Source organism: Alnus glutinosa, chromosome 7 (genome assembly GCF_958979055.1).
Source record: "Alnus glutinosa chromosome 7, dhAlnGlut1.1, whole genome shotgun sequence".
NCBI lineage: Eukaryota > Viridiplantae > Streptophyta > Magnoliopsida > Fagales > Betulaceae > Alnus > Alnus glutinosa.
This window is the reverse complement of record NC_084892.1, coordinates 17,916,787-18,050,134: the sequence shown is the minus strand read 5'-3', so window position 1 is coordinate 18,050,134 and position 133,348 is coordinate 17,916,787. Positions and strand designations below refer to the sequence as shown.

Sequence of the window (133,348 nt, the reverse complement as noted above, 5' to 3'; positions counted from 1 at the left end):
AAACTGATGGGGAAGAGCAGAGGCCGATAAAGAAGTTTTAAAGATTACAACTTTACACCTCTCAATGTCGAGATATCAGAAGTCCTTATGAAGATCAAAAGAGATCCAACATTTTGCCAACCACCAAAGATACCAGGTAATCCTCCTCATAGGAATGCGGGCAAGTATTGTAATTTTCATAAACAAGCAGGTCATTACACTGAGGGGTGCATAACTCTAAGGTTATTTATAGAAGAATTCAAAAAGAATGGCAAGTTGGTTTGGTTCTTGGGAGAGCAGCTGAACCAGCCAGTAAATAACAGGCTCTGGAATCATTGGGACTATCAGCCCCGAGATTTGTAACGTTCGAGATATTTTGTAGTTATTAAAATACAAAATTTAGGTTAATAATTGATAGCAGTTAATTTAATGTTATTAAAAAATGCAAAGAAAATAAAATAAAATAAAAATAGAAAATAAATAAATAAATAAAAATAATAATTATATATATATATAAGAAGGATGAAGGGCCGTACGATCCTTCATCTAAAACAGTGGGGCGCACACCTGCGCCCCACGTTAAGAAAAGGAGGGCCACTCGGCCCTCGTCAAAAATAAAATAATATATATATATATATATATATATATATATATATATATATATATATATATATATATATATATATATATATATATATATATATATATATATATATATATATATATATATAATGGTGAGGCGCCAGTGCGCCTCACCTTAAGAATAAAAGAAAGAGAACAAAGAGAATGGCGCACGACCCTTATCTGTAAAAAAAAAGAAGAAGAAGAAAACAAAAAAATAAGAAAGAAAGAAAGAGAGAAGAGAGGATGAGAGTTTTAAGGCTTTTCTCAAATCCACGAAGATCTAAGCTTCCAATCTCAAATCTAACTTCGGAAACATGATCTACACGTGGGGATCTACGTTTTGACCGATTGTTTTGAGGTAAATTGCTAAATTTATATTTTTGGGTTTTTAGGTAAAATCTCATAAAATGTGAGTTTAATCCTATTGTTCTTTAGGTATTGGGCTACTAGAAGGTTGCTTGAGGCTACCCAAACCTTGAATTTTGCTTTGGTGAATTTTGAGTAAGATTTCTCTAACCCTAACTTTTTGGTATAATTATTTAAGAAGTGTTTTATGTGATTAACCCTAAGTAAATACCCAAGGGTTAATATTATTGCGGTTAGATTAGCATTTTTAAATTATGGGTATGTGTTTAGAAACCTTAGAATCTTATGGGTAATTTATGACATAGCCTTTGAGTGATTCAAAGTGCTACTTGATGCAATTAATAAAAATAAAGCTAAATTAGTGCATTATATTGTGTTTTAGTGGTGCTTTGCGAGCCGAGCTTAGAGTCGTCGGAATTGGTGTACGAACGGCCTAAGGTGAGTATTCTACTCACTGAGGAATCCTAGGAACTTAGATTTACTTATTGTTGTGTTTGGTTGCATTTAGGATTATAGAATTTGTTGGTGAAAATATATGTAAATGAATTGTGAGTTATTGGATTGAGAATTGTAATGATAAATTGATATTGATAATGTTTAGTTGTATTTATGATTATGAAATTTGTTGATAAAATTGTTTGTGATTGAGTGGGATATATTGCATTGTAAGTGTATGGATAAATGGATGTTGAAGAATCTTGGTTGTTTATGATTATGGAATTTATTGATAGAATTGTTTGTGATTGAGTTGGGATATATTGGATTGTAATTGTATGGATAAATGGATGTTGATGAATCTTGGTTGTATATGGTTATAGAATTTTGATTAAGATATGTATTGATGAATGAGTTGCGAAGTGTTGGATTAAGATTTATGTTGAGATGGTTGAAATTGATATGTGGGAATTATTAGGGATTAAATGACATGATGTTGAATATAGATATAGATATATGTGGTGGAATTGTGGATGTGTGTAGATGGAAAAAAAAAAAAAATTGTTTGGACAAACATGTGTAACAATAAGGGTATGATGAGGTAATTTAGATTAATGAGAACTTGTAGTTGATAGATGGTAAGTCCAGTGTTGTAGTATCTGGCATAGTGGTAAGTCTGAGGGTAGTAGCACTTGTGAGATATGTGGTAAGCCTAGCATTGAAGTGCTAGTACACGCGAGATATGTGCCCTACGAATCGTAGCTTTATGGGCTGTGTTGACGGTAAGCCTAGCATTGAAGTGCTAGCACTTGTGAGATGTGTGGTAAGCCTAGCATTGAAGTGCTAGCACACATGAGATGTGTGCCCTGCGGGTCGTAGCTTTATGGGCGGTGTTAACGGTAAGCCTAGCATTGAAGTGCTAGCACTTGTGAGATGTGTGGAATATTTTTATGGTATGCATGGAATATTGTTAGTAGAAACCGTGATAATATATAAGTGTGTGAAGAACAACGTGACTTGTATTTGATAATATGTTATTGTGTGAACTTAATGATTTGTGAATAACGCTATTGAACCCTGCATGTAATTATGTTTGTGTATATTGTATACTTAGTGAGTTTTATACTACTGAGGCCTCGACACTTCTTATTGAAGCAGTGAACTCACACTTTCACCTATACGGATGTGGCTACCACCACAACCGTATAAATGGAGCTTATTTGGATCCAAGTATTGATGATGCGGAGGATGACTCTGTTGCACACTATGTGGAGTACTACGACTAAGCACGTCGCTTGAGTGGTTGGAGTGTCTGACTCAGATAGTCCCTTTTGTGTAATTTGTATATGGCTAGTTTGGCTTGTAACACTTAGATGTAGCCATTCTTTTGTATGCATAATTTATGCTTAAGTCCCTTTTGTATATTTTGTATATGGATAGTGTGACTTGTAACACGTAGATGTAGCCATTCTTTTGTATACATAACTTATGCTTAAGCCTTAAACAGATAGACATTAATAGGCTATTTTGTGTAATGAACAGTTTATGATTATAATGTTGACTTCCACAATTAGATTTTGTATTCAGCTGCATATATTATGTAACTCTGATATATCAGGTACATGTTAAGGAATGTGTACTATGAGTTGGCTTAGTGACATGTAGTCATGCCACTGTGATGACTCATTTGTATGTTTTAAAAAAAAAAAAAAAATTGGGTTGTCACAAGATTAGTAGCCACGGGATTATTATCCCTGAGACCGTCCTCAGCTAGACGAGAGGGATCGAGAGATCAGTCCTTGCCGAGAGCAAGAAGAAAGACTCGGATCAGTCCTTGCCGAGACCAAGAAAGAAGTCTCTCAGATCAGTCCTTGCCAAGAGCAAGAAGAAAGACTATCGAATCAGTCCTTGTCGAGAGCAAGAAGGAAGCCTCTCGGGTCAGTCCTTGTCGAAAGCAAGAAGAAAGACTCTCGGATCAGTCCTTACCGAGAGCAAGAAGGAAGCCTCTCAGATAAGTCCTTGTTGAGAGCAAGAGGTAAAGACTCTCGGATCAGTCCTTGCCGAGAGCCAGAGGGGTTGAATTTAACCCTTGGGTTTTACAGGTTTTCAGACATCAAAAGGGGTATCGTAAGAAGGAGCCAAGGCTCGGGTTTTCTGAGACATAGAATTCTCATTATTCAAGTAAGATTCGGATAAGGGAATTGGGGGGTAATTGTTGAGAATAATTCTACTTAGTTTGGTCCAAGGAGGAGCCATCAGGACTCCCAGGAAGTCCAATCCCGGGAGATAGACATTTAGCAGCTAATTTCGAGAAACCAGGTATCAGTTATCCAAGTAGATCCGGATTAGGACTCTACTCCAAGTTAAATTGAAGTAAAAATTATAATCCAATTAATAGTCCTATCCCGGTAGAATCGAGATAGGACTCTTAGTCCAATTAGAACTCTGATTACACTCCTAGATCAAGAAGGAGCAGGAAACCTAATTCAGATTTGACTCCACCTCTTTGCCTATAAATAGGCCCATAACCCAGATATAAACGGAGACTGAATTTTTATGCGCAGAGTATTATTTTCTTACATAAGCTAATTTAGGCATCAAAATGGGATCCTTGAAAGGGTCCCGTAATTTTGGTTGTTTTGCAGAGTGTTGTGCAAATTTTAATACTTGGAAGCACACGAATTGTTTGCAAAATAGTGTATGTGCAAGTGTGAGGTCGAATTCACAGGGAATTACGTTGCGAAAATTAATTTATATTTAAACTAATTCTATCTTAACCTAGTTCAAATTTTTTGTATTTTGATGGAAAATAATTAGCTAAAATAAAATAGAATAAAAACAATTAATAAAAAGCACTAAGGTTTTAGAATCCACCTTGCCAAATCAAAGCACATATTTTCATGTTTGTTCATACATCCTATGCATGTTCTAATTTTCAAAAAATAACCTATTGAAAAATTCAATGAATCCATCATTTCCACAAATCACAATGAATATCCAATTTAATTCAAAACCATCAAATGTATCTGTTTGATTAACAAATCATAATAGATATCCAAATTAAATCAAAAGATTCAATGTATCCGTTTGATGAGACACATTGAATATCCAACGTTTGCACATACATTAATCGAAACAATCAATTAAAAAAGTTTTAATCCTTTAATTGAATTGAAATGGACATACATTCGGATTATACGAATCAAAACATAAAAATAGGAAATCTAATCAATGGCAAGGCTTCATCTCCAACTTTAGTTGAAGGCTTAGCCTCTCATAACTAAAAACAAAATACTAACTTTTATTGAGAATATAAAAATAAAAGACTTACAAAGAATAAAAGCTAAAGAACCCAGCTGCCGCTATGTACAATGTTGGGATATATCCTAAGTGGTGCCTATTCATGGGGTTTTTATAGCAAAACATTAGGTTAAACTCCATATTTTTAAAATGACAACTCTACCCCTCAAAACCTAACTAAGAGAAAAGAATGCTAGGGTTTGGAACCGTATTTTTAAAAATGGCACATCTATCCTTCAAAACCTTAATAAGAGGAAAGAATGTTAAGGTTTGGAGTGTCTGTAGCCGCCAGGAGCAAGAAAATTCGCTTTCTTATATTGTAGGGCACTTATAACATAGCAGTAGTTCAAATTAGGAAAATTATATTTCACAATAATTTGTATTATTTTGAATTAGCTTTCCAACGCCACTGATTTCACCTTAATCCAATACTTGAGCAGAAAGTTATGGTCAAAATACTATGACTTGTGCAGAATGTGAAATTCAATCCAATTCGATTTAATCCTTTCATTGATTTGGTTAAACATAATCATTTCATCTAAGTCCTCTCAAAGTGTGCTTTCTTCCAAACCTCTGCATTTTTCACTTTAAAACTGCAGTTTTCTCTCAATGATCTGCAAAATACCAAAATACAAAAACTAACCAAAAACATTAAAAAATAACAAAGCTAATGGTTTAACAAATGTGAATTAAGGGATCCAAATATACAATATTTGGCACTCATCAAATACCCCCAAACTTACATTTTGCTAGTCCATTAGCAAAACAAAATGAAAAATAAAATCAAAGCAAGAAACATAAGTCCGTTGTTGTGGGAGAGACAATTGCATTTAGCGTATACAACAAGCCTTTTAAACCTCTAGAACTCCCTAGTGGACGGGTGAAGTCTCGTGATGGTTTGTCAGAAATGATACCCACAAACATTGAAGCACTATGCTGTTGACAAACAAGGATTTCCACACAAATATGTGGTTCATACATCATAATTAAGTTTAATAAAATGAACATCACATCATTGGGATATCAAAAATTGAGACAACACATGCTCAAATAAGTAGGAATTCCTAGTGGACGAGTGAAGTTTCGTGAAGGTTTGCCAGATATGATACCCACAAACATTGAAGCACTATGATGTTGACAAATCAGGATTTTCACACAAACACATAGTTCATACATCATGAGTAAGTTTAACAAAATGAACATCACATCATCAGGATATCAAAAATCAATCAACTCATAGCTGAAAAAATGGAGACAACACATTCTCAAATAAGTGTAAGGTGTGATTAACAGAGACTCATGAGGTTTCAATCCTTCTCAAAGCTTGTGTACCTCAAAATTCATAGAAATTCTATCAGATGAAAACAACCAAGGCTTAAATCAAAATGTGCAATTTTTTTTTTTTTTTTTTTTTTTGTAGGCTATGCAATGCCTAAATCCCTTAAGCATTGTTGGGCCACTGACTCTCAAACCAGATGGTTATAGGGCACTAGATGTAGAAATATCCCTAAGGGCTTAATTACTCAAGTCTAAAAGGCTACGAAGCCAAATTAGCCATACAATCAACCAAATTGATTTTTTCATCTTTTTACGCGAACGCTCAATACTTAGTGAGGTAAGAGGTTCGGTTACTCAAGGAGAATTTAAACTGTTGATTTATTATTATTATTATTATTATTATTTTCTCTTTTTTCTCTTCTTCTTCTTCTTCGTTTTTTTTTTTTTTTTTTTGAATTTAAGCCAAGGTTTCATCAATAAATCATCATACAAATCTCAAGACACACATTCCTCAATTCAAATCTCATACCTCACAGACTCTATGCTAATGTGCTTGTGATAAACAACTCAAACAAGTGAGGTCTCTCTAATCCAACAGATGAGTAAAAAAATTCAGATTTCTAATGATATGCAATGTTCAGCATATTAAACAAACCAATGATATGCAAACTATAGTTGCGATGCAATCACGCTCAATCAACAACATAACACAATAATTTTTTTTTTGAATATTTTCTAGATAATAAAAACAAAAAAAATATATTTTCTAGAACAAACAGACAAATAAAAACAAATAAACAAACAAACAGACAGAGTGTTTTTCCATACCCCCAAACTTGAATTACACATTGTCCTTAATGTGTAGTATAGAAATACATTACCAAAAGTAAGGAAACTTCAAGGTGTGAAAAAGGCCAGGGCATCCCCCAAACTTAAACACGAGAACACCTGTCACAAACTAACAGCAATATTTCTTACAAAAACACACTTCACAAGGTCAATTGCTGTTAGAAACAAAAGAAAAAGACACAAATGAAATGAAAAACGACTAAAATAAAATATGCGGAAAATAAAATGGAAAAGAAAAGTTACTGCACTTTCCCTGATCTTTGGGATGTCTAACCAATCTCTTTCACCCTTTCTTCTTTAGAATTTGATAGCCCTCTAAAAGAATGTTTCTCCATCTCAGGTAGCCTACTTGCTTGCTTTGAAGGATCTTCTTAGGAAGATAATTCTTAGATTTGTGACCTTGTGTGCATAGATCCTTGACAATTGTATCATAAGATGGCTCTTTGAGACATTAAAGATCTGAAACTTGGAGCTCATGAAGTGTCTCAAAAGGGGCTGTGATAAAGGAATGAGCTTCAGTACTCACTTCCTTGTCATTGGACAAATTTGGAGTTGACGGGGACTCAATTTGCTCCAGGTGCTCAACAGACTCCAAGTGCTTCTCTTTCTCTTCCCCCTTAGCTGCTGATGAAGATGTGTCGGGGGATGATATATCAGTGGTTTCCCCATTCTCTGGTCGTATCTCAGGAGTGGAATCTAATAAGGCCTCAGCTTGCTCACTTATCATGTCAAGGTCTAGATCAAATTCAAATTGAGCAAAGCTCTCTTCCAAAGGATCTTCCAGACTTGACTTATTGACAATCTCTTCAACAACTTCTTCACTCCCAAGTGTGGTGGCGGCTTGGACATGCTCATGGTGAAGATTGCTGGACTCATTCTCATCAATCATGTAGTGCCTTTCAACCATCAACTGACTCTAAAACTCCTCTTACTCCATTCTATTTAACTCTGCAACCAGACAATCAAACTATCCTCCCAACCTCTCAATCACCTGGCCTGTGATCTACATGAAGGCCTTGAGAGTGTCTTCCAAAGTTGACTGTGAAGATGAAGCTGGATAATTGGTATGAAGGATGGGAAGATTGGTCATCGAACTGCAGATATTCAGGATGGTGCAATTCATGGTATTGGGGAGTACAATTTCCCATGGCTTGAGCTTGCCACGAGAAATCAGGATGGTTGTCTTAGTCCGGGTTGTAAACATTGGAGTTAGAATCAAAACCCGGGCTGGAGAAATTGGTGTTCATTTGCTCATATGCAAAATTGGAGAATTGTCCCCAGGATGGACAATTACTAGAACTATGATAAGGATTAGAGGAATATGAACATGGTTCATGTGGGTAGAAATTAGGAGTGTAGTTGGTAGAAGCGAGTGTCCTACCACTAGGAGAAACATGTTGTGCAGAAAAATTATTTAAATCATCAAATTGAAAATCCATGCTTCACTCTCACTCTTTAACATGCAAATATCCCACATAAAATATCAACCATCTTTACTTTATTTTTTATTTTTTATTTTTATCAACTAAAAGAAAATGCATGGGGGTAGACAGAATTCTCCAAGGACCTAAGTTCGTTCCCAGGAAAGTGAGAGGGGACACACAGACTTCTTAAGTCCCCAAGACTTTCATAGCCAGAACTTGCCTAGACACTTGGATAACGCCGTAAGACCAAACTAGCAATTTTTATTTTTTTTTTTTGGTTTTTTTTACAAGTTAAAATAACCAAAAAAAAAAAAAAAAAAAAACACAGAAGCACAAACAAATACACTAAAAATTAAAAACTACAACTTAAAAACTCACAAAATGGACCAAAAATAAATTTTTTTTGGCAAAGTTTCAGCTATTGATCTGCCATAGGTGGTGCCCTTTGCGTTGGTGTGCTTAAACCCAATTCCGTGGATTATCTCACCAAGGCTGCAAAACAATGACAAAAAACTTTTTTCTTTTTTTTTTGGTTAGACAATAAAGCAAAAATAAAAATAAACAAAAATTGCAAGAAGAAGAATAAAACAAAAATCTACCTAAACTAGTAGAAAAATAAAATCAATTTAAACAAAAATCAATTCCTCAGTGAAAATAATTTATTGACTTCTAATTTAAACCAAGTGTGTGTTTGTGTGCAAACAAATATCTTAAATACGGAATTTAAATAAGACAAGATATTTGTTACGAAGTGGAAACTCTATGAAGAGAAAAAACCACTCCGGGGCAGCTAAACCCAGGAAATCCACTATCCAAAAACAAAGCTAGTTACAAGACACTCGTACTCACATAACCCTATGCAATAGTCATACCTTTTAACTCTGACGTGTAACCCAACAAGAACGTTTCCCAACCAGATCTTCCACCTGAAAGGGTTTTTTGATGGGTTCATTTACCTTAAGGCCGACTCCTAAGATAGACTTCACACGAACAGTTGAGCGCACACTGGCACCGGATTGAGAGCTAGCGGATCTTCGATTCTCCCTAAACACCTTCTTAAAGCACTATGGAATTCACTGTCGAATTCTGTACAAAACACTAGCCTAGAGCCCCCTATTTATAGGCTTAAAGAGACCTCAAAAATTGTTGAGATTCGGACTCTAGCTGGCGAGAGTCCGGATGGAAGTTACCCACGTCTGGACGGTTTTCTGCGATATCCTTTCAGAAACAGCGTAATTTTATCTTTATCAGGTTCACATTCGGACGGCTTGATCGAGCGTTCGGATAATCTTCGCTAAAATCCTTTCCGCGTTCGAACGGAACTCTGGGATATTCTGAAATACAGGATGTTAGTATTTTTATTGGCAACATTCTGGATAAAACAAAAACACTTTATGTAATGGTTGCGTTTCAACAGGATAGTCGGTTTTCAATTCAGAATCTTCATGTATCCAGACAATGATCAAATCAAAGACTATAACTGATCACAAGCTTCTACAAAATGTCCATGAAGAGTCCTTGCAAAATCCAAGACAAAACAGCCGGTTCCTGTGCAATTGTCCGAACGTGTCTTTGAAGGCGTCCGGATGCCCCGCAGTGTCTTACAGATAAACATTGAAGACGTCTGGACGTCAGAGCAACACCGTCCGAACGATAAGTCAATTAGTATTCAACAAGGAGTTTGATTTCAGAAGTTGACACTATTTGGGAAGTCTCTGCAAGCCGTCCGGACGACGTGGCAACATGTCCGGACGATGTCTAGAAGTTCAGAATATTCAGAGTTTCGTTCGACCATGGAAAGGATTTTAGCGAAGACCGTCCGGACGCTCGATCAAGCCATTCGAATGTGAACCCGATAAAGATAAAACTACGCTGTTTCTAAAAGGATATCGCAAAAAACCATCCGGACGTGGCTAACTTCCGTCCGGACACTCGCTAGCCAGAGTCCGAATCTTAGCAGTTTTTGAGGTTTCTTGAAGCCTATAAATAGGGGGCTTTAGGCTAGTGTTTTGTACAGAATTCGACAGTGAATTCCATAGTGCTTTGAGAGGGTGTTTAGGGAGAATCGAAGATCCGCTAGCTCTCAAACCGTTGTCGGTGTGTGCTCAAGTGTTCGTGTGAAGTCTATTTTAGGGGTTGGCCCTAGGGTAAAGGAATCCATCAAAAACCCCTTCAGGTGTTAGATCTGGTTGGGAAGCGTTTGTGTTGGGTTACACGTCAGAGTTAAATGTATGACTACTGTATAGGGTTATGTGAGTACGAGTGTCTTGTAACTAGCTTTGTTTTTGGATAGTGGATTTCCTGGGTTTGGCTATCTCGGAGTGGTTTTTTCTCTTCATAGAGTTTCCACTTCGTAACAAATATCTTGTCTCATTTAAATTCCACATTTAAGATATTTGTTTGCACACAAACACATACACTTGGTTTAAATTAGAAGTCAATAAATTATTTTCAATTGGTATTAGAGCTTGGTACACTCTATTTCTAGAATTATTTCTTGAGTTTATCCGTTTGACTCTGTTTTTGATTATTATGTCTCTCAAAATCTTAATTCTGTTCCGCCCTTTGATGGGACAAACTATGGCTATTGGAAAGCCCGAATGCACTTCTTTTTAAAATCTATTGACGTCTGGAAAATTGTTGAAACTAGTTGGATTAAACCAGAAGAAACAGATGAAATTACTGTTATTCAAACAAGCCCAAGGCTTTCCAATGATAAAACCCTTCATGCACTATGTGAAACACTTTCACCATTTGAATTCGCAAGAATTTCAAATTGTGAAATTGCTAAAGATGCATGGCAAATTCTAGAAACAACATATGAAGCAACAAAACTAGTAAAATCCGCCAAACTTTAAATGTTGATTTTGAAATTTGAAGAAATTAAGATGCTAGAAAACGAGACATTCGGAAAGTTCTACACTAAGATTAGCGACCTAAGAAACTCGATGGTGAGTCTTGGGAAGCAAATCTCAGATGTAAAACTCATTCGAAAGATACTAAGATCTTTGCCTGAGCGTTTCAAGATTAAGGTGACAACTATAGAAGAAAACAAAGATCTAGAGGAGATGAAGATTGAAGAGCTGGTAGGATCTCTTCAGACATATGAATATTCCTTACCTCTGGTTAGAAAGGCAAAGACAATTTCCCTCAAGGCATCTAAGGCATCCAAGAAGAAATCCATAGTCTCATTTGACGAAGGCTCTGATGTTGATGAAGATGCAGTGGCAATGTTAGCCAAGAACTTCGAGCGTTTTATGAAGAACAATAAATTCAAGAAGAAGTTCTCTGACAGATTAAGAAAGGCTCTACACACAACTGATACAGAAGAAGCAGAATAGAAAGATCCGAGGGGTCCCTAGTGCTTCGAATGTTCAGGCTTTGGGCACATCAGGACTGAATGTACAAATATGAAGAAACAAAGAGGGAAAGCTTTTAATGCAACTCTCAGCGATGTGTTTGAGAAAGAAGAAGAAACTCCTGAGGAAGAAAAATTCCTGGCATTTGTAGCCCTACATGAAGATAAGGAGGATTCTCAATCCTACTACTCTGAGACTAGTGAAGAAGAAGATATGCAATCAGCCTATCAACTTCAATATGTTGAATTTCTAAAGCTGAGGGAGAAATACAAACAACAAGTACTAGGGCTTAACAACCTCAAGATAGAGAAGACTTCTACGCTCATAAAGATCAATGATTTAGAAGATAGGCTACTGGAGACACAGTTACAACTAGAAAGAGTCTCAGACGAGAAGCTCACTCACATGCTCTCCATTCAGAAGTGCCCAACTGACAAGACCGGACTCGGGTATGTTCCTACTTCTATTTCTGATACTCCATCTACCTCCAAGACATTTTCGTGAGGCCAGTTATTCTCGAATCCCCACCTCCAAGAATGGATAAGGGAAAAGCAGTTATGGAAGGAGAAGTTCCTTTCAACCCTCAGCCTCTGGTCAAGCTTCCTATCAGGAAAAAGCCTCCCACATGCCATCACTGTGGCAAGCTAGGGCATATTAGACCAAATTGCCCACATTGGCAAGTTCAGTAGAAGAAAAAATGACTGGCTCCTAAAACTCCCGTGTGTCACCAATGTGGAGTTAGCAGTCATATCAGACCAAGGTATCCCCCACCTAAGCCTCCCAAGCATCATAGATCTCTGCCCAGAAATGATGTTCCAAAGCTTTAGCAGCTGCAGAAGCCTACTCAAGCGAAAAAGACTTGGGTCCCCAAGAAAACTGCTGCAAGGGAAATCTCCAGTGAAGGAACATCTTCCGCCAGTACTTTCATGCAAGATCTGGTCAGATTTCTAACTCTAGAGCTTCAGAAGGAAGGACAGGACAAGGATGAGGACACTCACTCCCTGAGGGGGAACAGACCTACCTAGTAGGTAAGGTCACACATGCCTAGGATTTTGGTTCCTAAATCCTAGAGCATGACAGGTACACTTGCATAGTTTACTTTATTTTGTCATCTTATAAATACTTTGCATGTTGTTGTGGAACCATCTTTTCTATCCCTATATTCCCTCTTGGGTTGTCTTGAGGAAATTCTGCAGGTATTAAATAGGGATGATAGTAAAAGCGTCAAGCGGTTGTTTTTCTGTCTTGTAACTCTCAAACCTCTCTCCCTGAGGTCAGGTTTGTTTTTACCGTACATGCTTGGTCAACACTACTCTCTTTATTTTGAAAGCATGTTTGTTGTTTTTTTTTAATAAAAAAAAGGGGGGGTTAAAAGGATGCAGAGGTTTATTTTTTTATAACTTCTAGATATCTTATGTATGTTTAACTGATGTCTCAGTTTATAATACATTTATTCATTTGCCTTTATATAAGTGAGAGTTTTTTTTTTTTGATATCTGCTAAGTTTCCCGGTGGCATCCATACAAGATAATTGCTTTTCTCTTGCGATGAAAAATGTGCACTATCCTAGGCTCCCCTAAGGTTTTTGTGTCTCTCCTCTGACTTTTAGCTGCTGGATTTTTTTTTAGAGAGATTTTGTTTTGCCAAGATGGTCAAATTGACTAACTCGTTAGTTGAACCTAGAACACATAAATTCTGGCATTCCTTCTAGGTTGCAACACCAAGTGATAAAAGGCATTCAACTAAATAAAAATGGATACATAAAAAGATCCACTGCTTATGCTAAATCTGTTCTTGATCTTGTCCCTAAAGAAACAGTCAGTGACCACATCATTGCGGAAATAGACTGTCATTAAAGGACATAGTAAAAGAAAAGTGCTGCAGCTTAGGGGGAGTGTATCAGATGAAGGTAACTAGGCCATAGCATAATAAAGTTTGACTTTTGACTGATCTAACATTGATTTTCTCTCTTCTTTGAAAAATTCGGGTGTTTTAAGTCATATCAGCATACTTTATACCTTATTGTGAAAGCCTTCACACACACACGCATTGCATGAGTTAAGTTTTCTATTGAAAAATGTCCTTCTGTAGGGAAATTCTTGTGGTGATTAAAACATAACTCTCAATTATATCTTGGAATTTTTTTAAAATGCTAATTGAACTAAGATATTAGTGTTATATACATGAGTGCTCTGGAAATTATTTGGAAAATATTTTTCTGCTCTTTTTCAGATTCTTTTGTGTGAAGCGTTCGGACGGTGTTTCGGGATGTCTGGACGGTTGATCCTGTATGTCCGGATGGTTATTCTGGTTGTTCGGACGATACGGTTGATTCATCCGGACGTTCATTCTTCTTGTCTGGATGAGCATGTTTTTAAGACCTCTACGTGGCACAACGTCCGAACGTCATTTAAGTTCTGTCCGAATAGTGAACCCTGTAGGGTTAAATCACATTCTCCCCGCGCCGCAACCCATTTTTTCCCTCCTTTTGGTTCGTTTTTGTCTTCTTGTGCATTGTCTCTGTGCTTTTTATGCGTAACTCTTTTGTGCACGTGTCATCTTTGCAGTTTATCTCCTCCCCAAGTATTTTTTTATACTCTTTTACTACTTTATTTTAAGTTTCTTTGCTTAAAATAGGTTGTTTTTTGGGTTTTTATTATTTTGGGTTTAATATGTATTATTCCTCAATATATGTAAATATTTGAGTTGAGATTTTGCATATTTGGTTCTCAATATTGTTTGGGTTGTGTTTTATTGATGTTGTAATTTTTGGATAGTCCATTTTACAGCAGTTATAATGCCCAAATTTTTTTCTTTTGGACTAACAGGAATTAATGCTTTCATGATTTTTTGTATTTTTTTTTTAGTCTAGAAATTATGTCTTCCGATGACTCTCCTTCCCGAGTCAGGCAACGAATTGAAGAGTCAGTGGCTAACCGATTGCACCGCATGCGCTTACGACAGGTCCTATCTGAGCGGAATCTTCTCCGCGCAGATCTGCGAGACCTATTTCTGCTTCCCATTTCTCAGATGCTCTTGGAGAACAACTGGGAGTACTTGTACAATTGTGCCTGCCCAGACTTTCCCAGACTGGTACGGGAGTTCTATGGAAACATGATCATCATCCAGGAGGATGATAGAGGACTCATTATCCATGGTTAGAGGACAGCAGATACAGATTGATCCACAGCTTATCAGTGCTGTGATCGAAGTGCCAGTGTTACCAGTCTCCGGAGTTCCTTTTCCTGATGAGGCTCCCAACATTGATTTTTTACATGACTTCTTTGGGATTAGACCACAGCGCGAGGACAAGTCCCACTCCCAGATCAACATCGGTGCTTTTGCTCCTATGCACCGATTTTTAGCTAAAATTGTGGTAACAAACATTTGGCCTCAAGCTCATCGGAGTGAGCTGACTCTCAAGAAGGCCACCCTTCTATATGCCATCGTGATGCGGACTCCTTTTTGCCTGTGCAAGCACATCTTGCACACTATACTCGAGGTTCGCGATGAGAAGAACACGAGTCTGTCTTTTAGGTGTTTAACTACTCAAATCTGCCTTCAGGTCGTGTCAGATATTTCAGACTTGGAGCCCCGCTCACGGATCCTAGATCCCCTTGGCATATAGACTCACATGAAGTCTAATGCCCAGTTGAGGCACGAGGCTCAAGGTGCTGTTTCTTAGCCTCCATTAGATCTCCCCACAGCAGCTGCATCATCATCTTCACAGGCTGTGACTCCTTCCTTCGACATTGAAGCTGTTTTTGCACAGCTTATGACTTCCATGTCAGCTCTTCAGCGGGAAGTCAATCTTATAGGGGAGTGTGTCGAGAAGAGCCATATCGACATCAGAGAGTGTCTAAAATATCATCATCCCAAGCCGAATGATGATTGGGTTTTATTTATGTTACGTTCAGTCTTGTTTTGGTTTTTGAACAATTTTACATTTGTGCTTACTCTTTGGTGTAATTATTAAACACTTATGGTTTTCATTAATACTCTGTTTACCCTTTGTCATTGTGTGACAAAAAGGGGGAGTATTTTTTGGTTTTTGACTTGGAATGTATTTCCAAACTGGTCAAGTGTTTTTGTCCCAGAATGGCCAAATGGAGAGTTTGTTAGTATTTTTATTGGCTACATTCTGGATAAAACAAAAACACTTTATGTAATGGTTGGGTTTTAACAGGATAGTCGATTTTCAATTTAGAATCTTCATGTATCCAGACAATGATCAAATCAAAAACTATAACTGATCACAAGCTTCTACAAAATGTCCATGAAGAGTCCTTGCAAAATCCAAGACAAAACATCTGGTTCCTGTGCAACCATTAGGACGTGCCTTTGAAGTCGTCTGGACTCCCCGCAGTGTCTTACAGATAAACATTGATGACGTTCGGACGTCAGAGCAACACCGTCCGGACGATAGGTCAATTAGTATTCAACAAGGAATTTGATTTCAGAAGTCGACATTGTTTGGGAAGTCTCTGCAAGCCGTCTGGATGACGTGGCAACACGTCTAGACGATGTCCAGTAGTTCAGAATATTCTAGAGTTCCATTCGAACATGGAAAGGATTTTAGCGAAGACCGTCCAGACATTTGGTCAAGCCGTCCAGACGTGAACCCGATAAAGATAGAATTACGCTGTTTCTGAAAGGATATCGAAGAAAACCGTCCGGACGTGGCTAACTTCCGTCCAGACGCTCGCCAGCCAGAGTCCAAATCTCAGCAGTTTTTGAGGTTTCTTGAAGCCTATAAATAGGGGGCTCTAAGTTAGTGTTTTGTACAGAATTCGATAGTGAATTCCATAGTGCTTTGAGAGGGTGTTTAGGGAGAATCGAAGATCCGCTAGCTCTCAAGCTGTTGCCGGTGTGTGCTCAAGTGTTCTTGTGAAGTCTATCTTAGGGGTCGATCCTAGGGTAAAGGAATCCATCAAAAACTCCTTCAGGTGAAAGATCTGGTTGGGAAGCGTTCGTGTTGGGTTACACGTCAGAGTTAAAAGTATGACTACTGCATAGGGTTATGTGAGTACGAGTGTCTTGTAACTAGCTTTGTTTTTGGATAGTGGATTTCCTGGGTTTGGCTGCCCCGGAGTAGTTTTTTCTCTTCATAGAGTTTCCACTTCGTAACAAATATCTTGTCTCATTTAAATTCCGCATTTAAGATATTTGTTTGCACACAAACACACACACTTGGTTTAAATTAGAAGTCAATAAATTATTTTCACTGGACATCGTCCGGACGTGTTGCCACGTCGTCCGGACGGCTTTCAGAGACTTCCCGAACAGTGTCGACTTTTGTAATCCAACTCCTTGTTGAATACTGATTGACCTGGCGTCCGGAGGGTGTTGCTCTGACGTCTGGACGTCTTCAATGTTTATCTGTAAGACACTGCGGGGCGTCCGGACACCTTCAAAGGCCTGTCCAGACGGTTGCACAGGAACTGGTTGTTTTTGTTTTGGATTTTGCAAGGACTCATCATGAACATCTTTAAGAAGCTTGTGATCAGTTATTGTTTTTGATTTGATCATTGTCTGAATACATGAAGATTCTAAATTGAAAACCGACCATCCTGTTAAAACGCAACCATTACATAAATTTTGTTTTATCCAGAATGTAGCCAATAAAAATACTAACAAACTCACCCTTTGCCATTTTGGGACAAAAACACTTGACCGGTTTGGAAATAAATTTCGGGTCTAAATACCAAATAAACCAAACCAAAACCAAAAAATACTCCCCCTTTTTGTCACACAAAGACAAAGGGTAAACAGAGTATTAATTAAACCATAAGTGTTTAATAATTACACAAAATGTCAGCATAAAAATAAAATTAAAATTAAAATTGTTCGATAACCAAAACAAGACTGAACATAAAAAAAACTCAATCATCATCATCATGCGGCTTTGGATGATGATATTTCAGGCACTCCATTATATCGATCTGGCTCTACTTGACACCCTCTCCTATGAGATTGACTTCCCGCTGGAGAGTGGACATAGAAGTCATAAGCTATGCAAAGGAAACCTTAATTTCAAAAGAGGGAGGCACAGCCTGAGATGATGATGATGCAGCTGCTATGGGGAGATCTGGTGAGGCTGAGGAACAGCGCCTTGAGCCTCGTGCCACAAATGAGCATTAGACTTCATGAGAGTTTGAATGCCAAGAGGATCTGGGATCCGTGAGTGGGCTCCGAGTCTGAAATATCTGTCTCAACCTGAAGGCAAATTTGAGTGATTAAACACCCAAAAGACAGACTCGTGTTCTTCTCATCTCGAATCTCGAGCATAGTGTGCAAGATGTGCTTGCACAAGCAAAAAGGAGTTCGCATCATGATGGCATAAAGAAGGGTGGCCTTCTTGAGAGTCAGCTCACTTCGACGAGCTTGAGGTCAAATGTTTATGACCACAATTTTTGCTAAAAATTGGTGCATAGGAGCAAAAACACCAATGTTGATCTGGGAGTGGGACTTGTCCTCTCGCAGTGGTCTCGTCCCAAAGAAATCATGTAAAAACTCAATGCTTGGAGCCTCATCAGGAAAAGGAACTCCGGAGACTAGTAGAACAGGGACCCCGATCACAGAATTGATAAGCTGGGGGTCTATCAAAATTGTCTGGCCTCTGACCATAGTTTGCATGATCAGTCCTCTATCATTATCCTGAATGACGATCATATGGCCATAAAATTCCCACACCAGTCTGTGAAAGGCCTGGCATGCACAATTATATAGGTACTCCCAGTTGTTCTCCAGTAGCATCTGAGCGATGGGAAGCAGAACTGGGTCTTGCAGATCTGAGCGGAGAAGATTCCGCTCAGATAGGACCTGTCGTGAGCGCATGCGGTGCAACCGGTCAGCCACTGACTTTTCAATTCGTTGCCTGACTCGGGGAGGAGAGTCATCTGAAGACATAATTTCTAGACTAAAAAAAATACAGACAGAAATTCATGAAAGCATTAATTCCTGTTAGTCCAAAAAAGATTTGGGCATTATAATGGCTGTAAAATGGACTATCCAAAAATTACAACATCAATAAAACACAACCCAAACAATATTGAGAACCAAATATGCAGAATATCAATCTCAAATAATAACATATGTTAAGGAATAATACACATTAAACTCAACATAATAGAAACCCAAAAACACCTTATTTTAAGTATAGAACCTTAAAAGAAATTAGTAAAAGAGTATTAAAAAATACCTGGGGTGGAGAGAAACTGCAAAGATGACACGTGCATGTGAGAAATACACATAAAAATCACAAGGAAAACGTACAAGACAACAAAAAGAGCCAAAAAGGGCGAAAAAATGGGTTGTGGTGCGGGGAGAATGCGATTTAACCCTACAGGGTTCACCGTTCGGACGAAACTTAAATGACGTCTGAACGTAGTGCCACGTAGAGGTTGCAAAAACACGCTCGTCCGGACAAGAAGAAAACCGTATCGTCCTGACAACCAGAATAACCGTCCGGACATACAGGAGCACCGTCCGAACGTTCGAAACACCGTCTGGACGCTTCACACAAAAGAATCTGAAAAAGAGAGGAAAAAGAGCAGAAAAATATTTCCCAAATAATTTCCAGAGCATGCATGTATATAACACTGATATCTTAGTTCAATTAGCATTTAAAAAAAAACCAAGATATAATTGAGAGTTAAGTTTTAATCAGCACAAGAATTTCCTTGTAGAAGGACATTTTTCAATAGAAAACTTAACTCAAGTAATGCGTGTGTGTGTGAAGGCTTTCTTAATAAGGTATGAAGTATACTGATATGACTTAAATCACCTGGATTTTTCAAAGAAGAGAGAAAATCAATGTTAGATTAGTCAAAAGTCAAACCTTATTATGCTAGGGCCTAGTTACCTTCATCTAATACACTCCCCCTAAGTTACATCACTTTTTCTTTTACTATATCCTTTAGTGACCGTCTATTTTCACAATGATGTGGTCACTGACTGTTTCTTTAGGGACAAGATCAAGAACAGATTTAGCATAAGCAGTGGATCTTTTTATTTATCCATTTATACATTTTTGAATGCCTTTTGTCACTTGGTGCTGCAACCTAGAAAGAATGCTAGAATTTATGGGTTCTAGGTTCAACTAGCGAGTTGGTCAATTTGACCATCTTAGCACAAAAATTATCTCTAAAAAAAAAAAATCAAGAATTTAAAAGTCAAAGGAGAGACAAAAATACCTAAGGGGAGCCTTGGATAATGCATATTTTTCATCGCAAGAGAAAAACATCTATCTAGTATGGATGCCACTGGGAAACTTTGCAGATATCAAGAGAAACTCTCAGTTTTATAAAGGCTAAAGAACAAACGCATCAGAAACTGAGACATCAGTTAAACATACATAAGATATCTAGAAGTTATATATATATAAAAAAAACAATAAACCTCTGCATCCTTTTAACCCCCCATTTCTTTTTTTTTCTTTTTTTTCTTTTTTTATTAAAAAAATAAACAACAAACATGCTTTCAAAATAAAGAGAGTAGTGTTGACCAATCATGTAAGGTAAAAACAAACTTGACCTTAGGGAGAGAGGTTTGAGAGTAACAAGATAGAAAAACAGCCGCTCGACGTGCTTTTACTATCATCCCTATTTAATACCTGCAGAATTTTCTCAAGACAACCCAAGAGGGAATGTAGGGATAGAAATGATGGTTCCAAAACAACATGCAAAGTTTTTATAAGATAATAAAATAAAATAAACTATGCAAGTGTACCTGTCATGCTCTAGGATTTAGGAACCAAAATCCTAGGCATGTGTGACCTTACCTACTAGGTAGGTCTGCTCCCCCTAGGGGAGTGGGTGTCCTCGTCTTTGTCCTGTCCTTCCTTCTTAAGCTGTAGTGTTAGAAATCTGACCAGATCTTGCATGAAAGTACTGGCGGAAGATGTTCCTTCACTGGAGATTTTCCTTGCTGCAGTTTTCTTGGGGACCCAAGTCTTTTTCGCTTAAGTAGGCTTCTGCAACTGCTGAAGCTTTGGAACATGATTTTTGGGCAGAGATCTATGATGCTTGGGAGGCTTAGGTGGAGGACACTTTGGTCTGATATGACTGCTAACTCCACATTGGTGACACATGGGAGTTTTAGGAGCTAGCCATTTTTTCTTCTGTTGAACTTGCCAATGTGGGCAATTTGGTTTGATGTGCCCTAGCTTGCCACAGTGATGGCATGTGGGAGGCTTTCTCCTGATAGGAAGCTTGAACAGAGGCTAAGGATTGAAAGGAACTTCTCCTTCCATAACTGCTTTTCCCTTATCCATTCTTGGAGGTGGAGATTCGAGAATAACTGGCCTCACAAAAATGGTCTTGGAGGTAGACGGAGTATCAGAAATAGAAGTAGGAACATACCCGAGTCCTATCTTGTTAGTTGGGCACTTTTGAATGGAGAGCATGTGAGTGAGCTTCTCGTCTGAGACTCTTTTTAGTTGTAACTGTGTCTCCAGTAGCCTCTCTTCTAAATCATTGATCTTTATGAGCATAGAGGTCTTCTCGACCAGAGGCTGTCCAGTTCTAGTACCTGCTCCTTGTATTTCTCCCTCAGCTTTAGGAATTCAACATATTGAAGTTGATAGGCTGACTGCATATCTTCTTCTTCACTATTCTTAGATTAGTAGGACTGAGAATCCTCCTTATCTTCATGTGGGGCTACGAATGTCAGGAATTTTTCTTCCTCAGAAGTTTCTTCTTCTTTCTCAGACTCATCACTGAAAGTTGCATTACAGGATTTCCCTCTTTGTTTCTTCAGATTTGCACATTCAGTCCTGATGTGCCCAAAGCCTGAACATTCGAAGCTCTGGGGACCCCTCGGATCTTTCTTTTCTGCTTCTTCTATATCAGTTGTGTGGGGAGCCTTTCTTAATCTGTCAGAGAACTTCTTCTTGAATTTATTATTCTTCATAAAACTCTTGAAGGTCTTGGCTAACATTGCCACTACATCTTCATCAACATCAGAGTCTTCGTCAGATGAGACTATGGATTTCTTCTTGGATGCCTTAGATGCCTTTAGGGAAATTGTCTTTGCCTTTCTGACCGGAGGAAAGGAGTATTCATATGTCTGAAGAGATCCTACCAGCTCTTCAATCTTCATCTCCTCCAGATCTTTGCTTTCTTCTATAGTTGTCACCTTAATCCTGAAACGCTCAGGCAAAGATCTTAGTTTCTTTTGGATGAGTTTTACATCCGAGATTTGCTTCCCAAGACTCACCATCGAGTTTCTTAGGTCGCTAATCTTAGTGTAGAACTCTCCGAAGGTCTCTTCTTTTTGCATCTTAATTTCTTCAAATTTAGAAATCAACATTTGAAGTTTGGCAGATTTTACTAGTTTTGTGCCTTCATATATTGTTTCTAGAATTTTCCATGCATCTTTAGCAATTTCAAAATTTGAAATTCTTGCGAATTCAGATGGTGAATGTGCTTGACATAGTGCATGGAGGGCTTCATCATTGGAAAGTCTTGCGCTTGTTTGAATAACAGTAATTTCGTCTGTTTCTTCTGGTTTAATCCAACTAGTTTCAACAATTTTCCATACGTCAATAGATTTTAAAATGAAGCGCATTCGGGCTTTCCAATAGCCATAGTTTGTCCCATCAAAGGGCGGAATAGAATTAAGATTTTGAGACATAATAATAAAAAACAGAAGTCAAAAGGATACACTCAAGAAATAAATCTAAAACAGAGTATACCAAGCTCTGATACCAATTGAAAATAATTTATTGACTTCTAATTTAAACCAAGTGTGTGTGTTTGTGTGCAAACAAATATCTTAAATGCGGAATTTAAATGAGAGAAGATATTTGTTACGAAGTAGAACTCTATGAAGGGAAAAAACCACTTCGGGGCAGCCAAACCCAGAAAATCCACTATCCAAAAACAAAGTTAGTTACAACACACTCGTACTCACATAACCCTATGCAGTAGTCATACCTTTAACTCTGACGTGTAACTCAACACGAACGTTTCCCAACCAGATCTTCCACCTAAAGGGGTTTTTGATAAATTCCTTTACCTTAGGGCCGACCCCTAAGATAGACTTCACACAAACAGTTATGCACACACTAGCACGGGCTTGAGAGCTAGCGGATCTTCGATTCTCCCTAAACACTCTCTCAAAGCACTATGTAATTCACTATCGAATTCTGTACAAAACACTAGCCTAAAGCCCCCTATTTATAGGCTTAAAGAGACCTAAAAAACGGCTGAGATTCAGACTCTGACTAGCGAGCGTCCGGACGGAAGTTAGCCTCGTCCGGATAGTTTTCTGCGATATCCTTTCAGAAACAATGTAATTTTATCTTTATCGGGTTCACGTCCAGACGGCTTGACCGAGCGACCGGACGGTCTTCGCTAAAATCCTTTCTGCATTCGAACGGAACTCTGGAATATTATGAAATATTGGACATCGTCCGGACGTGTTGCCACGTTGTCCGGACGGCTTGCAGAGACTTCCCAAACAGTGTCGACTTCTGAAATTCAACTCCTTGTTGAATACTGATTGACCTGGCATCCGGACGGTGTTGCTCTGACGTCCGGACGTCTTCAATGTTTATCTATAAGACACTGCAGGGCGTTCGGACGCCTTCAAAGGCCCGTCCGGACGGTTGCACAGGAACCGGTTGTTTTTGTCTTGGATTTTGCAAGGACTCTTCATGAATATCTTTAAGAAGCTTGTGATTAGTTATTGTCTTTGATTTGATCATTGTCTAAATACATAAGGATTCAGAATTGAAAACCGACCATCCTTATAAAACGTAACCATTACATAAAGTATTTTTGTTTTATCCAGAATGTAGCCAATAAAAATACTAACACCCGGCAACGGTGCCAAAAACTTGTTGTGCAAATTTTAATACTTGCAAGCTCATGAATCGTTTGCAATATAGTGTATGTGCAAGTGCGAGGTCGAATCCACATAGAATTGTGTTTCAAAAATTAATTTCTATTTAAACTAATTCTATCTTAATCTAGTTCTAATTTTTTGGTATTTTGATGGAAAATAATTAGCTAAAATAAAATAGAATAAAAACAATTAATACAAAGCACTAAGGTTTTAGAATCCACCTCGCTAAATCAAAGCACATATTTTCATGTTTATTCATACATCCTATGCATGTTCTAATTTTCATAAAATTACATATTGAAAAATTCAATGAATCCATCATTTCCACAAATCACAATGAATATCCAATTTAATTTAAAACCATCCAATGTATCCGTTTGATTAACAAATTACAATGGATATCCAAATTAAATTAAAAGATTCAATTTATCCGTTGGATGAAACATATTGAATATCCAACGTTTACACATACATTAATTGAAACAATCAATTAAAAGAGTTTTAATTCTTTAATTGAATTGAAATGGACATACATTCGGATTATACGAATCAAAACATGAAAACACAAAATCTAATAAATGGCAAGGCTTCATTTTCAACCTTAGTTGAAGACTTAGCCTCTCATAACTAAAAATAAAATACTAACTTTTATTAAGAACATAAAAATAAAAGACTTACGAAGAATAAAAGCCAAAGAACCCAGCTGCCGCTATGTACAATATTTAGGGTTGGCAATTTTTGATACGACCCGTGAACCCGGCACTAACACGACACGGGAAAATAGGGTTTGGGTTTAGTATAATTGGGTTCGGGTCATAATCGGGTCAACCCGATTGTGACCCGATTATTGAGATTCTGCGAATTCACTCGAGAATGAAAATAAGAAATGAACGGAAATTGGAACCCTAGCCCAGTAGCCCGCCGCTAGCCGCTAGCCGCACGCCCGCCTGCCCGCACTCCGCACGCCCGACCGCCTGCACAGTCGCACTTCTCGTCTTCTCTTTCAGTGTTTCAAACTTTCAAGTTTCAGTTTTACGGTTTCAGTCCCTAGCTTGAATCCTTTCAGTCTCACGCAGTCGTTCACCCGCTGGGCCGCTGTTCATGCAGGCGCAACCATGAGCCCACGCCTTACGATGCCTCAGTGCCTCACACACACAGCCACGAGTCGATGCTTCACACAGTCACATGTTTAGGTGAGACTGGTAAATTAATCACTTAAAGTCTTAAACTTTGTTGATTTTTTGTTTACAAAAATTGGGTGATTTGATTTTGAATATGCAACTTTACTGGAGAAAGTTACGTAGATCACCCCATTGATGGAAACAGTGACTATTGAAAATTTGAAATGCTGATAAATTAAGATAGGATGATTATCGTGTCGGGTTAACGGGTTACACGATTATTAATCGTGTTTATCGAGTCGTGTTCGGGTTACCTGATTATTAATCGGGTCATGTTCAGGTCACGTGTCATAACCCGATTACTAATCGGGTCGGGTTCGTGTCAGACCCGTTTAGGTAATCGGGTCGGTCGGGTTGACACGAACCCGAATTGCCAAGCCTAACAATGTTGGGATATATCTTAAGTGGTGCCTATCATGGGGTATATATAACAAAACATTAGGTTAAACCCCATATTTTCAAAATGGCATCCCTACTCCTTAAAACTCTACTAAGAGAAAAGAATGTTAGGGCTTGCAACCATATTTTTAAAAATGGCGCATCTATCCTTCAAAACCCTAATAAGAGAAAAGAATGCTAAGGTTTGGAGTGTCTGCAGCAGCCACGAGTAAGGAAATCCGCGTTCTTATATTGCAGAACACTTATAACATAGCATACTTTTGAATTAGGAAAATTCTATTTCACAATGATTTGTATTATTTTGAATTAGCTTTCCAACGCCACTAATTTCACCTTAATCCGATACTTGAGCAGAAAGTTATGGTCATAATATTATGACTTATGCAGAATGTGAAATTTTATCCAATCCGATTTAATCCTTTCATTGATTTGTTAAATATAACCATATCATCTAAGTCTTCTCAAAGTCTGCTTTCTTCCAAACCTCTGCATTTTTCACTTTAAAACTGCCGTTTTCTCTCAATGATTTGCAAAATACCAAAATACAAAAACTAACAAAAAAAATTAAAAAATAACAAAGCTAAAGGTTTAACAAATGTGAATTAAGTGGTCCAAATATACAATATTTGGCACTCATCACCAAGATCTTGGGAAGCATGAAGAACATCGAGGAATGTACTGATTCATACCATACCAAAAACTGTACCAATAACCTTGTTCTATTCCACGCCTCCCTTTCCATTATCCCATCACCCTGTCTCATTTAATGCCTTCCTTTTGAAAATTTGCTTTGTCTATCTCATCTGTTCCTGTTCCCATATATCATCAAGCCTTGTCCCATCTTCTCTAACATGAACAAGACTTCATGGAGTGGTCATTCCAATGATGGTAGGTAGCATTGATTCGGAGAGAGATAAGAGAACTCATATTCATTTGATCCTGTTCAAACCAGAGTTCGTAATCTGGGTTTGCTTGGGAAGCTGACAGAGCCGAGGAGCTTGATGGAGCCGATAAGAAAGGAGAAGGAGATGGGATACTTCCATCTAGGTAGCTAAATAATTTTTGGCTACAAAAATAAGGTTGGATTTGATGCTTCTAAGAGAGGTAATTCTCTTTTTGTAACTTGACAAAATTGGTAGTAGTGAGAGTAATAATAGATTGACCAGGTTGGAAAGTAGGGGTAGATGTTACAGCAGAGGTAGTTGTGGTAGACATGATAGTTTGTAGGGCTTGTTTGAAAGAAATTTTGAGAGAGAAGGAAGAAGAGAAAAAGAAAAAAAGGAGACAGCTAGTCATGTAGCTCTGATACCATAAAAAAAATATACAAGATCAAATGGTGTAATTGTTTCTCACTTGAAATCCATGGGAACTCTATGCATTGTTTTATAAGCATATTGGTTACAAAAGGATTGTGAAAGATATTTACATGATAAATACAAAGTTGTTACACATTATCTTATCTCAGCTGCCTTGTGATCTTTTGTTGGAATAAGATCTCTTATCTCAACAGAATTGTGATCTATTGTTTGCATAGAACCTTTAACCTCATCTTTTGTTACTTTTTTTTTTTTTTTTCCAAAGTCCTTACTTGATGCCTTGAAGTGTGGCGTTTCTATATTTTATATTGGCTTACGCTCTTTTACGTCAAGGAGATGAAATTATAACTATATGGTGCTTAAAATAAACAAGGCTTTTTTTAGATAGCATTTTTTAAGCACTTTCTGCAATTACTAATATCGTTTTCTCGTAGTTGCTTTAGTTGGAATTCTATACTAATGTTCTTACCTTTAATCTGGACAAGCTTCAGTGACCTTCAGTGGGTTTTACTTTTAATCAACTAGCTTTGTACTACAACAAAGCTAAAGTTTGATGCAAGCAACAACCAGTTAACTGGTTCTTTACCATTTTCGTTGTTTTTGCGCAAAAAAAAAAAAAAGAAATCATCCACATTAGTATCATTTCTATTCAAACGACACTAACAGTTTAGTGTCATTTGAGCTCAAGCGACTTTAATTAACATTGTTTGAACAGTAAACGACGCTATCTTGGATTCCCAACCCTATATTTAACGTCGTTTAGCAAACGACACTATTCAAACGGCGCTAAATGAATAGTGTCATTTTTTGTGCCATAAAACACTATTCAAGCGACAATAAACTTTTTTTTTTTTTTTTTTGGTAGTGAATGGTGCAAAAAGGATTAGTGACGGGTAGTGATTAGTGTCAAATATTGTATATTTAAACCCCTTAATTTGTATTTGCTAAACCTTTAACTTTGTTATTTTCTAATGTTTTTGGTTAGCTTTTTTATTTTTATTTTTTATTTTTATTAGTTTATGTAGAGAGACCTTTGGCAAAAACTTTCTTCACATAAGAGTTGTTTATTCGTATATATAAGTGGAGTAATTTTTGTACATAATATGTTTTGGATACTTAGTTTATAATTTGAAATTTTGGAATGTCCCTTTAAGTTTATCTTTGATATTAGTAGAATAGATTTTTATTATCTTTTGAATGGTCTCTAAATAAATTTTTATGGTCTAATCTAGGTAGAGGTATCTAAGAGTTGCTTAGGAAATCAAGGTAAGGGGATACAACACCGAAAAACCTTGAACAAGATTTTATTACAAATATTTTGACAAAGTATTGGAGAATTTTACGAAGCATTTATTTATGTGATTTTTAATTATTTCAATGCCAAGCTTTTATTGCTTATATTTTATTATTCAAGAATTTTGTGCATAAATTACAGTTATGATTAATAGCATTTTAAAGTTATGGTTTATGCATGATTACAGTTGTGAATAAGAGCATTTCCAAGTTATGATTCATGCATAATTACAGTTATGAATAAGAGCATTTCAAAGTTATGATTATGAATAGAGCATTCTAAAGTTTATGATTTATATATGAATACAGTTTTGAATGAAAAGAGCATCTAAAGTTTAAAATCTGCAAGACTATAGCTATGAAAACGGCTCTTACAGTTTTAAAGTATAGTGTACAGTTATAGCAAAGTCTACAGAATTACAGAAAACGTTCATGTGCAGTAATTGTTTAACCCTGAGGTACTATTACAGTTATGATCGATACCATAGAGGATAGCATGACAAGCATACCAAAAGAAGGTGTGTGCAACCGGCCGGGGTTGGCCTTCACCTAGAGAAGTTTCCCAACTCGGGGACTCTCCCCTGCGACGACAGGCTGAGTCTAGAGGTCCTTGGGATAAAAGCTAATGTGCTCCGCTCACGGGTAACAATGGTGTAGAGTGATAATGGCTTAAAAGTACATATTTTCTTTATTAAAATAAGCATTATCATACTATGTTTTATTCTAATTCTTGCATTTTTTATTTAATTGTGGAGTATTGTTGAATTATTAAAGTTGAGCTTAAATTGATATAAATGCAAATGAATTATATTTTTTTGTAGGGAATAAAAAGAGAAGAAAAGAAGAAATAAAAGGAGGAAACAAAATAAATAAAGTAGAGAGCATCGATTCTTAACCAAGAAAAGAACGAAAAAAAAAAAAAAGAATTGAAGGAGTTGCCAAAAAGGAAGTAAGGAGAATAGCCAAGGAGCACAGAAGAGCATAGAGGCACAGAGTTTGAAGTTTTATTTTCTTTGTTTTCAATTTATGTTTAGTACTTTGATTATGGAATTTATTTTCATAAATATGAATGGCTAAACCTCTAGCTAGGGCTAGAAGTGAAGCTTAGTATTTTTATTATGTTTTCTTGGGATTATTTGTTTTTCATAGATGAATGATTAAATTTTGGGGATGATTTTTATTTGGGGGTAATTTAATGAGACAAGTTTATTTTGATTTGAAAAATAAAGAGACTTCTAATTTATACAAGTGTGTGTGAACAGTGTGCAATAAAATATTAAATGCGGAATTAAAGGAGACAAATATTTTGTTGACGAAGTGGAAACTCAATTAAGAGGAAAACCACTTTGGGGCAGCCAAACCCAGGATATCCACTATTCAGAAGACAAGACTAGATACAAAGTAGTAACACTCACATACCCCTGATGTAGTGGTCGTACCTTGCACTCTAACGTGTAGCCTAACACGAACGCCTCCCAACTAGGTCTTCTACCTGAAGGGGTCTTCAATGGAATCCTTTACCTTAGGGCCAACCCCTAAGATAGACTTCAAGGCTGATCAAATCACACACTGGCAAAGCTAGAGAGCTAGCAGATCTTCAATATCTCCCTAAACACCCTCTCTAAGCTGTATGGAATTCACTACCAAATTCTATGTCGAATGCATGCCTCAAGCCTCTTATTTATAGGCTTTAGAAGACCTAAAACAGATCAGAATCGGAGTCTGTGGCACGTGCGTCCAGACGGGAGCCTTGGCCGTCCGGACGGGCAACTTTTTCCTTGTCCGAAAAGCAATTCTAGAATTTTTGCAGGGCCGTCAGGACGCTTGATGTTTCCTTCCGTACAGGGGTCGTCTGGATGCTTCTATTGGCCATCCGGACCATCAATTTACATCATTTTTCGTTAGCTTTCAAACGACGCCGATTTTGTCCCAATCCAATATTTGAGTAAAATGTTATGATCAAAATTTTGAAGGGTGTCTGGACGGCTTGACCGAGCGTCCGGACGGTCAACTGCAACCGCCTTTCCAAAATAGCGCTGAAAGCTTCCATAACAAGGCCATGACCGGACGGTGTTGCCCTTGCGTCTGGACGGTTGCACTTCGACCGCACGTAATTACCATAATAAGGCATTGAGCGTCCGGACCCTGAAGGCTGATGTCCGGACATTTGAACTGGTGCACGCAATTTCCATATATGATGCTTGATCATCCGGACCATGAAGATTGACGTCCGGACGGTTGAACTTTGTATGCACGACTTGCCTTATGGAGGACATCGTCCGGACAGGATCACACATCGTCCGGACGGTTGCAACCGTCTTCCCATAACTGTGTCTTGAGTCAGAAACCCTAATGCTTGTCAAACACTGAATGACGTCCGGACGGTATAACCACGTCGTCCGGACAGATGCATTGGAACACTGGGATCTTCTCGAACTTTGAAGAGTGTCCGAACGATTTGCCATTATGTCTGGACGGATGCAAACTTGAACTGTTCGAAGCTTCTAGACACTGATGGGCGTTCGGACGGAAAGATCTCGTCGTCCAGACGGATGTTGCTGACTGATGAGCGTCTGGACGGAATACCACGTCGTCCGGATGGCTGACAGGGAACCGAAATAAACATCCTTGAAAATTTCACAGAATCTTCTTGAAGAACATAGCTGGAGAGTAGACTTTGGATAAAACAACATCCCTGTGAAAGCAGCAACATTATATAGTAGTGATTTTTGTCTAACAGAATGCAGCTAACACAAAAACTAACATGATTCCTTATGATTTTTGTTTATATCAAATGCTTACTTTGTTTGATTTGATATGATTCGAAAATTTATTGAATGCTTAATTTATTGCGTCATGTTTTTTAAATCAAATTCTCAATCAACCTATGTTTGATCTATTTAATATTTTATAAGTCTCATGAATACGTAATAAAATACTAGGTGGATCCTTGAAACCCTAGTATTTTCCAATATTTTCTTCCAAAGCAAATTTATTCATTTTAGTTTCATAGTTTACTTTTTAATTTAAATTCTATTACTTTGCTCGACTTTCTAGTGGAAACCAAAATTCAAATTTCTATTTCTTCTTTTCTGCATAATAATAAAAATTATTCTCTTGTGTCTGATCATTCCTTATGGATCGACCTTGTATTTATCGAGAATTATTACTTGCAAAAACCTACACTTGGGTTTGCACCCTTTTTGGTCTAACAAGTTTTGGACGCCGTTGCTGGGGAATGTGTTTAAGAGACTAAGTTTAATTTCAGTTATTTTTTATTTTTAATTTTCTTTTAGTTTTGAAATGCAAGATCGGTGGAACAGTCCTTTTTCAGGTGTGTACCGAAGATCATCTTGCAATCCATACTCACAAACGTATAATCACAATTGGCAAAATCACCTAAATTTCAGTTGGAATAATCATTCAGTTTTCAATGAGCCCCAAGGATTTCATTCTCATCATCCTTTTGTGCCACCACATCAAAAAACATTGGAGCATACATTTCAAAACTTTCTTCAAGTCAACAACCAAAAACATGCTAACTATAATTCTGTAGAGAATGTCAAGAAGCATTCAAACAAAAGAAGCTTGCTCACCTGTCATCACTGTGGCATCACCGGTCACATTCGACCCAAATGTCCACAGATCTAGGCTCAAAAGTCAAAGGGTCAGAAGGAGCTGCCAACAAGATCTACATCAGGCACTACAGCACTTCAGGCTCCACGGCATCAGCAGCAGTTTGTTCCTGCCAATCAGAGTGGCAAATCAAAGAAGAGCAAATCAAGGCACTACAAGAGAAAGCCGTAGAAGCCAAATAGCTACCATGACTATGAAGGGTTGTTGACCCTGATGCAAGGTATGCTAAGAAGAATGGCCAACATGGACATGACTTACAAACCATCTCTACGGGTCAAGCAGGTATGGGTTAAGAATGATGAGACCATTCACCCCTTGAGGGGGAGTGGACTCACCTAGTAAAGGTGAAGTCTCCTATGCCTAGGATTTTGGTTCCTAAATCCTAGTGCATGTCAGGTATGTGTACATTGCATTGTTTATTATGTCGTATCTTATTCATCCCTTACATTCTGTTTGAGGAACCATTTATTCTATCCCCATATTTTTCTCTTGTTGTCTTGAGAAACATCTGCAGGTATTTTTTTTTTGGGATGACAGTTAAAAACACGTCAAGCGGCTGCTTTTCTGTCTTGGTATTTCTAAACCTCTCTCCATGAGGACAAGTTTGATTTTACCTTACATGCTGGGACTAGATGTCATTTCCTTTTCCATAAGCATGTCTTTGTTGTTTTTCTGTTTATTGGTTTTCAAAAAAAAAAAAAAAAAAAAAAATTGGGGGAGAAGATGCCGAATTTTTATTTTTTCTTTTGATAGCTTTTTCAGATATTGTATATGTTTTTGCCTGATATCTTAGTTCATTGTGCATTAATTGAATATGCTTATATATGATTGAGAGTTTATGTTTGATATTTGCTAAGTTTTCCTATTGCATCTTAATAATAGATAGTTACTTTCTTCATGCGATGAAAATGTGCACTATCCACGGCTCCCCTAAGGTACATCATTTTCCTCTCTGACTTATTGCTTTTGGAAATTCTTATGAGAGAGATGTTTTTGGATAAGATGGTCAAATTGACCAACATGCTAGTTGAACCTAGAGCCTAAAAATTCTAGCATTCTCTCTAGGTTGCAACACCAACAAGAAACAAGCATTAATTCTTCTGATTTTTGTGCTATATATTCACTGCTTCTATGCTAAATTAGCTTTATGCCTTGTCTTTCATGATGCAAGTAAAATTTTACCTTGTCCTTCATGGTACAAGTAAAACAATTTGGTGCTGCATCTTAAGGGAAGTGTATCAGATGAAGGTGGCTAGGCCCTAGTACTTTATAAGGTTTGACTTTTGACTGATCTTTCGTTGATTTTCTCTCTTGTCTAGAAAATCTGGTTGCTTTTTGTCATATCAGTGAACTTCTTACCTTATTGAGAAAGTCTTCATACACACACGCATTGCATGAATTGAGTAATCTACTTAAATTTTCTGTCCACAGGAAAATTTTGTGCTGATCAAACTCTGAACTCTCATTTATATCTTGGCATATTTTTGCAATGCTATTTGTCTGCTTTATCAGTTGATTATATATGCGTGTTCTAAAGCTAACTTTTGGGAAATATATTTTTTTTCTGCAAATTTTTCTTCAATTTCAGATTTTCAGTGTGAAGCATCCGGACGGACCTATTCTTATGTCCAGACGAGAGCAATCTTGCCGTACGCTGTCCTAGCAGTAGCCGTCCGGACGGTTAAGTGACATGTCCGGACGGGATCTCTGTAGGTTCAAGACTTGCGTCTCTTTTTATGCTATACATACATCTCTGCATTTTTAGTGATTTATCATGTTGGGTGTTTTTCTCGTGGATTTTTTCCGAGATTTTGGCATTCTTTACACATCTCTTCTATTTCCATGGTATTTACTGTATCTTCTTTTGTTCTTTTAAGTTTTTGTGCTTTTTAGAATATTGAAATATTTTCTTGAGATATTGGGCATGAAAATCCTATTTTGTCTGTGTATTGGGTTGATATTGATATATTTGAGTCATTTGGATTGCGATCTTTGCTTTTGTAATACTTGGGCATCCAATTGATAGCTGTCATAATACCACTTTCTTTTTGGGACTAATAGGATCTAATATTTCTTTATGGAGTTATTTTGGAAATATTTCTGTTTAAATTTTTTCAGGAAAATGTCGTCCAACAGCTCCCAGCACAATATCTGACAGATTTTGGAAAACTGACTATTGTTGAAGTCGGAAGTTCAAATTCCAAAGGTCTAAGGATTAAGATGAGCTTTTTCCCCTAGGTCATGCAGAGCCTTCCGTAGCATTCCCTCAGATTTGTATCAGTTAGAGGTTCAGTGGTGAATCTCTTCATTTATCTTGCATACCAGTTGCTTAGAGGATGTCAATCTGTTGATAACCAGTTTCAGGCTTTGCAAAATCAGACTGAAGGTTTTTCAGTCCATGGTTCCCGGCTTCCGGAACAAGAAGAAGAAGTAGTACAAATCCAACCTTTTGTACGAATTTCTCTCCACTACTTGATTTCAGTGGATCAGTGGGATTCGGTACTAGGAGGATTCTTTTGTTCCTCTCTTTTGGGCCACATGCAAACTCTTCTCTATTTTTCCTTTTGTTTTGGATTATAGAATGTTTTTGTCTGTGGATTTTATAGACTCTGTTTACCCTTGTCCTGTTGAGACATCAAGGGGGAATATATTTAGTACTGTGATCTTTCTATAGTCTGTTTTACCCTTTGTCTGTTTGAGACAAAAAGGGGGAGTATATGTTTGATTTGGACTAGGATTGTATGTTTAACCGGTCAAGTGATTTTTGTCCTAGAATGGCCAAAGGGGGAGTTTGTTAGTTTTTGTGTTGGCTGCATTCTGTTGGACAAAATCACTATCATGCATTGTTGCTGATTTCACAGGGATGCCTTATCAGTTCAGAGTCTTCAAAATCAGAGTTTATTTCTCTGATATGGAAAGTGCCTCATTATGACAAGATCAGTGTCACAAGCGTCAAGAAGGAATGCTTGGACTCCAAGAAGACTCTGTAAAGTCTACAACTCAGCAAAAGTCAGATCCCGAGTTTATTGTTCAAATGACCTAGTGAAACGCCTAGACACTCATCAATCAGTAACATAAACAATGATGCTTTTAAACAGGGATTCAACTATTCAAGGTTCTTCTAGAAGATTCTGCACAGTCTACAAGTTAGTGAAATACTTACAGCCGTTCGGATGACATGATATTTCGTCCGGACGCTCAACTGTCCAAGCATCATCCGTCCGGATGATGAGAACTTTCCGTCTGGACCTTCCTCTGTGTCGAGAAGCTTCGAACTGCTCCAACTTGCCTACGTTCGAACGTTTCAGTAGCATGTCCGGACGCCACTCAGTGTTCGATCAGCTATGGGATTTCTTTCCAAAACACTGATATGAAAAGACAGCTGCAACCGTCTGGATGATGTGGATTCCCGTCCGGACACACTCATCCATAAGGCAAGTCGTGCATTCAAAATCAAGACATTCGGATGCCAGTCTTCATGGTCCGGACGCGCGGGCTACATATTCGGAAATATCAAGCATCCAGACAGCCTGCCAAAATTCGAGAAGTTTTAAAATTGCTTTTCAGACACGGAAACAGTTGACCGTTCGGACGTGAGTGCCAGAGACTCTGATTCTGACTAGAATTAGGACTTGTAAAGCCTACAAATAAGAGGCTCTAGGCATGCATTATGTACAGAATTGGGTAGTGAATTCCTTATAACTTAGAGAGGGTGTTTAGGGAGATATTGAAGATTTGCTAGCTCTTTAGCTTTTGCCAGTGTGTGATTTGATCAGCTGTGAAGTCTATCTTAAGGGTTGGCCCTAAGGTAAATGATTCCATTGAAGACCCCTTCAGGTAGGAAACATGGTTGGGAGGCGTTCATGTTGGGTTACACGTCAGAGTTCAAAGTACGACTACTGCATTAGGGTATGTGAGTGCTATTGCTTTGTAACTAGCTTTGTCTTCTGTATAGTGGATATCCAGGGTTTGGCTACCCTGGAGTGATTTTTCTCTTAATTGAGTTTCCACTTCGTCAACAAAATATTTGTCTCCTTTAAATTTCGTATTTAATATTTTGTTGCACACTGTTCACACACACAAAGTTAATTAGAAGTCCAATAATTTTCAGATGTTGAGGAAGATGTAGATGTCCATGAATCGAAGTTGGTTGAGACACTTGAGCAAGATCACTTTGATATATCTTGTCTTTATGAACCTTTAGAATCTTGCTTGACTAACTCTTGTGATCTGAATTTTTGTGAGGATTGTACACTTGGATGGAGGTAAACACCTAGAAGCCATTTGAAATGCCACCTCATGAACTCAACTCATTGCCATTGAATGATACTGTGCCAAATGATAACTCAAAATCCTTGCCAGTAGCACGCAAGTATGCACATTTAAAATTCAAGGATGACTTTCCACTGGTAAGTTCATCCAAACTTGATGCTTCGCAAGGAGATAAGTCATTTGATGTTTTGAATTATTATAAAAGCATGATGGGTTGGAACATTGCTGATAAGAAAAAAATTGTTAGTATTTTGGCCTCATTCTGTGTTTGGACAAAATCACTTATGTGTAAAGATGCTGTAAAAAGGGATTCCACTTGTCAGATCATTTTCAGAAGACTCTGCACTGCGAAAAAGATAGAAGATTCCAGATTCCCTGTCAGCCGTTCGGACGACGTGTCATCCCGTTCGGACGCCCATCTGTCCACTGTTCCATCCGTCTGGACGACGTGTTCATCTCGACCGGACGCCAGACAGACCAGCATCATCCGTCCAGACGACGTATCTTTTCTGTCCGGACCCTACATTGTATCGAGAAGCTTCTGTTCCAACTTGCATCCGTCCGGACATCTCAGCAGCCCATCCAGACGCCTATCAGTACTCGAACACTCTCAGATTCTTTCCAAGTTCCAATAAAGGGAAGATCGATCAACCGTCCGGACGATGTGGTATCCCGTCCGGACGCGTGTCTCCTTAAGGCAAGAATCGCAATTCAAATATCACCGTCCGGACGTAAGTCAGCCTTGGTCCGGACGCGCGCTCATCAGTTAAGGAAATTGCCGATTCAACTTCAACCGTCCGGACGTCTGCCTCTCTTGGTCTGAACGCACGCATAGCAGATATGAAAATTGCATGTTGAAGAATTGCCGTCCGGACGTTCATCCCCCTTGGTCCGGACGATCTAAGCCTTATATGAAAATTACTTGCAGCGGACGTGCGACCGTCCGGACGTCAGTGTCTCACCGTCCGGACGCGATTCTTAAACAGGAAAGATTTTCAGTGAAGTTTTTGGAAAATCCTGTCGCACAGTTGTCCGTCCGGACGGCCCAAGTTCATCGTCCGGACGGCGTCTGTACATATTACAGCAGTCGCCCATTCTGCACTTCAGCCTATAAATAGAAGCCCCTAGGCATTGAGAACTACAAGAATTCGGTATTGAATTCCACAAGAGCTCAGAGAAATTCAAGATCCCTCTGATGCCGTTTCAAGTGTGCTGCGCTACAACTGAAGTCTATCTTAGAGGTCGGCTCTAAGGTAAGGAATTTCATTGAAGACCCCTTCAGGTAGGAGACCTGGTTGGAAAGCGTTCGTGTTGGGTTACACGTCAGAGAGCAAGGTACGACCACTGCATCGGTACATGTGAGTGTTACTATCTTGTATCTAGCTTCGTCTTTTGAATAGTGGAATTCCTGCGTTTGGCTGTCCCGGAGTGGTTTTTCTCTTGATTGAGTTTCCACTTCGTCAACAAAAATCTGTGTGTCTTTTACTTTCCGCTGTGCTTAATTTTTGTTGACACTTGTTGCACACACTTTATTTTTAGAAGTCAATTTCGATTTTCAAAAATGAAGTAGAGAATCATGCTTGTTAAATTTATGTTAGTGTTTGCGTCATAGTTTGGGTGTCTTTGTTTTTGTTTATGTTTTTTTTTTTTTTTTTTTTTTTTTCTTTCTAATTTTTGCAGGTAATAAGTTTAGTTTGTTTTCATCACTTCAATGTACTCTTCTTAATTTATACTTATGTGCTTTATTTTGTTACATTTGGGACAATGTAAGTTTTAGGTTGTGGGGAGGAGCTTGATGCTTGTCGTTGTTTTTGTGTTGTTGTGTTTATTTTATATTTTCACAAAAAAGAAAAAAAAGTTTTGTGCTTTGTGGTGTCTTGTGTGTTTTCTTTTTAGTCTCAATTTTGTTTTTTTTTGTTTTTTTTTTTAAAAATCTTATTTCCTTATCATGAATTTTTGTTCAAGTTTATTGTGCTACTCTGGCTAAAGAATTTCATTACTTTCATGCTCAATTCATTGCACATGCACTCAACCATATAAACATGTCTCTTTGTTATGGATATAAGTGACTTAGAAATTCTTGAGGATAAAAATGTGGAGCTTTTTAACCCTTGTGAGTTTTGAGCCAATCATTCTGTGGAGATGGTAAATTTTCATGGTATCATATTTCTTTTGGAAGCGTAGACATTATTTCATAGTTAGTTTCATTGTTCGTTCTCTTGGCTAAATGCTAAAAATTGATGTCTTTATGCCACTTGAATTTGAAAAGTCATGAATATTGAAGAATTATGCAAATCCTTGAGAGATGAAATTAGGCCATTTTTCCTATACTTTGAGCCTGAAATTTCTTTTCATGATTTATTGTCGCTAGTTATCCAATTGAGCTTTAAATTATTTTCAGCATCCTTTCATGAGACTACTTATTCTTTCTTGATTAAGCTGTTTTCATATGATCCATATGTGAGATGTCTAATTTTTGCTTATATTATTCCACTCACATATGCTTGAGAGTGTTACACCTATTTCAGAGTGATTTCATTTGTTGAGTGTTAACACCAGTAAGGTTTGAATCAAAACATAATTATTTTGATAGAATTTCAAGGTCATGTAAATCTGAAATTGAGATTGCGTTTATGTTGGCTGAAAATTCTACTCACATTGACCTCCCTTGTGACGACAGGCTGAGTCTAGAGTTCCTTGGGATAAAAGCCAACGTGCTCCGCTCACGGGTAACAGTGGTGTAGAGTCTAAAAAGGGGGAAACTACAGTTTTTAAGGGAAAATAAATGAAAAGAATTTACTTGATTATTTATAAATTTCTTATGCCATTATTTTTAATTTCTGTTATAATTGTTAATTATGTTATTTCATAGCATGTTTTATTTTCCTGGTGTTGTGATTTCTTAACTTAGTTGTCGAACTCACCCTTCTCTCTTACAACCCTTTCAGATGAAGGTTTATATTATAGTCATGAGGGCGGGGGTACCATGGGACTCCTCGTTATTAGCGACCTGCAGATATGGCCATACCAGTGGAAAACTTGGACCCACTGCATAGTCGATTAGCAGAGGGTGTAGCTGTTTGTAAATAGTAGCAGTTTAGTACTTGGGGACTCCACCGTTTACATGGACTGTAGAGCAAATAGATTGATGTAGTATAGTTTTATTTTGTTTATGTAATTGTACACCTTACCGTCATTTACTTATTTAGGAGGATATTTTAGCAATTATGATTGTTAGCTTTTGTAATTACCTCCTTACTTTTGAAGTATAACGAACTCTTGACGACCCTAGTATAACATTTTTTGATACTACTAATGATAAAAGTACAAATATTTCTATTACTTGTGTCTTGGACCTATTTGTCTTTATTTTTTTAGTATTGACTTACTTAGTTCGTGTTTCCCCTTATATCCAAAACGGGGGTGTGACAAAGAGTGTAGGTGTTATCATTGATGAGGTTTTATCCTCAACCTTAGTTGAGAATTTTAGCCTCTCATGACTAAAAACACCAAATAATCTTGAAATGAAAACATAAAGAAATAAAGTAAAATTACGAAGAAAAAAAGAAGAAAGAAAGATAAAGAGACTAAATAACTTTAAATAAATTAAAGGAAATACAAAAGAAAGAATAAGACGAGAACTAAAACAATGCTCTGAAGAAAATTGATTGTTCAAATGGTGCCTAGTATGGAGTATTTATAGCAGAAAATTAGGTTAAAACCCAAATTTTACAAAATGACGCCTCTACACTTCCACTTTTACAAAAGGGAAAAGAAAAAGATATTCTGCAAGTCTTTTTGGAAAGAAATAATGTGTGTGGTCGGTGCTAGCTGCATGGCACCGCAAGACTTCTCTAGATTTAGCAAAATTTGACTTGCACCTCCTCTTTTGCTATTCGGCCAGTCATGGAAAGAATCCTTAGAGAAATTGTGGCTGAGTCTCGGTGCTACACCAAGTATAGAAATAACGTGCTTGTCTCTCTTTGATAGATTTGAATGGCTTACCTACAGGCTGTGGCGGACCCAGCCTCGTAAATATGGGAGGGCCAAATTGAAAGAAGAAAATTTTGGGGGGGCAAACTAAAAAAATAAACAAAATTTAGGATAAAATTTAATATATATATATATAGATTTTTTTTTTTTGGGGGGGGGAAATTTTGGGGGGTTGGGGGGGCCAAGGCCCCCCCTAGCCCCCATATAGGTCCGCCAATGCCTACAGGTATGGAAAAGTCTCTCCTTTTGGAAAGAATAAGTGTTTCTGCTGTCTTTGGAAAGAAGTGTAAAGGAAGAGCTGGAACGCCTCTCACACGTTCACGAGAAGAAAACAATATAATCAAGTCAGTGCTGCTCATCATCCAGACTACAAGTCGGTTCTGCACTGTTAAGGAAAAAATCGTGAATATCTGCCACATGCACGGCTCCTGTTCGGTGCTGCCTTTCCACTCCACGTACATTTACACAAGTCGGTGCTGCTACAACTCATTTTGGAAAGAATCGAAAGCTCCAGGTCAGTGCTTTTGCTGCTAGTTGATTATGGAAAGAATCTCTCAAGGGTGCGGCGGGTGCCGCATAATTTGTACACGTAAAGAGCTGCCTTTCCATCTTTTTGCTTTGCACTTTTCTTTTTCACTTTAAGTCCCTTGCAAGCCTGAAGAATAAGGCCCGTATATAGAGCTCATGCACGGGTCTTTCATTAATTAGACAAAATATTATTCTCTATAAATTTTGCAATTTCACATACAAATCACTATTTTCTTTCAATGACCTGCAAAATACTAAAATAACAAAAAAAACATTAGAAAATAATAAAGCTAAAGGTTTTTTTTTTTTTTTTTTTTTTTTTTTTTTGAGTTAAAGGTCCCTTCCAATATATAGAAAAAGACTAATCGGTCAAATGTCCAGGGTTATAAAAAATTCATAATAAACCAAATTAGAGGCACTATGGGTAGAGTTTCCTCCACACCGGGCAAAGTCAGACCTGGACCATAGTAGACCACAGCTACTAAAGATAACCTAGACAACAGAAAAATTCCTCTACTGGTGCATGATCCGTTGCTAGAACAAGGACAAAGCTAAATGTTTAACAAATGCAAATTACGGGATCTAAATACATAATATTTGGCACTCATCAATAAGGACACGTGTGTGGAGGAGATTATTATTTTGGCCCTAGAGATATTCACAGAGATTCACAGATGTTTAAGCTTGGTATCGTTGCTTGAGATGGAAGTGCACCCGGTGAAGGAAGTTGAGAGGGCAGAATTTGTCTCTAGGTTATGCTATGTGCACTTTAATTAATTAGCTGACGAGGCAGGCTTGCGGCCACAGCAAAGATCGCGCAACCCTAGTACACAAGGCGTAATAGTGTACATGGACCCTAAAATTAAATTTTAATTATAAGCTTATATCCATATGATTTATGAAAAACAGTGGATTTATATTTTATATCTTTTGAGATTTGAAAGTAAGAATTTTACAAGTGCAGTTTTAAAGAAAAATGAATTTAACTCAACCGTTTTATGATTTTGGTTTTCCTTATTGAGCATTTCTCGTTCACCTTTACTTTGTTTTTGTTTTCAGGTTTTGAGCAGTGAGACCTAGGCAGCCGGAATGGAGATTTAGGCTAGCAGTCGGAGCATTGCATGACTTTTGCTATCACAAGTGCTTTAGCACAACTTATGTCTTTTGGGCTTTTGTCTATGTTATCGAACTTGAATGTTAGTTGATAATCGTTTTCGCATGTATTAAAGTTTTTGAATTAAACAATTTCCATTCACTTTAGAAATCCTACATGTTAGTTAAGTGCTTTGGCAGACCTTATGATTTTTTTTTTTTTCGTCTCTGAGTAAGTATAAGGACGAACCTAGCCCTAACGGTTTGTGGGTGTTACACATAGCCAAGCTTTTGTCCAAGAGGAAGAGAGAAAAATGAGAGAGGGAGAGACTTACGGTTCTAGGATTTCCTTTGCACTACCCTGAACACTTTGCAAACAAAATCCAAGCCCACGACTCAAGCTTCACGTGGAGATGAAGAGAGGAGGTGAAAGAGCAAGAGACAAATGAGAAGGAGAGGAAGAGTTTTTGTTCTCCCTTCTTAGAGGCTAAAACCGAATGCAAAGGGGGTTTTCTTTTGGGTGGTTCATGTGTGCCAAGGGGTAGGATAAGGGGAATATGCCAAATTTCTAGAAATGCCCTTCTATCATTAGTGAAGATGAGGAAAGTTTGGCTTTAAAATATGTAACCTATACTTGGGCCTAAAAATGCCATTATCTTTTCTAAGTCTTACAATCTTATGGTTAGGCATGTATATGAGTCGAGCTTGGGCGAGTAGTGGTTGCCCAGGCTCGGCTCATTCAGAATTTTCACAACTCGAGCTAGGCTCGAGCTCATGATGGGTATTTAAAATTGAGCTTAGCTCGGCTCGTCAAGAGTAAATTCTTGTCCGAGCTTGAGCTCGGTCTTTTGACGAGCCGAGTGCCTTATCGGGCACTTGGCTCGCCCAGCTCAGGAGGACAAATTTCAGGGTAACCTAAACCAAGCTAAGCCAACACTAGTGAGAACAAAAGCCTCAAAATCTCAACATAAATCAAGGCTAGCCGATGATATACTGAAAGGCTAGCCGTTGGATCATACGCTTCTCTTTTTGTGACGCTTCAGCTGGGAGCTTACGGCCTTCGAGATATCTCTTGATGTCATAGAACCAAGGTTTACCCTCTGGCGCTTGGGCTTAATCATGATGTTGTGGCAGTAGGCAAGTTCACTCTTCTGTCCAACCTCTATGGGTCCAAGGGCCGAGCCTTTAGGTATTTTGATGAAAGAAGCCAGGGGCGAAATTGTTGCGATCGCGAAAAAAGTGAGTAAACATTCAAATGTGAAGATAGGAAGAAGATGAGATGAAGAGTCGAGAAATAGCTCATAAAAAAATAAAATAAACAAAGAAGCTCATAAAACAAAGAAGAGTCTAGAAGCTGATTTTAGGAAAAGTAAAAGAAGGATGAAGGCGTGGGATTAATGAGAAGCGTGTATTTCGAGACGACGTGTCAAAGCGAGATGAGTTCATATTAAATGGTGGAATGTAGCTGGCGACCATTAAGATGGGCATGCGTTTTATGTGTTTGAGCATGCGTTTTATGTGTTAATTTGAATTTGAAATAAAAAGGAGAGGTATCATCAGACATCTTTTCTTTTTCTTTTTATTTTATTTTATTTTATATTTTTTTATTTTTTTATGTACGTGGGCCTTCTTTGTTCTTTCTTTGCAATCCTCTTTTAATAAAAACAAAAAACAAAAAAGTGCAATCTTCTCTCATTTATAAGAAAAAAATAGTTTCGGTAGACCATTTTTGCAACTAAAATATGTTATATTTTTAATAGATTAAATGTAATTTTATAAATTACATGAAATTTATACCTAAGCTATAATAATAATAATAATAATAATAATGGTAATAATAATAATACTTAAGCTCTAAATTATGTGCTTGCGTGAAGTGTGGACTATTAATTAAGCTATTAATTTAAGTATGATTATGTAAGTATATTTATAACTTAATTGTTTAATATTTATACCTTAATTTGTAATTATGTGAATTCATACTTATAATAATGTGATTATGTGAACCCAAACTTATAGCTTATTTTATAATTATATATTTATAAATTATGATACAACAATTCATAATCTAGATACATAATCATAATTTAAATACGCGGATACTTATTCTATATACTTATATCCTTAATACATATCTAATGATTGTATTATATAATCTTTGAACAAAAAAGTATCATGATGGCCACTCAAAACATAAATTATTAATGACTTATGTACTAGATATTTAATCATTATAATTTATATTAGTTACTTGGTATAAATTGTATACTTATGAGTTATGACTTATGTACTTACATTGTTATAAGTTATGTGACTATGTTATTATGTGGCTAAAATAATTTATTGTTATAGTTTAATTTTTAATTATATATAGTTATGAATTATGATTAATATCATATGATATGAAATTATTTGTAATATAATATGAAAATTATGAATCATATTTAATTACTTATCCAGTTATCCTAACTTCCTTAGTATCCAATAATAACATTTATATGATATAATATAACTAGATAAGCATTATCATTATAATTAAGATACATAGGAGATAGGACTATAGGATTATTAAATTTTATAATAAATATACATTGTGTCATATGACATGAGATTTGAAATTTTATAAATTGTTAGATCATACTTAACTTTAATAAAATGTATTGTTTATCACCTATTGTTATTAGATCATAATACATTGTTAGAACTTAGATCACGCTCAATTATACAATGATACAAAATAAGTATTGTTGATATGATTATTACACTATACATTGTGCTATATGACATGATGTTTAATATCATATAAATTGTTAGACCATAGATGAATAACGTGACGTGCGAAACGTTGAATAAATTTCAGTGTCAGTCGTGCTCTGCAGCTGGAATGCACATTAGCCATCCAACAGCTGAAATTGATTAACAAACAAATCTAACGGTCATCTTTAATTAGTTAATATGATGATTCAAAGTAAAAAAAGAAAGAAAAGAAATTACCGTTTTCTCATTTCTGCAATAAGTTAATAACTTATTACTTTATAAATTATAAGCCTATATTTATAAGTTAATTGAAAATTTAAAAAATTGTTATTTATACTTAAAAGATAATTAATTCTAACTTATAAGTTACATATTGTCATATTTGTATAATTATACATTTATACTTAATTAGTTAATATGTTAAATGTTAATCATAAATCCATAATTAGTAATTACACATTTACACAAATTATACTTAATCATAATTCATTAATTCGTAGGCTCAAGAGTAAAAGCCTAAAAATTATTAATTATATTTAAACTAAAATAATAATAATAATAATAATCATACTTAATCATTATTTTATACTTAAGCTCAAGTATCAAGTATGTATCAAAATTATCTAAGTAACTAGATACTTAATTATTATAATTTATATTAGTTACTTAGCGTGAATTGTATATTTACGAGTTATGACTTATGTAGTTATGTGACTATCAGACTATGTCATTATGAGGCTATAATAATTATTTTTATAGATTAAATTTTAATTATATATAGTTATGAATTATGATTTATATGATATGATATTATTTATAATATGATATGAAAATTATGAATCATACTTAATTACTTGTCCTAATTTCCTTAGTATTTAATTAATAATAATATTTATATGATATAATATTGTTGATATCATTATTACATTATACATTGTGCCATATGACATGAGATTTAATATCATATAAATTTTTAAATTATACTTAAATTAAATCAAATGAAATGTTATATTACATCACTTATTGTTGTTACATTATAGTACATTGTTAGAACTTAGATCACACTTAATTATACAATAATATAAAATAAATATTTTTTATATGATTATTACATTATACACTGTGTCATATGACATGAGATTTAATATCATATAAATTGTTAGATTATACTTAAATTAAATCAAATGAATTGTTTGATCACATCATTTATTGTTATTACATCATAGTACATTGTTAGAACTTATATCACACTTAATTATACAATGATACAAAATAAGTATTATTGATATGATTATGACATTATATAATAAAGATATAATGTGTCATATCACTTAAGATTTAATATCATATAAATTTTAGATCATATGCATTTCATATAAATTCTAGTTATAATACATATGATCATCATATAATCTAATGATATGAATTCTAATAATTATACTTAATTTGTGATTATAAGAAACACATTATTGATTTGAATGCTAATCAATTGATTTGGGATTATACCAATTACATTGTCATTGTATATGATATGATTATTTGAATAATACGATTAAATATCAAGATTTTCATTAAATCATATGATTAACAATTTATTGTTAATTCAACAATCATTAGATATTTAATTATTAGACTTAGAGTCTTAGTCTCTTCGATCATATAAGATATAATCATATTAATTATCTTCTATAATTAAATTATATATTATATAGATACTTATGGATATAACCAATAATTATATATTGTATAACAATAATTAATTATTGTTAATTAATAAGTGATATACTAAATAAGTTATTTTTATCAATATATATGCATATATTTATTAATAAATATATACGAGTAGAGCTAATAAGCGAGCTGAGCCTTTTTACGAGTATGTTCGCGAACTTTAAACAAGCGAGCCGGATTTTATACGGGTATGTATCGTTTAATAATCGAGTTTAGTTTTGTGTCCACGAGTAGCTCATTTAATAACCGAGTCGCGCATGAGCCGAGCCCGAACGAGCTCACGGGTAGCTTTGCTTAATTTACATCCCTACCTATGGTAAAATGATAAAGTCTCTTTGCTTAATCTTACCACACTAACCCATAATATTTTATTTAATTGTAACAAACCCATTAATAATATTCTACCTTTGTCTCTTCACTTTTCTTAATCAAATCCTCAATTTTAACTAATATTTTACTTATCATGCTATGAACTGTTTTACTGCTTCATATTATAAAATGTGGAGTTAATTATGTAGTAAGAAAATGCAAAGAAAGATTTTTATGTTTTATTATTATGTATCAAACTGTCTATCACCTAGTTTACTATTTAGCCATACTTTTATTGAAAACAACTTTGTGAAAACCCTACATACATGGCTGTCTAGTAAGCACTAGTGATGAGATATTTTATAAACAACTGAGGGCTTAGATTAGAAATGGTTAGTTTGCTTGAATTTGTTGAGCCGTGGACTCACTCTTCCACCTATAAATTTTTTATAGATGCGGTTGAAGAGAAAGAAGAAGAAGAAGTGGACCTGTACGAATGCCCGATTTATGACGAGAGAGGCTGACTGGAAGCCTCAATTTTTTTTTGAAGAATTAGTGTACTTAATGTTAATCGTAGAAATATTGGTAGTTTTAGATGTGTGTATTTTAGTATGCCACTTGTGGCAACCTCTGCTCTACAATGTATTGTTAATAACTTTCTAAAGGATGTAGCCTACTGTCTGAGGCAGTTTTGGGTAAACTAAGTTTTTAGTTGTTCATATATATATAATATCTGAAGATTTTAGATGCTCTAGTACAATTATACTTCTGAGGAAAACTCTGATATTTAAAAAAAAAAAAAAAAAGTCCGCTGTTATTTTATGTAATAGTGTTACGTGTAATTCTAGATAATTACACTTACGGCTTATTAAGAAAGCCGAGGCGCTACAATAACGCAACAACTAATGAATAGGTTCAATAAAAAAAGGGCTGGAGTAGCAACTACAACTAATGTTATTTGTCCAAAAATATTGTAAAAAAACTTGATAGAAACAAGTCAAAAACTAGGATCTACATTTCTCATGGAGTACTAACTTAACATTTAAGGTTGATCATAGCCATGAGCCTTGGAGGGTTGTAAATCTGACAACCAGAAATTGTGGATGTGGTAGGTGGCAGCTGAATGAGATTCTATGCCCTCATGCATGTTGTGCTATTTATGCAAATAGGAAAATTCCTGAGAGTTACATAAGTCGGTGGTATCTAATGGGACATTTAAGAAATCATATGCCCCATATATTGATTTGATACCTGGATCTGAGGAGTGGCATATTGACCGTGACATTGAACCTATTATGCCCCATTTACCTAGAAAACAACACGGTATTCCAAAAAATGTGATAAGAAGAGGAGTTGATGAAAATGAGCCTTATGAAAGTGTTGAGGCCAGTCACAAGGGATATGAAGTACATTATGGAAACTGTGGTCAACAAGGCCACAATGATAGGGGTTGCACCCAACCGGACATCAAAATAGGAAGAAGTGGCACAAGAGGGTTAGGAAGCCAAATCCAACCACTAAAGTTTAGGCGAGTTTAAACAATACTTTGAAATTGTTTTCTATGATGTCCATAAGTTTGCTACTCAATATAATTTTTAGTATACTTATGTGTATGTATGTTGATATGATGTGGTAGGGAGAAGTCTCATAACCAATGCAACCCACTAGCACAACTCACATTCCACAACCATCAAGACAGCCGAGCAAACCAATGAGACATACTAATCAACAACCTAGGGTGAGTTCCTCAATATGGGTGTAGTGGTAGTAATTGTCAGCTTGCCAAGCTAGGGCTACTCAATAGGGATACATATTTTGAATTTATGTTGGCCTTACCCTTGTTATGTATTTTGTGACTCAATATAATTTGGTTGTTTATTACCGTTAGGGTTTTGAGGACAATGTATGTAAGTGTTACAATGTTTTGTGTTGATGCATGTTTCGGGTCAATTTGGTTATCTATGGCAATATGGATATAAGGGATACAATGTTTTTGTTTTTGAGAAGTTGAATATAAGTGATGTCCTTACATTTGTTTTAACAGGGTTGTAAATATGATAATATAATGATGGGTATTTTGTACTTGCACTTGCACAATTGGTAGTGCTAGATGAATTGAGATGGGCATTTTGTAACAAGTTATACCATTTTTGGTTGTGTGGATATAAGGGATACAATGTTTTTGTTTTTGAGAAGTTGGATCTAAGTGATGTCCTTCCATTTGTTTTAACAGGGTTGTAAATATGATAATATAATAATGGGTATTTTGTACTTGCACTTGCACAATTGGCAGTGCTAGATGATATGTGTATATGATTGTTTGAACACCTTACTTGCACTTGCACAATCGAGATGGGCATTTTGCTAATATTTGTTAAATATCATTGTTTGAACACCTTACTTGCACTTGCACAATTGAGATGAGCATTTTGTAACAAGTTGTACCCATTTTGGGTGTGTACCCTTTTTGGTACCTAATATGCATACTTGTTGTGTATGCTATTATGGTGTAGAAATTTCCAAATTCCATAGTCAATTAACATGATTTCATAACATAATTCAAAACTACATAGTCAATTAACATGATTCCATTACAGAATTCCAAAATACATAGTCAACTAACACAAGGACATTACATTGTGTAGAAATTACAAATTACATAGTCAATTAACAACATAATAGAAGAGTCACTTAGTAAGTGTGCAATACTACCAATCAACAACATTAGCAACCATGACAACAACAAACAATCATATAAAAATTCTCAATAGCCCTAGAGATGTCATTTTCCTTCTTTAAGTAATTTATCATCTCCATATGTCCATCAGCTTCCTTCTCCAACTACTTTACCCTTGCCATGTATTTGTCATTTTCATTCTCCAGTTCTTGAACCCTTGCCATGTAGCTGTAATTTTCATTCTCTATGCCTTTAGCCTTCTTCAATAGCTGAGGTAATACCTCCATACCCCTTCCACATGTTGATCTGTCCAACCATTTGAAAAATCAACGGGCTTCGTTTTTCTGCATATTGGATAATAACGTACGAGTAAACTCAGGTAACATCTAATTCGGGATTTACACTTCAACATGGTTGGATGTAAATATTTTGATGACAACCATCAAACTACTTACGTTTGAATGATAGGTGGTTCAATTCCAAAATTGTCTGCCGGAGTTTTGCTCAATCCAGGATGTGTTCAATGGTGCGGGTAAAGCACAAAAACATATTAATGGCATCTCACTACAGCCCACTAAAGAAGATGCAGAAGATGACTTCGTTTGGTCTCAAGGAAAAAAAAAACTTCCAACTTAAATCCCCAAACAGATGCCCATCAAATTTGATTTAGAGTACATACCTTATCTATGCTGTGGGAAGCTTCCTTCCCTTTTGAATCCCATTCACGACCTAATGATGCCATTTACTCCTTCACGCCATACATCGTGCGAGTTTTAGGATGATAATCGCTATACGAAGGTGGTTGACGAGTTTTAGGATGATAATCGTTATTTTTTCCTCTAGAATTTTAATGTCCTATGTGAATAAAAAAAATAACGTTGCCAAGTCGTGTAAATTAGTGTAGTAAATTACATGGCACAGAGGACAAGTGTTGCTTTTTTATAGGGGCATAGTAGCTATGACGTGAAGTTCCGTTAGTTTTCTTAATGGCAGATGGATGAAAAATACTATTTGGGTATATGCCCATAAGCAAGGTACCATATGTGATTGAAAGTGAAACCGATGTGAGAAAAATAAAATTGTTAAAACAAGAGGACAAAAAAGTATTTAACCCAAAAAATACTATTTGGGTATATGCCCATAAGCAAGGTACCATATGTGATTGAAAGTGAAACCGATGTGAGAAAAATAAAATTGTTAAAACAAGAGGACAAAAAAGTATTTAACCCAAAAAAAAAAAAAAAAAAAAAAAAAAAATCCTACATTTGTCGATCACACATCACCCTTTGGCTTATAAACACTAACAGTGGTCATAAAAGGGAAAAGCTGCTATTGCCATTATGGGAGTAGACTAGGTCAAACTTGCAAGTTGCAACATGAGGCTATTGACATACTTTGTACGCTTCACGGGTTTGGAAGTGATCAGAAAATAAATCGCTGAATGAGAAAGAAGAGCGAAAGTATGATGATTTATAATACAGTTTTCTCGCGCTTGGAACAAGCCAACAGAAAGAACTATTGTATCAACATCCACAGAAGCTGTATCTTCACATACTAGAAAAAAATAGAAAATAAAAATAAAAACCTGAAAATAATTGAATAGAAAAGAGCATTATGACATCCTTCTCTGAATTCTTCAAAAGCATTGTTGTAGCAGCAGTGAGAAGCACCATAACTTCAAAGCATTCTACCGAGACACTTTACCCAACATCAAAAATGGGAAATTCTGGATTAGTCAATTGCTTCAATAAATCTCCCTTGCCCTTTCAGCCTTTGAAAGGACACGATAAGAGAGCCACGGCTGATAAGGTCCTTCTGCCACGTTATTATGTGATAGAATTAGCCAGTTCATACCGTTGTTGCAGCATGGAGTGTCTTGCACTGTCATTTACACCATGGGAATGGTGACAACAAACACAGTGTAACACCATGAAAGGAATATCCACTTGCTACCCAATTTTAGCCTCTCCGTTCACTAAACTAGTTTCATCCTTGCTGGAGAGACTACTGACTTCTTCACTACTGCTCTTCTTTGAAGTGTCTTTGTTAGTATTGGACCTATCTCTGGCTGCACCAACCAATCTCCTGATAAACTTCTTTTGAGGGAGTTGAGCGTCCACTGCTGCAGTACTTTTAGTAGAGCTTGCAAGTTTAGGAGTGCTAATTTTGTCCTTGGGCTGTTCGATGTTCTTCTCAGCCAAACTATCCTTTGGATCATTCACAACTTTCTTACCTGAGCCTTCTTCAGGTGTTTTTTGCGAAGCTGCAGCATCTTTTGTGGTGCTACCTGTATGCTGCTTTGCACTGGGATTCTCTGGATCTGCATCAGGAAGTAGTGCTCTGCGGCTAAGGCGAAGTTGTCCCTTATCATTTACCTGCATTACACCCATGATTATCAAGAGAAGTTATAATAAGAAGTCACGCAGGCTCCATCAAGCAGAAAAAGATTGATAGAAATATTCAATCCCAAAAATTCTTAGAGTAAGATATCGATTTTTTAATAAAATGAATTCTTTTGATTACGTGGACTCCTCTGAAAAACATTGGCGCGTGTAAACGAGGTGCTCTACCAACTGAGCTATAGCTCTTGTGCTTGTTATACATATTTTAATATGTATATAATTTATTGTCAAGAGATAAATATTACATGATCCGACAGCATTTTTTTTTTTGATCTCTTTAATTGGTATGGCTGGTCAACGTCCATGGCCATGGAAGGGGGAGAGACCAACAGCCAGGCTGTGGATCACCATGGCCAGAGATCCACGGTCATGGCCACAGAGGTGGGTCCTCCATGCCCTCCACCATGGCCTAGCCGGGGTGGGTCCTCCATACCCTAAACAATTGTATTTTCACAAACCAAATGCGAGGTATAATAGTTAAAAAATGTAGAAATTAGTCACGTGTAAGTCAGATGGGGAGATTTCTATCCCACTTAACAAGGGGTAACTTGAAAGTGTTGCATAGTTTGAAAGAGTCGATTGTCAGTTTTTAAAGTTTTGGGAAGTGTTTGAAAATAGGGTGACAATTGGAAGGGGGTTAGTGTAGTGTTCCCCTCCACCCCCCAAAAAAATAAAATAAAATAAAATTTCTTCATATGTTCCTAATTGTATCTGGAAAACAGGAATCAATACGGGCTTTCGTCATGTTTACTGTACCCAACTGGTCAATTTATCATCAAATTAAGCAGTGGACACAAGGGCAACATCTCTCAAAAAGGCAGATGAGCAAAATAAAGGCTACTCACCAGATAAATTTTTGCATGGTATAGAATATATAGGAGGGGGGTGTGTAGTTATCTGGAAAAGTAGATCCATACCTCAATAAGTTTAACATCAACGCGGTCTCCAACTTTAAACGCCTGTAACAACAAAAATATTATTTATATGTATATATATATATATATATATATATATATATATATATATATTAGCATGACATCTGTTTATGGGTTGAAAAAATAAACACGTAGATGCTTACATCTTCTGTCTTTGCCAGCCAATTTGAACTCAATTCACTAATATGGCAAAGTCCCTGTAAAAAAATTGAAATTTGAGATTTTTTTGGGGATATACCTTTCTGACCCCTATTCTTCCCATAAAAGAAATCTTAAATCAATGTTGCATAAGGATTATAAAAAGTATAGGAAAAGAAGAATGATTCGTTGATTGATAAAAGAAAAAGATAGCAACGTCCATTTGATCACATTAATATTATTATTAATTTTTTATAATTCATAAAAAAAAAAAATTAAATATTTTTTACTGCTATAAAATTACAAGAACAGCAGCATCCCTTTGAAACATTCTTGAAACTCAAGAAAAAGAACTGGTTTAAGCAGGATATAACTTTAGAACATAACTCAAACATTATTGTATATGTTTTGTATATATATATATATAAACAATTATAATTGTCAGCAATAAGATAATGTACAAATATCAACTCAGGGAAAGGTTTGTGCTTTGAGCAATTTGGGATGACATATATACCTCCCGTCCAGGTGCTATCTCAACAAAAGCTCCGTAAGGAGCTATTGATTTGATTTCACAGTTCCTGAAAAGAGGAAATAAGTAAAATATCCCTCAACTTCATAAATTAGAGTCTAGAAAACTAAGCACAGATATTAGGTGGAACTCCTAGATCCTAGTCAACAATGGACTCTGACCATTGGAGAACTATCCTGTGAGCCTTTGTTATGCACATCTTTATCTGCAGGATGAATTGCCTACTAATAATATAAAACAGTAACGAAAAAGTCAATGCATCTATCTGTTTTATCGTTGCCTCTACAACCCCCCCCCCCCCCCCCCCCCCCCCCACCCAACCAAAAAAAAAAAAAAGAAAGGAAAAAGAAACATATAAGAAAAAAAGTTAACCAAAAAAGAACGATACCTATAGACATCACCAACAGTTGGAACCATTGTCAGACTACTAATAATAGCTTTTGACTTCTCCAAGCTTAACAAATCCCTTGCAGTAATTTTCACCTGCAAAAGCCACGAATATGTGACATTGTAGTAGGTTAATAATTGAACCCAGGATAAGGTCTTAATCTGATCTTACTATTCCATCATCTTGAGTGTCAATTGCCTCTACCCCAGTTTCTTCAATAATACTCTTGACCTTCTTCCCACCAGAACCAATGATCATGTTTACTTTCTCAGGTTTGACCTATAAAACAACAATACGCTAAGGAAGGAGTACATTACATGTTGCAGGTCATCAGTTTTAGATGGCCCTGCAATATAACGAGTTCTAAGGGTAGCAAACAAACCTTCATAATGTGAATTAATGGGGCATACTTAGAAAGCCCTTTTGAGGGAGGAGGTGAGCATTTCAACATTTCAGCTGAATTGTGAAACGTGGAGGAAAAAAAAGAAAAAGACAATTAATTTCAATTCAAAATGAAAGGACAAAGTAACGCTCAATCTGGTTTCACCATATAAAGATGATCTCTAAACCATAACGTAAATCAAAATATGGCTCTATAGATCGTACAAAAAAGTAAGAAATAGGACCACATGGATTGGATTTATAGCTGGAAAATAAGCACCATCCAAAGAAAAAAATACATGAACGAATGAACCATGTAAAATAAAAAATAAAAAACAGAATGAATAGTTGCTGAATAGAAAATCATATATAATCCTTCATTGTCTGTCATCATAGGTGGTGTCACAATTCAAGAAATCATAAAAACCCCTCCCTTTTCCTTTCCCTCTAGATGCCCTCCCTTCTTATCATAATTAACTGAGCAATCCAATCTCTTTAACTCACGTTTACCTTAAGTCCCTGGCATAAATAGGCGTGGGTATCAGTTCGGTAGTCGGTCGGTTAGCCAACTTTGTCGGTTAATTCACCGACTTCATTCTGACAAAGTGTATTTTCCAAAATATCGGTTAAGTCGGTTAATAGGCGGTCGGTTAAATCGGTTAACATGAGTAATGAAACGACGTCATTTTGATTTTTTTAAAGGAAAAAAAAGATCAAACATTTCATTCTTACTAAAACGACGTCGCTTCGTTTTATGTTGGTTTGGTTAATCGGTCGGTTAAAAGGCAGTTCGGTAAGTCGGATAAAATTTTAACCAAACCGAACTGACTTTTGGAACAAAATTTTATACCGACTACCAAACCGAAATTAGTCTGTAGGCGGTGGTCGATGGTGGTTCGGTTCGGTTCGGTAAGCAGTAGTCGGATAATTTGCCCACCCTTAGGCTTAAAACGTAATTCTGATGCATTACCTGCAAAATTCTGATTTCTACTAGCTTCGATTGTGGAAAATAGCGCTAACATTTGATCCTCAAAACCATCACACGACAACCCTACTACATGACAAAAATTCTTCACCCTTCAACCACCCAATCTGAGGATAGCGAATTTGGGACTCCCTGTTCTTCAATCACAGCAAGCGTCTGTTACGCACCTATACTAGACGGAACAAAACCCTAGCAGCAAATCAGGGTGGCGGCTGAGATATGTATGGAATGTAAGGGAGGAGATCGTGGACTTGGGGAACACGGTTTCAAGTTTGGAAGGACTAGGAATAAGGGATGAGATGCCCATTAGCAGTCTAAGAGTAAGCCTAAGAATAAGGGATTATATTCCCAGTTAGTACCGGATTGACAGCAGAATTGTAGGAGAGTAAATAAGGGAATTATACTTTCCCTAGAATAGGCTAATTCTGTATTCTTTCTATAATCATTTGTATCCTATTTATAGGGATTATTGAGGAGGAATAAGACAGGCAGAAATTAACCAACAAACAACTTCTCAGTTGTAGGAGGCAGGGGTACCTCGAATACCCCATATCCCATTCCCAATTTTCATCATAGGCAACCCTAAGAAGACCAACCCGGCGGCTCTGCCCCTTTCCAAACCACTCACTCGATCACAAACACATTCCCTAAACCAGGCCCATAACAGCGTCTGAGTGGTTCACTTCCCTTAAATTCCTCCCCACACAGGGCTAACAAATCGTTATTCGACTCAACTCCATTCAACTCATATTCCTTCTCCCTGCTCATTCTCCAATGGTACCAAATCAGTTCCAGAACACCCCCCCCACCAACTTTCTCCACGAAATAAAATTCTTTCTTCTGACCTGAAAAGAATCCTAAAAACATCCCAACTTTTAAACACCCATTCAAACTAGTCCCTGACCCATCCTCATATTCAACTTCCGAATGAATCCCCTTGGTCAAAGATCCAATCACCTGACTACTTGACTCCACCTTACTGACACCTTTACATCCTTCGGCCTTGTTTGAACATACCCGAGATGATCCCACCTATTCCACCATCTTTTTCTGTGCCGTAACCACCGGAAACTTCTGCCATCATTTTTTTTTTTGATAACTAGAATACTTTATTAAAGAAAGCGTAAGGCGCCCCTAAGTACACATGAAGTATACACAGGAACAACCAAAGCTAACCCACTAAAACCCAATAGAACCAACAAAACCCGAACCTCTCGAAAACGAAGAGAAACCCCAAAACAAACTACAGTAGAAACCAACTAAGAACAAAACAACCCACCACCCACCCACCAAAGCACACAAACCTACATCATGTGTGCCTTGCCTTTCCTACTCCTAGAAGGAACTTTAGCGTCACCATAATTGATGGAGCTATGCAAATTTAGTAGCTCCCTTTTTCCTTTAGACTTTTGGCACGCAGTCATCTTCTCCCGCTGAAAATCTTCTTCCATGGCTTCCCTAATTGCCAAGGCCTCCTCCCCAAAAGCCCCTTCCAATGCCCAATCCAAGGGCGATCCATCCCAATAGTCATCTTCCTCCTTCTCCCAAACTACAATCTCCCCGTTGTGATCAAAACCGAGGAATCCAGTTCTCTCAACGGCGCAAGGAGAGATGCAGCCACTCGAAGGAGAGGAAGGTCGTACCACCCCGACCTCCTTGACCTCCCGCGGCAAAACGGGAGGGACTGGAACACTCGGAGGAAGATTAAGAAATCCCTTCCTAAACAGACCCTTTTTTGCTGGAAATTTTGTCTTCTTTTTCGCACGAGCCTCTCCACCAGTAGCCTTAAGAAGAACAGGTTCTGCGAACAGGTTCTGCGAACAGGTTCTGCCATCATTTCCAAAGCACAAACCACCATTACCAATGTCTCTCCTTATCTTATAGTAGAAATCAGCATCTCTTTCAAAGTGCTGAAATCAAGGAAGTTTTCCTTGTCCATCAAAGGAAATGTCCTAGTATTCCCGCCAGCATGATTTCTGGGTAACATCAGAAAGATCTTTCTTACCACCATCTTCCATCTTCCTCAACATTCGATTCTCTGCATTACCCAAACTGTCCCTGCTCAAATTTTCTATTTCCTTCTCCTGTCCTTTCCCTGACAGAGCCTCCGCATTGTCCGCAAACGTTTGTCTTCCCTCCACCAACTGTGTCGCCGGTGGAACACAACCAGACTCTTTCGCTTCTGCTTCCAGCATTTCCAGAAGGTGCAAAAAAACTTACCACCTTCCTCAATTGCACAACACGACCCGCCCAACCTCTTCCTTCTCTGCCCTCCGGAGTGACTAGGAAGCTTCTCCTCCCGCCTATGCCATACTCCGATAACTCCAAAACCCTTCCAGGCCATTGGCACGCCTCTGTGCAACAAATACTGTGCTCCCACACCTAACCGACCTATAAAACTATTTCAACTCTGTCCCACTAATCAATTCCTCCACCCAATTCCTCCACTGTTGACCTCAACCACATAACACTCTGCTTGCTGAAACTCACCGCTCTAAAAGTTCCTCTGCTCCTTTCAGCAAAATGGATGCCTCTGAACCCCACTTTAGATCAAATCTCAAAAGCTTTTGCTTCAACGTAGAAAAAACCCAAACAACCCATCATAACCAACACAACAAATTTAATACAAACCAACTTCTTCTGAAACACTACCTCATGCGCACATGCGCCTCACACTGACATTTCTCCACAGAGCCTCCCGTCCAGACCCAACTAAAAGAAATATAGATTAAAAAGAAAATCAAAACCTAAAATTCATAACATCAACCATCCAATGTGTGTTGGCCCCACAATGAAAGACACATGTTGAAAATGTATAAAAAGTTAAAGAACAATTTACTTGATAGTTGCATTATAAATCGAGTCCAGAACTACAGCTCTCTAAAGAGACATTGAAATCCCAAAACTTACTGAATGTAAGACAAAATTACCTTTAATTTATATTCGAACAAACTATGATTTTAAATCAAGAGCTCTAATCAATTGAATTTGAAATTTTCAAATAACAAAGACAAAATTTGGGTATACTGTTCTAAACAAACTTTCATATGAGTGAAACTACAAACACCCAGAGATCTTTATTTTCAATATCCTTGTATAAACCAATCACTAACTTGGGTAGTCTTCCAACTTTTTCTTTCTTGGAATATCTTACTATATGAACTTCTAGAATTTGTCAGAGAGCTTTTATACAGTCTGCATAATTGAGGCAGCTCCCTCTTATAGCTTTCTTAATAGAGTTCTATTTTACTTAAAAATAAAAATAAAAGAAAACTGAAACCATAACTAATTGCCGTACCTGTACTAAAAACATGGCACACACTTTTACCATCAGCCATGAACCAAGAATGACAACAGATTAGTAAAAATTGAGTCTTACGAATTAAAGAAAACATATGAAGCTCAAGAGACTTTTTCGTAGTTTTGCATGAGCAATTTTTCGTCTTTCCTTTCTAACCAGGGCATCGAAAGGCATGCCTATAACTTACAGAATCTTCAACCCTGTTGACAGTGTATAATCTTGAATCCCCATGGATACGATATTGGGCATTAACTTATTGTTCATGCATGTTGGTCACGCTAATTATATGTTAAGAGCCATTTCATCTTTCCTTTCTAACCAGGGCATCAAAAGGCATGCCTATAACTTACAGAATCTTCAATCCTGTTGACGGTGTATAATCTTGTATCCCCATGGAAACGATATTGGGCATTAACTTATTGTTCATGCATGTTGGTCACGCTATTTATATGTTAAGAGCCATTTGAAAAGAAATTCAGACTAGTTACATCATGTCAACAAGAAGATCAACTCCAGATGATCAAAGAGAGAATTTTTCACTAATTCTAGTAATGCATATTAGTGAGCATACCAAGAATATGCTTTCGGCCATCTCTTGCTTGGAATAGTGCCTGTCTCATAATGGGTATAGTAATTCCTCCCACCTATCATAAAAGAAGGGTCAGTGGTTATTACATATAATTATCAAACTAACAATTTACAGAAGAACAAATATACATAGGATTTTTTAAAAAAAATTTATACATACTATCCAGGGAAGGAGGTTTGATACTTAGAAGCAGAATAGCATCCTTTATTCACAGATAAATGGCAGTTACTCTTAACCAAACAACAAAAGGAGAGAAGCTATAAAATGCAGATAAAATCTCACTTTTATGTCCATCTGAAAGGCAGTTATTCCTTCTTCATTTCCAGCAACCTGCAACCACCAATTTGTTTAATAACTACACATGTTATTTTCTTGTTTAGAATGATATTTCAGTAATTCATCTTGAGTACAAGCATTTTCAGATCTTATGGTAAATATAATTGAAAACCAATGGAACACACTAAAAAGTAACTTGTGTTCTAGAATATGACCTTAAAATCCATATCTCCAGAGGCATCTTCTGATCCGGTTATGTCAGATAGAATAAGTGGAGTTCCATCTCCCCCAAATTCTTCAGTGTCCAGGACCATACCCATTGCTATCCCAGCAATAGAGCACTTAATCGGAACCCCAGCATCTTGGAATGCCAAGCAACCTCCACAAACAGATGCCATGCTGTTACATAATAGAACTTGAGGTCAAGAAGTAAACCTTAATGTCTAAATTACATGGTGAGGGCCTCAATATGCAGTTCTTAGAAGAAAGACGAGGTGTACTCTAGACAAATATTCATGAGATAAGTTGAAAATGCTCTTTAAATTTCGGAAAACACTGAAAATATAGAATAAAAGAAATCAATTTTTCTAGTTTTTACTGATAAACTCAATAACCATCCACCTTGAGGAGCCATTGCTTTCAGTGATGGTACTCTCAACACGTATGGTGTAGGGAAAATCATCTTCAGAAGGCAGGATTGGTTCAAGAGCTCTCTCCGCAAGCATTCCATGACCAATTTCTCTTCTACTAGGTGCCCCAATTCGCCCAACTTCTCCAACACATGACGGAGGAAATGAGTACTGAAATATTATACAAGTTCTTAAAATTCAGCTAGGTTCTAAATGTTTCCGGGGCTAATATATCAAAGTTGCAAATCCAAGAAATAAAGTTATAACTCGCAGCTTCATAGGAATGTTCAGAAGCTCCATAAGAATATAACAATAATAATGACGATGATGATGACAAAGACAAAAAAAAAAAAAAGAGAAAAAAGAAAAGAAAACAAAAGCTAAATTAGCATTAGTGCATCTAATTAATTATCATGATTAAGTCACTCATAAAGTAAAACATGCAAGCAGTAGCAGAATACAAGGAAGAGCACCAAAGCATGACAGTTCCATACAGAAACAGATTTGATTAAAGTCAGCAACTTGTTATTCTTCAAACTCCACTTATCAGCATCGCATGTAAACCAGAGAGCCACCGAGCTTCCTTTGCAAATAAAAAGTTTTGTAGGAAGACGGATAGAATAACAAGTTGACATCAAGTGTAACCTTTCCTCATTTTATTAGTTCTCTTCCAGTACAAAGAATTGATTTATTTCATCCAAATTTTGCATTAACTTTCTTCCATCAGGACTTGCCATTTTCATACATAACAGTAATGCAAAAAAACCAACTGATTTCTCTCTTCTTCTTTTTTTATTTTTTTTTATTTTTTTTTTATTTTTTTTTATGACGGAACCCTTCCAAGGCAAAGCCACTTTGTGTACCCACCCTTGTCGGGCAAACTCCGGACCCATGCAGAACGCCCATTCCACACGGATCGGGTAAGACTCCGGTTTCACCGGTAGGAATGGCTCCAATGAATTGTTTGCATCTAAGGGGATTCGAACCTTAGACCTGATGAGGATGCCACTAAGATGAAGACCTTTACCACTTGAGTCAACCCCTTGCGGTTAACCAAAAAAAAAAACCTGATTATGATCTCATGATTTCCCACCAGACAACTTCACCTTTTAAGACTATAGCTCATGCTCAACAGTAACAATTGAAAATTCAAACAATAATCTTAAAAATGTAAAGAGTAAAAGAAATCTGAAGGCCGTAGAATTTCCCAAACACAAGTTATAGAAAAACAATAAAAACTTCAGAAATATAATGTTTCTAAGGATATTATGAAGCACCTAAAATGGAGTAGAAGATAAACCAATTTAATTCCATAATTATGGGCCACAAAATGTAAATTTGCAGGTAATATATAGACTCAAAGCATATTTATAGCTATGAAAAACTGTCTGTTTATGTTGCCTACAACAGAGGTTCTCCACATATTATTAAAAGGAACTAAAGATAAATTAAGAGACCTGGAGATAAAACCTCTTCAGTTCATCCGCACCCTCAAGGTTGTCTATTCTTTGTGCCATCTGTTTATCACCAAGTGTAACCACTGCCAACGACTGTAAACACCAAAAATAAAAAGTAGATTGATAATAAAGTTATAGAAATGAAATAATGAACATTAATAACCTTAAGTATACACATAAAACTGCATTCATGATTATTCTACATCCTATCACCAAAAAGAGAACATAAAACATAGTCAAGTCCCAGAATAGTACTCACTGGTCCCACTACTAATCCTGACTAAATGATGACCAACAGAGTCATCAAAGAAAGCACCTCCAGTATCTAAATTCAGTTATTTTTTGTGAAGAATGGAGACACAGGAAAAAGGTACAATATGGAGCAGGGACGTCAGATACAAAAGATCCTGGAAAAGTAGAAATGACAGAGAAGACATTGCGATGCAGGTGTGTGTGTCTACATCTAATAGAGACATAAGTTTTAATAAATTCATGCATTATCATGTAGTCTATAAGCCATGTTTTATATTTATTTATGATATATCACAACCATGGTCATAACTATAACAAATGAATGACACAGACATGCATCTATTGCTTGTTAAAAGAAAGTCGAAGAAAATAAGAGAAAGGCCAAGGTAGTACTGGAAATTAAAAATGTATTATTAAATTATGCACACGGTTGGAAGTGTGGAAAAAAATAAATCAGTGTATAAGGGACAGCATTCAACATTGACGTGCTATAAATTTGGCACCCCAGTCAAAACACATATCAGGACCATCACGTAACTAAGCAGAATATGTGCCACTAGAGCATAAAATAAAAAGTACAATATAAGGCATGATGATACAAGTATAAGGCACCGATTTGGGCAATCCAGGAGCATCATTTGCAGAGGATGAATAAAACTGACATGTAAGATTATTGAACTGGAAGAACCTAGGAAAGAAAATAAACAAGTATGAGGGGAGCAAATTGACAAGCAAAGTGAGATTGTTTTATTTTATTTTATATTTTATATTTTATATATATATAAAATAATTCATTTCATTGAAAAGAGCAGAGGGGCGCAACCCTAGTACACATGATGCATACAAAGAAAGACCCCTGAAAAGAAGAACAAAACTCCACAAAATGAGAGAAATTAGAAAAAGAGTAAATATTAAAAGCTCCTGTCCAATGAAAGAGGGATTTGACCAAAATGCGTTTGAGCCCGCCCTTCGACTTTTCATGATCTTCAAAACATCTTGCTTTCTGATCTCTCCATAAGGTCCACATTAAGCACAACAAGGCTATTCTCCACACATCTATTACAAAACGAGTACCCACCTGACCTTTCCAAGAAGCTAATAGATCTATCACCCTTTCAAGTATAACCCATGTAATGTGGAAAAGAGTAAATATTGCACTCCATAAAGTCTCGTGCAACTTCGCAGTGAAGAAGATGATCTATAGATTCCCCGCTCCTCTTACACATGCAACATCATCCCACCACTATTAAGCCTCTCTGAAACCATTTCTTTGTTGGTTCAAAAAGTTCTTAAATGTACTGGCATGTCATCAAACAGCACAGGGTAGACGTAATTAAATTTGAGATATGGAGAATAGCTGGTTTAGAGGCAAGTTAGTTTGGAATTAAAACACTTACAATATGCATAGAGATATGCATAAAAATCATTACAATATGCATAGAGATATGCATAAAAATCACTTCACTTTGAAATTTTTGCAATACTACCACAATCATCCCCAAATTTCAAGATTCCCTTGTTCCTCTTTATATTAACATGGTAAATTACACTATACCCCTCCTCCCAACAGACATCCCAATTGCAGCTCCACCTCCAAACTACAACTCATTGCAACTCGGACCTATAAACTAACAAAATGTTTCAAGTTACGGGTTTTTCAGCCTCAGTCGAGCTCCCTCCTTTATGGGGTTTCTTGTGTTACATCGTACTATGGTTTTAACGACGTGATGCTGAGAGTCTTGAAGGTAAGGTTGATGTGGGTTGCAATTCTGGTAAGGGAGAATATTCGATGCTTTGGGTGATTTATGGTGAGGCTGCTGTGCGGCCCTCACCAGAAGTAGGCTCTCCATTTTCGGCATACACAAGGGGGCAGGTGAATCCGGTGGTCATTTATGATACGGCGGGATTCTCTCCAACGAATGGGTCTCCTCCGAAAATGGTTCTTCAGTCTCATTCTCCCTATCAAAGAGCTTTTTTCTCCTCTCAGATTCAGTCGAGTTCTTCACCAAACGTGGGTGTTGTGCTTCGTCGAGTTCTAAATGGTCTACTTGACCGATGAAGAGGCTAGAAGAATTTATGGGGGTATCCTTTGATGGCACCAAGCAGAAAGCTGTGGAATTATTTTCTTCTATTAAATTCAGTTGCAAAGAGAATTATACCTATCAGAGTCCTCTAAAAAAAGCCCCAGGCAGCAGGATAAAAGGTGTTAGGGAACTCTTCAATCTGCCTAGCTCCGTGGATTATGACTCAAGAAGAAGTCCATCCAAAACTCGGTCCCCTTGGAATCATGGTAAGGCTCTTAACCCACTATGAATTTAAAAATTCTAAGTTGGAATATTAGAGGCCTTAACGACGCAGGGAAACGAATTAGCATCAACAACTTTTTGAAAAAAAAGGTAACTTGATGTTGTATGTCTTCAAGAAACCAAGATACAAAAGCTTGAGAGTGGTGTTATTCAAAATATGTGGATTGGCCCCTTCACGGGTTGGGTGATTCTTCCAGCATATGGTACATCGGGTGGTATCCTTTTAATGTAAGATAAACATACAGTGGAGTGTTTAGAGGAAGTGGTGGGCACATTCTCCTTATCCTGCAAATTCTTATTAGTTTCGAACCAGTTTGGCAGTTTGTATGGGCATTTTTAGGGGTCTATGGCCCAAATGTGGATCCAGATAGACATTTTTTGAGGGAAGAGTTATCAGGTATTTTTCAGTGGTGGGATGTTCTGGGGTGCATGGGGGGGGGGGGGGGGGGGGGGGGGGGGGGGGATATTTTAATGTTACTTGTTTCTCCAAATGACACAGTTGGAGATTCCTGTGGTACATCTGCTATGAGGGAATTCTCTGAGTTCATCTCAGATCAAGGTTTGATGGATTTACCATTAACTGGGGGGTCTTTCACTTGGTCCAACAACCAAGATAACCCCTCTATGCCCAGAACTGATATATTCTTAGTCTCTCATCTCTGGGAGGAGCATTTTTTTGACTTGATTCAGCGTTGTCCTTGCTCAAATCAATTTCCTTTGTTGCTCAACCGTGGTGGTATGACCAAGGGAGCATGCCCATTTAAATTTGAGAACATGTGGTTGAAAGCTGAAAGTTTTGTAGAGTTGGTTAAACAATGGTGGGATTCCTACTAGTATTTCGGCACGCCATGTTATATTCTAGCTAAAAAATTGAAGCATACGAAGGCTGATTTGATTCGTTGGAACCGAGAGGTTTTTGGTAATATAGAAGTGAGGAAACAGACATTACTGGAGGAAATTAAAACTCTTGATGGTTTAGAAGATGAGCCCCAGTTGGCAGGGGAGGAAAGAGATAAGAGGGATCAGCTGAAAGTTGATTGGGAAAAAGTGGCCTATATGCAAGAAGTAAGTTGAGATAGAAATCAAGGGCGACTTGGTTAAAAGAGGGGGACCATAACACCGGATTTTTACATCGTCTTGCCAATTCTCATAGAAGAAACAACTTTATCTCCAGTCTTTGTATTAAAGGTAGTGTTACTTCGGAGCAAGAGATGATAAAAGATTCAATCACTCAATACTATAAGAAGCTCTTTTTTGAAACAGCCCCTTGGAAGCCCAAGTTAGATGGTTTGGCGTTTCCTGGTCTAGACCCCTTAGATGTGGGTTGGCTCGAGAGACTAATCCAAGAGGAGGAGGTTCTTCAAGCTTTGCTTAGCATGGATGAAGACAAAGCTCCGGGCCCTGATGACTTCTCGATTGCTTTTTATCGTTCCAGTTGGTCTATAGTTAAGGTTGATCTTATGAGTCTTTCATAACTTTCATAGGCATGAGAGGTTTGAGAAGAGTCTTAATGCTACTTTTATCGCTCTCATCCCAAAGAAGACTGGACAGCTTGAGGTTAGGGATTTCAGACCTATTAGTCTAGTGGGAAGTTTTTATAAGATTTTGGCAAAAGTTCTTGCTGGTAGATTGAATCAAGTGATGGGAGATCTCATTTCCAGCAGCCATAACGCATTTATTAGGGGGAGGCAAATTCTAGATTCAGTTTTAATAGCCAACGAGTGCTTGGATAGCAGGCTGAAATTGGGGGTTCCTGTGTTACGGGCAAATTGGATCTAGAAAAGGCTTATGAACATGTCAATTGGGACTCTCTTTTATGTTTTGAGGTGATGTGGTTTTGGTGATAAATGGAGAAAGTGGATTTCTGCGTGCATTTCCATGGCTTGCTTTTTCCATCTTGATTAATGGTTAGCCTGTATGGTGTCTTCGGGAGTTCTCGGGCCTTCGCCAAGGAGAACCTCTCGCCTATTCTCTTTGTTCTAGTTATAGATGCTATCAGCAAGATGCTCTCTAGAGCAATGGTTGGGGGATTTGTATCAAGTTTTCGGGCTAACAGTATCAACACTTCTTCTTTGGAAGTTTCTCACCTTTTGTTCCCAGATGAAACACTTATTATGCAAATATCTATAATCTTGATCACATTCTCCTGTGCTTTGAGGCCATTTCGGGATTGAAGATCAACCTTAAAAAATCTAAGTTAGTTGCAGTGGGGGAGGTTCCTAATATAGAGGAGCTAGCTGGTATTCTCAGTTGTAGAATTTCTTCTTTTCCTATGAAATACTGGATCTTCCTCTAGATGCCCACTTCAAATCAAGAACTATTTGGGATGGGGTAGTCAAGAAAATGGAAAAAAGGTTGGCTAGCTAGAAAAAGATCTACTTGTCAAAGGGGGGCTTCTTACGCTCATCAATATCACGTTATCCAATCTTCCTACATACTTTATTTCCCTCTTCCCATTACCAGCAGGCATAACTAGGCAATTGGAGTGCCTTCAGAGTGACTTTCTTTGGGATGGTCCAAGCAGGGATCGCAAAATACATCTGGTTAATTGGAAGACAATTTGCGATCCTGTTTCTAGAGGGGGGTTGGGTATTAAAAAGTTGAAGGTATTCAACAAGACTCTTCTTGGTAAATGGTTTTGGAGTTTTGGGCATGAGGAGCATTTCTTATGGAGACAGGTCATTGATTCGAAGTATGCGCTCAAGAGAGGAGGTTGGTGCTCAGAGGAAGCTCGAGGTCCTTATCAGGTGAGCCTTTGGAGGAATATTAGAAATGGTTGGGGTTCTTTTACTCATTTTCTATCCTACAAGGTTGGGGATGGTTCTCACATTAGTTTATGGCATGATGTATGATGTGGAATAGAGCCACTTAAGCATTCTTTTCCCGAACTCTATTCCATTTCTTGAAACAAGGAGGCCTCTGTGTCTAATTATTTGGGCTGATCTAGTTCCTTTATCCATTGGAATAGTTCCATTAGAGCTGCACATGATTGGGAACTGGAATCTTTTGACTCTTTCTTTAGTTCCTTTATCTGGGGGAAGTGGACAACTTGTTGTGGACTCTCTCTAGAAGCCAAAGATTTAAAGTGAAGAGTTATTATACTATGTTACAATCAGGTGAACACAGTTCTTTCCATTGGAGAAGTGTTTGGAAGGACAAGGTGCCTCATCGCGTTGCTTTCTTCTTGTGGACATCAGCATTTGATAGAATTCTCACAGTTGATACCCTTAGAAAGAGGGGCTTCACTTTAGTTAATTGGTGTTGTCTATGTAAAAAGAATGAGAAAACAACTAATCACCTTCTCATCCACTGCAAGTATACTTCGGCTCTTTGGCAATTGATTCATAGTTTTTTCGAAGTCTCGTGGGTTATGCCTAGCAACATCCAAGAGCTTCTTCATTGATAGATAGTAGAAGGTAAGGACCATCCCAAAGATGCTATCAGGAAAGTTATTCTTACCCTCTTAATGTGGAGAATTTGAAGAGAAAATAATCGTCATATTTTCAATGATAATGAGACAAACGTGCTCTTTCTAAAATCTTCTTTTTTGATATCTCTCTTGGGTTGGGTTCTTGTTAACTTCGTCTCTATGGATATGGTTGATTTGATTTACTTTTTACATTGTAGTAGCTTATAGGGTTAAGTCCCTATTGTATACTTTTTGTGTATGAGGGTTTAACCCTTTTTTTTCTCAATAAGATTTGAATTATTCATAAAAAATAAAAAAATAAATAAAAAGAGTTGCCCCCTGTGTAAAATATGGTCGTTATTTTGGTTGGTGGTGGCCCAGTTGTGGTGCCGACACAAACCCACACAAAACAACTTCAGACTTCCACAAGAGTTTCGAACCTGGGTCCATTATGGCAACAACGCATACTAAAAAGGGTTTGTTAGCGTGACACAATAGACGTGAAATGAAAAAAAAAAAAAAAAAATCATCTTTTATACCAGGTTAAATCAATAGTTATGCTAAATTTTTAAGCTATTGGGAGAGAGTGAATTTAATCATTTAATTAATATTCTACCATTCTCTTCACATGTAGGCTCAAAACCCCCCTGACTAAGTAAGGCCCAAGATATGAAATATTTAGTTTAAATGGAAGGTAAATGACAGAAACAAGATTCGAACTCAAGAGCTTTACTCTAGTACTAAATGAGAAGGAAAAAAATGGAGAAAGAATGAGAGAAAATATGATCATATTTACCTTGATGATCTTTCGTTATAAAATATAAGTTTTTTACTTACCTTCACATTTTTTACAAAATCTCAACACAGTCCCCAATGAAAGGTAGAAAGAGGAGAGAAAAATATTTTGTATTAAAAAATAGAGAGCTTCCCTATACATTGAGTAGAATTGTAGCATATCTAATATTTAGGGAACCTATAAGCAAGCTGCTCCAAGTGATTTGTTGTGGTTTTTTTTAAGATTTTTCCTATATTTAGGAAAAGGAAGCACCTATAGGGTAGTTGTTGTGAATGCAGCTACATAATAAGCAATAGCCCTCCACCACCCCCTTACCTACCTACCCCTTCCAAAGGTTGAACGTGGAATCTTTCCAGTTGAACCACATAGAACATTTTCTTTTTATTTTTCCTCTTTTCCTCTTTATTTCTTCGGTAGACTCCCTAAACCCACCCCTCTCATGGTTGAACCATACTCAACAAATTTTATTTTTTCTCTTTCTCCATCCAATTACTCCCATCTATTGGGTGACAAGCACTATGAAAGACAACATTACTTAGTCGATGGGAGTAGCTACTCCAAAGAAGCAAACCATGTGCAATACACTATAATGATCTCCATGCACACACGCAACACATTAACACGTGCACATGTACATGCACACTTAATGGCATGTTTAGCACATAGAATGAATGTTGAGTAGGGAATAGAAGTTATTATTAGTGAAAATAAAAACTATTGTATTGGAATGAATATTCCTATTCATTTGTTTGGTTGTAACAGTGGGATAGAACCAGAATTTTGTGGTCAAATATTATCCAATCATGCACAAATCCAATAAGCCTCTAATATACTAGAGGCTTGTCAAAGATAATGAAGGAAAAGATACAAAACAAAATTAAATCCTTCACAAACAATTATTTTGAAATTCTTCATAACATAAAACATTTAGGAATGAAGATGAAGAAGTGAGAGGAGAGGAGAAGAGGAAAGAGGGGTGACATAGTCAACCCATGAGTAGTCGAAGAAGTTTAGGAGATCAATGGTGGGTCTGAGTGAATAGGAGTGCGTCGAAGCAGGAGGGATCAGCTCTGATTATAGAATAGGGATGGTTGACTCCAAGCCTGCCATGCTTAGAGAGAGAGAGAGAGAGGTTACCAGATAGAATAGCCCTTTTACACTGCCCTTTCATATTTAGAAGCTATTATGCAGGCCATGTAATAGCTCTTCCCACCCTTAAAAATAAGAAATAGCTAATACAGGGGAATAGCTATTTCTTGTAATCAAAACCTGAAACCCATTACAACCTACTTTGCCTACAAACTATTTATGGACGAAAACAGCAGTTCCATGTACACATGCAGAAGAACAAACATCAGTAGGCAGTCATCCAGGCATGTATTCAACATCAAAATTACATTATATCAAACCTGAGTTTCCCCTCGGGTGAAAAGAGCACTTCCATGTGCCCTTGGAAGTAATCCACATCTTGAATTAATTGAACGTATTTCATCAGGGGTTCGTCCATCACTTCTTCTTCCACCCTACATCAATCACACTCAGTTGACAAAGGGATCCTAATTTTCAGACATTGCCCTAACCCCAAAAGTGAGGCTTGAGGGATCCGAGTTATAGAATGCTTCTCCAGATTCTTGAAAGAATTGTTACTAAAACAGAATTAAATGTCTGGAACTAATAAGAAAGATATCATTCTTACCTCCACAATCCGCTTTCGCAAAAATTTTGATGTAACTTCTTTAAAAACCAGCTTCACGTCTACTTCAGAAAAAAACTGGAAAAGGACAGTGATTGTAATCTATTGACGCTTGCACCAAAATATGCTATTTATAAATTTAACAAGATAAACATAGAAGGGTTTTTTTTAAAAAAAAATAATAATAATAATAATCGAAATATCATTATAAGCGTAAGGTGCCCCAAATACATAGAAAATATACAATAGAAGCCACCTAGCTAGAAAGGGCAAGATAAACATAGAAGATAGGCCAGCAATAATTCATTTCGCAATTAAAAAAACTCCAAAAGACCTTGAAAAATTAAGAAAATATATCCAATTTGCCAAGTGTACTAAAATTATTATTTCCCCTATACGCTATAGTTCTTAACTCATAAAACTTAAATAATTATTGTGCGTTTTAGCATATACATGGACCTGCTCTGCTAAGGAAATACAGAATTTGACTGCCAGTTGATGTTTCAGTTTAAATGCTCGCATTGACAGTGCTGTTAGCCTACATCACTTACAATTGAGACCTCTCTTAGTAATTAAACGCATCAAAGAACCAGATATTATAGTTGCAAACTCAAGGCATAGAAGGTCAAAGGACATTTTCAAGGTTTGTATCATGGTGCAGAGAGCAACAAGTCACTATGACAGAAAATATGAAAGATCAAGTAAGCACTTGATATAAAACGAATTAAAGTAACGATCTTTCCAAAGGAAATACTTGAGAAATTAAACTTCATAGCATATTAGTAGGAAGATGAAGCTTCTGCTTAGTGGGTATAGTTGAAAGTGATGCAAGTGAAAAGAAAGAGGAACTAGATGCAAGAAGAAGAAGAAGAAGAAGAAGTGGTTGTTACTTATCAAAAAAAAAATTTGGTAAGTAACAAATTTGGTAAGAATGAAATTCTCTTCTCTTCTCTCGTTTGGAGAATTTCATTCTTACCAAATTTGTTTTTAAATTGTCCATTAATAGCCACATAGTTAAAATGGAAGTACAAAGATCTTAATATAATCATAATCATGTGAAGGCTCAAGTGTCTAATAATTGCCCAAAATTGCATTCATCATGCTTCTAAAGCAACAAGATGGCACTTTTCCCAAACAATAGGAGAAATCTTGGATAATAATGTAATTTTAAGGATACATTTGGGTTGGAAAATCCTTTATTTTAAAAACCTCAATATTCAAGACCATTCTAAGGCCACTATCAAAAACTAAAGACCCACATTAAAACCAGATACAGGAAGGTATATAAACAAAGCATCATGTGAGCAATATCTACATAGAATTCTTTAAAGCAAGTATAGTAGGAGATTTTTGGATTTACCAAGGGTGTGGATTTTCGTGAAGTAGGCTTTATATGAACATCACCTTCATCTACTTCACCATCCACAACCACTTCCTCGTCCTCGTCCTCATCCTCAAACAAATCAGGTACCGTTTCAGCAGCTCCAGAAGCTGCATCGATTTTGACATACCCCTCTTCCGTAAGTATAGCAAGAACCTTTTCTTCCAACAAAGAGAGAGCTTTTCTTCTAGGTATTTTGTTCCTGATTTGCAGGGCTTTCACCAACTCATCTCCAGCAATTTCCTGCACAAGGTGAATTATATTACTTACCACTTATTACTATTCACATTCCAATAACCATAATTAACCACAGCAGCACTAGAAAGGATATACAGAAATAATGGAGAATGGAGAAATAGCAAGTATGCAATACACATGAAACCCTAGTATACCATGATTAACTATGATGAATCTCGAACTTGAAACTAACCATATAAAAAGGTCTTTCCGATCCAACACCCCATACCCTTTATTAATCATATTTCAGTTGTGTGATTAGTGTGTGTGTGTGTGTGTGTGTGTGTGTGTGTGTGTATTGTTTTAGGCAAACCTGAAGTAAGAGGGTATATATAAGAGGCAAGCTTACAAGAAAATGTGAATAGGGATGAGAGAATTGCAAAAAACAATGGTCAAGAAATAGAAAGAAAGCAATGTATTTTAGGTATCTTCGGTTTATCACCCATAAGGATGAGGAAATTAAAGGATGATGTTGCTAATAGAATTAGAGCAGATTGGATTAAACATGAAGAAATGCATCCAATGAGCATAAGACTGTATGTCGATGATTTGGTGTGGAAGTTACTGCTTGTATGTGTTACGGGCTTGTGTTTGGGATCGGGTGAGGGGTTTATGGAGAGGTAAAGCAGCAGGATCTTCCTTCCTGAGTTTACCTATGGTGGCTGAATAGAACAGGATATGGGGTATTCGAGGTACCCTTGCCTCCCAAGCAACTCTAAGAGTTGTTTTGTTGATAAATTTCTGCTTGCTTTATTATAATTCAGGACTTCTATAAATAGAGATTACAATGCAGAATAGAAAATACTGAATTACATCAAATCCCTTATTCCTAGGAATTCTTTCTATAAAAGAACTTCCTTATTTAGCAATAGCCCTATTCTAGTGGGAATCAGGATCCCTTATTACCAGGAAATACTGTCCATAAAGGATGATTTCCTTTCTACAAAAAGTCGTGCTGGAAGAGCACCGACTTTTTCCATTCATAGCCCTCTCAACCTCAGCCGCCACTTGTAACTTCTCCTTGAACTCAAGCTAGGTCTTCTTTTGCTTCCTATACACGCTTGCCACGTCTGACATAGGTACGTAACACTCCCCCATTCTTAAAATTGCCCTTGTCCGCAAGGGCAAAGGAAAGAAAACGAAGCTCAAAATCGGAAAGAGGCTCCCACGTGGCCTCTGCAGGAGAAAGTCCCTGCCAATGCACTAGTACTTCTGTAGTACCCTAGTGACAACATTGATCGATGATAGCTTGAGGGAAGAGCCGGCTGTCCTCGTGGAGGGTGGCAAGATGGTCCTGAATCAGTACCCCATTTCCAACCCATTTCTTCAAAACAGAAACATGGAAAACATCATGAATCTTGGCCTGAGGGGGGAGAGCCAGCTGGTATGCTACCGGACCAATCCGCTTGACAACTCGGTAAGGGCCATAGAACTTAGGAGAAAGCTTCAAATTACCCCGCTTGTGAACTAATTGCTGCCTGTACCCTTGGAGCCGTAAGTACACCCAGTCCCCCTCCGAAAAAATGCGCTCAACATGGGACTTGTCATAAACCTGCTTCATGCGATTCTGGGCTCCAAAAAGCTGCTAGCGAACCTCCAGCAAGACTTGATCGCGGCTAAGCAGGGCCTCCTCTACAGCTGCGGAACGAGTAGTCCCGGGGATGTATGGTAAGAGAGGAGGAGGAGGTCGACCATAAACAATCTCAAAGGGAGTACGCTTAGTAGCGGAGTGAAAGCCTGTGTTGTAACAATACTCGACCCAAGGCAGCCACTTAGCCCATTGCCGGGGAGAAGAGCTAGTGAAACACTGCAAATACATCTCGATAGTGCGGTTGACAACCTCGGTTTGGCCATCCGTTTGTGGGTGATAGGCAGAGCTAAAGTTGAATTTCGTGCCATGAAGGCGGAAGAGCTCCCGCCAAAAAATTCCAGTGAACACGGGGTCCCTATCACATACGATGGAAGTAGGAATTCCATGCAAACGAAAAATAACCTCAAAGAAGGTTTGAGCCACCTGTGGCGCTGTATACGGGTGCTTGAGGGGAGTGAAATGGCCATACTTGGAAAAACGGTCGACAACCATAAAAATAGTAGTGCGGCCGTAGGACTTTGGAAGACCGTCAATGAAATCCATGGAGATAGCCGACCAAATATGTTCGGGAATGGGCAGGGGCTGCAGCAGCCCGGCTGGTTTGGTGGCTTCAGCTTTGTGACGTTGGCAAATATCACAATTTCTGATGAAGGTGCGGAGTTGCTGCTTCATTTTAGGCCAGTAAAAAACAGACCGGATACGCTGTAGACCTTTGTGATACCCTTCATGCGTGCTGTTGTGGAATTCTGCAATGATGGCCGCTGTAGTGGGGGATTCAGCCTTGAGGTAGACCCGGTCCTTGAAGTAGATAAGCCCGGCCTGCAAGTGCCAAGGTCCCGCAGCTTCATTTTGTTGAATACGCGCTGCCAAGGCCTAGAGATCCGGATCATGCTGAACTTCACGCTTGATAGGTTCGATCCAGTAAGGGATAGGTACAGAGAGAGCCATGAGAGTCCCTTCCAATTGGCGAGAGAGAGCATCAACAACGCGGTTATTGTGTCCCTTTTTGTATTCAATCGTGAAATCATACCCCATGAGTTTGATGAGCCACCTTTGTTGCGGCCTCGGTGGCGATAGTTTGGTCACACAGGTACTTGAGGCTACGGTGGTCAGTCCGCACCACAAATCGTTGGCCCAAGAGATAGGGACGCCATCTTTGAATGGAAGTGACAAGTGCAAGCATCTCCTTTTCATAGGTTGAGAGGTTGAGATTACGACCATGACGGGCCTGGCTGAAGTAAGCAATGGGGCGGCGTTCCTGCATCAAAACAGCCCCTATGCCGCAGCCGGAAGCATCGCACTCGATAACAAATGTTTTAGAAAAATCGGGCAAGGCCAACACCAGTGCCTTTGTCATAGCTTCCTTAAGACGATCAAATGAGTCGCTGGCTTCCTCATTCCACCCGAAAGCATCCTTTTTTAAAAGTTGAGTGAGAGGTCGAGCAATAGTACCATAATGCTGGATGAACTTCCAGTAGTAGCCGGTAAGTCCAAGGAAGCCCCGAAGAGCCTTGATGTAGAGGGTCTCGGCCAAGCCAGCATAGCTTGGATTTTGGCAGGATCCACGGCGACTCCATTCTACTCAATAAAATGGCCTAGGTAGTTCACCCGCTATTGGCCAAAACTACACTTGTCCATTCTAACAAACAAGTGATTAGTTCTCAAAATGTCAAAGACACAAGTTAAGTGATATAGATGGTCCTCCCAAGACTTACTATAAATGAGTATGTCATAAAAAAAAAAAGGAGAACGAACTTGCGTTAATAACCTCGAAAGATGTCGTTCATCAAGGACTGAAAAGTGGACGGAGCATTGGTAAGGCCGAAGGGCATAACCAAAAATTCGAAGTGCCCGTGATGCGTCCGAAAGGCTGTCTTTTCTACATCCTGCTCTTGCATCCGGATTTGATGGTACCCGGAACGAAGGTCCAGCTTTGAAAAGTATTGCGCGCCATGCAGTTCATCCAACAATTCATCAATTACCGGAATCGGATATTTATCCTTGATAGTGGTCCGATTGAGGGCGCGATAATCCAAACATAACCTCCACGAACCGTCATGCTTCTTGACCAATAAGACTGGAGAGGAGTATGGACTGGTACTGGCTCGGACGACCCCACTATTGAGTAAATCCAGCACTATTTTTTCTATCTCATTCTTTTGGTAATAGGGGTACCTGTAGGGCCTCACGTTTACTGGGGAAGAGCCTTGAATCAGAGGAATCTTGTGGTCATGAGATTGCATAGGAGGCAGACCCTGCGGCTTAGCAAAAATATCTTGGAACTTTTCTAGGAGACGTTGAAGGTCCAGGCTGTCTACACCTGGGCAGCACTGCTCAACCCCCAACTGCACTGCGAAAAGCTGAAGGAGAACACCCTCACCGTTACGTCTCAGTTCCTTCTGCATCTCTGGACCTTCCAGTATTCTATTCCGGGGTGCCTCTAAGCCAACCAGCGTGACTTTCTTCCCTTGCCACCAGAAACTCATGCAAAGTGAAGAAAAATCCCACAAGATGGGTCCTAGCATCTTCAACCATTACGCCTCTAGGACTGAGTCGTATCCCCTCAAATCAATAAGAAAAAATTCCAGCATAAATAAGGTACCTCCCAGCCAAACCGGTACCGCAGAACACTTCCCCTTGTTGGAAAGTCTTTCCCCGTTAGCCACCAAAACTTCGAAGGCCGTCTGTTTGTCTGGTTCCAAGCCCAATCGCTCTGCCAATTCATTGTTCAAAAAATTGTGCGTGCTTCCTGTGTCCGCCAGCAGAATTACCCAAGCCTTCCGGATGGTTCCCGCGATACGCATCGTCTGCGGGGTTTGCACACCTGAAATTGCATGGAGGGATATTTCCGGAATCTCAAGCTCGTCGTCCTCCCAAGTTTCCCGTGCCTCTTCTTCACTCGGGCGTTCATTGTCTTCCTCATAAATGCCTTCGATCAGGAATAGCTTCTTATACCTGTGCCCCGGGGAGTACTTGTCATCGCAATTAAACAGAGACCTTTGTCCCTCCGTTCCTTCAATTCTGCCAGACTCAACTTCTTGATCACTGGAGATCGGTTCCGCATAAGGCTTGCGGATGGTAAGGGCGGTGTATTCGCCTGGCCCATGGTCCTCCGGGTGTTGTAGAAATTAGTGGGTCGTTGTTGTGCCAACAGCTTGGCCTCATACAGCCTTGCCAGTCCCACTGCAGCCGTGAGAGTGGGGGTCCAGAAGCTTGAACTTCCAGCCTTATGCTCTCCTCTAGCCCACTTATGAACCCGCTAACCTGCTGTGTTACCGAGAGACGGCCAGCCCTACTCAGCAACCACTCGTACTGTCCTTGGTATTCTCGCACCGTTCCTGTCTGGCCCAGCTTGGTGAGATCACCAAAAAAATCATCAAATTGTGTGGCGCTGTATCGCACATGCAGTCCGTCCTTCATAGCTTCCCAAGAAACGTGCTCCTCACTCTCCTCAAAAAGCTGGTACCACAGCTGTGCCTCAACTTCTAGATGGTAGGCTGCCAACGCCACCTTGTCCTCCTCGGCAGTCCCCTGGAACTCAGAATTGTTCAGCCCGGCACACCCAACTGGTTGGGTCTTCAAAACCATCGAACTTTGGAAAATTTAACTTGGCAACCTTAGGGAAGGGGTTCCCTGAATCAGGCCGGCCACTTTTGCCTGACTGATTTTTTGACGAGCTTGCGTGATTAGCTTGGTCATCTGCACGGAATTGCTGAAACTGCAGGGAAAGTGCGCCAAACATCTCTTCCATCTGTTTGGTTATCCGCTCAGCTATCTGTTCTTCGAGCGCCTTCAAATCCTTTTCGGCCATGTCGATACTTGGCTCTGATACCAAGTTGTTACACGCTTGTGTTTGGGATCGGGTGAGGGGTTTATGGAGAGGTAAAGCAACAGGATCTTCCTTCCTGAGTTTACCTATGGTGGCTGAATAGAACAGGATAAGGGGTATTCGAGGTACCCTTGCCTCCCAAGCAACTCTAAGAGTTGTTTTGTTGATAAATTTCTGCTTGCTTTATTATATTTCAGGACCTCTATAAATAGAGAATACAATGCAGAATAGAAAATACTGAATTACATCAAATCCCTTATTCCTAGGAATTCTTTCTATAAAAGAACTTCCTTATTTAGCAATAGCCCTATTCTAGTGGGAATCAGGATCCCTTATTACTAGGAAACACTGTCCATAAAGGATGATTTCCTTTCTACAAAAAGTCGTGCTGGAAGAGCACTGACTTTTTCCATTCATAGCCCTCTCAACCTCAGCCGCCACTTGTAACTTCTCCTTGAACCCAAGCTAGGTCTTCTTTTGCTTCCTGTACACGCTTGCCATGTCTGACATAGGTACGTAACAGTATGGAGTTACCAAATATGGTTGTAATTGAATTATCACTTGTAAAATTATCAGCCTAAGACAGAATGTGAATGGATGCCAAAATAAACAAGTGAAAAGTTATTCAATACTTCAGTTACAAAAGAAAAAATGAAATTCAATTACTTTATACCTCTTGCCTCTGCTAGATACTTGATGTAGGACAGACCGACAAATTGAAGGCCATCCCGAGAGGTCATTCTGAAAGGCCATCCCGAGAAGCCATCTTGAGCTCCCGAAAAGCCAGTCCAATTCTATTGGTGGGTCCTTTCAGTACTGACGGGTTTAATGAGCCAGATTCAAGGATCTCAGCCAAGAAGAAAGTGAAGACTAAATTAACAAAGGGGGATTTGGAGAATATCCCACAAAATATTTTCCATAATAATTTCCATCTTTTGGTTTCCTTTGGCACCAAGTACTTCCATAATTAATTTATTTTTCCGGCTTTTGTCTATTTCCCTTTCTTAGAAGATTTTACCTTTAATAGCTTTAGGATATCTCTATAAATTGTGATCATTTGTACTGAAAAAAATAAAAAATTTTGAATCAACAATAATATCACTCTCTATCAACGTGTGTTGATTTGTGCATTAGAAATACCGTTTTCCATTCACGTTTATCGCTTCCGCTACGCCAATTAATATCAGAGCCTTGACTACATGGTCTGATGGCAAACGATGGAAACACAAGCAATCCCTCCGACGACGAAGAGCATGGAGTGCAGGCCCTTCGGGTAACTGTTGATGCCCATGAGTTAACATACGGCAAGCCATCTCAGCAACATGAACCATAATCACAACTAGAATCACGCCAACGAAGAGGCTCGTGGCCATCCGAGTGGAGATCGTGGCCCTGAACCTCGACAAAAGCACCAAGCCATCAAAGAGCTATCTAGTGAGGACGAATTTGAAGACTTCAAAGAGGAGCAGGATGGTTGTGAAGAAGACAGGAAAATCCCCATGGCGTTCGGGTCAACATTGACCTCCCTTGTTTCAATGGCCATCTCCACGTCGAGAATTTCTTTGATTGGCTTCTCGAGGTAGAGAATTTCTTTGATTATATGCAAATCCTAGAAACACAAGTGAAGTTAGTGGCATACAAGTTGCGCGGTGGTGCTTTAGCATGGTGGGAGCAAACACAGAGAAACCGGAGGAGGTAGGGTAAGCAACCGATCTATATGTGGCTTAAGATGAAGAAGCTAATGAGGGCACCGTTCCCACCACCAGATAATGAGCAAATCATGTACCAATAGTATATCAAAACTACTGGCAAGAAACTCGGTATGTTATCAACTACATGGAGGAGTTCTATCAGCTGGACTCACGAAATAACCTTTCAAAGACGGAAGGGAAACAGGTTGTACAATACGTCGGTGTGTTACAAGTATCAATTCAAGATCATGTGTCCCTCCATATCGTCTGGACGCTGTCGAAGGCAGTCAATTTAGCTATTAAGATCGAGATGGCACGACAACCCGGACGGCCAAAACCTATCAGACAGACAGTGAAGGCAGCCGAGTCCCATACGCTGCCAAGCCAGCATCAAGCTGAACAAGTTCAGCGGTCACAAGTAGAGAGAAGCGGTACCGAAGCACCTAAGGGATCTACCGCCCCATCTCAAGGAAGGGGGCCCAACAGCAACCCTTGTGCTCGTCCAATGCTAGGAAAATGTTTTCACTGTGGCCAGCCGGGTCATCGTTCAAATGAGTGTCCAAACCGGCGGGCAGTGAACATGGTAGAGTTGACGGACGAAGGGGAAGCTCTACTAGAAAAGGCCGGTAGGCCAGAAGAAGAGCATCTGGGAGACTGTTAGTGGAGAGTGACAACGGGGAACTTGTCAATTGCATCGTCCAACGGGTGTTATTAACACCGAGGCAAGAGGAGAAGATGCAACGGCACAACATCTTCAAGGCTTGTTGCACCATCAACCAAAAGGTGTGCAACTTGATAATTGACAGTGGGAGTTGCGAGAACATCATCTCCAAGGCCCTCGTTGCACGGGCTTGTAGTTGAAACACTCAAAACCCATACAAGATCAATTGGATCATGAAGGGAGCCTAAACACGGATAACTGATACTTTTCAAATCCCTTTTTCCATTAGTAAATTTTATAGGGATGAGGTCACATGAGACATTGTAGACATGGATGCCTACCATGTCTTATCGGGGAGGCCAAGGCAGTATGATGTGGATGCCACGTATAAGGGTGTTAAAGACATATCTAGCCCTCAGCTAGATATACGTTCTATAGATAAATCTCCTACTCCAATAAGTTCTCAAGATAAAGATAAGACCTAAAAGATAGGAGCTAATGATAAGATAGTGATAAGATCCCTAGTTTAAATTCAAATACTAGATCTGTTTGTAACTGATTAAATAACATTGATTAATTAGATTGTAGTCTTCTATTCCTATTACGATTGTATTCTCCTAAACACATGTAACTACTTTCTAGTTCTCTATATATACGAAGAGCCTATACCAACATTTGGTAAGGTAGCACAAAATATACACTTAGTCTTCTAGTTTTTATATGGTATCAGAGCCACAACAGTGACTCACGTCCTTCAGATTTTTCTTTTTTCCCCCTCCTCAACCTTCGGTCATGACTACTATCAAACCCCTCCGTTGGTAACTTTCACCAACTTTAACCCAACCAAACTCACCGAGGTCAACTACCCAGTCTGGTTGCCACAGATTGTCCTGCACCTTAAAGGCGGAAATATTTTTGGCTATGTTGATGGATCCACGCCATGCCCGCCTCCCACTATGACATCCACAAAAGATGGTGTCTCAACGACGTCTCCCAATCCGACTTTTCTTCATTGGAGCATGCAAGATCAGTTGCTGCTCGGTGCTATCAACTCAGCTCTTTCCAAAAAGATGTTGACTCATGTTACCCAGTGTGCCACATCCCGTGATGCATGGATCACCTTGGAAACTCTCTTCACGTCTCAGACGAAAGCCCGCACCATGCAAGTGCACTATCAGTTGGCGACCCTCAAGAAAGGATCCTCGTCCATTGCTGACTACTACCACACGTTCCAAACGTTGTGCGATTCCCTTGCTGTCGTTGGTCAACCTCTCAATGGCTTTGAGAAGGTGTCCTTCCTCCTAGCAGGCTTAGGATCGGATTTTGATCCATTCGTTACTTGTGTTACAACCAGAGCCGAACCTCTCTCTGTGGATGAGATCTATGGCCATCTACTCTCCCATGAGATGCGCTTAGAACAACATCAAGCCTTTCTTGATCTCTTTGTTGCCGGTGCTAACTTTGCCACCCGAGGCAACCTCCATCCACACTCCTCTGGAAACCACCGTGGCATACGTAATTCTCATAGTCATCAAGCTTCTGGCCGTGGCTTCTCATCTGGTCATTCCAGGCCATTTCGTGGCAGAGGCCGAGGACCATCTGGCCATGGTTTCTCCTCCAACAGCTCCCAGTCTAACCGTCCTCTGTGCCAGGTCTGCAATCGTCATGGTCATATTGCTCTGGACTGCTACAACAGGTTCAACGAATCCTACTGCCGTGACCAGCCTTCTCAGGCCCACGATTATCTCTCTGCCCCATCCAGTAGCTCCGATCAGAACTAGTACCCTGACTCTGGAGCAACCCACGACCTCACTTCTGATCTGGCCAATCTAAACATCAAGGCTGAGGACTACTTGGGCTCGGATCAAATCCGTGTTGGTAACGGTAAGGGGATCTCAATCAAACATATTGGTACAACTCGTCTCTCTACTCTCAGTACAAATTTTGATCTTCTTAACATTTTGCATGTTCCTCAAATCTCCAAAAATCTCATCTCAATCCAAAAATTCACCTCAGATACTAATACATTCTTTGAATTTCATCCTTCCTATTTTCTCTTAAAGGACCGCCGCACGGGGAAACTCCTCCACTGGCTGAATAGGCATGGACTCTACCAAGTTTTCCCTTCCGCAAATAAGCATCCCCGCTATGCCATGGTGGGTGACCGCGTTTCAGCGTTTCAACATAGGAGCTACATACCTATCCTCCAATCCCGTCTTCCAGCACGAACCAAGCATGTCCAGATTGACTTCCATTTTGTTCGTGACATGGTTTCTAAGAAGACACTTTGTATTCAGTTCATATGCAGCAAGGATCAACTAGCGGATGTGTTTACCAAGCCACTCTCATCCACACGGTTTGCTTTTCTCAGAACCAATCTCAATGTTCTTCCTATACCGTTGAGCTTGCAGGGGCGTGTTAAAAACGTATCTAGCCCTCACCTAGATATGCGTTCTATAGATAAATCTCCTACTCCTATAAGTTCTCAAGATAAAGATAGGACCTAAAAGATAGGAGCTAATGATAAGATAGTGATAAGATCCCTAGTTTAAATTCAAACACTTGATTTGTTTGTAACTGATTAAATCACATTGATTAATCAGATTGTAGTCTTCTATTCCTATTACGATTGTATTCTCCTAAACACATGTAACTACTTTCTAGTTCTCTGTATATACAAAGAGCCTATACCAACATTTGTCTTCTAGTTTTTATAAAGGGCAATTCATGGAAGATGTGAAGGCAACCAGAGAGTTTTTGACATTGGTAGTTAAAGCGAGGAGGCGGTACAAATCGCAATCGTCTCTCGGTGGAAGTACATCAGTTGTTGGAAGAATTTGGGGGTCTCACGCCAGTCAAATTACTGAATGGATTACCTCCCATACGAGACATCCAACACTACACTGACTTGGTACCATGCGCAAACCTTCCCATTCTTCCACACTACCGTATGGGTCCCAACAAGCATAAGATTCTATAGAACCAGGTGGAGGACCAAATTAGCAAAGGATTACTCAGGGAGAACATGAGCCCATGCTCAGTGCTGGAGGATGTGCGTATAGAGCTGTGCCATCAACAAAATCATGGTGAAGTACCGTTTCCCATTCCGCGGTTGAATGACATGATGGACATGCTAGCACGAGCCAAGATCTTTTCTAAACTTGACCTATGCAGCGGCTGCCACCAAATTAGGATACGACCGGGAGACGAGTGGAAGACAACTTTCAAGATGAAGGAGGGATACTTTATAATAAGTATCCAAAGGGAGAAAAATAAAAATAAATAAACAAATAAAACAAATTTACAAAGAGTTGTAGTCCTCTAAAAAATAGAATTGGAGGACTCATAAAAATGATGGGATCTACAAATTATTTGCCTTATATGTATAATCATGCTAATATGTGTGTGTGTGTGATCATTTGCCTTATATGTATAATCATGCTAATATATGTGTGCGTGTGTGTGCGCGCACGTGATCATTTGCCTTATATGCATAATCATGCTAATATGTGTTCGTGTGTGTGTGTGTGTGACAAATTATTATTCGATTCAGTTTTTATTTTACTCAAAATGCTAAAGTGAAAAAGAGTAGGACTAATAAGGCTCCCTATGGAAGCAAGTGCTTTAATAATCATAATATAAAAAAAGCATATAATGCTCCACCAATTATAAAAATAATAAGCAGGGAGAAAATATGCGCTCATGCAGAAGCCAATATAGAGGCCTATATATATTTGCAAAGCTCGACCCTTTCACTTTATAGTTCCTAACACCTTTGCAGTACTACTTGTCCTATAGCATTCCCAAGTATAACTATCGAATTTCAAAGCACCTCTAGTAAAATACATCATTCTCTTATATACAAACCACCTTTCAAATTTCCCTTCATTATCTAAACCACAAACATTGGAAGAAATTTGCTATCAATGGAAAAAAAACAAATACCCTATTCAGTAGGCTGTACAACAAATTTAAATTATTATTTGCACTTGAGAGAAACAAAAACAAAGGATATATATGGCTAATTCAAAGGTCAAGGAAAAAAAAGAATGATATTCATTAAACAAAAGGGTAGGTGTAAAACATACTTCAACATGCTTATATAGCTCAGGAGGAGGTAATTTGATTGCGTCAAGCATTTTTGGTTTCCCACACTTCTTAACCAAAGCCTCCACCTCAATGCAAATCACTCGTACTGCATCCTGATACAAGCAAACAGGCAAAAGCTTATCCATTGATACAGATTTGTTTGCTGTTGTGGCATACATCTAATAAACACTCAAAGAAACAATGGCTAATCAAAACTCTCACTTTCTCAAGTACAATTACAAATATCCAAGAAGTTATATCCAAGAATGATATTTGTAGGCAAATCGCCTCAAACCTTAACTCAGACTCTCACTCCCACTAAGAATAAGATGACTAACAGAAAAAAAAATAAAGATAACAACTACAATACTTAGGCTTAAAACAAGAACTTCTCAATAAACAGCAATAAGTAGACATTCAAGAAACTAAATGAATAATCAGCTAATTGACAAGAAAAGTTATAAAAAATGACACACTAGCTCAATTCTGCCCAAACAATTTAAATACAAAAATACCAGCCAACAAAACCAACATTCCTAAGATATTATGCAGAATGTTGAGATGTGCTCCCTAAAGAATGTCACTGGCTTTTAGAAAACAAGACTAGGAGAGATGTATATTGCTGCTTGATGGTCCAATTTATCTTGACACAGCACTCAATTTATATAGATAATACTCAAATAAGTCAAAGTAAAGTTTATTAGTGAAAACCTTTTCTTTTCTTTTCTTTTTTTTTTTAATAGGTAAGGAAAGAAGTTTATAAAAAGCGTAAAGGCGTCCCTAAGCATATAAGAATTATACAAAAAGGAGACCAAACAGGAAAAAATAGAGGAGAGGAAAAACACCCGTAAAACCCAAATATAGGAGGAAACCCAAACACCCCAACATAATCAGTCCACAAAACCCACAGATCATTACATCACTGCAAGGACCCTCTAGCCTTGCCCCAGGTAGAACAAAATCCATGGCATCATAATTAATCGAGCATTCTAAATTCTTCACCTCACGACACCCTTTAAACTTAGAAGTATAGACTGTAGCCTCTTGACGCTGCTCCGTAGCAATTGGAGCCATTAAGTCTAAAAAGTCATTCACATTCCCCTCGTGGGAGACCCCCAGAGTTTGAAAACAGGAGCTAAGATCAATCGCTGCTAGAGAACCACCAACCCCCTCAAACTCGCCTCACCTAGAAGATTCACTGACCTCTAAGAAAGACAACAGAGGACGGCACCCTAACATAGACTGGACTAAAGAAAGAGGAGACCCACCCACTTCTGATGGAGGAAGGACCGCCTGGGAGAAGGAAGCCACGCTGAAAAAGAGGCTAACAAGCCTCATCTTAAAAAGGAGCAGGTGCAGACACTTCCCCATCCCTCAAGGGTGCTGACATGGGCTTAGCAACAACCCCAATCAATGGCATAGAAGGAGCCAGGGGAGCACTGATTGTTGCCAAAGCCTCGGCAAGCAAATGCTCATCCAATCTCCCAACAATTGACTTCCGGGACTATCTAGTCACCGACTTGGATTCCGACGGATAAATAGGCACTTCGGACTCTGACATCACACAGAGACAACAACGCAGCCTTTCACCTAACGCATCCACACTTGAAGAGCAGTCACCAATAACATCCAAGAATGCTGGCCCAACGAGAGCAAGAGATTGAGTCAGCTCCGGCAAGGCAAACTAAGCAGGCTAACCAGCTACAGCAGACTTCCAGACAGCACCCAAATCCAGCAACTCGGAGCTGGCCTCAGATCCAAACAGCAAAGGAGGCTATTCCCTACCGGCAGGCCTCACCGACGCAAAGGCTACTAACACTACTGTAACCGACACGAGCCACCAATGTTGAGATCTAAGCACGTTGGCAAATCAGAGACGGTGATATCTAGACCCATTGCCGGAACCGGAGCAGAAGAAACCACCGTCGAACCCGAAGCAGAACCACTGCCGGCGAGAGACAGAGAGGTCAAAGCCATCAGCGAGACAACGGATTGAGAGGAACCTGAATTCCCTTCTCCAAGACCCATCGAAGTCTCAAAACCCGAATCTCCATCTGACCCGGAAGTTGGGTTGGAATGATTGGAAGAGACCTTTTAGCCCATATGCCTGGCCCCAACCCAAAATTGCGCCCTTCTAAAGACTGCCTTAGCCCTCTTAAGCAACTGGCCCGCCACTAAGCAACTCTCCTTGCGTTTAAGCCCAAAATGCTTGAGGCCCAAACTCGCCTTGCCTTCTCCTTCTTTGAAAGATAACCATCATCCTTTGTAACCCTGCAACACACTGAAGCATGCCTGGAGCCATCAAAAGCACGAAGGGTATTACCTAGATGATAAAGCGAATGCTTCTACAAAGCATAACAATCCACCGGCTGCCGTCCCACCACAAAGTATTCCAAACCCACCAAAAGATACTTCTCCAAATCACCCCAAGCCACCACCTACCGTGCTTCTACCTGCTCTGACCCAACGTACGCAACACTGCGTTGCTTCCCTGCACCCTTGACAGAGACAGGAGCCGCCGCACGCACCACCTCCACGAAAGATAGAGACCCAGAAGCCTTACCCGTCGTCGTCTTCCCAACGTCTTTAAAAAAAGTTCAAACTTTTGACGACTTGCCTGAAACACGGCACCAACCCCGCCCATCACAGTTATTGGGAAACATAATCAGACCTTTTCGGCCACCCAAGTTGTAGACCGCCACCTCCAATAAACGGCCAAAACTATTTTAACCTCTTTGCACGATGGTCACCTTTGACCCCTCCCTATAAGACTTGACGAAATCTTCAAGCCTAGGAATACGCAAAGAATAGCCATGCGATGCAACGTGATCCCAAAAGGACCACACCAACAAAAGCTTTCCTCTTCCCCATTACCCTAAGCTCTGCAGACCCATGGCCCACCAAGAACAGAAACGATTTAACCTCCACATAGAACCGATTCTCCATAACCAACCGCACACAATTGCCTCCAAAGGGGAACAACCCCAACGCGCCACCACGCACCACTCACATGACCGCTCTTCGAGGTGACTCCAACATCCTATCGGCATCTCCGGCCGAAACCCAACAATAGAACCGAACAAGAGAAAGGTGGCGATCAATGGCGATCAATCAAAACCGAAAACGACACAAACAACTCCAAAGCGACGTGAACCCATAGCCTGAAACCTATTGAGCTCCGAAACAGGAAGGCGGAGTGAGAGCCAAGCGGGACACGCCTTCACGCATCGCCGCTAGAGATGAAGAAGAGGAAAGACGAGAGAATGCAACATTATGACAAAACAATATAATCTTATTAGTGAAAACCTTATCCATTTACTTTACTCAAATTCAGATTGTGAAAGCACTTCATCCACCAATCTTTCTTTGCTTACACGAAATTTCTAAAAGAACATAAAAGGCAATGAACTTTGACGTGTAAAGGGGCAAGACAAGCACCTTTCAACCCAAAGTAAAAATATTAACAAAAATAACCCAATACATATATAGCATTCAATTCTTTTATCTAAAAAATCTTTTTATAAGTAATTGAATTTTATTAAAAAGTGAAAGGGTGCAACTCAAGCACATAGAAAGTAGACAAGAGTCACCTAACTAGAAAAAGAAAGAAGATCAAGACAATCATTAAAGCTAGTAATATGAAGGCACTCAAAGGCAGCTGTCCAGTAGTATAGGGTTTTGAGAAAAAACGCCTTTAGATAATTAAATGAATCTAATAAATATGTAGCAAAATAGGCTACATACTTAAATGAAGCAAACAACCTGCCCAACTTCTACAGCTCGCAGCAACTTTTCTTCCTGGAGAAAATTACTGTAACCCTGCAATGAACAAGTTAACACGTCTGTTACTAAGAGTTAGCAAAAAAATGAGCAAGTACAGTAATTTCTGAAGATCATACTGTAGCCAGCAATAGGAGAAGATAAAAATTACTTTTTTTTTCTTTATAAGTAATCGAAATTTTCATTAAAAAAACCAAAGGGTGCATCCAAGTACACAGAAAGTGTACAAGAGAAACACCTAAACAGAAAAATTACCTCATTAAAAGCTACCTTATTTCAAGATAATCTCTCTATTATCACTGATATGGTTTAGTGCCAGGTAATATAACCAAACCCCCCCTAAAATTTAAAATCTAATATTGTGGGAATAGCATTGGCAGTAGCTTATATAAAAGCCTTTATGTAATATGTTAAATTCAGAGAAGAGTTGAATAACAATTTCCATCAGCTTTTAAAGCTTTTAAGGTGTGATTGCCTTCCCCTTGGTGTGATTCCTTAGGAAACTCTAAGTGTGATTTACTAGGTTTATTTTATTTTTTTTCTTATTAACCTCCATCAATATTCAACCCTCTACTCACCTAACCATCCCTTAAATCCTCTAACATCAAATTTCTTCCAAGGAGCCATTCAAGAACTCTAACCTAGCCCTCAATTTTTAAGATTCCTCACTATAATTGGTTTCAGAGTCTACTCCCTCTCCTTCCCTACATCAATTGGTATTGAAACCCATTACTCCGGTCCAGCTCACTTGAAAAGAAAATTGATGTTGCAAGATTGAGTACAGAGGCTGAATTGAGGTCTTCTTTTCCTTCTGTTCACATGGCACAGGCAGGGGGGATATACAGCATTCCTGAGTTCTGATGATTAGAAATACTTCTTAATGAAATGAAACCAAGTAAAAGGGCCTGTGAACTTATACCATGGTGTTAAAGCTGCTATAGGTTTTGGATATAATGCCCACAGAGATAATCCATTTGTTAAGAATTAAGATCAGTTGCCAAGTGTTCTAAAATAGAAATGAAAATATGTGCATATGATCATCCACTAAATTCCAAAAAGATATAGAACGAAAAATGAAAAACAGATAAGAAAAATAAAAAAAGGAGTACCTCTATCATCAATATTGCACTATCTGTACCAGCTAGCAACAAGTCCAACTCAGATTCTTCCATCTCCTTCATCGTTGGATTGACAATATATTTATCGCCTACAAGACCAACTCGAACTCCTGCAACTGCCTTTGAATTGGGTACTTCTGAAAGAGCTCTGTGGTTTTTAAATGATTAAGACAAAAGAAACACAAATGTCTTAAATATAATCACACATATCCTAAATCCTCATAGGAAAGGAGGAAAGTGAAAGTTGATCAGGCTTACATTGCTATTCCAGCTGCTGTGACTGCCAAAGCATCAGGAGAGTGCAAACCATCATAACTCAAAACCTATAAGCATGATATTACAGTAGAACTTCTAAGAAGATGAAATATAAAGCTAGCATGAGACTGCTAGCATGAGACTGCCTCTGAATCTATCATGTTTGGTAGATGCTGTAAAACAATGGAAGGACTGAAGAAAGAGCATAATCAACAGCTCATGAAAACAGAGTGCAAGTAGTCTACCATTTAAACAACCAAAAAAAATAGGATATACATTACAAGTTCGTGCAGCAGATCACAGTAAAATCAAGCCATCTTTTTTTTTTGATAGGTAAGCAAAGAAGTCTATAAAAAGCATAAAGGCGTCCTACGCATACAGGAAGTATACAAAAATGACACCAAAACAGGAAAAAAGAGGGAAGAAAGGAAAAAACACCCGCAAAACCCAAATACAAGAAGAAACCCAAACACTCCAATAAAACCAGCCCACAAAACCCAAAAACTATTACATCAAAGCAAGGGCCCTCTTCCCTTGCCCCAACTAAAACCAGAACCCCTGTCATCATAATTAATCGTGTGCACTATAAGTTCTTCAACTCACGACTCCCTTTAAACTCAGAAGAGTAGACTGAAGCCTCTAGACGCTGTTCTACATCAACTTGAGCCATTAAGTTTAAAAAGCCCTCCACATTCCTCTCGTGGGAGACACCCAAAGTGTGAAAACAGAAGCTACGGTCAAAGACTACCCTGGGAGAACCACCTCCCCTCGAAATTTCACCTACCTCTGAAGAAGACAACAGAGGGGGGCACCCAAACACATATTATACAGAAGAAAGAGGAGACCCACCCACTTCTGACGGAGGAAGGAACGCGCCGCTTGGAAGAAGGAAGCCACGCTGAAGAAGAGGTTGATAGACCTCGTCTCGAAAAGGCGCAGGCACAAACACTACCCCATTCCTCATGGGTGCTGCCATAGGCTTGGCAACAGCCCCAAACGACGGGAAAGGAGCCACCAAGGGAGCACTAAATATCAAGCCATCTCTTATGCATACATTCTATTCATTCAAATATATCTGACAAAACAAGTCATTAACCTACAATTAATGGGACACCTTACAAGGACAACAGGTGGGGACACCTCAACTACAAGCCTAGAACCTTCTGGTCCTAACCCTCCAACATTCCTTCTCAAGCTGAAACATATATGCTCAGCTTAGAAGAAACCCATGAACGAAAAACATACTCTAATATTCCCTCCCCCCCCCAAGCTGGAACAGCTTGGAGCACACAATACAAAGACAAACTTTATTTATTTATTTATTTTTTTATAAGTAATCGAAATATCATTAAATGTGTAAGGCACCCCTAGGTACACAGGAAGTATACAAGAGAAAACGCCTAGTTAGAATGAGAAAAAAGAATAAAGAAATTATGATAATTGATCGCCAAAGGAGAAACAAAAGCAGCTGTCCAAAGATACATAGTATAGAAAAATAAAGCCTTAAATCTCCCCCAAAGTCTTCTCACAATCTTCACAACTTTTTTCATTCATTTCCCTCCAAAGACACCACAATAGATACGAAGCCACCATCTTCTACACAGCAGTACTCCGACAACTACTAGCAATCCACCAACACGCATAACCCAAGATAGCCCAAATCATCTAAAGAAAGCATCCCATAAGGCTCCGTATAACAATCCAGAGAAAAGCACTAGTCACATCTACACTATCACCACAAAAGGACTAGTCAATTTGGAACTTCTCTAGAATTACTTATAAAGTCCAGTTTCACCTAATAACTAAATAATATGGGAGTTAGTACTCATGACTATATTTATAAACCACACCCACTTTATGTGGGCTACTCTTCATCTTCTTAATGTGAGACAAGAGTGCTACAAACTCTCCCCCTTGAACCCCTAACGTCATCGTCAAGGCCACGTAATGTGGTGCTTTAGCAACACATGGCCTGGCGTTACTAGGTGGTTTTGATACCATTTGTAACGACTCGTGAAAAAGCATTAGCCACATCTACGCTATCACCCCAAAAGGACTAGTCAATTTGAAGTTTCCCTATAATTACTTATAAAGCCCAATTTTACCTAATAACTAAACAATGTGGGACTTAACACTTATGACTACCTTTACAAACCACCTACTCTAAGTGGACTACTCCTCATCTTCCCAATGTGGGACAGAAGTATTACACCCTGACAATCTCAGAATGGAGACAAAGGTGATCCATGGACTTCCTATTCCTTTTACACATAAAATAGCTCTCAACCACGATGACGAAGTTGTTTGGTAAGTAATTGTAAAATGGAATATTTATTTGAATAGTAGTAAGAAGTGATTGATGTGATATAAAATTTGTGAATGTTTTATAGAAAAGTGAAAAAGTTTTGTTTTGTAGTAGATTTTTTTATTTGGATAGTAATAAAAAATTATTGATGTGATGTAAAAAGTGTAAAAAAGTTAGAATGTTTTTTATTTGATTTTTTTGAAAAAAGTGAAAAGGAAATTAGAAATTTAACAATTGGTTGCCAAACAGCTTGGACATGTTTCCTTAGATTATTCATGGTACGGATCTTACTTAGGGCCGAAGACCAAAAAAAAAAAAGGCTACCCTCAAAGGAACCTTAATCTACCAAATGCTCTTCCAAAGGAAATGAGAGCCATCATTGTGAACCAAGACACTGTAGAATGATCTAACAACGAACAAACCTCATTTGGAGAGAACATGCCAAAGCTTGTCTTCACCTACCCATCTCACTCTAGCTGAATACAACACCCTGAAGAACGTGGCAAAGACATCCACCTCCCAGTCATGAGCCGTTCTAGCAAAAGAGCTTATATTCCATTGATTGGAGTCATATAAAATCTCCAAGTGCGCCACAACAGACTTATCCTTTGCACAACCAATGCCAAATAAATCTGGAAAGGCTTCCTGGAAGGTCATATCCTCACACCACAGATCATGTCCGAAGCTAACCTTGGAGTTATCTCCCTCCTCAAATCTAGTATGGCTATTCTATTTTTTTTTTATAAGAGTAATATCATTAAAAAACGCAAAGTGCAGTCAAGTACACAGGGAGTATACAAGAGAAGCGGCTAAGAATGAGAAGAAAAAAGAACAAGGAATTCATTAAAGCTGGGAACATAGCAGTCCAAGAGAACAAAGAAAAAAAGAAAAAAATAATGAGCTCCTCAATTGTCCTTTCTTTGTCCTCGAAATGTCTATCATTTCGATCCCTCCACAAGCACCGCAAGAGGCAAAAAGGAACCATCTTCCACAGAACAGCCCTCCAAAAGCGACCACCTGTCCGCCAGCAAGCGAATAAATCTACCACCTGAAGAGGCATAACCCAAGACAGACTGAAGCGACTAAAGATAGCATTCCATAGAGCGCGTGCAACATCACAATGGAGAAAAAGGTGATCCACGGACTCCCCATTCATTTTGCACATACAACATCTATCAATTACAATGACACACCTCTTTCTAAGATTATCCAAGGTAAGGATCCTCCCTAACGCAACTGACCAAGCGAAAAACGCCACTTTCAAGGGAACTTTGGTCTGCTAAATATTTTTCCAGGGGAAATGAACTACGGCCTCGTTTGGTTTGCGGAAAAGGTATTTCATTGGAAAAATGAATAGTTATTCCCAAGAATGGAATAAAATGATTATTCATAATCTTTAGTTTAGTAACAACTCACACACTTTAATTGGAATCCAATCAAAATTACTAAAAAAAACCCCATATATATATATATATATATATAACTCAAATTATTTTTTATAACTCAAATTATAAAAAATAAAAATAAAAAATAAAAGTTTGAAAAATGATGGGTGGTCTCCAGGGGTGGCCGCGGCCAGTCCATCGGAGGTGGCCGGCCACCCTAGAAAGTCCATCGAGGGTGGCCTGTGCAATGAGGGGTGTCGCACCACCCCCGGACCCCTCCACCACGAGGCGTTCTGGGGGTGGCGCGGCCACCCCCGGCGCCCTATGTGGCTGGCCGACCACCCCAATGGGTGGTCGGCCAACCAGAGTTAGGGTTTCATTTTTTCTTTTTCTTTTTTCTTTTTTTTTAAAAAAAAATGAAAGAAAATAAAAAATAAGTGTTTTTTTTTCTGGAAATTTTAGTCCATTCACATTGAAATAGCTATTCCTCTCATTTTTTAGAGGAATCGGTATTCTTCTTTGTAAGAGAATAGTTATTCCAATGGAAATAACTATTCCAATTAATAGACCCCTACCAAACAAAAGAATAACTATTCCATAAGAATAGTCATTCCATTCCAGGGGTTTATTTCGCAAACCAAACGAAGCCTACCTCTTTGCAAGCAAGTACCTTATAGAAAGATCTAACATCAAAGTTCTTTGTGAGAAGGAGACCACCAAAGCTGGTCTTCCCCTTCACATCCCATTCTAATGGAATACAACAAGGTGAAGATGGAAGCCAAGACGTCCACCTCCCAGTCGTGGGCCACTCGAATAAAGCTAACATCCCACTGAAAGGAACCACTCTCCGAAACCAAGTGAGCTGCAACGAGCGCATCCTTGTCACGAGCTATGCCATACAAAACCAGGAAAGTGTCCTTGAGGGGCATCTCTCCACACCACACATCATTCTAAAATCTGATCCTGGACCCATTTCCCAAAATAAGTCTGGTATGACTACAAAACAAACTCCACCCCTTCCTTATATTCTTCCAAAGCCCCACTCCATGAGACCCAGGGGGATCTAAGGAACACTACCCAACCCAAGCAGTACCATACTTTGCATCCACAATAGATTTCCACCAAGCTTCTCTCTCATGCACATAATGCCACAACCACTTCCCATAAAAGAGCCTTGTTGAAAATCCTCAAATTCGGAATGCCCAAGCCACCTTCAGAAATAGGGGAGCAAACCTTTGACCAACTAACCAGGTGATATTTTAACTCTTCATCTAATCATCCCCATAAGAAATCTCAATGAAGCTTCTCTATACAATTAGCTACACTGGCAAAAATGGGGAAAAGAGATAAGAAGTACGTAAGAAGATTGGAAAGAGTGCTCTTTATAAGGATAACCCTACCACCCTTGGACAGATACATCCACTTCCAGCTAGCTAACCGCCTCTCAATCTTTCCAACAACACATCCCATATGGACTTGGCCTTAAAAGAGGCCCCCAACGGAAGACCAAGACACTTTAAAGGTAAAGAGAAAACCCTACAATCCAAGATGCTAGCCAAACTGTCCACATTATCCACACAACCCACAGGAACCAAAACAGACCTAGCCAAATTAATCTTTAAACCTCAGATAGCTTCAACACAAGAACAACACACGTAGATAAAGAAGATGGTCAGGATTAGCCCTCGCAAAAAACCAAAGTATTGTCTGTGAACAACAGATGAGAAATGCTAACCACCCTCAGAGCTTCCAAAACCCATAGAGAAGCTTGATAGGAGACCTCTATGAACAGTAGCAATGAGCAACTTACTTTTTTTTTATATAAGTAATAAAATCTCATTAAAAAGTGCAAAGGGGCGCAACACTAGTACACAGGAAGTATAAAAAAATGCCCCTAATCAAAAAAACAAAATAACATGAATGTAAAAACTCAACAAACATAATACGACTCGGGCTATGAGCAGAGACCCAGACATATAACATATTAAGCACATTTCGACACAATTCCAAAACCGGTAATTCTACATCTTAAAAAAGCCTTGCATTCCTCTCACGCCACAATGAGCAACTTACTTAGGGCCTCCATCACAATGACAAACAAAAGGGGAGACAGAGGATTACCCTGTCTTAGCCCACAAGAGCTACTAATGAAACCAAACGGGGTGCCATTCACCAAGACAGAGAAATGCACCAAAGAGATGCAATGCGCTATCCAAGAACACAATTTCTCCCCAAAACCACATCTTCTCAACATATACAATAAAAAATCCCAGTTGACATGATCATATGCCTTCTCAATATCCAGCTTGCAAAGCAACCCTGGTTCACCGGATTTGATACGACTATCCAAGCACTCATTTACTATAAGAACTGAATCAAGGATTTGCCTACCTTTCACAAAAGCATTCTGAGGTTTCGAGATAACCTTCTCCACAACCCTTCTCAGTCTATTCACAAGAACTTTTGCAATGATCTTGTAAACACGACTTACGAGACTAATAGGCCAAAAAAAAAATCTTTAAGATCCAGAGCCCTGGACTTCTTCAGAATTAGAGCAATAAAAGTGGCATTAAGGCTTTTGACAAACTTGCTATAAGTGTGAAAGTCTTGGAAAACCCCCATGATATCTGTCTTGATCACGTCCCAACAATCTTGGAAGAATGCTAAAGAGAACCCATCAGGACCTAAAGCCTAGTCACGAGTCATGCTTTTAACCATCTCTAAAACCTCCCTTTCCTCAAAAGGAAGTTCTAAGGAAAAGGCCTCTACCGCATCCAGAGTGTCGAAAGCGAAGTCATCCAACCTAGGCCGCCAACTATAAGATTCGGTAAATAAGGACTCATTGAACTAAGCAGCATGATCCCTAATAACCTACTGATCGGAAGAAATTGGCCCATTGACTGAGAGAGACTCTATGGAATTGAACATACTATCAGAGTTGACTACCCGGTGAAAGAATTTAGTGCATTTGTCACCCTCTTTAAGCCAAAGAACCATTGACTTCTGTCTCCAACTAATCTCCTCCTGAAGAATAGAATTTTCCAGATCTCTAATGACCAAACATTTCCACACCTTTTCTTCGGGAGCTAAACCATGTTGTTCCTCCAACCTATCAAGAGCACACAACTCTTCCATCCAAGCTTTTTTACGAGACTCCACATTACCAAACTCCTTATCATTCCATCTCTTAAAATCATTCTTTAAAGCCTTAAGCTTTTGAGCGAAAATGAAACTAGGAGAGCCTTGAAAACAATAAGACGACCACCAAAGTCGCACCCTATCCACAAACCCTTTAGCCTTCAACCACATATTCTCAAACTTGAATGGTCTAGAACCCCATTGAATACCACCACAATCAAGAAGAACAGGAAAATGATCAGAACACAATCTATGAAGCCTTTTCCGGAGAAGACCTAGAAACTTGACTTCCCAATATGGAAAAACAAGAAATCTATCAAGACAAGACCAAGTGAAAGTCTCCCGATTATTAGACCACGTAAACAACCCTCCTGCAAGGGAAAGATCCATAAGACCCTGCGTAGAAATAAAGTCCGAAAACTCCACCATAGCGGCGCTAAAACGAATGTTTCTCGATCTTTCATCAGGAAAGTGAGTGACATTGAAATCATCCCCAATGCACCAAGACAACTCCCACCAAGAAATAAGGCCAGCCAACTCCTTCTAGAGAGAACTTCTGAAAGTAATATTTTCCACTTTTCCGCTTTTTTCTTTCTTTCTTTCTTTGGTAAGTAATGCCACTACTAATCAAAATTCAATTAAATGTGCATACATAAGTATAATTTTTACATACTGCTCTTCCTTTAATTTTTTTTTTTTTTTTTTTTGATAAATAAGAAGCCAATCTCATTAAAAAAGCGTACAGCGCCCCGTGGTTCACTAGGAGTATACAAGGAAATACCTAATTAGAAAGAGAAAAGCGAGTGAGAAAGCCAAAAGTAAAAGACAAAGGGTGGACATAAGCCGTGGTCCAAAAGTACAAAATAAGGTAGAACGAAGATAAAATCGCTTCCAAGGTACATTTTTTAATAGGTAATCAAAGAAATATATAAAAAGCGTAAGGCGCCCCTAAGCATACAGGATAAGTGAGATCTAACAAGTGTAATATTTTTTTTGATAAGTAATTTCAAATTCAATAAAAAAGCGCAAAGGGACGCAACCCTAATATACGGGAAGTACGCAAGAGTGCCCCTAAACGGGAGAAATAGCTAATAAATTTAGAAAGTCTACAAAAGTAGAAACACCTAGGTGGCAAAGACGGGACGCTATCCAAAGATATAGCGTGTTAAGCACACACTTCCTTAACACTACCATTACAGTCTCGACATCTTCAAAAAGCCTCGCATTCCACTCCCGCCAAATGCTCCACAAAACACAATGAGGAGCTAACCGCCAAACTTTTTTAGCTAGGCCATGCCCAAAAAATGCACCCCATGTAGTCAACAATTCCAGCACCGTTTGTGGCATGACCCACTCAACTCCAAATAAAGAAAACATAAAGCTCTAAGGCTCACGGGCGGTGTCGCAATGAAGTAACAGATGGTCAATACACTCCCCCTTCTTTTTACACATACAACACCACTCAATAACCACAATATTCCTCTTTCGCAGATTGTCATAGGTCAATATTTTTCCTAAAGCTGCAGACCATACAAAGAACGCCACCCTTGTCGGCGTACATATGTAAAAAGCGTAAGACGCCCCTAAGCATACAGGATAAGTGAGATCTAATATGTGTAATATTTAATTGAAATAGAATGTGAATTGATGGAGATAAGGTTAGAGCTCAAGACCTGTATCTAATACCATATTAAATCACCATTTATCCCAAAAACTTAATTTGATAGAAAGTGGTTAATTAATCTCTTAATAAATATTATAACAGTCCCTCTCACGAGTGAACTCAAACATTGAAATTTGCAAAAAATGATTCATATTCTAGAAGTACTTTGTGATGAAGGTTTCAAAGAGTTTCATTGAAGTTGAGTTGCACTAAGGCCCCGCTTATTTCGACGTAAAATCTTTTTTTGGAAACATATTTTCCCTTCTTTTGGGTGTTTAGAGGGGCTTAAAATCTTGGTTAAACCGAAAACATTTTCGGTTGACCAAGAAAAAAAAAGGTGAAGAAGACTAAAATGGTTTACGCTCCTCATTTTTGGAAATCATTTTCCGCTTTGCCCTCCCTCCCTCTCTCTCTCTCTCTCTTAGAAAGCCTGAATCAGTGTCATCGAAGAGAAGGTGGCAAGCCTGTGCACTCGTTCTTTTTTGATAACTAGCTTGCCCACTCGTTCTTTATCTTCCCTTGAACCATTTTGGGTTTCCTCTCGAAGGAAGCACGACCAAATGACATTGGCTATGTCAATGAGCTTCAACCTAGTTGGGGCATTCAAAGGGCTCACCTTGCACATGGTGACACTTCCTGTGGTACCGAATTTGGGAAAGCATCTGAAACTAGACCTTTGACTTATGTTATGCAGACTTGCAACTCCCCACTACGCGTGTCCCCTTTCTTTTTTCTTACAAGAACACGAGACCGAAGCTTGCATGTATCTATAAGGCCTTGTCTTGCTCCCATTACCCAGCAACTCTAACCTTGAATTATGCAGTCTTAGCTAGGTCCTCGAGCTAATAAACGACAATGGGGGCTTCGAGTAATGTTTGTTGTCAAACTAAAGGATCAAACTCTTCTACTTTTGCGGTGCTCATGGATTGGAAGTGTAGCGTATACAATTAAACTTAAAAATGACAAGTGATTCACAATCTCCCAATTAAAGCTGATTGTCTAGGTCGTAATGCAAGTGATAGCCAACCCTACCATCGCATGTGGAAATATTAATACAGTCAAATTAAATTCTGATGAAACATAAGAGTGTGACAATTGTCCATGGCACACAACCACAAAGCCTTGAAATGAGACAAACTTGAATCAAACTTTAAAAAAAAAAAAATTATATAGAGAATAATAGGAAACATATAAGTAATGCAATTCTTTAGGAGGAACAACAAAAGATTGTACCCAAGATAGTATTTGTGTTTCATGGTAGAAGCCCTTAAGCATTGTTGGACGCAAAGGCCTATCAATCAATCTACAAATAAGAACCTGCATGCAACAGTAAGTTTCAAAAAAAAATATATAACACAGCAATTTTATAGATGAAAGGGGCTAAGTTATACTCTAGGTACCATAATTGTTTGCAAAGAATCAAATGCTGAAAACAATTTTGCTACATCATGGTAGTTAAATAACTAGTTTGCAATTTTATAGATGAGAGGGATTAAGTTATACTCTAGGTACCACAATTTTTTGCAAAGAATCAATGCTAAAAACAATTTTGCTACATCGCGCTGGTTAAACAACTAGTTTGATTGCTTTAGCAATTGAAATAGTTATTGAATTTTATTACCACCCATTACCACCCTAGGTGAGAAGTGAGGAAACAGAATAAAAAAGGCAGCAGGTATGAGAGACATTAAAAGAAAAGCACCTAAGGAATTAAAATCTCCAAGACGAAAAGAGATGGAAGAAATGAAGAAGGCTTAGCAGAAGAAAAGGCAACAGCAGTAGCCAACTCCAACTGCCAAAGGAAAAACTCATCCAACTCATTAACTATTCAACCCAGTCCAAAAACCAGGAAGAAGAACCACAATGATTTCATTCTGCTTATATGTGAAAGTAAATTGTACAAATAAGAAAACAAAAAGTCACCGCTATTGTCGTTTTTCCTCATAAAGCTTGACTATTATGAAGAATACATTAGGCTTTAAAAAAGAATGAGTTGAACAGTTGAAAGGTAAGAGGGAAGAATTTAATCTTATTAATTCTCAATAATCACAATGATACTGATATGGAATTACAATTAACGAGAAATATATGGAAAGAAAATCAAATCTGGAAATCAAATCTAAATCATATCATCTACATATTTTCAACACTCTCCCTCAAGCTGCGCCAAAGATGTGTCTCGCATCCTAGCTTGCACAAGGTTGAATGAAGAACCTAATAGACACTCCCTTCATTAAAATATATGCAAGTTGCTCCCCTGTCTTCACATAAGGTGTACAAATCAACCCGGTACAATTTTTCCTTCATAAAATGTCCATCACTTCTAATGTGTTTAATTTGACCATGTTGAACAGGATTATGAGCAATATTAATTGCGACCTTATTATTGCAACATAAGCTCATAGGCAGCTTACAATCATATTCAAGTCCTTTTAGTAGAATCTTCAACCATATTAACTCACATATCCCAATGGCTATAGCTCGAAATTCAGCTTTTGCACTAGAGCAACTACTGACTGTTTCTTACTACGCTAGGTTACTAGATTTCCTCCCACAAGAGTGCAACATTCTGAAGTAGAATTTTGATTTGTGACTAACCTAGCTCAATCTGTGTCTATTTAAGCTTCTACTTACAAATGATCATGTCGGGCAAACAACCACCCCTTCCCTGGTGAAGATTTCAAATATTGAAGCATTTTGTAAACCACTTTCATATGAGACTCCCGAGTTGAATGCATAAACTGACTCACTACAGTAACTACACAGGCAATGTATGGACAAGTGTGCAACAATTATATTAACCTACCAACCAATCGTTGGTACCTGCCTTTATCCACCAAAGTACTCTCATACTTTTTTCCAACTTTTCTCTTCTTTTTTTTTTGTTAATAAATAATGTCAATTTATCAATAAAGCGCAGAGGAGCACAACTCTAATACACAGGAAGTATACAAGAGTGCCCCTAATAGGAACGAACAGAAAATAAATTTAAAAAGTCTACATAAGTAAAACATTCATGCTATGATGAGATGCTATCCAAATATATAACATGTTAAGCAAACGCTTCCTTAGCTCCACCATCGATGTCTCTACATCTTCAAAGTGTTGCACATTCCTGTAAAAGTCCATGGGCCTTACTCACCCTCAAAAGACGCCTTGAGAGAGGAGGGGACACCATGGCTTATAAAGTGCCTAGGTGAAAGGAAATTTTAGCGATGTGGAACACTTTAACACGCCCCCTCACGTATGGCAACTAATGGCTAAACACGTGGACAACAACGGGAGGGAAAGACCCATCATCGCAAGAAACCTGTGGCTCTGATACCATGTAAAAATCAATGGGCCTTACTCACCCTCAAAAGACGCTTTGAGAGAGGGGGACACCATGGCTTATAAAGTGCCCAGGTAAAAGAAATTTTAGCGATGTGGGACACTTTAACAATTCTCCTCCCACCAAATACACTACATTAAACACAACGGAACTAACCGCCAAACTTCCTTAGCTGGGCCATACCCAAACAGCACGGCCCAACTAGTCAACAACTTCAGCACCATTCATAGCATAACCAACTCTACTCCAAATAAAGTAAGAATATAACTCCATAGCTCACGAGCAACTTTGCAATAAAGTAACAGATGTTCAATTGACTCCCCACTCTTTTTACACATACAGCACCACTCACCACGACATTCCTCTTTTGCAGGTTGTTATGCGTCAAAGTTTTACCTAAAGTTGTGTCCATACAAAGAAAGCCACCATTGCCGGAGCCTTAAAACGCCAAATACTCTTTCACGGAAATAATGGGACATCTTTCCTACTTAACACTTCATAATAGGACTTCACTTCAAATAAGCCCTTTTTGGAAAGGTTCCAAACTAACTTGTCATCCTCTCCATGTCGAACCGACATAGAACAAAGCCGAGCGAAGAAAAAAAGTACCATCTCCATCTCCCAATCATGGACTGAACGCGTAAAAATAACATTCCACTGAATAACTCCATTTTGAACAACCAAGTTATTTGCCACCATTGCATTTTTATACCTCACAATACTAAACAATGCTTCAAAGATCTATTCCCACACCACCAATCATGCCAGAAACTTACATGTGACCCATCCCCCACCTTAAAACGAACGAAGTTGCTAAACTTATCCCACCCCCTCCAAATATGTTTCCACACACCCACTCCAAAAATACCCAACACTTCTTTTGAATACCACCCACCCTTTAGTGTCTCAAATTTGACGTCAATCACCAATCGCCATAATGCCTCTCTCTCCCTACCATACCTCCACAACCATTTTTCCAAAAGAGCTCGATTAAACTGGATGAAATTGTGAACTCTCAACCCTCCTCAATGCAATGGAGTACATATCATGTTCCAATTCACTAAATGAAATTTGGCCTCATCTCCAATGCCACCCCATAGAAAATCCCTTTGAAGTTTATCAAGATGATTAGCCACACCCACTAGATTAGGGAACAATGACAAGTCATATGTAGGAAGGTTGGAAAGAGTGCCTTTAAGAAGAGTCAGCCGACCACCCTTCAACAAATACATTCGCTTCCATTCAACCAACCGCCATTCCATTTTCTCAATGACACCATTCCAAATAGACACGGCCTTATAAGAAGCACCCAACAGCAAACCCAAGTATGTCATAGGCAAAGATGGGACCCAACATCCAAGGATTTGAGCCAACCCTTCGACATCCTCTGTCTCACCAATAGGAACAATTTCTGATTTTCGTAAATTAATCATTAATCCTGAAGCTGCCTCAAAGTATAAGAAGATACACCACAAATGTCAAATTTGTTCTTCTTGCGCACCATAAAAAATCAACGTGTCATCGGCAAATAGTAAATGATTCACAACTAAAGCATCAAAATCCTTGGATCCCATTTAAAACCCAGTCAAATTACCCTAATCCATTACGACAATCAACATCCGTTTCAAAGCCTCCATAAACAGTGCAAACAATAAAGGTGAAAGTGGATCCCCTAGTCTCAACCCATGAGTGCTATTGAAAAAACCTGACATGGTTCCATTTACATGAATAGAAAATCTAATCGTAAAATATACCTTTTCCAAATCCAAGTTACACAGCAGCCCATATTCCCCCGATCGAATTTGACTATCCAAGCATTCATTAGCAATAAGCACTGAATCCAAGATTTGTCGACCACCAATAAACGCATTCTGTGTGTTGGAAATAATATTGCCCAATACTGACTTAAACCTGTTCGCGAGAACCTTGGAAATAATCATATACATTCCCCCCACCAAACTAATAGGGCGAAAATCTTTCACATCCATGGCACAAGTCTTCTTTGGAATCAGAGAGACAAAAATAGCATTAAGACTCTTTTCAAACTAACCTCGATTATGAAATCTGCAAAAACAGCCATAAGATCATTTTTTAAAATTTTCCAACACTTCTGAAAGAAAGCCATTGTGAAGCCATCTGAACCCGGAGCCTTATCTCCATTCAAATCCCTTATCACATCCCACACCTTCTCCTCAAACTCTCTTTCTAACCAAATACTATCATCCACATCAATGGATAGGAAAGATAGACCATCCACCCTTGGCCGCCAAGAACAGTGCTCAAAATACAGATTGTTGTAATAATGGACTATATGCTCCTGGATCTCCACAGGATTCTTGGACGTTGCACCATTTATATTCAAAGAGTCCACTTGATTGAATTTACGATGTGAGTTGGCCACCCTGTGAAATAATTGTGTTCTTTGTAAACTAAATAGAAGGTTACGGTAAAATGTCTTTAGCACTTGATGCTAAGGTATTGTATTGAAGTAGTATATATAGGTTGTTACAATGTGCCGTGTACATTGGTTTCTATAATTACAAGAGTTAGTTACGTAAGAAGTATAAACTAGTTATGGTAAGAAGAATTTTGTCCTATAGGGTAATAGAGTCGTTGGTGTGTGTAGAAGGAATGGAATTAATGAGAGAATATGAAGATATGCGAGATATGCTAGCTGTAGGTCTGATAGCTGTAGGAGATATCCGCCTGTCCTGTTGAGATAAACTTCCTTGAGTCACGGCTGATTTCTCTAGATGCTGTCTGCTGTCATTTGGTTGTGTGAGTTTCCTATCTTATCCTTAACACCCCACACCCCACACCCCCCCCCCCCCCCCCCCCGGCAAACTGATGGGAGGGACGACCAGAAGTTTGTCACGCAAGAAGCAGAATCGGTCAGCGGTGAGAGTGTGAAAGAAAGAGAGTGAAAGAGAGTGTCAAAGAAGGAAAGGAAGAGAAAGAAAATAATAAAAAAAACTTTTTGTAGTGTGAATCGTGAATAAGCAGAAAAGCCTATTCACTAATCACATTGGAAGGAAAAATTATATTCTGCCTATACTGCTAGAGATGAAAAATGGCTCATAACAGTCAAATTTGACTATTATGAGCCATTTGCCTATTCTATTGAAGATGCTCTAAGAACAAATATGGAAATAGCAATCACATCATATTAAAATCCCAGGTCGAATATCCATAATTTACCAGGACAGCTTCAGCTACTTGCTGGGACAAATGATTGTTACACTCAAAAAGAAAGTTAAGGACAAGTACCTCGTGATCTTTTGTCCTCCCTTCTCGTTTGAAAAACCCACCACTGAGAAAATAACATACATAAGGTCTAGAAATAGCATGTCTTAATGCAGCAAGTAAAATAATGAGGAAAATACACTTAATCCCCCTCGAACTTATGCTTTATTTCCACTTAAACCACCAAACTTTAAAAAATAATACTTTTTTTTTATAAGTAATAGGAATTTCATTAAAAAAGCGTAAGGCGCCCCTTAGTACACTTTAAAAAATAACACTTAATCCCCTCAAAGTACCACTTCATTATAAATTACATCAGTTGTTACATTTTGGGTTCAAACCGACAGAAAATGCCACAGGCGACGCGCACATGTTAATTTTTTATTTGAAATTTCCAAATCACACCTAAAAATTATAACCAGTGAAGAAGAAGAAGAAAAATAAAAAATAAAAAGTAAGGTTGAAGGAGTGGTTGAACCCCAACAATGGTTCAAGGGTGATTCAAACACCCCTAACACTAATTTTGAGGGTGGCCGAACCACCCCGTCAAGGTAGATGGGAGGATTCTACCACCCCACTTTATTTTATTTTTTTTGTTATTTTTTTCTTTATATTGTTTTATATTTTTGGGGAGAATTTAGGAATTTCAAGTCAGAATTAGTGTGTATGTCACGTGTGGCACTTTCCACCCATTTTACACCAAATGCTAACGAAGAGTGTAATTTGCAACGAAGTGAAAATTTAAGGAGTCAAGTGTCATTTTCTAAAATTTGGTGGTCTAAGTGCAAATGCGGTGTAAGTTTGGGGGTTAAGTCTAATTTCTATTAAAATAATTATTACCCCCTCCAAAAAAAAAAAAAAAAAAAAAAAAAAAAAGTGCAATACATACCTAGTCCGACCTGCGGCTGAAAAACGCTCTTGATAATTAACAAATAAAGGGAAAAAATCTGAAGGCTCGCTTGGAACATCAGCCAAACAAACAGACGAGTACACAATCTGCAAGAAGAAAAATATTAGTTCTCCACAAGCTTGAAAATTCAAGGTAAAAAATGAAAATCCTGGTTACAATTAATTAATTGCATGGTAACACCTCGATCGAGTCTAATTGCAAACAAATTAATCAATAAATTTATTCCTTCTCTACACCAAACATCAATGATTTTGTTTTGGTTATATAACCAAAAGGCTTTTTCTTCTTTTTTTTAATTTTTTTTTTTTTTTTTTTTTTTTGGAGGGGTGGGGAGCAATGCTAGACTTATTTCCCATAACTTTCCTCCTCTAATCTTTCCAATCAATGGAGAAAAAACAAGGGGAGGATGGGGGAGGGAGGGGGCCAATACAAATAAAATTGAGCAAATTCGGACAACAAAGTTGCGTACGACATCCAATCACTGCATATATAAGATAAAAGTCACTATTGTCCCAAAACTTTCAACTGATAAAACAATTATGAATTTAATCATTTAGTTAATATTCTAACACTCCTCTCCCTACGAGTGAACCTAAGTACAACCCCCTCTCCCTACGAGTGAACCTAAGTACAACCCAACATGAAATATTTAACTAAAATAAAAGATATAATATGGATACACATTTCAAACTCAAGACCACTACTCTGATATCATGCTAAATTATAAATTGTTTCAAAAACTTAAGTTGATAGGAAATAATGAATTTAATCATTTAATATAACAAATAATTGGTCAAACATAATTTTCCTGCTTAACTAGAATAGAATTGGAATAGATAATAGAGCCAACTTTCACAAAGTGAAGGCTTAGAGGATCTCCAACAAATAGTAAAACATAAAGATCGCATAGCTAATCCATATAGCTATCAGCACCAGACCAAGCATTGACATTCTTTAAAGGGTTACTAGTTCAACCACCATATCAAAATCATCCAAGCCCATTAAGTTGGCCAACATAAACATCAAGAGACAAAAGTAGGGAAGCAATTAGAACCGGGTCTACTACCATTCCTATCCATAGATGTAAGCAACGAGCTTCTGGAGCAAGTTATCAACAACAGAATCATATGAATCGGTAAGCCTTCCCAAGCAATAAGCCATGTCATTTATCTCCGCATAGAATAAAGCGCTTGACAACCTGTGACTCCCTTTGAAAATCAATAGGAGGGGATGCCTTCGGAAGAACAACATAGTCTATGCATGCTTCTCAATATCTTATCTCATACAGTAATAACAACATCCTTAAGAAGCGCAACCCTATTAAGTAATATCTGGTTTCGGCTTGCAACATAAACAGCCACTCATAGGAGCCAATGGACGATAAGGTTATGCAATGATAGTGTCATTATGCCTTCTAACCTTAGCAATTTCAATTCAGCATTCTTCATTCTTAGAGGCTAGGTTAACGGCAGAAAAATTTTCATCAACTTCTTAAAAGATAGCCAAAGTGTAACACTCAAGTTCTATATTGGGAAAATGAGTAACTCACATAGAGCGGATGATTTATAAAGACATTCATCAGTGCTAAGTCCCACATTGTTTCTTTATTAGTTGAACCTGGACTTTATAAGCGATTTTAGGGAAGTTCCAAATTAACTAATCCTTTTAGGGTGATACCAGATGTGGCTAGCGCTTTTCTAAGGTCAATTACAAATGGTATCAAAGCCACCTAGTAACATCTTATGGTACTAGAGCACTACATGACGTGGTCTTGACGAAGACATCAAGGGTTTAAGAGGAGGAAATTGTAACATCACAGTCCCATATTGGGAAGATGAGTAGTTCACAAAGAATTGATGATTTATAAAGACATTCATGGGTACTAAGTCCCACATTAATTTCTTACTAGTTAAGCCTGGGCTTTATAAGTGAATTTAGGAAAACTCTAACTTGACTAGTACTTTTGAAGTGATAGTGCAAATGTGACTAACGCTTTTCCTAAGTTGTAACAAAACTCCTCCCCTAAAAAAAACTCATGTGGATCTCACAAGAGAGACAAAATATACAATTACCAAAAAGAACATTTTAAGTCTAGATAATTTTTTTTTGATAGGGTAATCAAAGAAATTTTATAAAAAGCATAGGCACCTCTGAGCACACAGGAAGTATAATTAAGACGAACTTCTTATCCACAAGAATCAAACTGCAATCAAGTCCTGCCCATATATATCTCTCTATGGGGAGAGGAAAACAGAGACAAAGATAGAAAGACATGTTTTATGTATTTCAAGTGTGAATGTAATGCTAGTGAGCAAAGAAGAACTTACAGTTTCCCCATCTGTTACTGTAACAGCACCACTAGCTTGTCTCCCTATATGGCCTGTCTCAACCAAAATCTGCAAAGATTCCAATTGGAAATTAGATATTTATCCAAACAAGCATAAATTAGAAAACATTTTTTACAAACAGAAATCCACACCAGAATTATAGACAGTTGAAATCCATTGAACAGAACACTCCTGAAATTCAAAGACCTATTTGGAGCCAGATGAGTATAGTCTAGGAGGCATACCAAGAGAGGTTTAAATGGTCAGTAAGGTTCCGTTTATTTTCACCAAAAATTTCCACAAAACAAATATTTCCACGTGAATTTAAATTTGGCTAGAGCAATATAATTGTAGCATGTTCCACCCTCTCAAAGATCCAAGTGCTAAGCTACAATGACAAACACCCCATCAAACATAAAAGGGTTGCTCTCCAAGCTACCTTCCTAGAGACAAAAAGTAGACAATTTTAAGAAGCATCTCCATCTAGATTGGCAGGGCAGGGGATAGACATTTCATCTAATTATATATGCCCTTCAATACAACATAGATCATTTCTAAAATCCCAAAGAGACCCACCAAGCATTGAAACGAAAAGCCTTCAAAAGATCAAGTCCTGACTGCACAGACAAAACCACATTCAGCAACTGCGCTTATTCCTAGTATCCTTATTTCCGCTGAAAGCTCTAAAAAGTAAAAAGCACCACATTCTATAAGCTATTGTTGAGTTTTCGATTACACATAAACCATTTTTTTCATTACTTGTCCTTAAAAACTACCCAAAAGTGTTGCTGAGAATGTCATGCTTGCTCAGTAGGTAATTTGGAATTATCACAAAAGAGATGGGAAGCCTAGATGTACTGTCAAAGTCTACTTAATGAAGGCATATGATTCTGTCAGTTGGGGGTTTATTCTTCACTATTTGAAGTGTATCGGTGCTCCTATCAGGTATGTGGATTGGGTTAGGGAGTGTATTACTTTCCCCTAATTTTCTATTGCTATAAATGGGACTCTTGTTGGGTACTTTGAGGGCGAACATGGACTGAGGCAAGGGGATCCACTTTCTTCCTATCCTTTTGTCCTTCCTATGGAGATTTTTTCCCAACTTATGGATGAAGCTGCTTCTGGTTTTGATTTCCACTATGGTTGTGCTGAAATTGGTTTATCTCATATTTGTTCTGCAGATGATTTGTTGGTTTTTGTTGTGGGGAATTTGAAGCCGGTCCAGTGTATTAAAGGGGTTATGGAGTCTTTCTTTGATCTTTCTAGTTTGATTCCCAACCCTGCTAAAAGTTCTCTTTTCCTCTCGGGTATTCCTGTTGATGTAAACACTCAAATCAGAGTGTTTGAATATGGAGGAGGGTAAGTTGCCTGTGAGGTATTTAGGGGTTCCTCTCATTTCAAAAAAAATTATCTGATGTTAATTGTGAGAGTTTGATTTGGAAAATTGCTGGTCGAGTTACTTCTCGGCTTTCTAAACATCTTTCTTTTGTGGGTCATCTTTAGTTGATAAAGTCTGTTATGCAAGTGTACTGGACTAATATTTTTATCCTTCCAAAGAGGGTTATCCAAGTTATTGAGCAAATTCTTAATGGATTCTTGTGGAATGAAAAGATTGATGGGATAGCTCGAGCTAAGGTAGCTTGGGAGGATGTTTGCTTGCCTAAAGTTGAGGGTGGTTTGGGGTTGAGAAGGCTGGAGGAGTGGAATATTGCTGCTGTTATAAGACATATTTGGGCGTTATTTGCAAAATCAGGGTCTATTTGGGTGGCTTGGATGAAGCGGAACTTGCTGAAAGGTAGGTGGTTTTGGTCTTTGAAGATTCCTCAAGTTGCTTCTTGGTGTTGGAAGAAATTGTTAAAGTAGTGTTCTGTAGCTAAGCAGTTTCTGAGATTTAGAGTGGAGGATGGAAGCAATATTTTTATGTGTCTTGACTCCTGGCATCCGGATGGTGTGTTGTTGGATAAGTTTAGCTTCCAGGTTGTTTTTTTTTTTATAAGTAATTTAGAATTCAATAAAAAGCGCAGAGGGGCGCAACCTTAATACACGGGAAGTATACAAGAGAGCCCCTAAACAAGAGGAACAACTAATAAATTAAGAAAGTCTACAAAAGTAGAAACACCTAGGTGGCAAAGATGGGGAGCTATCCATAGATATAGCGTGTTAAGAAGACGCTTCCTTAAAACTACCATTACAGTCTCGACATCTTCAAAAAGCCTCGCATTCCACTCCCTCCAAATGCTCCACAAAACACAGTGAGGAGCTAAACGCCAAACATTTTTTGCTAGGCCATGCCGCCGAAAAGCACCCCAAGTAGTCAACAAACCCATCACCGATTGTGGCATGACCCATTCAACTCCAAATAAAGAAAACATAAAACTCCAAAGCTCACGGGGTGGTGTCGCAATGAAGTAACAGATGATCAATAGACTCCCCCTTCTTTTTACACATACAACACCACTCAATAACCACAATATTCCTCTTTCGTAGATTGTCATGAGTCAAAATTTTTCCTAAAGCTGCAGTCCATACAAAGAACGCCACCCTTGTCGGAGCCTTAGCACACCATATCTTCTTCCACGGGAATGATGGACCTTCTTTCCGACTAAGTGCTTCATAATATGACCTTACTTCAAAATAGCTCCTAGTAGAGAGGTTCCAAACTAACTTGTCACCCTCTCCTTGTCGAATCGGAGTGGAGTACAACCGCTCGAAGAAAGAGAGCACCATCTCCAACTCCCAGTCCTGTAATTGCCGCGTAAAGAGAACATTCCAATGAATATTGCCATTATGAACAGCCATATTATCTACCACCATAGCCGCTTTGTTCCTCACAAGACTATACAGAACTGGAAAACAAAGCTTCAAAGAATTCTCCCCACACCACCGATCATGCCAGAAACTGATATATGATCCATCCCCTACCACAAACCGAACATAATTGCAAAACTTCTCCCACCCTTTCCTAATATATTTCCAAACCCCTACTCCATAGGAACCCGACACCTCAATAGAGCACCACCCACCCTTTAGGCTCCCAAATTTGGCGTCAATCACCAAACGCCATAGAGCCTCTCTCTCCCTACCATATCTCCACAACCATTTACCTAAAAGAGCTTGGTTAAACAGGGAAAGGTTGTGAACTCCCAACCCACCTGAATGCAACGGAGTACAAATCCTGTTCCATTTCACTAAATGAAATTTGGCCTCATCCCCTATGCCACCCCATAGGAAATCCCTCTGGATTTTTTCAAGACGATTAGCCACCCTCAAAGGAATAGGGAACAGCGACAAGAGAAACGTGGGGATATTGGACAGCGTGCTCTTAATAAGAGTCAACCGACCGCCCTTTGACAAATACATACGCTTCCAACCAGCCAGTTTCCTTTCCATTTTCTCAATCACCCCTTTCCAAGTAAGAACGGACTTGTAAGAGGCACCCAAAGGCATACCCAAATATGTCATAGGCAGCGATCCAACCCTACAACCCATAAGTTGGGCCAACCCTTCAACATCCTCCACCTCACCAATAGGAACAATTTCTGACTTTCCTAAATTAATCCTTAATCCCGAAACTGCCTCAAAACAAAGAAAAATGCACCTCAGATGTCGAATTTGTTCTTCTTGCGCTCCACAAAAAATCAACGTATCATCAGCAAACAATAAATGATTCACTACTATTGCCTCTGACTCACTATGTCCCACAGTAAAGCCTGTCATCGAACCCTGCTCTATCGCAGCAGCCAGCATCCGACTCAAAGCCTCCATAACCACCACAAATAATAAAGGCGACAGAGGATCACCTTGTCGCAACCCACGAGAGCTAGTAAAGAAACCCGTCGGAGTTCCATTGACAAGGATGGAGAATCTCACCGTAGAGATACAAAAACGAATCCAAGCTCTCCATTTCTCCCCAAAGCCACAACGTTGTAATAAGTAAAGTAAGAAGTCCCAATTCACATGATCATAGGCCTTTTCCAGATCCAGCTTACACAACAACCCAGAATCCCCTGAACGGATTTGACTATCCACACATTCATTAGCAATAAGCACTGAATCCAAGATTTGTCGACCACCAATGAACGCATTTTGGGTGTTTGAAATAATCTTACCAAACACTGATTTAAACCTGTTCGCAAGGACTTTGGAAATAATCTTGTAAATTCCCCCAATAAGACTGATAGGCCGAAAATCACTCACATCCACAGCATCATTCTTCTTTGGAATCAGAGAGACAAAAGTAGCATTGAAACTCTTTTCAAACTTGCCTCGAGAGTGAAAATCTGCAAAAACAGCCATAATGTCATGCTTTAAGATATCCCAACACTTCTGAAAAAAAGCCATAGTGAAACCGTCGGGGCCCGGAGCCTTATCTCCATTGAAATCTCTGATGACCTCCCACACCTCCTTCTCCTCAAACCCTCTCTCTATCCAGCTACTCTCATCTTCATCAATTGAAAGAAATGAAAGGCCCTCTACCCTTGGCTGCCAAGAAGAATTCTCAACATACAAGTTTTTGTAAAATTGAACTATATGCTCCTGAATTTCCTTTGGATCTTTGGAGATTTCACCATCTATACTTATAGAATCCACTTGATTAAATTTGCGACGCGAGTTGGCCATCCTGTGAAAAAATTTTGTGTTCTTGTCCCCCTCCTTCAACCACAAAGCTCTGGATTTCTGTCTCCAAATTATTTCCTCACACAGAAGAGTTTTCTCCAGCTCTCTAGACATATCTATCTTGCGAACCTTCTCTTCCTCCTCTAGGCCTCGGCCTTCATCAACTGCATCCAGCTCACAAATGCCCTCCAATAATTCCTTCTTCTTCTTCCCTATATCACCAAACACTTCAGCATTCCATTTCTTCAAGTCCGTCTTCAATGCCTTCAGTTTAAACGCCAAAATGTGACTTGGAGAACCCGAACACTCATAAGACAACCACCACTTTTTGATTTGCTCAACAAAGCCCTCATAATTCAGCCACATGTTCTCAAATTTAAAAGACCTTTTTCCTCCTCTTGGTGCCCCACAATCCAAAAACAAAGGGAAGTGATCGGACAGAAGTCTTGGAAGCCTCCTTTGGACTACTTCGGGATAGTGTTCCTCCCACTCCACAGAAATTAAGAATCTATCAATTCTAGACCATGTGTGGTTATTCGACCATGTAAATTGGCCATCTTGAAGAGGTAGATCCACCAAGTTCTGCATGAAGATGAAGTCTGAAAATTCTTCCATAGCAGCTGAGAAACTGGCAATGCCCGACCTCTCACTCGGAAAACGAACAACATTAAAATCTCCCCCAATACACCACAGCACCTCCCAACAACTCATCAATCCAGCTAACTCAATCCATAAATCCCTCCTATCCCTGTCATCATTAGGGTCATAAACCCCCCCAAACGCCCAAGAAACATTATCACCAATGTTGCAGAAAGAACAAGCAACCGTATATCTACCTATACATTCCTCCAATTTCTCCACCACTCTCCTATCCCACATAAGTAAGATCCCACCTGATGCTCCATTGACTCCCAAATAACACCAATCAACCTGATTACACCCCCATAAACTCTGCACCACCTCCCTTGAGATTATTGCCATCTTAGTCTCCACCAAACAAACAATATCCGCCCTCCATTCTCTTAGAAGCCCTCTAATTTCTACTCTTTTTTTCATCTTATGAATCCCTCTAACATTCCACGAAAGTAATTTAGGCATCATAATTGCATACAGAACCCCTACCTTTGATGCGACCTCTAGCCGATAGAGCCCCTTTCTTCTCATAATTCAAGGACCAAGCCAACCTGTTTAGTTCTCTCTTCCCTTTTACCCCTTTGTTCAACGGACACAAAGTCTGAGGACTGGCCGAGGATCTTCCTCCAGCAGCTTCTATCTCCTCAAACATAGCTAACATTATGTCCTCAAATCCTTCGCAAGATAATCCGATAGCCTGATAACATCTCATAACTTTTTCCACCACCCATCTAGGTGATATCCTGTGTTTTTCTCCCCCTTTTGCTGCCAAAGGTGTGATTTCCAGCGGTGCACCACTCGCCCCCTCCTCGTTAGAATTTTTTTCTTCTAGTTCTAACAGGAGATCGCTTCTAACATCCTGTGTACCACTGTCCAGTAGAACTTCTCCCTCATCTGTTACACCAGCATCTTCCCCAAGGCAGCTCTCCCCTTGATTTCCCACTAAAACAGGTTCACATATCACCATCTGCAAATTGTTAATGTCCATCATCTTTGTCACTGAGCTTGTACCCACAGCAGGAGCACCCATCTCATTACAAGTACATTCTGTTACCAGGAGCTCCGGCAAGACTCCCGAAACCTGCTCCCCTACTTCAGTAATGATGTTACCCTTCAAAGAGCCACCGTCCACCTGAAGAGCCACTGCTGCATCTTCTCCTTCTTCACCACACAACACGACCTCAGGCATACTCAGCCGAAGGGAATTTTCAGGTTTCTCAGCCCTCACGCTCCGACCCACTACCGTGATCTGTCCCTGTTTTCTTGTCCAAACAGCCTTAGAAATTCCAGACTTCCGGCGTTGATAAACACGTTGAAAACCACGACTGGAATGATCTGAACCAGACCCACGAGCAGAGGCGCCGGAATCCTTGGCTTTACGCACCTGATGTGCTGCGGATGATGACGCTCCAGCATGCATAGAAAACACAGGGGTCGGAATGGGTCTTAGGCATGATCCAGCTTTAGCTTTAACAATAAACTTGGGCTTTTTAATGGGAAAACCCAGTGGGGCTTTGCCTTTAGAATCATGGGCCACTTTAGAGGATTTGGAGATGGGCCGGGTATCCTTGAAGCCCATAAAGGCCTGCTTGGTCTTAGGAGCAGCGTGAGAAGCAAACTGCTTCTGACTGAAATCCAGGTGTCCTTCCTCCAGCAAGAGAAGATCCGTGAGACAAAGGCCTATCTCCTCGTGCAGAGCTGCCAACGACTCCCTTAGCCTACGAACACCTAGCCTATCACCAGAGAAGATATTGCGTGAAGCAGCGGAAGACGTGTTGGCAGACCCAACAGCTTCTCTCCTTGGGAATGAGTCCTGCGACTTTCCCGATGCATGAGACATCGGAGCTGGTTTCTTCTTCAAGCCCTTCGCCGGAAAAAATTCTCTGGACAGGCTATCGTGAGCCGCCGTAGGAGGAAACATCGACGAAGAAGGGGCCGGACACACTGGAGCCTTTGCATGAGCACGAAAATCCTTAACCGGATCCTGCACCTGATAAAGTTCCTTCTTCCCTGTTACCTTTGAACCTTCCAACCACCTTGGAATTCTTGCTAAATGCTGACTGGAAGGACCAAACGGCTCTTCATTCCCTGGCCGAGCCGAAGTTAACACCTCTGCAAAACTCCTCCTTGTCCCCGCTTTAGTCCCAGCTAGTAGAACTTTCGGTGCACTAGTCTGCTTTGTGACCCTAGACTGATCCGCTTGAAGATGACTGATGGCTAGGCGGAGCTCCACCTCAAACCTCTCCCAACCCTCACCGTATCTCCCTTTCGGCACTAAAATGGAACCATTTTTCTTCCTGCCCTCATATTCTTCAATAAGCAGGAAAAAACCATGCCTATTAGAGCATTGTTGTCCAAGAATACGTGGGAAGCCAGCAACGGATTGATTCCAAAAGACTCTAGAATCCTGAACCGAAACTAACTCATCAAACGACTTGAACAACCAGACTGCCTCATCTCTACGTAGAAGGATAGACCTCGTCACTCCTTTGCATATCTCTCGTATCCGAATCCCAATACAACCTCCCACCACGGACAAGTCGAAGTCCTTAGACTCAACAGACAAACGACTCACAGACCTCACCATACTAACGTCAATTAGATGATAAACGAATGGATTCTTTGCAACGGATCATTTGGGACTTAATTATGTAGAATTGAAGATGTTGGGCTTAGGTGATCGCTAGGAGCTTTGGAGTAAGTTAAGCTAAGCATGATTTAGACCATTTACTTCTCTCTTGGGTTTCTAGAAGTTAAAAAAATTCATTTCTGCGCTAGATCATTGAGAGAAGTCTCATGCAAAGTAGAACAGAGGTCAAAGTTGAGAAATTATGGAGTTTGACTTCCAGGTTGTTTATGATGCTAGGAGCTGTATTGAGGCCAAATTGTCTAGTGTTTTGAAGAGAAGGGAGCGGGCTTGGCCGCATGCTAGGTCTGATCATCTTGTTTATATTCAAAGTCAGTTGTGCAAAGTGGTTCTGGAAGCAGAGGATCAAGCCATTTGGGTGACTTCTAAAGGTGAGTCCTATACTCGTAGAGATACCTGGGATTCTTTTCGGTCCAGGAATCCTTTGGTGGACTGGTGTGACCTTGCTTGGTTCCACATTGTCATCATTGTGGCAAAGTTGGTCATACCCGACCTAACTGTTTCCAGCTAAAACCCCGTGAGCATAAGAATGATAGTCTCGATCTTAGGAATAGTTATGAGGGGTTGTGCAACATGATGAAGATTGTTTTGACTAGGTTAGATAAGTTACAAGAGTCACAAAACTGCACCTAGTGTTAAGAAGATCTGGGTTAGAAAGGTTGATACCATTCACCCTTTGGGGGGAGTGGTAGTGGACTCACCAAGAGTTAGGTGATCACATAGCATGTATAGGATCATTAATCATGCGTATTCATTCATATCCTAGAACATGTAGTGTTTTTTGCATTGCATATTTTTTGTTTTTGTTATTTCTTTTCTTAATTTCCTGCCATCATTGTATTGAGAATAGAAATCATATTTTCTGAGTGTGGCTTCAGCAGTCAGTGTTTGGAGATCTCTTATGGGAAAATGTTGTATTGCCAATCCTTTGGTTGTGGAATGACATCAAGGATTTTAGTTTGATGAAATGGAAAAGTAAGAGTTTGGCTGCTTCTGTTTGCAAATTGTCTTGGAGTGCCGTTGTCTACCTCTGTGGAGAGATTACGAAATGCTGTCAAACACGGCATCCCCAAATCTCTGAGGATAAATTGTTGTTGAATGTCTCTTGGGATGTTAAAACTCATATTAGAGGTAAAGGGAAATTTGGTAAGTCCCCTCCAAATTTTGAGTTGTGCAGCAAATAGGATATTGATTTTTCTTGTTTGATTTGAGGCCTTTCTGCTTTTTGTTTGTTATAGGTGTTTATCTGTTGGTTTGGAGATTTGTGTGGTAAGTTTGTTGTAATGGGTTTCTTCAGCTTTTGTGCTGACTGTTATGTGTTCTCTTTTGGTTATAATATATTCATTCAACCAGAAATAAATAAAAACTACCCAAAGTAAAGTTCCCCAAAGATAGAGAACTGACCAAGAAAAACCCAACAAAAAATACAAAAATAAATAAAAAGCAATATTTGATAAAAAAAAAAAAAAAATAAAGGCAAAAATTTTGAACAAAAAGTAAATAAAGAGAGAGGAAAAAGAAATGGCTCAAATGAAACTCAAATTTTGAACTTACATGTCTATCACCGACTGGGATTTTGATAGAGCATGGCTGGGAGGAACACAGCGGACCATCGCTCGTGACCGACTCCGAAACTTCGGGTTCTTCCAAGGCTCTGATACCAAGAGAGCCCTTGCTCTGCTTTCTCGGTGAAATGAGAGATAAGGAGCGCAACTTGGATTTTTTCCGAAAGTGAGGACGATGTGAAGAGAGAAAAGGTTTGGAATGTGAGAACTGAGAAAGATGAGTGTAGTAGGCCCTGTTGCAGAGGGTGCTACTGCTTCCCAACATTTTTTCGCTCTTCCTGCTGTTCCTGTGAGGGTTGGAGAGGGAGCGAGAGAGACTCTGCCAGACTTATCCGCTTTTGGTTTACTGTACAGGCGCGCGAGGTTTGCACCCTCTTTTTTTTTTCGAAATTATTAAATTGATTAGCTAATTTTCAAATTATCTGGTTTCAATTTCATCTTCTTTTTTTTCTTTTTCTTTTTTTTTCTTTTTTAAGCGCTTTAATTTGGCCGAGCCGAGCTAAATATTGCATGTTTGGACAATATTGGCTCGGCTACATTAGATGTGTGATCAAATTCAGTTTGAACTTGAGTCGAATTTTGAAGCTTTGTTCAAACTCGACTCATTGGGACCCTTATCATGTTTGAGCTTGGCTAGAACTTGACAAGGGTCCCAAGCTGAGCCGAAGTCAAGTGTTCGATTGGCTCGAGCACGATTGGGGTTTTTTTTTTAACAAAAAAATAAAATAAAATAAAATAAAAAAATCCATATGCTTCATCGTGAAGAAGAAGAAAAAAATGTTAAGTTTTTTGTGGCTCGTTTAGTATCCAAAAATTACTTTTTGAATTCTATGTTATTGGTACTTTTTGTACTTAGTTTTATGGTTAAGGAGTTAAATAATTCTCCAAGAAAACAAATATAAAAGCTGATGTAACACCTCGCCCAAGATAAAAGGGTGAAAGCAAAGATTTCCTCAATCTACCATAATTGCCATAAAAATAGATCAACGCAACAAAATTCCTGTAGTAAATTTTTGCTTTTGAATTGACCTTATAAACTCAGTAATAAAACTAACCAGAGCTTCTAAGTCATATATAATCTCATCTCAACTTATACATCAATGAATATACAATATCACAACAAAATGCCACATAGGACATTAATAAAATATAGAAAGGCTGACTTATCTTAAGTCAGAACCCCACCAAATAGCATATCCAAACTTACCAATTGATGACTTTTAAGCACGCACTTGGACTGACGCTAATCCCGCAACCCTTACAACAACAACTATTTGATCATGGGGTTACCACATTCGCACAGGCTGATACATGAGTCTACAGCCTTAGCAAGTATATAAATTATTGACTTTTCGCACTAAACTCACTTTTCATTTTCTACCATGAGTTTCAATAACAACTACCTTTGAGTTTTATGTTTCTTTTAAAACCAGTTCATAGATGATGAGGTAAACACTGTAGTTATAAAACCTTTAAACATATTATCTTAGTTGTGTGTATATGCGCACGTTCTAAACTCATGCTCGAAAGCATGCACCTACAAATCCATCTAAATCATAACATATTTATACATTATATAACTTAGCTACATATATACATGCTTTTTGAAACCTTAGCCGCAATACAAAGCATATAAGCATATTTTAGCAAGCCACCATAAAAATCATCATAACTTACTTACACCCACATACATGTGTTCTGAAACCTCTATTGAAACACGAGCATATAAGCATATCTAAGCATGAAACCATAAAGCATCATATGCAATCCAGTTGTAACAATATACATATGTTATGTTCCATTCAGGAGCATACTGATACATCTAGCATGAAATCCATCATAAAACATGTCATAAATCATTATGACATGCATGCTTATATTAACTCATTCATTTACATCATTATATAACATATTGACAGGTGAGGCATACCCCGACCGGGTCTTTCTTTCTACTTTTGCAACCCTTTTTGCTAGAGGAATAGAGCTCACATCCACCAAGAATTTTTACCCTACTCGTCAATCCATCATACATCATTATCCTCATTAAATTATCATTTTCGTCACATTACTTGTTTATGCACATGTTCGTGATGCATGCTATAAAACCATTCTTTACTTTACTTTCATGCTCATGCATTAACATCATATCTTAAAGCATATCTCAACACACTTTAAACCATCGAAAGTACTTATAAAACATACATCATCATAACATATCATTGGCTCGAATTTAAACAATCATATCATGCTTGGGAGATCATTTAAAAATCCACTCTTTCGCTTAGTAAGCAAAAACTTTAAAACATTTAAAGCATAAAATATAGTATATTTGCTCAGTAAGTAATATACTTACTTATGCGTGGCGGTTGAGAGGAATCTCCTACTAGATTCTTAGGCACTACAACATCACATTTCAAAACTCAAATTGATCAGTGAGAATGATGTTCTCACTGAGAATCACTTTCTCGAGGTTAGATTTTGCTTTAGAACCTCCTTGAATCAATACCCAAAGCTTTTGGATCCAAACCCGAGAGAGAGAGAGAGAGAATGTGAGAAATGGTGAAACTCGCATGAAAGGGCCAGATTTTATAAAATCTGACACCTCGTTTGCAATCTCGTTCGAATGTATTGCAGACAAGCCATTCTAATTTCCCCATTTGCAATCTCGTCTGAAAGCCAATTGCAGCCGAGCCTCATCTCCTCATCTGCAATATCATCTGAATGAATTGCAGACAAGTCATTATGTCTAACTTTCCAATCCTCGATTTATGGACTGTTTTGACTCAATTAACATTGGAATCAGAAAAACTTCATGAAACATGAATTTCTAGGTTTTTGAGTTAGCAAACTCCCAAACTATTTATTGGGTGTTACAAATTCTTACAATAAATCTTTATCTCCACAAATATCCCCATATTTCTTTAATACTTTTCAAATCATTATTCATCTATAAGATATTATACTTCAATTTTAATCTTACAAGCAAGACTTCTTTATTTAGAAATTAAAATCTTGGTCGCTATAGCTAATGTCCAGACATGAAGAATAAATGTTCGAACATGATCCAGATAGAAAGTTGTGTTCTCTATTATGTGGCTTGATGTCTGAACATGAAGAATTATAAAAAGTTGTGCTCTCTACCGTGTGGGTTGATGTCTGGACATGAAGACTTCCAAAGTATTGTGTTCTCTATCATGTGGGCTGGTGTTTGGACATGAGAACTTCCAGAAAGTTATGTTCTATGACATGTGGGCAGATGCCTGGACATGATGGTTTGATTAGGTGTGAAACCCTAATCATTTCCAAACATGCCTTTTTCTTTTCTAGACACCGCCATGCAGAATAGAAACCAACTTTGCCTTTTAAAACTGGTTTTGATTATTCTTTCAAGAGCACTCCAATACAAAATTTTTAAGAATCCTCAGAGGAGACTTGAGAGCTTTGTGAGTTAAGCACAATTGACTAAGTGTGTCATACACTAGGTGCTTAGAGTTGTGTGCCAAGAGATCATGTATGATCTAAACCTTGAAGTTAAGTGTGACGACTCGATTTTTTTATTTTTTTTGGTAAACATTAAAGATCATCACAGTGGCATGACAATTAACCATGAACCAACATAACACGAAACATCTCATAACATGTGCATAACATATTAGAAATTAAACACATTGCAATAGAATTCATGGGTCATTTTACTCTGAGAAAAGTCTAAAGTCTTTGAGCAAGTCAGAGCTCTATTCAAGAAGATACAGAATGAGAAGGGCTACTTCATCAAGAGGATTCAAAGTGACCATGGAAAGGAATTTGAAAATTCCAATTTTGTATACTTTTCTGAGGAGAACGACATCATGCAAGAGTTTTCAGCGAGTATCACTCATCAACAAAATTTAGTGGTTGAAAAAAAAAGAATCGAGTGATTTAGGAAATGCTCAATTAATCATGCATTGTAAAAATCTAGCCAACTATTTTTGGGGAGAAGTTGTCAACACTGCATGTCACATTATTAATAAGGTTTACCTAAGATGAGAAACTGAAAAGACCTCATATGAGTGGTGGAAAGAAAAGAAGCCCACTGCCAAATCCTTTCATGTCTTCAGAAGTAAATGTTACATTCTGAGAGATAAGGAGAATCTTGGTAAGTTTGACAACAAAAGTGATGAAGGAATATTTATGTGTTAGTCCTCATCGATTCAGGCATACAGGGTTTACAACAAAAAGACTGGGACAAGGATGGATTCCATCAATGTTGTGGTGGATGATGGGTCCTTGGATGCACCATATGAGAAGGTGTCAGTAGAAGAAATTAGCAAGGACTTGGTGAAGAGTTGGTGAAGAGTCAGAAATTGAGGTAACTGAAGAACCATCTACTTCAAAGCCTAAGATGCTTGCTAAAGAAACCCCCATCTCAAGTAAGGATAAATCACCCCAAGGAAAACGTACTAGGTGATCTTGATGAAGATAAGAGGCTGAGAAGCAGTGTCATCAATCAAGTATCTCAATCTTGCTACTTGTCTCATCTTAAACCTAAGAAGGTAGAAGATGCCTTAAATTATGACAGTTTGGTGGAGGCAATGGACGAAGAACTTCATGAGTTCACTCGCAACGATGTATGGAGCCTAGGACCTAGACCTGCTGATCAAAACATCATTGGTACCAAATGGATCTTCAAGAATAAATCTAATGAGCATGGTATTTTTGTGAGAAACAAGGCTCACTTGGTTGCACAAGGATGCACACTATAATGCCCCTAAAATTAAATAATTATATTTACTTAACTTGGAGTGTTACTCCCAGTGTCATCAACCAATTAACTAGTAATTAGCTGATTTCACTACACTAAACTAATAATCCGAGTATATTAAGGTGAGAAGCGGAATAAATTGATATGAGATTTCTAATAATAAACCTTTAAAATAGAATAATGTATAATCAATCATAGACCCAGAGCCTCCAAACACGCATTACTAAAATAACAGCTAACTACCAGCTACTCAACCTGACAATACAAGCCATTCGCTTGACATCTTCATCCCAACAAATTTCTCACTCTACCGCTTGACAACCTGCTAATCTGCAAAACACCTAGGTGTTTTACATGTAAGATAAATAACTTCGTAAGTCCATGGCTTGATAAGAAAATTATTACAAAACTAATTATACACCGAGCTTTAATTGACATAACATAACCTTGAAATATTAGACGTGAGTTTTCACAAATATAACGTGTATTGTCTTCGTTAGCATGTCATTAAAATGTAGTTTATTTTGCAGAAGTGATGAGGCATAATTTCAGTAACAATCGCTTATATTTTAATCCAAGAAATCATGCTATTTATGTATATATTTATTCAATCACAACCATCCTCCATATGTTTTATCCATATGGTTGGGTTAGCGCTGTCCCGAGGGACCTGTAAGACAACATTGGTGCCCCATATATTGTATGCATACCAAGTCAGACCTTAGGTGGCTCACGCTACTAATAAAGACGTAACTGTGACCCCATCTGTACATAGTGCGCCCATCACAAAACAATCATTGGATCCAAACTCAAACATAAGCATAAATCTCAATGACCATAGGGTCAAGCCCGTACAATATAAGCCCATGGCCGTAATGGCATGACTAAAGGTTTTAGTAAAGTCTATACCTTCCAGCTAATTGTACCCTTTGACAACTAACCTTTCTTTAAAGTGTTCGATGGAACCATCGGATTTGACTTTTGTTTTGAAGACCCATCGCCCACGACATTCATAGAGTTGTCATGAGGGACAAGGTCCAATGTGTGCCGATGATGTAAAGCCGTGAGCTCGTCTTGCATAGCTTTAAGCCAATGAGAACTTTGGAGAGTTGGAGAAAGATTATGAGATTCAATGGGAGTTGTTAAGCGGGAACTGACAAGGCCAAGATGTGCATAAGCTTTGTGCCTAGTGATCATCAGATGAGTATTAAATGATGAAGAGTCGGTAGTGTGTGATTCCACAAGAATTGGAGGCAAATCTACATGGAGCTTGCCAAGAAGTAAAGGAAGTAGTGAAGGGAACACTTAGGCAAGAATGGGGGTGCTAGTGATGCAGGATGGGATGACCGCTGGAGAGGATGCAATCTAAGCATTACTAGGTGTTGAGGCATCCAGAGCTAGTGATGAGTTAGATGGAGTGTCTTCAATGAATGTGGTGTCTTGAAAGTTGTCGGATGAGGCAAAAGAATTTGCAAGGGCTGAAGGTGAAGTCCCATGATTTGGTGAAGGAGTCGCAACATAAGGATTTAATTCAACAAGAATGATCTCATCATCACTACACTGTTCCAAAGACCCACGGGCAGTAGAGAAGTCCTTCAAAGGTGAAGGTGGTGATGGCAAATGAGGGTCCTCATGTTGATGAGAAATTAAAGGTGGGGTCCCACATATTGATGGAGGAACAACACCAATGTGTGGAGTAAAATTTGATCATCCAATGGGTACATCCAAGATCCTAGAAGATGAAGGTTGAAAAAAATCCATCTATAAGTTCTATAAATGTAGAAAAAAACACTACTTTGTTCTGCAGGAGAACAATTTTTGGCTAGCATAAGGAAATATTGTCTCATAGAAAATAACAAAGCAAGATAAATATACTCTTTGGAGGGTGGATGGAGGCATCTATAGCCTTTGTGCATAGGACTGTAACCAAAGAATACGCGATGGTAGGATTTTGGTGTGAACTTGTTCTTGGTATAGTAACATAAACAAGGAAAACACCTACATCCAAAAAAACGTTTAGTGAGTTGTAATCCAAATAAGTGCCATGTAATTTAAAAAATGGTGTCTCCATTTTTAGAATTGAGGATGGTAGCCAATTGATGAGATATACAGCATTCATGAAAGCATCAACCCAAAAATGCTTGGGCAATTGAGCATAAAAAGGCATTTTCAGTTTTGTCTCAACAATGTGCCTGTGCTTACGTTCAGCAACACCATTTTGTTCGGGTGTTCCTGGACAAGAAACATATCACACAATACCATTTCTTTCTAAATGAGACAAGAAATCCCTTAATTCAAACTCACATCCTCCATCACACTGAAATATTTTAATTTTGGACCCAAATTGATTTTCCACCATTTGTTGAAAAATTAGGAAGGTATTGAAAAAATTGGATTTTTTTTTTTACAATTGATATAGCAAGGCATCTCTAGTATATATTTGTAATTTTGGATAGAGGTAACGAGGGTTAGTCCCCATAAATCACATTGAATTTTTGTCAGAGGGGTAGATTCAATTTTATTATGCAAAGAAAAAGGGAGACAACAACTTTTTCCCATTTGACAACTACTAAATATAGTTTGAGATGTTAACCAACTACAAACATCAATTGTAGCACCCTAGATTTTAAATCCCAAAATATGGCAGTCTTAAATTAGAATTTAAAATCAAATAAGAATGCAATAGTAAATCTAGAAAAAATATGAGGAATATATGAATATTTATATATTAAAAGTTCATTGATATTTGAGGTCTTAGATTTCATTTTTGGAATATTTAAAGTGTTAGTTTTTGTATTGGCTGCATTCTGTTGACAAAATCACTATCATGTAATGTTGCTGCTTTAACAATGATGTCGTATATTTCAGAGTCTTTAGATATTCAGAGATTATTTCTCCAATATAGAAAGGGCCTTAATATGACAAGTATTAGTGTCATAAGCATTAAGAAGGCAATTTCCAGAATCCAGGAAGACTCTGCGCAGTTTACATCTCAGAAAAAGTCGGACCCTAGTTTACCGTTCGGACGGCATTGTAAATCATCCGGACGCTCATCTGTTAGCAACATCCGTTCGGACGTGGTGGCAATACCATCTGGACGCCCATCAATGTCTAGAAGCTCCAAACTGTTCAAGGTTGCATCCATCTAGACGTAATGGCAAATCGTCCGGCCGCTCTTCAAAGTTTGAGAAGAATCCAGCGTTCAAGTGCATCTGTCTGAACGACGTGGCAATACCGTCCGGACGCCATTTAGTGTTCGACAAGAAAAAAGATTTCTTTCCAAAACACATATATGGGAAAACAGCTGCAACTGTCTGGACGACGTGGCTATTCTGTCCAGACGTTATCCTTGATAAGGCAAGTCGTGCAAAAGAAGTTCGACTGTCCAAACGTCAGACTCCATGGTCCAGACGCACAGGCCTTAATATGGAAATTCTGTGCAGCAGAAGTGCAACCGTCTGGACGCTAGGGCAACACTGTCCGGATGCGGCCCTATTCAAGAAAGAATTTCAAGCGAATTTGGAAAGCCGGTTGCACAGTTGTCCATCCAGATGCCCTCAGCTATCGTTCCGACGCCACCTAGAAATATCGTATCAAAAGCGATTTAGGTTTTTTGTAGCATAGCCGCTGCCAAGTACGATTGCTGTGTTCGTGTGAAGTCTATCTTAGGGGTTGGCCATAAGGTAAAGGATTCCATTGAAGACCCCTTCAAGTAGGTGACTTGGTTGGGAGGCGTTCGTATTGGGTTACACGTTAAAGTTCAAGATACGACCACTGCATAAGGGTATGTGAGTGCTACTGTTTTGTAACTAGTTTTTATCTTCTGAATAGTGGATATCCTGGGTTTGGTTGCCCTGGAGTGATTTTTCTCTTAATTAAGTTTTCACTTCGTTAACAAAATTCTTGTGTCATTTAAATTCCGCTTTTATATTATTTTGTTAACACATTGTGCACACACACACACGGTTAAAATAGAGTCATCTATTTTTCATAAAGATGACAGCTCCCATGTCCAACAATAGCTGGGCTGATTCCTTAGTGATATTTTCAAACTAAATTGTCCCATTTGTAACTCATTTTCCATTCTTAGTTAAGATAAATGTAAAATTTAGTTAGAATGGAATTTGCTAGGATTGGATTGAATTTGCTAGGATTGGATTAGATATTATTTAATTTCTGTAATGATTAAAGTTTAGGATATTTTGTGGGAAGTTCTCCCACTTGGCTGGCCATCATGTGTGAGGGAGATGGCTTAATCTCATTCCCTTGATCATATGCCATGCACCATCCCATGCTTCCAAAATTCTATAAATACGAAGCTACCTCTTTCATTCTTTCATTTCATTTCATTTCAAGAAACTTTCCCAAAAGGCTTAGATATACGTGGTAGGGGTAGAAGAGTGGAAGTGAGGTATTTTCTTGATACCATTTCAAGGAAGGTTCTAAAAGCTTTTTTGTTTGGTGAGTTCCTAAGCCTAGATGATGTGATTTTCATGTTTAAAGTTTGATTTTATACTTTAGTTTTTACTTTATGCAAGTTATGTGTTTTTAAGCTTTAGGTGTTTATATAGTTCCATTTATTTACCATACTACCATTATGATACCCAAATCCAATGGGGTATTCCATAAATGTGCCGTTATGCTGTCTGAAGTCAGAAAACGTTTTTAAGCATTAGTTACACTAATATTGTTATGCTGCCGAATTTAACAAAGTGTATAAGTGTAAATATTTGTATTTGTGCCGTTATGCCGTTCGTTTGTTTTTAAAATATTGTATCCATTATCTATACTAATAGGGTTACTATGTCCATTTTTATACAAAAAATATTACACTTTTAGCATACTAATGATGTTATTATGCTCGTTTTACTTTGTAAGTATTTTATGCATTAACTATATAAATGTCATAGTAATACCCGTATGAAAATACATGGTCATGCGACCTACCTATTTTTATATGTCGTCATAATATCCGAGTACCATTAGGAAGTTATGTTAAATTGTTTAGAAGTCATAAGTGACAAAAATATTAAAATAAGCTTTTAGTGATTTTTATACTAATTCATTATCACCTATACACAATTGTGTTGCAGTAATAACTTGTGTGGATACTCTCTGAAAGCTATGAAGTATAAGTATAAATTACTTACTGAGATATGATACTGATTTCCATAACATAATGATTGCAGATTTGTTTAAATGTATCTGTAGGAATGTAATATTACATATTGTGTATACTGTTGTGACTAATGAATATGTTAATAACAAAGCCGGTGAGTAGCAGAGGGTGAGATGGCTACCAGTGGGATCTTAGGCTCCTGTGAAAGATTTAATAATAATAAGACTGAGACCATATGCTTTCAATCGTCTAGAATCATAGGCTTCCAGCAGCAAACAAATAAGCTTTATATGGTTGGAGTGTCGGCTCCAAAAATATCCGTTAACCGAGTTTTGGCTCTAAATGAGTGAAGTGAAAGAAAATAAATAAGATTCTGCATACAACTGTCATTACACCACATCTTTGCTTTATTGCTTTATATATATATATATATTTCATGACTATGGATCATGGAATGTTTATATATATAGACATGAGGTTATATTATATATTTAACTCTTCAGTGTTTATCTTATCAGCTATGTTAATGGTTTTTATTTTGAAAATCTATTTAGTTGATACTATAACTATAGGAGGATGATATTTTCTTATTATGTGCTTCGAAAGAAATCAGTGACCATTATATTATTGAAATAGTTGACTCACTTAATTGTATATATGATTGTGGTAATGCCCACAATCGCATATATGGACGTGCAGATATGAAGGAGGAAGATCCTGTCTATCGGGATTCATATGTCAATCCCGATATCTACGGATAAGGATATATGTTTCCTTTTTTTGAAAGACTACAATATCTAGTTGGTCTTTTACTATGTTTCTACTTTTCATTACTAGGCATTTATTTGCTATATTGTGTGTGAAAGCTTTATTTGTATTTGCTATTGTGCCACCTGTGGCACTTATGTGTAATTAATGCTCTTGTGTGTATTTATTTTGTAAGAACACATTTTTATATTTATTTAATTGAGGTCTATACAGTAGTTCTAAAGTGTTATGTGAGGGTTATCTAATGTTTTAATGAAATACATATATATATATATATATATATATTTCATTGCGAGATTTTATTTTCCTTTGATGTAGTAATATCACGTGGTTGATCAGATATCACCACTTACGCCTTTTTGTAAAAGGCGAGGCGTTACATCAATAATTTATTTAGATGCTAAATTGTGTAAAAGCTTGGAATGTGGATGGCCAAGCCTTTGGTGCCAAAGAGGCTCGGGGTACTCGTCTAAATTTTATTACTGCCAAAATCGTAATTGCTCATTCTTCATGAAGTGCATATAAGCTACCCAGTGCCAAAATTAGTTCTGTGATTCTGTCCTTGATCTTAGAACCATAAGAAATGAATTCAATAGCACATGAGAGATATTTAGTTAATTTACTAACTAAAATTATTTTTTTCTTAATATCTGGCACAACAAGCACATCTTGAAATTCTAATTTTCCATGAGAAGAGTCTAGTTTAGTGTTACCAATATGAGAAATAGGCAACCGTGAACCATCGCCAGCCATCACATGATCAGTACCAATGTAAGATTGAGGATTTGTAAGATTACCTAGATTAGAGGTCACGTGAGAATTTGCTCTAGTATAAATATACCAATTTGGATTAGAGTCCTATGGGTCAGATACCGTAGTTGCAGCAAAATCTTGAGAGAGATTTTCGTTGGTATCGAAGGACTAGTAATACCAATACCAACACTTTACCATGATGTGTCCAGTGTGTCCACAAATCTGACATTGATGTGCTAAATGTGAATAAGATGGGTATTGATTTGGTTGTGAAAAATCTAATTGATAGGATTGGCCTTTTTGTTGCACATAGCGACCAATAGTATTGTTGTTAGGAAAATGTGCATATGATTGATTTGTTCCATGAGCGAACGCATGACCATACTGAGTGGAAGCTTGATTTGTTGGAGCAAATCCACATTCTCTGGAGTTGAAAGAGAATCCTTGATTTCTACCTCGATTCGATCCACGACCCCTTCCTCCATTTTGTTGACCAAAAAATGCAAGATTGGATTTGGATTATGTAATACCCTCATAATTGTATAGGGTTAATTGAGCTTTGGAATGGCTAATGGATTTGATAAGGTTCATTAGAGGTCGTTGGAAGTAAAAATTTTAACTTTTGTTCATGGTCGAACGTTCAAAGTGGGATAGCCGAATGTTTGAGTCAAGCCCTAATGTCGAACGTTTGATGTTGGAAGTCCGGACGTTCGCCTGTAACCTTAGATTCGAACATTCGAGTAGCCTACCCTTAACGTTCGAACGTTTGTTGTTTGCCGTACATCAAAAATTATAGCACACATATTTGGTATGTATGTCAAATCGTACACTGAATGTTTGATTCCTGCACCAAATGTTCGCGGGAACCCTAATAGTACACGAACATTCAACAATTAGCTCGAATGTTTGACAAGTGCCAGTACTGCAAAAATTAGGTTAGCCTTATCCTAAGCACTTTTCTCCCCTATAAATACCCCACTCCACACCCCTTTCACCTCCATTCCTCCCTTCTATTGCTTGGGGCTTGTTTGGATGTGTGTTTGAAGAGCTAAAAAGTGTGTTTAGCACCCAAAAAGTCCGTTTAGAGAAATAACGACTCGTTTGGTAAAAAATTATCAAAGCACTTTTGAGTTTCAAAATGCCAAAAACCACGAGCCTTTTTGGTTGATGTTTTGAAAACAGTTTTCTGTTTTCAAAACAACAAAACGCGTTTCAAATGCAAGTCGGGCTTTTGGGTAATTGTTTTGGAAACAAAAACAAGGTAAAACACAAAATATGGAAATAACTTTAAGTTGTTTTCAAAAACAGTTTTCTTTGTTCTCAAGAAAACACGCGAAAACGGGGACTCCAACTTAAGTGCACATTAAAGAATACAATCTCAGATCACAAGTTCGAAACTTCAGAGGTAATTTTTCATCCTTCTTCCTCTCCTTCTTCCACTGCCACCAAACTCTATCTCAATGCCATAGTCAAATACACTATACAAAGAACGACAGAACCCACAACAGATCCAAGCTCGCATGGAGTCCCAATACAATACCAACCTTGACCTTTTGGCCTCTCTCCAATCCTTCGTGCTTGTAACGCCCCGCCTTTTACCAAAAGGCGTAGGTGGTTATATCTGATCAACCACATGACATTACTACACCAAAAACGATAAAATCTCACAACGAAAAATATGTATATTCTTTCTTTTGTTTTTTTAAAGAGAGGGATGCTTCTCTTATAACACATCAAAGCATGTCTAAAATACCTCTATATAAATAAATATGAACAAAGTTCTTACATAATAAATACACACTAAGGCGGTAACATATGTGCCATATGCGACACTGGTAATACGTAACCATAGTGTTATTACATTACAAACCACAAGAGGAAAATATGACATATTAAAAGTAATGCTTTAAAGATAAGTTCGACATGTATAAAAGAAAGATAAACTAAACAAGGTAGTTTATCACACAAAAGAGGCAATAGATACCCTCATCCATATATATCAGGATCAACATAATGATCCTTATCATCCTGGCCTTCTTCATCCATTCTTGCACAATCATCTATAAGATTGTGAAAATTACCACAATCCCATATACAAATAAGTGACTCAACCGTTTCAGTAATATAATGGTTACTGATTTATTTAGAAGTACATGATGCAATGATATGATGTAATGACAGTTTTATATGCTGAGTCTTATTTATTTTATTTCACTAACTCATTTTAGGGCCATTAAATCCCTATTAGTCTTAGCGGTTCTTTACTGGAGCACCGACTCCCTCATCGTGTTTTATTAGTTTTTCCATACTAGTAGTCATAACTTACTTGGTATATTGGTAGCCACAACACACCAACCTTTACTTAGTAGTCATAACTTACCTAGTATATTGATAGCAACAACACGCCAACTTTTACTTGTTATTGTTTTTTACACGAGTTGCAACAACACACCCGGTCCATTGGTAGCCACAATACACCAACTTGTTATCAACAAATTCATTAATCGCAACAGTATGCACAAAATACATTATCCATTCACACGCATACATTTAAACAAATCTGCAATCAATATATTATGGAAATCAGCATCACACTTAGTAAGTAATTTGTACTTATAGTTTTCTGCTTCCAAAGAGTTTCCACACACGTGGTTACTACAATACAGTTTTGTTCATGCGATAATAAATTAGTATAAAATGATAAGAAGATTATTTTATTACTTTTGCCACTTTTGGCTTCTAACTAATTCATTATAGCTCCTAATGCTTATTTATACATTATATTGGTGTATACAATAAATAGGTAGCATTACTTCATATTTTATGTGGGCATTACCACGACATCTAATTAACTAATGCCTAAAATACCTTTCAACTAAAACGGGCATTATAACGGCATTAGCATGCTTAAAAGCCTGATTTTTTGTACAAAATAGACATAGTGACCCCATTAATATAAATAATGGGTATAATTTTTTTTTTAAAAAAAAAAATAGATGGATTGCATAACAACATAAATATAAATAGTTCTCATTATAATTTTATAAAACTTGGGCAAAATAATGACATTAGTATAACTAATGCTAAAAATATTTTAAAATTTTGGACAGCATTAAGGCACTTTTAAAATAATTTAGACATCACAATAAATATATACCACTTTTTAAAAAATTTCTTTTAAGCTCATATATTTAAACTTTAAGCAATATAATAACTTAGAAATTGTAAAACTAAAAACTAAGGCTTAGAAACTCACCAAAAGGCTTCAAAAGAAGCTGTGATATTTTAGGAGAACCAAGGACTCCCATGCTACACCCACTGGCCGAGAGGAAGAGAGAGTGAGTTTGAGAGATTTTTATTTTGATATTTTTTTTCTCTGTAAAGTGTTGTCCGAAAAAGAGAGAGAGATAGTCGGTTTTATTTTGCAGAATTTCTTTTCCTTTTGTTTTTGGGTTGCTGGACGAGAGACACAGAGAAAGTTTTGAGGGCTTTATATTTTCTGCAAAAAGAAGTGCAGGCCGTGAGACTCAGAGAGAGTTTGAGACAGTTTTGCTTCCTGTTTTCCAAGCACTAGCCGAATGAGAGAGGGAGAGTTTTGAGAGGATTTTCTTCTTCTCTGTAGGAGAAGAGTGCAGACCGAGAGAGAAGAAGGAGAGAATGAGAGCTTGCTTTTTGTTTTTTGTGAAGAGAGGGTGCAACAGTCATTGGGTGCATGCCTTCTATATATAGAAGTTGAAAATTAAATATTGACTTCTAAATTAACCAAGTGTGTGTGTTTGTGTGCAACAAAATATATTAAATGCGGAATTTAAATAAGACAAGATATTTGTTACGAAGTGGAAACTCTGTGAAGAGAAAAACCATTTCGGGGCAGCCAAACTCAGGATATCCACTATACTGAAAATAAAGCTAGTTACAAGACACTCGTACTCACATACCCTTATGCAGTAGTCATACCTTTAACTCTGACACAATGCCCATCGTGAACGCTTCCCAACCAAGTCTCCTACTTGAAGGGGTCTTTCAATGAATTCCTTTATCTTAGGGCCGACCCTAAGATAGACTTCACACGAACTGTTCAGCACACACTGGCAACAGCTTGAGAGGTAGGGGATCTTCAATTCTCCCTAAACACCCTCTCAAAGCTAAGAGAATTCAATACTGAATTCTGTACAATTGACAAGCCTAGGGCCCTCTTTATATAGGCTTTACAAATCCTATTTCAACTCAAATAAGGAGTCCTACACCAACAAAGATTTGGACTCTGGCGCTCGTCTAGACGTTTCTGGGCGCACGTTTTTCTTGGCCGTCCAGATGGTCAAGTTGTAGCATTTTTTGTTAGTTTTCCAATGACACCAATTTCATCCCAATCCAATATTTGAACAGAAAGTTATGATCAAAATACTGGAGGGCGTCTAGACGACTAGACCGAGTGTCCGAACGGTCAACTGCAACCGCCTTTCCAAAATAGCGTAATTCTTCCCATAACAGGTCCACGTCCGGACAGTCTTCAATATCACTCCTTTCTGCGCTCGTAAAGGAAACCCGAAATATTCTAGAATGCTGGACATTGTCCGGACGTGTTGCCACATCGTCCAGACGTCTTGCAGAATTTTCCCAAACAATGTCAACTGCTGAAATCCAACTCTGTGTAGAAATTGGAGAAGCTTGACCTAGCGTCCGGACGGTGTTGCTCTGACGTCCAGACGTCTTCAACGCTGAAGCTTCTAGACATTGCGGGGTGTCCGAACGCCTTCTAAGGCCCGTCAGGACGGTTGCACCGGAACCGGCTGTTCTGACTTTGAAATTGCATGGAATCTTCATGGACATTTTCTTAGAAACTTGTGACCATACACAAGGTATGAAATGAGACACTGTCCATATTACTTGAAGACTCTGAATAGAACCGATAATCCTGTTAAAAAGCAACCGTTACATAAAGTGTTTTTGCCAACCATAATGTTGCCAATATAAAATACTAACGAACTCCCCCTTTGACCATTCTGGGAAAAAAAACAATTGACCGGTTTGGAAATACATTCCCGGTCCAAAACAAAAAATACTCCCCCTTTTTGTCTCAAAAGGACAAAGGGTAAACAGAGTATAAGAGAAAACCACATTTACTAAAATTCAAAACAACAAGAATAATAGTAAAGTGTCTCATCAAAAGCTCAAATTAATATAAGAGAAAACCAAAACCTCAAGATATCACATTTCCTAAATTTGAGCTACATTGGCTTCTTGCTCCTAAAGCTGGGAAACCATAGATTGAAAAATTTCAGTCACTTGAGTCTTCTAGCCCGAAACTGATCATCCGCAGAAAGAAATCCTCTAGACAAGTGGTCTACAAGATGATAAAGAAGATTCACCACTGAATCTCTAGCTGGTGCAGATCTAGAGGAAAAGGTTACGGAAGACTCTGTATGAGCAAGGGGAATGAGCTCATCTAAAATTTGAGATCTCTGGAATATATGATTTCAACACTGGTCTGTTTTCCAAAGAGCCCTTTGTCTGACACTATGCTGGAAGTCGTCGGACAGCATATTCCTGAAAATATTTAAACAGAAATCTATCCAAAAATAACACCACAAGGAAATATTAGATCCTGCTAGTTTCAAAAAGAATGTGGTATTATGATGGCTATCAATTGGATGCATAAGGAAATAGAAAAGTAGATATAGCAATCCAAAAGGCACAGATTGGTAATATCCATCCAGCATAAAGACAAAAAAAGATATTCATGCACAATCTCTCAAATCATAATCAATTAAAGATTCCAATATTCTAAAAAGAACCAAAGCTTAAGAGAATAAGGAAAGTCAAAGGAAAAACATGGGAATGAGAAAAGATGTGCAGAGAATGCCAAAATCTTCATGTATTCAGTCAGTGACCAAATCATTGCGGAAATAGACGGTCACTAAAGGACGAAGTAAAAGAAAAGTGCTGCAGCTTAGGGGGAGTGTATCAGATGAGGGTGGCTAGGCCCTAGTAAAATAAGGTTTGACTTTTGACTAATCTACCATTGATTTTCTCTCTTATTTAGAAAATTCGGTTGCTTTAAGTCATATCAGTGAACTTCATACCTTATTGAAAAAGCTTTCACACATACACACGCATTGCATGAGTTAAGTTACAATTGAAAAATTTCTATCTGCAGGGAAATTTTTGTGCTTATTGACTCTTAACTTTCAATTATATCTTGGTATATTTTTGAAATGCTATTTGACTATTTTATCAATTATTTATACATTCGTGTTATGAAGTTAACGTTAGGAAATTTTTGTTCTGCATATTTCCCTCTGCTTTTCAGCTTCTAGTGTGAAGCGTCTGGACGAACATGTTCTTGTGTCCGGACGCGCTTGGCTCTGTCGATCTCTTATCTGACAGCATGCCGTCCGAACGAGTATGTGCCACGTCGGGACGCGAGCTTTTTGCTTTCTCTGCCAAACACACA

General features: G+C 38.2%; 1 protein-coding gene and 1 long non-coding RNA gene across 3 annotated transcripts; both read right to left on the bottom strand.

Moving 5' to 3' along the window:
- Positions 1-48,639: 48,639 nt before the first annotated feature.
- LOC133872174 (uncharacterized) lies at positions 48,640-49,838 on the bottom strand. The gene is made up of 3 exons (XR_009900988.1): positions 49,328-49,838; positions 49,104-49,222; positions 48,640-48,992 (listed from the first exon to the last, which is right to left on the bottom strand). It is a non-coding gene; the product is annotated as an uncharacterized LOC133872174 (long non-coding RNA).
- Positions 49,839-50,101: 263 nt separating this feature from the next.
- Positions 50,102-115,899, bottom strand: LOC133872986 (polyribonucleotide nucleotidyltransferase 1, chloroplastic). Of its 2 annotated transcripts, XM_062310683.1 has the most exons (24): positions 115,503-115,898; positions 106,052-106,120; positions 103,704-103,810; positions 102,839-102,881; positions 97,474-97,557; positions 87,753-87,817; positions 87,486-87,642; positions 86,359-86,415; positions 82,596-82,709; positions 70,478-70,741; positions 69,121-69,195; positions 68,834-68,947; positions 60,662-60,754; positions 59,197-59,375; positions 58,791-58,974; positions 58,582-58,629; positions 58,282-58,354; positions 53,426-53,499; positions 53,215-53,322; positions 53,044-53,138; positions 52,641-52,704; positions 52,129-52,182; positions 51,968-52,009; positions 50,102-51,023 (listed from the first exon to the last, which is right to left on the bottom strand). In XM_062310683.1, exons 1-24 carry the CDS (start codon positions 115,776-115,778, stop codon positions 50,598-50,600), a joined length of 2,865 nt encoding a protein of 954 aa, XP_062166667.1. In that variant the 5' UTR covers positions 115,779-115,898; the 3' UTR covers positions 50,102-50,597. The 2 variants fall into 2 exon arrangements, 1 of the variants encoding a protein (XP_062166667.1); XR_009901097.1 differs by lacking the exon at positions 52,641-52,704 and having other exon boundaries at positions 50,915-51,023; positions 115,503-115,899.
- Between the last annotated feature and the right edge of the window lie 17,449 nt (positions 115,900-133,348).

What these genes read in the sequence shown, in the direction of transcription:
- LOC133872986 (XM_062310683.1), bottom strand. Translation starts at nt 115,778, where the DNA reads ATGTTGGGAAGCAGTAGCACCCTCTGCAACAGGGCCTACTACACTCAT. An exon ending in GAAAGCAATGGCTCCTCAAG is followed by an intron (nt 58,975 to 59,196) that starts GTGGATGGTTAT and finishes ATTATGTAACAG; the next exon opens with CATGGCATCTGTTTGTGGAG. An exon ending in TTGATGTTAAACTTATTGAG is followed by an intron (nt 51,024 to 51,967) that starts GTATGGATCTAC and finishes GGTGTAATGCAG; the next exon opens with GTAAATGATAAGGGACAACT.